Source organism: Pristis pectinata, chromosome 8 (genome assembly GCF_009764475.1).
Source record: "Pristis pectinata isolate sPriPec2 chromosome 8, sPriPec2.1.pri, whole genome shotgun sequence".
NCBI classification, from domain to species: Eukaryota; Metazoa; Chordata; class Chondrichthyes; order Rhinopristiformes; family Pristidae; genus Pristis; species Pristis pectinata.
Window position 1 is genome coordinate 35,817,786 of NC_067412.1, and position 144,179 is coordinate 35,961,964.

Consider the following 144,179-nt stretch of genomic DNA (forward strand, 5'->3'; position numbering starts at 1 on the left):
TGTAATTACTGTGTATAACTGCGAAAAGTGCTTATGCATTCCTTTTTTGGAAAGTATTGTGTGTATTCCTACTGTTACCTAAAAGTCATGTCTGGAAAGGGCATAATGACATCACCATGTGAATATGTTTTCTGACGAAAGCACCATTTGTAGGCAGTTCCTTCCTGGCAGAATTTGAGTAAACACGTTTGTTTGAATTTCCTTTGTCTGTAACTGCTACTGTAAGTAGCACTGGAGACAAGAGACCGCAGATGCTTGGAAGAGTGGAGGAAAACTTCTTCAAAGTTGGCATACCTTGAATAAACAAAGCCAGAAGTAGTACAATGAATGAGGGACCGTGAGGGAGCCCTGATGCAGGGTTTCGACCTGAAACATCAACAAATCCTACCCCCCTCCCCCCCCCCACAAATGCTGCTTGACTTGCTGAGTTCCTCCAGCAGATTGTTTGCTGCTTACTATAAGTAGAGCTTTCAAGTACCCCAGCACTATACAAGGTCCACAGGGGTGGGTGCTGAGAGACTGTCTCCTTTGGCCGAAGTGTCTAGAACCAGAATTAATAGGCCTTCAAACTCTTTTGTTCAAGGTTCCGGGTGTTGAAATCCTATTGTGCAGGAGGCCCAAGCCATTGCGTGTTAGAGAACACATCTAAGTTGAAGAAACTCACTCAAAAGCCTTTCCTTCTCAAGCTGCACCTTTCCATAATTAGCAGGGGAAGCTAGCGCAGTTGCAGCTGGGGAAGTTGGTGGGGTGGTGGGAATAGAGAATTGGGCCTTATGTCTGTGAAGAGTCGGGAGAACAAGGTGATGATCATGTGGAATGGGACCACATTAGACAATGAAGCAAGAGTAGCAATGGACCTTCAGGCCTGAGGGGTCAAACACAGCACTTGGTAACAGGGGACAGGCTGAACATTTGATCAGATAGTGGTTGATGGGTGACAGGGGTTCAGACATACATTGGGCTGGTGTCTGGAGTTTGGGGGGGGAGCAGTCAAATGAATGGGGGCCCTTGCATTAAGCAGCAACGTATGGTGGAAGGGAACAGACCAAGCAGCAAGTAACACATTTAAAGGAAATGTTTACCCAGCTGCCAGAGGATCAATGCCCCAGACTAGATGGCAGTGGATGAAACTGGATTGCAACAATTGGCAAATAAGGTCTCAACCCTCTATTTAAGGCCTTCTTCACTGTGGGTGGCCCACACCATTTACAGTCCTTGAACATGCAGAGACATTTTGTGCAGGTGAGCCATGCAATGTGTGTTGCATGTCACTTGGAGTCACTATGCACACAGGTCACACTGTGGGAATGCATGTCATTTACAGAGGATCCAGGTAGAAAGATATAATGGGATCTGGGCAAAATTATATTGTACATCTTGAGAGAAGTTCTTGCTAGTTTCATCGTGAGAAGTTGGTTGTTTGGGACTGAGATGAGAAGAAGTTCCTTTAATAAATGTTGTGAATCTCTAGAATTCTCTGCTTCAGAGTGTTGTTGATATTCAGTTGGTGATTAGACTCAAGACCAAGGTCAATAGAAGTGTGAGGTATAAGGAAATGAGACCATAAGAACTAAAAGGAGCAGCCGTTTGGCCCTTCAAACCTGCTCCACTTTTCATCAAGACCATGGCTGATCTTCTACCTCACTACTATTTCCCTGCCCTCTTCCCATGTCCATGAATCCCTTAACATCCAGAAATTGTCCGATCTCTGTTTTGATTGACCTCACCAACTGAGCCTCAGCAGTCCTCCAGGGCAGAGAATTCCAAAGATATGCTACCATTTACCTGAAGAAATTTTTCCTAAGTTTCTCAGTCCTGAATCGCCTAATTCTGAGACTCTGACCCTTCCTATGTCCCTCAGCCAAGGGTAATAAGCTCCCTGCAATCAACCTCTCAAACTTGTAGAATTTTATAAGTTTCAATATGATCTCTTCTCATTCTTCAAAGCCTTAAAGCAAATGCAATCTCCCCTCAAATGCAAAGGATGTGGGAGAGGGCAGGAACTTGGAAGCTCAATGATCTTATCGAATAATAACATAGGCTAAAGGTGACACTTGGCCCAATTCTGCTCCTGTTTGCTATTGCTGAGAGTGAAATGAAAGAACAAGAATAATATCCCAGGTTCCTATCCCAAGTCAGGATAGTTAAAGACTAAAGCACCACATAAACTACCTCATAGGAAAACTCTCTAGCCAGGTACAGAACAGATTACGTACAGAATAAATCTCTCTCCACATTGTCCAGTCATTGAACATGTAGAGATGGTGCCCCCTACAGTTCATTAGTCAATCAGATAAGGTACATACTAAAATATATTTGTCGGACATCACTGCCAGTTCAAGCTTAAGTGGAATGATTTCGAGGTAGAATCACTCTTTATCACTGTGGTGGTGACTCCTGAGATGGTTATAAGAGAGATAAGCCCTCCTGCACAGATCCAGACATTGAATCCATTCAAAATCGAAGGCATTTGGCAGTTTTGTCCTCAATCAAACAAGTACCAAAGTATATTCTCAGCAGGTCTGATTCTGGCTTTGAGCTGACAGAGCCACGCAGACAAGGGGAGGTTGCTTGTGCATTTCTGTGAGACTACCAAATGCTGGACATGAACAACTACATGGCAGTGGATGAAACCAGATTGGAACAATTGGCAAAGGAGGTCACTGGTTAAGGCCTTCTTCACTGTGGCCTTGAACATGCATTAAGAATCCACGTGAGCCAAACTGTGTGTTGCATGTCATTTGGCCTCACTGTGCACACAGATGGCCCTGTGAGAATGCATGCCATTTACAGAGGGTGCGGATAGCAAGATATGATCAGATCTGGGCAAAATTATATTGTGCTCCCCCTGAGAGAATTTCTCATCCAGTTTCAGCATGAGAAGTTGGTTGTTTAGGACTAGGGTGAGGAAAAGTTCCTTTTCTAAATGTTGCAATTCTCTGAAATTCACATGAATTGGGGTAATGCCACATTACCAGAAAATGCTAGAAACCCTCAGCAGGTCAGGTGGCATCTGTGGAAAGAAAAACAGTTAATGGTTCAGGTCTGAGACACTCCATCTTGACCCTGTTGAAGGGTCCCAGGTCCTTCAGTGCTTCCAGCATTTTCTGTTTTCATTTTAGATTTCCAGTATCTGCAGTTTTAAAAAATTTTTCTCAACAGCTGGAGGCAGCGCAGAGTATTGCAGCAGCTGTATTCGCTAATTGGGAGACCAGGCAGCCAATAAAAGGGAGGAAGGTTAGAGCAGAGTGGCCATTGTGGAGCAGCCATTGTTGGAGTGGGCCAGTGTGTGAATGGGAAGGTTTTGGCTCAAGTGGCTTCGGTATGAAGAGGCTGAGGAGGTGGCCCAGGTAAGAGCAGTAAGGTCCTTTTAGCATCCCTTTCCTAAATTGCTTAGTAGCCCCATAATTGTAATTTAAGCAACATTAATTAGATAATAACAATGCAGGGCGGGGGATGTGTTGTAGCTGCATGAAGTGGGAGCTGGTGGACCCCACTGTGGTTCTTGGCGGCCACATCGGCAGCAAGTGTTGGTTGATTGAGGAACTCATGCTCAAGGTTGATGAGCTGGAATCTGAGCTTCAAACACTGTGACATATCAGGGAGTGGGAGAATTACCTGGATGCTGTGCTTCAGGAGGCAGTCACACCCCTTAGATTAACAACATCAAATTTGGTCTGTGGTCAGGGACAGGTGGATGTAACTGTGAGTGAAGAAGGTAGAGGGATCCAGGAGGTAATGTTGAAGGAGCCTCAACCCTTGAACTTGTCTAAAAAGTTTTAGATTCTAGCTCACTGCATGGATGAGAGCAGGGCTATAGCAAGGATGAGCAACCTAACCATATAACTGTGGTTCAGGGTATCATTCAAGAGGGGGGAGAGAAGAGAAATGCAGTTGTAATTGGAGATAGTATAGTCAGGGGAATAGACACTGTTCTCTGTCACTAGGATTGAGAGTCCCGATGGCTGTGTGGCCTGCCTGGTGCCTGGATTCAGGACATCTCATTTGGACTGTAGAGGAATTTAGATACATACAGGGTAAGAGAGAGGCAAGAGTGGATATTGGACCACTTGAAAATGACACTGGAGAAGTAGTAATAGGGAACAGAGAAATGGCGGAGGAACTAACTAAGTACTTTGCATCAGTCTTCACTGTGGAAGACACCAGTAATGTGCCAGAAATTCAAGAGAGTCAGGGGCAGAGGTGAGTATAGTGGCTATTATGGAGGAGAAGGTGCGTGGGAAGCTGAAAGGCCTGAAGGTGGATAAATCACCTGGACCAGATGGACTACACCCCAGATTTCTGAAAGAGGTAACTGAAGAGATTGTGGAGGCATTAGTAGAGATCTTTCAAGAATCACTGGAGTCAGGGAGGGAGGCAAAAGACAAGAAATTATAGGCTGGTTAGCCTGACCTCAGTAGTTGGTAAGATTTTAGAGTCCATTCTTAGGGATGAAATTTCAGAGTACTTGGAAGTACACGATAAAATAGGGCAAAGTCAGCACAGTTTCGTTAAGGGAAGATCTTGCCTGACAAATCTATTAGAATTCTTTGAGGAGGTAACAAGCAGGTTAGACAAAGGGGAGTTGGTGGATGCTATTTACCTGGATTTTCAGAAGGCCTTTGACAAGGTACCGCACATGAGGCTGCTAAACAAGATAAGAGCCCATGGCGTTAGAGGCATGGATAGAAGATTGGCTGACTGGCAGAAGTCAGAGAATGTGGATAAAGGGGTCCTTTTCAGTATGGCTGCCAGTGACTCGTGGAGTTCCACGGGGGTCAGTGTTGGGACCGCAACTTTTTAATTTATACACTACTGATCTGGATGAAAGAACTGATGGCATTGAGGCCAGGTTTGCATATGATACCAAGATAGGTGGAGGGACAGGTAGTGTCGTGGAGGCAGGGAATCAGCAGGAGGACTTGGACAGGTTAGGACAGTGGGCAAAGAAGTGGCAGATGGAATACAGTGTAGGGAAGTGTGGGTTTACGCACTTTGGTAGGAAGAATAAAGGTGTAGGTTATTTTCTAAATGGGGAAAGGATTCAGAAATTGGAAGGGCAAAGGGACTTGGGAGTCCTAGTTCAGGATTCCCTTGAGGTTAACTTGCAGTTTCAGTCAGTAGTAAAGAAGACAAATGCAATGTTAGCATTCATTTCGAGATGTCTAGAACATAAAAGCAAAGATGTACTGCTAAGGCTTTATAAGGTGTTGGTCAGACTACATTTGGAATACTGTGAGCAATTTTGGGCCTCATATCGAAGGAAAGATGTGCTGGCCCTGGTGAGAGTCCAGAGGAGGTTCACAAGAATGATCCCAGGAATGAAAAGCTTAACGTATAAGGAGTGTTTGATGTCTCTGGGCCTGTACTCACTGGAGTTCAGAAGGATGAAGGGGGAATCTCATTGAAATCTACTGGATACTGAAAGGCCAGGATAGAGTGGACATGGAGAGGATGATTTCATTAGTAGGAGAGTCTAGGATCCGAGGGCACAGCCTCATAATAAAGAGATGCTTCACTGAGGGTAATTCTGGGGAGTGAATGTACCCTGATAATACTAGTTCTCTGGAGTGACTCTGCTGCAGTGAGACCAGTGCTGGGGTGTGACTGTACACATGTGAGCAGCAGTGATGTGTGACTGTGTCTCAGTGAGTACATTGCTGGTGCACAACTGTATCCCAGTAACGTCAGTGATCAGGTGCCTGTCCTACACTGAGGTCAGTGCTGATGAATGATTGTCCCACACTGAGAGCATTCTGGTTAATGACTATACAACAGTGTGTTGGCAGGGCTGATGAGTGACTGTACCTCACTGTAGGCCATACTGGAATCAATTTTAAACAAATGAGGGCAAGAAACACCTCAAGCAGTCAGACCCACGTTTGAGGAGTGTTAGTAGGTGCTGTCTCAGTCCCAGGATTGAATGTGGGTTTCACATAGACACACCACAATCTATGTCCAATCCTCAACTCACTGCTGCAGGGTAACCAGTTCACTGCCAGCATTATAACCTACTGAATCACTGCTCAGATCTTACATGTGAATGTATGGTACATAAATGAGAGCTTCCCATGGCCTCCAGGTTCGAACACTTGTCTATGATCGAGTTGTAGAGTCATACAGCATGCAAACAGGCCATTCCGCCCACCATGTCCACACCAACCAGTGGGTGCCCATCTGTATTAATCCCAGGTTCCAGCACTTGACCTGTTGCCTCCTATGCCTAGGTAATTCAAGTGCTTCTCTAGATAATTCTTAAATGCTGTCAGCGACTTTACTTCCACCAGTCTCTTCAGCATACAATCCAGATACTCACTACTCTCTGGATGAAAAATTTCCACCTTAGATCCTCCATAAATTTCCTGCCCCTTACCTTATATCTATGTCCTCTAGTTTTATCTACCTCCGGTATGGGAATAGGTTATTGCAGTCTGCCCTATCTATACCACTCACAAATTTGTATACCTCAATCATGTCCTCTTTTAACCTCCTCTGCTCCAGGGAAAATAGGTCTAGCCTCTTCAATCTCTGCTTATAAGTGAAATGCTCCATCCCAAGCAACATGCTGGTGAATCTCCTCTGCACCCTCTCCAGTGCCATGCATCTTTTCTTAGTGTGGTGACCAGAACTGCAGGAAGCACTCCAGCTGAGGTCTGACCAATTATTTTGTAAAGTTGGAGCATAACCTCCCTGCTCTAGTATTCAACGTCCTGACAAATGAGGGCCAGTATTCCATATGCTTTCTTAACCACGTTATCTATCTATGCTGCCATCTTCAAGGATCTTTGTACTTGTACACCAAGAAGCCTATATTCCTCAATACCCCCTGGGATCCTACCATTCATAGTGCATGTTTCATTAGTGTTTCCAAAATGCATGACCTCACATTTGTCTAGATTAAACTTTAATTGCCTTCTGCCTTTTCTCAGTTCACTTCACCAACACATTGATATCACCCTGTTGGCTAGGACTACCCTTCACACTGTCAAAACTCCACCAACCTTTGTGTCATCTACAAAATGACTGATCATGCCTCCTACATCCAAATCATTGACATATATTATAAACGGCAAGGGTCCCTGCAATGATCCTTGTGGAACACCACTAGTCACAGGCATTCAATCACAAAGACAACCCTCTACCATCATCCTCTGTCTCCAGTTTTGGATCCACTTTACCAACTTGCCTAGATCCCAAGGTCCTTACCTTTTGGACCAGTCTCCCATTTAGAACCTTGTCAAAGGCCTTCAGTAAGGCCTTTGTAAAGTCCATGTAAACCACATCTATCGCACTGCCCTCATCAATACACTCTGCTATCCCTTCACGATGAGTCACCTAAGGCAGCACAGGACGCTATGGCTGGATTGGATATTTTGGGAGGAATTCTCCTCCTCTGGGCATTCTGTGTGTGTGTTTAGTATATTTTCATCACCCACTCAAAATCCAGCTCAGATACAATTTGGGTGTTTCTGGGGTTCCCTTTTGAACCATACTCCAATGAGACTTCAATATCCACATAATAGCAGGAAGTGTCAAACAAAGTACTGAAAAATCCAAAGAGAACAGTATTAAATGGTCATGGCTATACTGGGACACAGCTTGAACCTGACTCACCCCAGGAGAAACTAGTGTCACAGCAGCAAGCCCAACTGCATGTCCCATCATGTTGATTTTATTACACTAATAACACCCTCCTCGGCCTTGCAGACCAATGGGTGCGGTAAGGAATCAGTACCCACCATTTCCCACATGGCCCTCCCTCATGTGCCCATCAGTTTTCTCCTTTGTTAAGGAATATGGAGTATGGCATTGAGCTGGAGGATCAGCTGTGGTCATACAGAGAGGCAGAGCGGGTTCAAAGAGCCGAACGTTTCAGGCCAATGACCTTTCATGAAAACCGGGAAAAGTTAGAAAACTGCAGAGAAGGGTGAGGGGTAGAGAGAACAACAGCAATGTCTGTAATAGAGGAGCCAGTCATGACTATTAAACATTTCAAACATATTTCCTGACCACAAAATGTTTTGGGAGTTATTTCATCAGCGACGTTTCATTACTGCTTTGTCATAAATATTCCAATCGTAAAGGATAAATGAATATAATTCTTAAACTGATTAAAACTTGTTCTATCACAGTGCCTCATTATGGTGGAATTCCTTGATTTTTGTCTTCATCCTTCAACCTGAATTCTGAACCCACAGCTTTATGTACTTCATTATTGCATATTAATTAAACTGTTGTCTCTTCTTTGAGCCCTGCTTATGTGTAGAACTAGCCTTGGCCCCTTACCTAGTTTCTTGCTGTATCAACTTTTCCTCTGTTATCTCCGAGATCTGATTTCAAAACCTTTATCTGCTTTTGTTTTCTAAGTTCAATGCTTTATGGCATGTTTAAATTTAATGGACTTACAAGCTAAGAACGGGACAAGAAACATAAACTCTATTTCACACTCAATGTATGCTGCTTTTCCTTATAGATATTTCCAACAGTTGCTGCCTTCAGACCAAGAAAAGGCAGCTTGCAAGTTTTTTTTACTGTGTTACAGAACAAATCAATTTGGTTGATGATAAGCAGAGGAAGGGGCAGAGACCTCATCATAAATGCTGTGTTAGTGAGAAGGTGGTAATAAGTTCAATGATTATATCTGACTGCATGAAGTGTTTGTAACTAAATAGATGAACTAATGCATAAGTAGAGATAACATACTGTTATGGCTAAATGGTAACCAGGGAATTAAATATTCCATACTACATGATTTTTAGAAAGGGAAGACAAAATAGAAAAGAACATATGAGTTGACACTGATGCTCTTATAATAAAGGGTGCTACAATTGTAGCAAAGGAATGATTCTGGCCCAGATAAACAGGAAGTGTGAACAGCATGGGTAGAGATGAGAGATAATATTGGAGGCAGTGGTTACAGAAAATGATGTTGGAGAGAGAATTAATCAGGAAATAAGAAGAGCTTCTAACAATGCTAGTACAATAATCATGATGAACTTTAATCTTTATGTAGAAGGAGTAAACCAAATTAATAAAAGTATTTTGGAGGATGAGTTTGTAAAATGCATTTGGGACCATTTCCTGGAGTAAGGTTTCATGGAACCATTTAGGGAACAGGCATTTTATGCCTTGTCTGAGTATTGAGAGAGGCTTAATTAGTAACATACTGAGGAATCATTTAGGAAAGTGATCATAATATGATGGAACTCTGCAGTTTGAGAGTTTGAAACCCCTGAAAAATAAATATATATATAGGTACGAGGGCTGCATTTGATAAGATAGTTTGGAGAACTAGATTTTAAAAAAATTCGATAGAGAAATAAAAACCACTGAAAAAGTGATCCATCTGTGGCTAGTTAAGGAGGCTAAGGGTAATAAAATAAACAGCTTACAACATGCTCGGGAAACTAAGGGTGAGAGGGCTTTTGAAAGCAGTGAAGATATCCAAGTAAAAAATGATCAAGGGAAAGAGAATGAAAATAAACTAACAAGAAATATTATTAAAAAAAGTACAAGACCTTCTACAACCATATAAGAAGGAAAAAAGCAAATATAAGTCTGGGTCACTTAAAGGCAAAGTTTGCAGGACTTAAAATGGAGGATAAAGAACTGTCTAAGGCAATAAACTTTTATCTGTCTTCACTATAGAAGACACAATAGTCAAGTCAAGTTGAGTTTATTGTCATATGCACAAGTACGTGTATGTACAGGTGCAATGAAAAACTTACTTGCAGCAGTATTACAAGTACATAGCATTAAAGGTACAATCTTCAGAAAAAAAAACAAAATTATATGTAAATTATGCATCAATTATATAAGAATTGTATAAGAAAGAGCACAATTAGATCCAAAAATAAACAAAGTACACATAATAAATGTAACAACAGCAATATGGAAACAAGGATTTGATAATTATGAAGAATTTAAAGTAATTAACATCATTAAAGAGGAAGCACTGATAAAACTGATAATTCCCATGGAACTGATAACCTACATCTCAGGGTTCTCAAAAAGCAGGCTGTAGAGATAATAGATACTTTACTGTTGATGTTCCAAAATTCCCCTGATTCTGGAATAGTTAAATCGGAAGGTAGAAATTTGGGAAAGTTGATAATCACAGTTGGCTAGGTCATTTTAAAATGGAGACACTGAGTAGTCATTCCAACTGCTCTCGGGAAAGGATTATAAGTAAGCTACATGCCAGGCTGAGTGGAAGCATTAATATAGAGGCCATTGCCAGGTGTTTTCTGTCCTGGCTGAACATTGGAAAAGAAGAAATTTTGTACAGTTTGCAATTGATGGGGAGCAAAACCACTGAAGACAACTATGGAAATGGGCTACTTGATCAGCCCAATAAGCTAATGTCAAATTTTTCATTACCATGTACTATTTGTGCACTCAAAATGGATTAAAACCAGACATATAGGTGCCTGAACAACACTGGAAAAGCTGAGATCCATGTCTTCTACAAATGGAATATTGACAGAATGGTGTCTGACAGTAGACCATGAGTTTCTTTACTTTTATTTGAGAGCTTCTCACAATGTAATGGCATCAAACATTGATAGATTCCTACATATCATCCTGTATCTAGTGGGGTAGCACAGTAGTTTAGACAGGCATATGAACAGGCAGGGAAGGAAGGGATATAGCAAACTTTCCCTCAAACGTCAGCAAAACAAAAAAAGCTGGCCATTGACTTCAGGAAGCAGGATGGAGCTTGTCCTGGTCCAACCATGTAGACACTATGATAAGATAAGATAAGATATCTTTATTAGTCATAGGTACATCGAAACACAGTGAAATGCATCTTTTGCGTAGAGTGTTCTGGGGGCAGCCCGCAAGTGTCGCCACGCTTCCGGCGCCAACATAGCATGCCCACAACTTCCTAACCCGCACGTCTTTCGAATGTGGGAGGAAACTGGAGCAACCGGAGGAAACCCACACAGACTCTGGGAGAACGTACAAACTCCTTACAGACAGTGGCCGGAATTGAACCTGGGTCGCTGGCGCTGTAATAGAACATAGAACATAGAACATAGAACAATTACAGCACAATTCAGGCCCTTCGGCCCACAAAGCTGTGCTGAACATGTCCCTACCCTAGAAATTACTAGGCTTACCCATAGCCCACTATTTTACTCAGCTCCATGTACCTATCTAACAGTCTCTTGAAAGACCCTATCATATCCGCCTCCACCACCGTTTCCGGCAGCCCATTCCACGCACTCACCACTCTCTGAGTGAAAAACTTACCCCTGACATCTCCTCTATATTTACTCCCCAGCACCTTAAACCTATGTCCTCTTGTGGCCACCATTTCAGCCCTGGGGAAAAGCCTCTGACTATCTACCCGATCAATACCTCTCATCATCTTATACACCTCTATCAGGTCCCCCCTCATCCTCCGTCTCTCCAAGGAGAAAAGGTTGAGTTCCTTCAGCCTGCTTTCATAAGGCATGCTCCGCATTCCAGGCAGCATCCTTGTAAATCTCCTCTGCACCCTCTCTATGGCTTCCACATCTTTCCTGTAGTGAGGCGTCCAGAACTGAGCACAATACTCCAAGTGGGGTCTGACCAGGGACCTATATAGCTGCAACAATACCTCACGGCTCCTAAATTCAATTCCCCGATTGATGAAGGACAATACACCATATGCCTTCTTAACCACAGAGTCAACCTGCGCGGCCACTTTGAGCGTCCTATGGACTCGGACCCCAAGATCCCTCTGATCCTCCACACTGCCAAGAGTCCTACCATTAAGACTATATTCCGCCAACATATTCGACCTACCAAAATGAACCACTTCACACTTACCTGGGTTGAACTCCATCTGCCACTTCTCAGCCCAACTCTGCATCCTATCTATGTCCCTCTGTAACGTCTGACAGCCCTCCAAACTATCCACAACACCCCCAACCTTCGAGTCATCTGCAAACTTACTAACCCACCCCTCCACTTCCTCATCCAGGTCATTTATAAAAATCAGAAAGAGTAAGGGTCCCAGTACAGATCCCTGAGGTACACCACTGGTCACTGACCTCCACTCAGAATACAACCCTTCAACAACCACTCTTTACCTTCTGTGGGCCAGCCAGTTCTGGATCCACACTGCAATGTCCCCTTGGATCCCATGTCTCCTCACCTTCTCCATAAGCCTCGCATGGGGTACCTTATCAAACGCCTTGCTGAAATCCATATACACTATATCTACTGCTCTCCCTTCATCGATGTGCTTAGTCACATCCTCCAAAAATTCAATCAGGCTCGTAAGGCAGAACCTGCCCATAACAAAGCCATGCTGACTATTCCTAATCATATTATACCTCTCCAAATGTTCATAAATACTGCCTCTCAGGATCTTCTCCATCAGCTTACCAACCACTGAGGTAAGACTCACTGGTCTATAATTTCCTGGGCTATCCCTACTCCCCTTCTTGAATAAGGGAACAACATCCGCAACCCTCTAATCTTCCAGAACCTCTCCCATCTCCATGGACGACACAAAGATCATCATCAGAGGTTCCGCAATCTCCTCCCTCGCCTCCCACAGTAACCTGGGGTACATCTCATCCAGTCCTGGCGACTTATCTAACTTGATGCTTTCCAACAGTTTCAGCACCACCTCTTTTCTAATATCTACATGCTCAAGCTTTTCAGGCCACTGCAAGTCCCCACTACAATCACCGAGATCTTTTTCCGTGGTGAATACTGACGTAAAGTATTCATTAAGTACCTCCGCTATTTCTTCCAGATCCATACACACTTTCCCACTGCTGCATTTGATAGGCCCCATCCTTTCACATTTCATCCTCTTACTCTTCACATGCTTGTAGAACACCTTGGGGTTTTCCTTAATCCTGCCCGCCAAGGCCTTCTCATGTCCCCTCTGGCTCTCCTAATCTCTTTCTTAAGTTCCTTCTTTTTAGCCTTGTACTCCTCCAGATCTCTAACATTACCTAGCTCTCTGTACCTTTTGTATGCTTTTCTTTTCCTTTTGACTAGATTTATTATAGCGTTCGTACACCACAGTTCCTGTATCCTATCATGACTCCCCTGTCTCATCGGAACATGTCTGTTCAGAGCTCCACACAAATATCCCCTGAATATTTGCCACATATCTTCTGTACTTTTCCCAGAGAACATCTGTTCCCAATTTAATCTTCCAATTTCCTGCCTGAGAGCCTCATAATTCTCTTTACTCCAAGTAAACGCCTTTCTAGCCTGTCTGTTCCTATCTCTCTCCAGTGCTAACGTAAAGGAGATAGAATTATGATCACTATCACCAAAATGTTCACCCACTGAGAGATCTGACACCTGACCAGGTTCATTACCCAATATCAAATCAAGCACAGCCTCTCCTCTTGTCGGTCTATCTACGTACTGTGTCAAGAACCCTTCCTGAACACACCTAACAAACTCCACCCCATCTAAACCCCTCACTGTCTGGAGATGCCAATCGATGTTTGGGAAATTAAAATCCCCCATCACAACAACTCTGTTATTCTCACACCTTTCCAGGATCTGCTTCCCTATCTGCTCCTCAATAACCCTGTCACTATTGGGCAGCCTATAAAAAACACCCAGCACCGTTATCGACCCCTTCCTGTTCCTAACCTCCACGCACAGAGACTCCGTAGACAATCCATCCACAACATCCACCTTTTCTGCAGTCGTGACACTATCTACGATCAACAGTGCCACTCCCCCACCTCTCTTGCCTCCCTCCCTGTCCTTCCTGAAACATCTAAAACCCAGCACTTGAATCAACCATTCCAGCCCCAGAGCCATCCAAGTCTCCGTAATGGCCACCACATCATAGCTCCAAGTATCGATCCAAGCTCTAAGCTCATCCACCTTGTTCACAATATCCCTTGCGTTAAAATAGACACATCTCAAGCCTGTCTGAACACGTCCCTTCCCTATCACCTGCCCACGGCACCCACTCCTAGCCTCCTCCACTTGAGAGCCAAACACTCCTCCCCAGTCTCTCTAATACGGATCCCACCCCCCAACAATTCTAGTTTAAACTCTCCCCAGTAGCCATAGCAAACCTCCCCGCCAGTATGCTGGTCCCCTGGGGTTCAAGTGCAACCCGTCCTCTTTGAACAGGTCATACCTGCCCCAAAAGGGGCCTCAATGATCCAGAAGACTGAATCCCTGCTCCTTACTCCAATCCCTCAGCCGTGCATTTAACCTCCTCCTCATTCTGTTCCTATACCCTCTGTCGCTTAGCACAGGCAGTAATCTGGAAATTACTACCTTTGAGGTCCTGCTTCTCAACTTCCTTCCTAATTCTCTATAGTCTCTTTTCAGGACCTCATTCCTTTCCCTACCTATGTCATTGGCACCAATATGTACCATGGCCTCTGGCTGTGTTACATTACGTTTTATGTTAACCGCTACATTACCGTGCCTGCCCTGAGAAAGCACGCCAGTGCCTCTACCTCCTCAGAAGGCTAAGACAATTCTGCAGGTCCCCTATGATCCTCACCAGTTTTTACAGGTGCACCAGAGAAAGCATCCTATGTGGATGCATCACAGCTTGGTCTGGCAACTGGTCTGCCCAAGACCACAAAAAATTGCACAGAGTTATGAACACAGCCCAGTCTATCATGAAAACCAGCCTCCCCTCCATTGACTCTGTCTGTACTTCCCACTGCCTCGTGAAAGCAGCCAACATAAATTAAAGACCCCTCTCAACTCAGTCATTCTCTCTTCTTCTTCCCCCCCCACCCCCCCCTTCCATTGGGCAGGAGATACTAATGCTTGAAAACATGTACCACCAGGTTCAAGGACAGCTTCTATTCTGCTGTTATAAGACTCTTGAATGGACCTCTTGTACAATGGAGATGAACTCTTGATCTCTCAATCTACCTGGTTATGGCTCTTACCCCTTATTTATCGACCTGCACTGTACTTTCTCTGTAACTGTAACACTATATTCTGCATTCAGTTATTGTTTTTTCCTTTTGTACTGCCTCAATGTACTTGTGTTTGGAATGACCTATCATGATGGCATGCAAAAAAAACCTTTTCATTATCTCGGTACATGTGACCATAATAAATCAATTAACAATTATAGACCATGTGCAGGCAGATGGGATTAGTTTAGATTGACACCATGGTCTGCATAGATATTGTGGGCCAAAGGGCTTGTTCCTGTGCTGTACTGTTCTATGTTCTATGTTCAAAGAGACCTGTATACCTGTTAAAAGAAGCCACAAAGGAGCAAGTGTTCTGAGATAATTCTAGTTTCACAATAAATCATCAATTGAGTAATTTCTTGTTTAATTACTGCATGACTCTACAGATTACTCCTGTCGATGCAATGTTTGTCACATTCGCATAGCAATTGAGCTTGTTGGTACCTAACCTAGAGGGAAGAGGAGCATGTTTTAAGAAAGAGAAAAGCTATTTCCTTTAAGTGAGGGAGTTGGAGTCATCAGTCTGGTGATGAAGTGCGAGACCCAAAAGTAATCTGGATCGGTGGACCGGGAAGGAATATGGTTCATATTAGAACTCAGATTAGAAATGTCCATGTGGATTAGATGATCACACCAGGAGATGCTGAAGTAATGTACGATACTGAAACCAGTTGTGACAGTGACACAGAGTCAACCACTGTTGGGAAGTCACAGAACAGCAGTGAATCAAGTGAAGAGATTGCAAGTTCCTTAGTCCTGGGGATAAGGGCAATGTACACAGTTGATAAAGTTAGTAGCTAAATCTGTAATGATTGTGTGTCACTCTGAAAGTACTTGCACATATTTTTTCATCAAAGAGGAAAAGCAGTGTGTACGTTTGAATATTGTTTTGTGAATTTTTTTTATTGTTCCAAAATAAACTTTATTATCATAAAAAACAAACTATATACAACAATAAAACAGTGCAAACCTTTACATCTGTGTACAGATCAATCATTAGTGTTACCTTTTTATATATAAAAACACAGCACTGATGCCACACATGTGGCTCCCTGGGGTGCTACCCCAATCTCATATTTACAATATTTAAGGGGCTTTCTCGCCTGACCCCGCCCCTCCCTTTCCCATGGCAGAAAAACCCTAAACTGTAGTCCTTCCATACCAAGCCCTTGTGTTGGCTGCACCAAACTTCAGTGCATCCCTCAGCATGTACTCCTGCAGCCTGGAATGTGCCAGTCAGCAGCATTCCCCTACAGACATCTCGCAGTGCTGGGAGACCAACAAGTTTCGGACAGACTAAAGGGCATCTTTCACCAAGTTGATGCCCTTCCAGCAGCAGTTGATGTTCGTCTATGTGTGTGTCCCCGGAAACAGCCCATAGATCAGAGAGTCCTCTGTTACGCAGCTGCTGGGGATGAAACGTAACAAGGACCCTTGCATTTTTCACCACACCCCGCAAAGAGGTAGGCAACAGTCTCATCCCCAGTGCAGTCCTCCCAGGGGCAGTGTGCGTTGTGAGTGATGTTTTGACCATGCAGGAAGGATCTGACTGGGAGGGCCCTTCTTGCCACCAGCCAAGCGAGGTCTTGGTGCTTGTTGGTGAGTTCTGGCGATGAGGCATTCTGCCAGATAGTCTGGACAGTCTGCTCAGGAAACCACCCCACAGTATCCATCGAGTCCTTCTCCTGCAGTGTTTGCAGGATGTTCCGTGCTGACCACTGCCTGATGGACTTATGGTCAAAGGTGTTGGTCTGGAAGAACTTTTCCACGAAGGACAGGCAGTGCGGCAACATCCAGCTGACTGGGACGTTGCGTGGCAATGGGGCCAGGCCCATCCTTTGCAACACTGGGGATAGGTAGAACCTCGGCACGTAGTTACACTTGGTGCCCACGTACTTTGGTTCCACGCACAGCCTGATGCAGCCACAGACGAAGGTGGTCATCAGGATGAGGGCGACATTGGGGACACTTTTGCCCCCATTGTCCAGGGACTTGTGAATGGCGACCCCTTGGACCCGCTCCATCTTGGATCCCCAGATGAACTGGAAGACAGCACGGGTGATTCCCAAGCCAGAGGAGCAAGGAACAGGCCACACCTGCGCCAGGTATAGCAGCCCTGAGAGCACCTCATACCCGATGTCCAAGTTCTTCCCAGTTATTGAGAGGGAACACCGTTCCCACAGTCCCAGTTTCTGCTTCACCTTCCCAATCCGTTCCCGCTAATTTTTGTTGCACGCCCTGGCCCTGCCGAACCAGATCCCCAGCACCTTCAGGTAGTCAGGCCTGACAGTGAAAGGGATGTTGGATTGGTTGGGCCAGTTGCCGGAGAGCATGGCCTCACTCTTCACGTGGTTAACCCTGGCCCCTGATGCCAACTCAAACTGGTCGCAGATGCTGGTCAATCTGCGAACTGACCTTGGGTCCGAGCAGAAGACGGTGACGTCAACCATGTACAGGGAGGTTTTCATCTGGGTGCCCCCCCTGCCTGGCAACGTCACCCCTCTGATGCTCTTGTCCTTCCTGATGGATTTGGCAAAGGATTCTATACAGCACACGAACAAGACAGGGGAGAGAGGGCAGCCCTGCCTGACTCCAGACTTAATGGGGAAGCTGTCTGTTTCCTACCCTTTGATTTGGACTGTGCTACAGATGTCTGTGTAGAGCAGTTGGATCCAATTCCTGATTCCCTCCCCAAAGCCCATTTTGGAGAGCACATCCAATATGTACGTGTGTGACATCCTGTCGAAAGCTTTCTCCTGGTCCAAGCTGACCAGGCAGGTGTCCACCCCTCTGTCCTGCACGTAGGCAACGGTGTCCCTGAGCAGCACAAGGCTGTCAAAGATCTTCCTGCCAGGTACAGCACAGGTTTGGTCTGGGTGGATCATCTATCCCAGAGCAGACTTGATCCTATTGGCGATGGCCTTGGACAGGATCTTATAATCCACATTCAACAGTGAAATGGGTCTCCAATCTCTGATGTCCTCCCTCTCCCCCTTCTGCTTGTAGATGAGGGTGATGGTGCCCTTCCTCATGGATTCTGACATGCTGCCAGACAGAAGTATAGCGTTGTACACTTCCAGCAGGTCCGGGCCCATCCAGTCCCACAGAGCCGAGTACAACTCCGCCGGTAAGCTGTTGCTTCCGGGAGTTTTGTGAATGTCAGGTTGTCAGATGACATGGTGATATCATCACATGAAAATCTACGTGATGAAAGCACCTAGCGTAGGAAGCTCTTTCCTGTTAAAGTCAGTGGAAACATTCTGATTTGTATTTCCTGTGTTCTGTAACCGTTGTTGTAAGCAGAGCCTACTGGTATTCCAGCACCATCGAAGGTCCACCTAAGGTTCACCTTAGATCCACCTTAGATCCACGTTGGATTGCAAGAGTGGATGCCAAGCAATGCAATTCGAAATTAGTGTGTCTGGGTTTTTAAAAGGCTTTTGATGGGTATCTGACATAAAACAAAGACTCACATGTTGGAGGGTGACATGAATAAGCAATAGTTTATCAGACAGATAACAGAGAATAGAAATAAATAGACATTTTTCTTCACAGGTTGTTACAAGTGGGTTTCACAAGGATTAGTATCATGGCTTTGGCTTTTTACAATCTAAACAGCTGTGGTCAGACATGTGAAGGGGATCTGCTAAGGACAGAAAGGCAAAGAAGATGATTGTCATTGCAAAGCTTAAGGACAGTAAACTGGGGAAACATGCCAGTAACACAAACTGGGATCTTACTCAGAATCGCAATGTACACTGGACTAGGTGAAGCCAGGAAGAGGAACAGGAAGATGTGGTGTTGCCTTAGGTCTATATAATCTATAGAACAGTAGTGTAGAACTTCATGATTCAATATGTGGGATAAAATTAACTGGCACATGTAAAATTATTGTATTATAAATAATGGTCATGAGGCGTTAAAGAGAAATTGTGTCTGACTACTTGAATTAAATTTGATTACGTAGTAGAGAGAACATAAGTAGACAAATGAGGCCTTCATGTGGATTTTAGACAGTTGGGAAACAGATGAAGAAACAGAACCCCAGGGGTTGTAATCTCTGGATTACTCCAGGTGCAACATATAGAAATAGGATAGTGCAGACAATTACGTTGACGAAGGAAAACACGATGATGCTGGAGGAACTCAGCAGGCCAAGCAGCATCTGTGGAGAAAAGCAGGCGGTCAACGTTTCGGGTCAGGACCCTTCTTCAGGACTGAAGATAGAAAAAGAGAAAGCCCAACATATAGGAGGGAAAAGCAGAGCAGTGATAGGTGGACAAAATAGGGGAGGTGGGGTGGGCACAAGGTGGCGTATTTTACATTTCCCTTTTTAATTTCACCCCCACCCTCCCTCCTCCCCTCCTCCCCAAACCTGCCTATCACCATCTCTTACCTGCATCTACCTGAACATTGAATTCTCCCACTTTAAGTTATCCCCACTCCCTTCCCCATCCATGCCTCTTCCCTAGCCTATCTCTCTCTTTTTTTCTCTTTCTCTCCTTATCTTTGACCCATCCCCCAGTGGATCTGCTCTCCCCACCTCCTCCGCACTATCACTATCTCTTTCTGCAGCTACCTATCGCCACCTTGTGCCCACCTCGTCTCCCCTCTTTTGTCCACCTATCACTGCTCTGCTCTTCCCTCCTATATGTTGGGCTTTCTCTTTTCCTATCTTCAGTCCTGAAGAAGGGTCCTGACCCGAAACGTTGACCGCCTGCTTTTCTCCACAGATGCTGCCTGGCCTGCTGAGTTCCTCCAGCACCATCGTGTTTTTCTTCGTCAACGTAATTGTCTGCACTGTTCTATTTCTATATTTTGCACCTGGAGTAATCCAGAGGTTACAACCTCTGGGGTTCTGCTTCTTCATCTGTTTCCCAACAGTCTAAAATCCACGTGAAGGCTTCATTTGTCTACTTATGTTCTCTCTACTACGTAATCAAATTTAATTCAAGTAGTCAGACACAATTTCTCTTTAATGCCTCAATGCCTCCGATGCTGCCTGGCTGACTGAGTTCCTCCAGCTTCATAGTGTTTTTCATCTGGATTCTAGCATCTGTAGTCCTTTGTTTCTCCAATTATGTTGTTGGAGAGGTGAAGCAGGATGGATAGACTGCATGACAGTATAAATGTAAAGAAAGCCGTGCACTGTGCTTTGCATTTCTTGTATACATTCTATGAATGGTTTATTTTTGAAATAAAAGAAGTATTCAGGAACAGGTGGGCAGCAAAGGTGCTGCATCCAAAATGTTCAAAGCAGGTACTGTGACTATAGTGTAGAGTGCACCAGCGACATCTTATGGTGGAAAGTTAAAACTGCAACAGATCTGCTTCCATGCCAAGCTGCTGACGGCTGCTATGGTCTAATTTCACAGCAAGGCACTGACTAGACAATGGGTGCCAGGGGCAAATTAATGACAAAGACCATCATAGGAAAATTTAGCCTGCTCCTCTTCCTTCCCCAATCTATGGGAAAAAAACTTCCAGAACAGAGATTGCTGGACACCAGTTACGAGGAAGAACAGCGTAAAATTCTTCTGGTCAATAAGTCAGGAATAGCCTCATGTGGTGAATTTTCCTCAAGCAACTTTAACTGATATCAGCAACTCAGCATGGAGAAAAGATCAAATCTGACCTTTCCAGTTTGTGTGACTCAGTATTGCCCTGGAGCATGTTTACTACCCTTTTGTTTTAGTGGCAAACTATTGAATTTGGATATCTGGATCCATTGTTTAATGCACAGTTGGAATGTGGGCTTCCCATTGGGTACTTGGACAAATGAATTTATCTGACAACACACTGCAGAAACATGAGGCGTTCTTAGAAACATGAGCCTAGAACCATTGCACTGACATTTCCTAAACCATACACTTTCTTGCCGAGGATCTGCATTTTTTTTCTTGTGTTTTCCATTCTTCTCATTGTAGTTGCAGATCATGGAGAGGGCTGTGTCTCATTATATAAACCATCCTGTAACAACGTGGCTTCAGCGTCAAACTTATTTGAAAGTAAAAAAAAGTAGAGCAATTGGACACACCATCTGGCAGAATGCCTCATCGCCAGAGCTCACCAACAAGCACCAAGACCTCGCTTGGCTGGCGGTGAGAGGGGCCCTCCCAGTCAGATCCTTCCTGCATGGTCGGAACCTCACTCCCAGCACGTGCTGCCCCCGGGAGGACTGCGCTGGGGACGAGACGGTCACCCTCCTCTTTGCGGGCTGTGGGTCTGCGAGGTGAGTGTGGCGAAAGATGCAAGGGTCCTTGTCACAGTTCATCCCCAGCAGCTTCGTAACAGAGGACTCTCTGATCTACGGGCTGTTCCCGGGGACACACACAGAGACGGACATCAACTGCTGCTGGAAGGTCATCAACTCGGTGGTCTGCTTTGGTCTGCCCGAAACTTGTTGGTCTCCCAGCACTGCGAGATGTCCGTAGGGGAATGCTGCTGACTGGCACATTCCAGGCTGCAGGAGTACGTGCTGAGGGACGCACTGAAGCTGGGTGCAGACAACGCAAAGGCTCGGTGGGGAAGGACTACAGTTTAGGGTTCTTCTGCCACTGGAGAGGGAGGGGCGGGGTCAGGCGAGGAAGCCCCTAAATATTGTAAATACGGGACTGGGTAGCCCCCGGGGAGCCACACGTGTGGCATCGGTGCTGCTTTTTATATAAAGAGGTAACACTAATGAATGTAAGGGCTTGCAAGAATGTAAAGGCTTGCACTGTTTTATAATTCTATATAGTTTGTCTTTTATTATGAATAAAGTTTATTTTGGAATAAAAAAATTGGACACAGGTTCAAAATACAAAGTCAAAACATAAAAGTGAAAGCAGGAGACTCTTCACAGACTCCTGGGTTGAGGCAGTGAAAATGAAACACTGGAATCATTTTAGCAATAAATTTGTGCAATAGGATCATTCTGGGTGGAGGAAATTAGGTGAGGTAGATACTTATAACACGTTGCAGCTTCTCCCCTCTCCCTTCTCCTGATTAAAGCTGAATTAAGTCTGCGACTGCTTGTCTTCCAACATCTCACCTGTGGACAACCTTTATTTGTGAAGTTAGATTCTGTAGCAGTATTCTTCAACATGGCTGAATAATGAAGGTCAATTTACTCACCATCTGAAGGCCACTCATATGAGGACTCTCCAGGAGGAGAAAGCTGCTGGACCATCCCACACAATGCACACCACCATCTCCATCCCACTACCACTCCCGCCAGTGCCCATCCCTTCAGCATGGAGAATCTTGGCCAAGCAGCTCAGTGTGGATAATGGATCAAAGTCGAGACTATCTGAGCCATTAAATTTCACTTCCCACCTATTCACCCATTCTACTATTCTGTCTATACCACCCAAAGACTATTACTATCCTCCTCACATTACATTATGCCTCCAAGTTTTGTGTCATCTATAAGTTTGGAAGCGGTGCTCTGTACACCCAAGACCATGTCATTAATATATAATAAGAAAAGTAGTGGTCATATTTCCATTCCATGGGGAAATCCAGTCCTAACCAAAAAACAATCTTTCACTGCTACTTCCTTTCCCCGTTATCATCACTCCATGGCTGTTGAACATCTTTGTAAGTTCCCTGAACTCATTGGTGACCTGTAGATTAGTCCCACTAGTGTAACCACACCGCCATTGATCCTTAATTCGAAGCAGATAAATTCTGTTTCTGTAAGCTAAAAAAATACTGCAGACCCTGGAAATATGAAATAAAAATAAAAGGTGCTAGAAACACTCAGGAGGTCAGGTGGTACTTGTGGAAAGACTTAATGTGTCAGGTTGAAGACCTTTTGTCAGAACTGTGAAAGAGAGAAAACAAGTTCATTTTAAGTTGCACGGAAGTTGGGGGAGAGGTGGATAAGACAAAGAAAATATCTGTGATAGGGTGAGGCCTGAGCTGCCTTGGGGATAAGTTGTGGAGGTCATCTAGGTCACATGTGTTAGTGGGAGCAGTTTGAGAGAGAAAAATGGAACAAGAGCTATGAGGTGAGGGCAGTCAGAGAGGAGGATAAAAACAAGTGAACGTGAAAAAGTGAGAAATGCAGAGGTATAGGACATGTACAGCAGGTCATTCTGTGCCAATGAAGAGAGAAAAACACAGGTGGCCAAGAGAGCCAATATCACACATGGATGATTTACAGCAGAAAGGCCCAGTTCTGATGCAGAGAAAACAAATTATCTGAAGTTATAGAATTCAGTACAGAGTCTGGAAGGTTGCATTGTACCCAGATGGAAGATGAGGTGCTGTTCCTCAAACTTATGGGCATTGTTATAACAGTACAGGTCTGGAGCCCAGTTGTCCAGGCAAAACCCAAACTGGAGTGTTGCTGAGTAGGTTACTGGTAAGTAATTTTGATAGCGCTGTCAGGTACACCTTCCATTACTCTGCTAATGATTGAGAGTGGACTGATTGAATAGTAATTGGATTGAATGGATTTGTCCTGTTTTTCATATACAGGACACAGCTGCACAATTTTCCACGTTATTGGGTAGATGCAAATGTTGTAACTGTAGCCCAGGTCTCCAGTATTACAGCTGAGATGTTGTCTGATCAAGTAGTCTTCGTTGCATTCATTGCTCTCAGCCATTTATTGATGTCTTAGTTATGCTGAGGTAATAATTTTAGTGCAGAAATATGAGATCAGTTGTATATGGTCTACTTGGAGAAGCTATCCACTGGTATTGTCAGTACCTGGAGTGGATGCTTTAGAGGGTCAAGCAAAGTCATATGTGAAGAGCAGCACAAGAGACTGCAGATACTGTAATCTGGACCCTGAAGAAAGGTCTCGACCCTGAAACGTTGACTGTCCATTGCTGCCTGACCCGCTGAGTTCCTCCAGCATTTGTGTGTTGCTCCTGGGTAAATTGATGTTTTGTTATGTCTATAATTATATATGTGTTAATAAGTAATTAGGTAATTGTATCATTTTATATTTGTAAATAGTTAACTGTTTAAACGAATTAATCATTTTTTCCCAGGGAAAGCAGTGTAGTATATATGAGGATTAATCTACCTCAAAGAACCTCGTGTATCATTGTTGTGCCAGCCACTGCTTTTAGTTATGAGTTGATAATATGACCATAAGACATAGGAGCAGAATTAGGCCATTTGGCCCATTGAGTCTGCTCTGCTATTCAATCATGGCTGATTTATTTTTCCTCTCAACCCTATTCTCCTACCTTCTCCCCGTAACCTTTGACACCCTTACTAATCAAGAACCCATCAAACTCCGCTTTAAATATACCCAGTGACTTGGCCTCCATAACCATCTGTGGCAATGAGTTCCACAGATTCACCACCCTCTGGCTCAAAAAATTCTTTCTCCTCTCTGTTCTAAAGCGATGTCCTTCTATTCTGAGGCTGTGCCCTCTGGTCCTAGACTCTCCCATTACTGGAAACATCCTCTCCACCTCCAGGCCTTTCAATATTTGGTAGGCTTCAATGAGATCCCCCCTCATCCTTCTAAACTCCAGCGAGTACAAGCCCCGATCCATCAAATGCTCCTCATACATTAATCCTTCCATTCCTGGGATCATTCTTGTAAACCTCCTCTGTACCCACACCAACGCTAACACATCCTTCCTTAGATATGGGGCCAAAACTCCTCACAGTACTCCAAATGTGGTCTGACCAATGCCTTATAAAGCCTCAGCATTACATCCTTGCTTTTTTCTAGTCCTCTCGAAATAAATGTTAACATTACCTTTGCTTTCCTTACTACTGACTCAACATGCAAGTTAACCTTCAGGGAATCCTGCACTAGGACTCCCAAGTCTCTTTGCACCTCCAATATCTGAATTCACTCCCCGTTTAGAAAATAGTCTACACCTTTATTCCTTCTACCAAAGTGCATGACCGTACACTTCCCGACGCTGTATTCCATCTGCCACTTCTTTGCCCAATCTGCCAACCTGTCTGAGTTCTTCTGCAGACTCCCTGCTTCCTGAACACTACCTGCCCCTCCACCTATCTTTGTATCATCCGCAAGTTAATCATTATGAATCATCGATAAAAGACGTTTTGATGTCATTTGCCTCAGCATCACCAATGATGCTGCAATCATTAACCATCGTTTACATCACACAGAACACTTAAATGTGCCTCAGTAGCTAGGCAACAAGAAAATACCATGGGACATTGAACGGAATCAGTTCCTGCATACTTTTGTTGTGCAAATTTCATGATTAAGCAGTGTAAAGACTTAAATGGTTTCACTCCAAAATTTATCACCAAATTAAGGCATTATTTTGATGAAACAATTGTAGGTGACACAAACACCTACCATTAACAAGAACTGGGTACAATACAAGTTTTATAGTAAGGGACAGTAAATGACCCAGCCCAAAAGAAAGCAAAGTTGGCACATCGACCTCGCAGTTAGAATTGGGGCAGCGCTCACATTATCCGCATGCGCAAACCTCATTCCCGGCCGGGTCAACAGCAGATCGCCGGAAGCAGCGATAGGCCGGTGCTCGGCCTGAATGTCACTTGAACTGGCCAATAGGTGCATGCGACTGGGCGGCGGGAAGCGGCGTGCTGAAACGATATCCAATGAGAACAAACGGAATTACGGGGCGGGACGTCCGGTCGAAAGGCTCGGGGACGAGACGCATTGTTGTGCTATGACGTAAGGAGTCGGAGACGGAAGATGGCGGAGCGATCGGCCGCGGGCGGCGGGCAGTGAGCGGCGCCCAGGCCAGCGCCAGCTCCCGCACCTCAACCGCGAACAGTGCCAGGCAGCTGGAGCCGGGCTGCACCGCGTCTATGGCGAGAACCACCAGTCAGATGGTGAGTAACGGCTCACTAAAGCTCAGGGTCCGGATCGTTGTGCGGAGACCCTGGGCCTCACTACCTGTGGCCAGGAAAAGTCAGTGCGGGCCGCAGAGCCGAGGCCGAGGGGAGGGTGAGCCGGAACAGGAGGTGGGGAGCAGGGCAGAGGGAGGAGGGAGAGGAGGTAGGTCAGAGGGAGGAGGAGGAATCAGATCAAGGAAGGGTGAGTCAGATCGAAGAGGGGGAGTCAGATCGAGGAGGGGGAGTCAGATCTATCGGGCAGAGAGAGTCAGATCTGGAGGGGGGAGGGAGAGTCAGATCTGGGGGGGGGAGAAGGGGGAGTCAGATCTGGGGGGGAGAAGGGGGAGTCAGATCTGGGGGGGAGAAGGGGGAGTCAGATCTGGGGGGAGAAGGGGGAGTCAGATCTTGGGGGGGAGAAGGGGGAGTCAGATCTTGGGGGGAGAAGGGGGAGTCAGATTTGGGGGGAGAAGGGGGAGTCAGATCTTGGGGGGGAGAAGGGGGAGTCAGATCTTGGGGGGGAGAAGGGGGAGTCAGATCTGGGGGGGGAGGGAAGGGGGCCATATCTGGGGTGGGGGTCAGATTGGCTGAGGGGGAGCCAGATCGGGGGTGGGGAGGGAGTCAGATCAATGAGGGGGAGTCAGATCAGGGAAAGGGGTAAGGGAGTCAGATTGGGGGAGGGGAGGCAGATCGGTGGGGGGGGGGGGGGGTGGAGATCATAGATCAGTGCAGCATAGGAACAGGTCCTTCAGTCCAGGATGCCTGTGCGGAGCATGCTGCCAATTTCAAGGAATCCCATCTGCCTGCAAGTGGTGTGTACTCCTCCATCCCCTGCATGTTCATCTGCCTGTCTTAAATGCCTCTTAGATGTTGCTGTCGTGTCTGCTCCCACCAATGTCCCTGGCAGAGCATGTCAAGAGGAGGGAGGGGAGGAGGATGGAGAGGAGATGCCTTGCAAATCTCCCCCCTTCACTTCAAAACAATTTTGCCCTGGAAAGAAGACACTATCTACCCCATCTATGCCTGTCGTGATTTTATATACTTCTATTAGTTTGTCCCTGAACATCTGATGTTCCAGAGAAAACAATCCAAGTTTGTCCAATCTCTCCTTATAACTAATACTCTATAATGTAGGGGACATTCTGGTGAACCTCTGTGAAACAGTTTTAAAAGCCCCACATCCTTCCTGTAATGTGGTGACCAGAGCTGCACGCAGTACTCCAAATGTGGCCTAACCAAAGTTTAATAGAGTTGCATCACGACTTGCCAACTTTTAAACACATTGCCCCAACCGATAAAGGCAAATACGCTGTATGGCTTCTTTACCACCCTATCTGCTTGTGTTGCCACTCTCAGGGAAGTATGTACATCAGTACGCTGAAGAGTACTGCCATTTATCCTATATTTTCCTCTTGAATTTTATCTCCCAAACTGCATCATCTTACACTTGTCCAGCTTAAATTCCATCTGTCATTTCTCTACCCATATTTCCAACCCATCTATATCCTGCTGTTTCCTTTGACAACTTTCTTCACCATCCACAACTCCACCACTTATTGTGTCATCTGCAAACTCACTAATAAGCCCACCTACATTTTCATGTAAATCACAGACACATAGGTCCTGCGGAACATCACTGGCCACAGGCCTCCACTTAGAATAAACTCCTTCCACTACTACAATGGGTCTTCTATGGCCAAGCCACTTTTGCATCCAATCCACGAAACTGCCATGTACTCAATGTGCTTCAAACATCTGGATCAGTTTAAGATGAGGGACATTGTCGAAAGCATTACTAAAGTCCATGAAGACAACATTCACTGCCCTACTTTCATCAAACATCTAGATTGAAAGAAGAGGAGATCAGAGGGAGGGAGAAGAGATGGGGAGGGAGGAGGGGGAGGGAGAAGAGATGGGGAGGGAGGAGGGGGAGGGAGAAGAGATGGGGAGGGAGGAGGGGGAGGGAGAAGAGATGGGGAGGGAGGAGGGGGAGGGAGAAGAGATGGGGAGGGAGGAGGGGGAGGGAGAAGAGATGGGGAGGAAGGAGGGGGAGGGAGAAGAGATGGGGAGGGAGGAGGAGGAGGAGGAAGAAGAGATGGGAGGGAGGAGGAGGAGGGAGAAGAGATGGGAGGGAGGAGGGAGAAGAGATGGGAGGGAGGAGGGAGAAGAGATGGGAGGGAGGAGGGAGAAGAGATGGGAGGGAGGAGGGAGGAGGAGGGAGAAGAGATGGGAGGGAGGAGGAGGGAGAAGAGATGGGAGGGAGGAGGAGGGAGAAGAGATGGGAGGGAGGAGGGGGAGGGAGAAGAGATGGGAGGGAGGAGGGGGAGGGAGAAGAGATGGGAGGGAGGAGGGGGAGGGAGAAGAGATGGGAGGGAGGAGGGGGAGGGAGAAGAGATGGGAGGGAGGAGGAGGAGGGAGAAGAGATGGGAGGGAGGAGGAGGAGGGAGAAGAGATGGGAGGGAGGAGGAGGAGGAGGGAGAAGAGATGGGAGGGAGGGAGGAGGTGGGAGAAGAGATGGGAAGGAGGAGGAGGGAGAAGAGATGGGAGGGAGGAGGAGGAGGGAGAAGAGGTGGGAGGGGGAGTAGGAGGAGGGAGAAGAGATGGGAGGGAGGGAGGGAAGAGGAGGGAGAAGAGGTGGGAGGGAGGAGGAGGAGGGAGAAGAGATGGGAGGGAGGAGGGAGAAGAGATGGGAGGGAGGAGGGAGAAGAGATGGAAGGGAGGGGGGAGGTGGGAGAAGAGATGGGAGGGAGGAGGAGGAGGGAGAAGAGATGGGAGGGGGAGGAGGAGGAGGGAGAAGAGATGGGAGGGAGAGGGAGGAGGTGGAGGGAGAAGAGGTGGGAGGGAGGAGGAGGAGGGAGAAGAGGTGGGAGGAAGGGAGGAAGAGGGAGAAGAGATGGGATGGAGGGGGAGGAGGGAGAAGAGATGGAAGGGAGGGGGGAGGTGGGAGAAGAGATGGGAGGGAGGAGGAGGGAGAAGAGATGGGAGGGAGGAGGAGGAGGGAGAAGAGATGGGAGGGGGAGTAGGAGGAGGGAGAAGAGATGGGAGGGAGGGAGGGAAGAGGAGGGAGAAGAGGTGGGAGGGAGGAGGAGGAGGGAGAAGAGATGGGAGGGAGGAGGGAGAAGAGATGGGAGGGAGGAGGGAGAAGAGATGGAAGGGAGGGGGGAGGTGGGAGAAGAGATGGGAGGGAGGAGGAGGAGGGAGAAGAGATGGGAGGGGGAGGAGGAGGAGGGAGAAGAGATGGGAGGGAGAGGGAGGAGGTGGAGGGAGAAGAGGTGGGAGGGAGGAGGAGGAGGGAGAAGAGGTGGGAGGAAGGGAGGAAGAGGGAGAAGAGATGGGATGGAGGGGGAGGAGGGAGAAGAGATGGAAGGGAGGGGGGAGGTGGGAGAAGAGATGGGAGGGAGGAGGAGGAGGGAGAAGAGATGGGAGGGAGGGAGGAGGGAGGGGGAAGAGATGGGAGGGAGGGAGGAGGAGGGAGAAGAGATGGGAGGGAGGGGGAGGAGGAGGGAGAAGAGATGGGAGGGAGGGAGGAGGAGGAGGGAGAAGAGATGGGAGGGAGGTGGAGGGAGAAGAGATGGGAGGGAGGAGGGAGGAGATGGGAGGGAGGAGGAGGGAGAAGAGATGGGAGGGAGGAGGGAGAAGAGATGGGAGGGAGGGAGGAGGGAGGGGGAAGAGATGGGAGGGAGGGAGGAGGAGGGAGAAGAGATGGGAGGGAGGGGGAGGAGGAGGGAGAAGAGATGGGAGGGAGGGAGGAGGAGGAGGGAGAAGAGATGGGAGGGAGGTGGAGGGAGAAGAGATGGGAGGGAGGAGGGAGGAGATGGGAGGGAGGAGGAGGGAGAAGAGATGGGACGGAGGGGGGAGGAGGGAGAAGAGGTGGGATGGAGGGGGAGGAGGGAGAAGAGATGGGAGGGAGAAGAGATGGGAGAAGAGATGGGAGGGAGGGGGAAGAGATGGGAGGGATGGAGGAGGTGGGAGAAGAGATGGGAGGGAGGAGGAGGAGGGAGAAGAGATGGGAGGGAGGCGGAGGAGGGGAAGTGATGGGAGGGAGGAGGAGGCGAGGAGATGGGAGGGAGTGGAAGGAGGAGGAAGAGATGGGAGGGAGGCGGAGGAGGAGGGGGAAGAGATGGGAGGAGGTGGAGGGAGAAGTGATGGAGGGAGAAGAAATGTGGAGGAGGGAGGGCAAGGAGGAGGAGATCGGAGGGAGAGGGAGGTTGGAGGGGAGATCGGGGTGGAGGAGGAAGAGATTGGAGGGAGATGGGAGGGGAGAGGAGATCGGAGGGAGGGGAGGGGAGAGGAGATTGGAGGGAGGGAGAGGAGAGGAGAGGGGATCCGAGGGAGGTGGAGGAGGAGGGAGAGGCCATCCGAGGGAGTGGCAAGAGGAGGAGGGAGAGGTGACCCGAGGGAGGGGGAGGAGGAGAGGAGACCTGAGGGAGGGGAAGGAGGAGAGGAGATCGGGGAAGGGAGGAGGGTTATAAGGAGAGGAGGTAGATGAGAGAGAAGTTGTGAGGAGGAGGAGGGATTTTAGAATGAGATAGTGGGGGGATGTCAGAGGTAGGATGGATGTCAGGGAGGAAGGGGGTTGGGAGGTCAGAGGGAGGTGGGTGGATGGATGTCAGGAAGTGGAGGGATGTCAGAGGGAGGAGGAGGTGGTAGGTTAGAGGGAGGAGGGAGGTCAGACTAAGAGAGTGTCATGGTGAGGAGGAGAAAGGTGTGTTGAGGGGAGGAGGCAGGCTGGTGGGAAATTGAAGGAGGCAGCTTAATGGGATGGGGTGGGGCGGGTGAGTGGCACGCAGGAGGAGTGCAAGGTTTTCGAGTTGGAAGTGGATGAGGAGACTGCAGGTCAAGAAGGGGGAAGAGGGGAAAAAGAGGCAGGTTTGCGGGAAGAGATGGAGGAGGCAGTTCAGAGGGGTGAGGGTAAGAAGAAGGAGAGGAGGAGGCGGTGGTAGAGGCAGAAGAAGAGGTGAAAGAAGAAGTGGGACGGGGAGGAGGCAGGCTGCTCGCTTGGGGAAAAGCTGGGGCATGGTGGAGGAGGAAGGCTGGCCGATTGTGAGGGTTCAGAGTTGGAAGTGGAGGGGGACAGTTCAGGCCAAGGGGGGGAGGTGTGGAGGAGGAGCAGGATGAAGTGGATAGAGATGATGAGGTGGAGCAGGAGGACTGGGATGAGGAGGAACAGGTGGTCCATTCTATGTGGAGAATGACTGGGGGGTGGTGGGTGGATGAGGTCTTGAAGGACCAGGCTGGAGCTTCGAGAATGAGACTAAAGAATTTCAGGCAGACCATACTGGGGGTCGGATTGGTAAGGAGGAATGGGGGAGTTGGAGGAAGCACAGAAATTCTAGCAGTGGAGTTGATAGGAGAAGGTTGCAGACTAGGAGTCAAGGGGTGAGCATTTAAGGGAAAACCAATGTGAACATGGGAGGGGGTGGAGGGTGTTTTGTAAGGGGGAAGGGAGTTGTGATGGCAGAAAGGTGTGAACATTGGGGGGGGCAAGATAATATGAGAGAGGAAGCAGGAGTTTGACAGGTGGGAGGGATGAGTCATGGCTGTTGAAGAGAGAGTGTATGTTGAAGGAGGGAGTGTTTTGTATATAGTGTGATGTTTGAGGGAGGGGCGTTTGTGATGGGATCAATGAGATTAGTGAGAGGGAGGGAAGAATTTTATGTGGGGAGAGAAAGAGTTTGTGAAGCAGCATGGGATGGCTGTGAGGGAAGAAGAAGAGGACTGATCTAGGGGAGGGCAAATAAAGGAGAGAGGAATTGATTGGAGAGAGGGGTCATTACCAAGAGATGGAGTGGGTATAACCATGATATGTTGGGATATGGAGGGATGGTGGAGACCAGTGTATGGATCCCTTCCTATCACCCACTCCTTCCCTCCATAGCCCCCTCTGTCCTTCACCTCCCCTTCATATACCCTCCTTGCCTTGCTAACTGATGGTCTGCACTGTATTCCCAATTGTGTGCTGCTGCCCCCCACCCCGAACCCCCCCACCCCCACTCATTAAACCACTAAACCTGCTGCCACCCTGCACTTCTCTTGTTGATGATACATTTTATGTGGTCCCTTGCTCTCTTTCTCTGTTAGTGCCCATGTCCCATTCTTGGTGTCTCTTACCCCTTGTCTCCTTTTCTCTCAAACTCTTACTCTCTCTCCCTCTTTCCTCTGTGCCCTCCTGTGCCACAACACTGACTTCATCTTTCTGTTCTTTTTGAATATTTTCATTCACTGTCATGCATCACAATCTGTGCAGGCTGAAGATAAAAGGCTTTTTTTCTTACAGACTTTGCCATTGAAATTTTGAGGCAAGGCTGATATATCCTTGTTGCTGTTTGGTGAGGAATGAATCTTAAATTGAGTGAATTGTTCTTTTGATAGAGTTCATTTCTGTACATTATATTATTTATTAGATTTAGCTAAATCCCCTTACGTGCTTTGTATCACTTGTTTTATGTATGCCTTTGGATATACTTTAGAATTTTATTCCAGTATCTCTTTAAAATGTTAGTGTATTTCTCAGATTACAAGGCTTTTTGTTACTGTTCAAAGTTGAGTTAAAAGTTCTGGATTTAAAGGTTTGGATGGATGGTGGAGATGGTAGTCTTTTATGCTGATGGTTGACCTTTCTCTGATTAACAATTATTGAGGTATTACAGGCTCATTGGGTATTTCTTTTAGACACTGTGTTTGCATAATTTGAAGCAAAGCTGGGATATTGCTTTCAATAACCTTTTTATTACTGTATTTGGATGCTCCATGTAAAGGTGAATCACTTGACTGACTTGATCTGTAACAATGGTTTTAATCTGTCCACAAATTAACTTCAGTGGATGTGTTAAAAATGTTGTTTATTGTAAGTTGGTCGAAGCACAGACCATACTTTTTTTTTGTTGTTCTTCTGAAAGATCTTTGGGGTTAAAGATGATTTGTTCTGGTGGTTCTGAGGTGACTAATGAGTTTTTTGTGGGAAACTCACCTTTTGCACCCAGTAGAGTAGGTGGAGCTTGACAGATTTAATTGGTTCTTGGGATAGTTGTGTGTTCCTTCCGCTTGTTGATCTCGGCCTTTGTACTTGTCAGAGATGCAGCTCAAGGTGCTTGTTTTGGGAGTTTAGTATCACTTACATGGTCCCATAGTGGTGATGGTTAAACATGATGACGACCTGGTTTGGATGCAGGGTTGGGAGACTGTTGGCATTAGTTCACCAATCTAGCCAGTGGATTTGGAGGATTTTGCAGTATTTAAGAAGCATCAGACCAAAGACTTGAATCAACAAGGCAAGTGCTGGTAAATGAGATTAAAATAGATGGTTACTTGATGGTTGGCATACACACAGTGGGCTGAAGGGCCTGTTTCTGTGCTGTATGACTCTATTTTACATTTGCAGCAGTGGTTTGATATTTCTGTTATAAGATTATTCACACCCAAGTCCCTGAATGTGATAGGAGGGTAGGGAACACTGCTCACTGGTTGAGCACAAACTTGGTTTGGGTTTTTGTTTGGTTTTAGAACACTCTCTTTCCCCATTTAGCTGATGGCTGTGCTTGCTCAATGGAGGCAGTAGTGGATTTTATAATCAATGTCTGCCTTCACTGAGCGGTGCTTCCCAAGATCTGGGAAGTGATCCATGTTGACCAGGGACCAAGGTTAGTGAGAGGATGGTGTGGTGTGACAAGGACAGGTTGTTGAAGGATATTTCTCTTCCAGACATTTAGTACAAATATTCTGTCATATTCTGTGGTGAGGGAACCAACAATGGTTTGGAGCTCGGCTAATGATTGTGTACAATCGTAGGTATTGTCTGTTTACTGTATGTAGGTAAATGACAGAGTGATTTTGGTTCAGCAGTGGAGTGACAAATTTGACTAGTTTCCCACTTGTTGAAGACATTTGCTCCACTTCAATGGAGAGCTTTTGAAGGTGAGTGAAGATTGAACAGAGCCTTGGTGCAATGACACAGCATTGATCCTTGTCTGCATTGGGATTGGGTCTGTGATGAATCCATTGGTGAGGATAATGGCTTGTTTGCCATCATAGAGCAGATGAAGTATGCTGAGGACAACCAAATTTAGGGAGGGTCTTCTATTAATCCCTCTTGCTTAATAGGATCAAAGACCTTTGTGAGGTTAAGAGCTGTCATGTACAGTGGTCAATTCTGCTTTTTTTTTGGGGGGGGGGTGTTTGTTGTGCCTCTTAATGAACGTAATGCACATTGTGATCCTGTAGGCACTTGGAAGACATGGTTGAGGATGATTCTGAGATACTCCAGTAATGCTGAGATTGTAGCAGATAACATGCTTGTGGAATGGAGTCCAGAACACTTGCATCAAATGACAGTCTTGAATGAGGAAGTGCTTCTTCTGACTCATTGTCCTTGATGACCTCTCCTCGGTTCTTTGTGCTTAATGAGATGTTTTTTTTAAATGTTTTGAGCATAAATAATCTTGACAGTGTTTAAGTATTCAACTGGTCACTGGATCTTCTGTAATCTTTCCACCCATTCTGTCTTCTTGGGTCTCTAGTTTTTGTTCAACCTCAGCTTTCAGGTGTCTTTGGGTCTGCATTTTTAGCCTTGAGTTGTGATGGTGCTTAAAGTCCAAGAATGCTTTTTGTTTACGATTTACTAGCACCTGAATCTCCTGTTTGTTCTCTGTTCTTGGGTGGAGAAATTACATTTATGTTTGTGGGTGATGATTAGGGTGGACCAGAGCAGACCAGGCGCAATGGACGCACTGTTGCAGTGTCAACAGGTTGTCTGTGAGATGTTGACTGAGTTTCCTTTGCTGTGTCTTTTGAGCCCTTGGTGCTGGTTTTCCTGTGGCGGTGTTTCTGTTGCCTTTGCTGTTTTGGGGCCTGCTTGACAGAGTTGATAGAATGAATTAGGCAGTGGTCATTCCAGCAGTCATCAGCTCCTGTCATTATGTGGTGGAGGCAAATATCCTTGTTGTCCCCCACTTGGGCAATAAAGTAGTCTGATGGATGCCAGTACCTTGATTGAGGCGTTTTATTTCTTTCTTTGATGAAACTGAATGTTGGTCTTGAAAAGACTGTTCAGTGTTTTATTTGGAGGTGGACTCAGGTAGAGTTAGCTTTCCTTACTCTCTTCTTGGCAGATGTTTGTCTCCTTCCAAATACTTATTGAAATTGCCAGGTGGGTTATCTTATCTTTCATAGAACTTGTCACATTCTTCAAGGTAAGAGTAGAATTGTTCTTTGGCCTCACCCGTTGCTTTGAGAGCTGCCATATATATATATATATATATATATACACACACACATCCTGATCATGGTAGTGTGCTGGTTCTGTGATGGAGTGACACAAAGCAATATGCGATCCCACATGGGAGTCACTAAGATGCCAGTCTAATTCATCCTTGATGGCGAAACCAGTTGAATGGAATCAGTGTCCTTCTAGTTTGCCCTTCCAGAAGAAGATGCACGCACCCTCTTGTTTCTTGAGCTGGTTTTCTCCTGTTGTCAGCTCTCACTCAGGGTGGTTATGTCATCGTCAAAACGTCGAAGTTTCCATGCTATGAATTGGTGTGATTGTCGGCTCTGTTACTTTTGTGGTTTTCACAAGGGTCCTCGGGTTCCTGATCTTGAACTTTATTTTGAAATGTGGAAGATGCCTGTGATTGGGGATGGGGCTCGACTGCATAGATTTAACAAATGCACATACATGCAAGATCAATGCTGTTGCTCTCATCCTCTTCCTCAGCCCCCTTGTTTACTATTCCTGTCCTAGCCTTGCCCCTTCCCCTCCACCAATCCTTGCTCATCCCCACACTCTGTGAATTCAAAGTGTTTCTTTCTGCAGTATTTTATATCTTCAAGAACCAATGGGTTAAATTTTTAACTTGCCGGCCCGTTTTGAGATTAAATTAAAATTTAGTTCTAGTGAGTGACTTGCATTATTTCAGAGGATAGATTTGATGTTGCAAGATGTGATACTGATCTATTTGTACATTTGCAGAAACAATTGTAGTCTTCATACTGTTTGCAGATAAACTGGAGAAAATCTTATATAAATAAACAGTTGTTATAAGTTTGTTAGATGTCCACCATATGGGTAAATAATTCAATCAGAAGTACTTAGATGGGCACATGGAACAGCATGGAAGGCTGTGGGTGAAGTCTTGAGAAATAGGATTAGCATAGGTATGTAGTTAGTGTCTGGCATGGACATGTAAACTGAAGGGGCTTGTTTCTGTACTGTATGAATTTATGTGCAATAAGTAGACAAATATGGATATTTTGGTATGTGACAATTTCCTTTTCCTCAGCAAAGTCTTCGCAGAACTTCACTCTTGCAGTTAGGAAGCAGTTTAAATGCAAAAAGATGGTGGAAATTTGAAACTGTATCACAAAATGGCAGTCAGTCCTGGGACAACTAACTTTAAATCTGAAATTGACAAACTTTTGTTAACTAAAGATGTTAAGGTTTATGCACTAAGAACTCACTGCATGGAGGAACAGGTTCAAGGGGTGAGATGGATGGCATTTATTTTTTTTGTGATAGTCACTGCAATATATAGTAGGAGCTAGAAAAGAGTGAACTGAAGCTGATGACATGCTTTTTTAACTTCAAAGTGTCAGAGATGACTATTGTAGCCATGACTAGTAAAGGGAGTCTTGCCCTATATAAGAGGAAAAAACTGTTCAATATTGTCAAAACATCCCAGCATGGACAGGCATGGTTTTATCATTAGCATATATGTTTCAGTGGACCTGAATGCACAGTGGTAAAGCTGGATACCAGAAACCAATTTGGGGAAAGTTAAACAGAGTTTCCTTCATGGAAAACATTCCAATTTTCCTTTAAACAAACTTGATTTCGTAAATTGTGCATTGCAAGAACAAACTCTAAACTCTAGGTTCAGTCTGACTTTTTATCCTTCCTAGCCATTGTGTGCATACAAATCTTTAGAGATCTATCACAAGAAGAGCAAAAATGTTTGGAGATCAGATTTAATATCAGTCCTTATTTAAAATGTCTAAAATAATTTTATGACTTAAAACCTAATTGCTTTTGCTTGCTCCTACATAGAAAAAAAGTCATAAGTTATTAACAGTTGCTGTTGAAAAGGAGGAATGTCAGTGACTGTAACAGGGCACATGTAATAATACCATTCTTAGAAGCTGCAGATCGACAATATGGTTTTCTCTTAATTGCCCTCTGAAATGTCTTAGCAAGTACTCCATTTGAGGATCAATTAGGGATAAACGACATATATTAGGCTTGTCAGAGGTGCCCATATCCCTTAAACAAATTAAGAAACTAATTTTCCTGTGCAAACTTTCATTGAGTATTAATTGTGCCCTTTGAGTCTCTCCTTTAGACAGACTAGGCATGTGCAAAAGGTGCTTTTTCTGAATGTCATTGGTAAGTCAATTAGTTTTCTTGAGGGAAATGAGACTAATTGGTAATGCTTTCGGAGAGAGATGCAGTCAGCTGAATAGCCTACTTCTTTGTAAGATGCTAAAATTTTATGATTAACCCCCACCTGACAGAATTCAAGGTAATTTTCTGTAGCCAGCCCACAAAATTGCCAGTTTATTGGTTGGTTTCATTAATTGTGATGGTAGGTTTTGAATTTTCAACCTGAGTTTTGGTACCATAATTGATTTGTCATGAATCCATGTTTTCTTAGACGGAGGAATTTTCTTAGATTGAGTACCAGTTATAGCTTCTGGTAAATTATATGTAGCCATTTGGAGCAGTATTGTTGCTGTCAGTGGTATCTCTGCTAAGTATACTGTAAGAATGTTATTGTACCCAAGGACATTAGTTACCAGTGACTTGAGAACAACCTTAACATCATTTGAAGGGGCTATTTCCTGACTATTTTTCTAATTGTCAATTTTCTCCCATTTCTGCATGCTCATTTTTTTGGTAGGATCAAGCCTGGGGTCATCTGAATTTCATTGCTCAGCTATTTGCCAGATAAAGTCATTGTTTCTTGACAGCATTGATAATTTCATGGCCTTACAACATTGAAAGTTGGGCTCTTCAGCTCTGGAAGCCAAATCAATTGATCTTAGCTTCTCTCATTAAGCATACTCTGTATACATTTCTCAGCAGAGGTTAAAGACGTACGGGTAGGTTAATTTGGGTTTAAAATGGGCGGCGTGGACTCGTTGGGCCGGAAGGGCCTGTTACCACGCTGTAAATAAAATTTAATTTAATTTAAAAATAAATGTTGGCGGAACTTCTGAATGCTAACCCCCCCCCCCCATTTAGTCAAAGGTCCTTGACATATTGTAATACTCAGCTGTACATGAAACTGTTTTATGTGCATTTGTGCTATTTTAATGAAACAACTATTGCTATATTCTCTGATTGATCATCTCTGTATCACCTGGGTTTGGTAATGTCTACTTGCTTGTGGTGTGACAGTGTTGGAAAAACTAATGTTTATGTGCTCACTTGTAATCCGATCTAATCAAATAGAGCAGCTTTTAATGTTCAACTCATGACAAACCATCCCCTTTTGGGAGGAGAGTTCCTGCCAGTTGACAAAGCCGGCAACACCTCTTGTTTATCTTTTTCTTTCAGCCTGTAGTCATTGTAGCATTGAACTCATGCTTAGCAGAGTTTAAGGTTGAAAGCTTCAATTTTCTGTCACCGCTGTGCCACCTAAGAATAGTGCCTCAGTAGTTGCTGAAATTTCCTAGCTATTTATTTGTGGGTCTGGGATCATTGCATTACAATGTGGGCAATCTTTTAATTAACACTTCAAAAGGAAAGTTTTTTTAAATCTCTCATGAATTGGGACTGTGATCTCTGTTTCTACAGCTGTTGGATTCCTCTTTTACTGAAAAACAAATATTAAATCTAACAATTATAGCAAATGCGATCAAGTTTGGCTGACATGGACTAAACACAATTGGGAGTCTGAAATTAAAACAAGCTAAAAAATGCTAGGTCATTCGGCTCCCAGAATAATATGGTCGTTGCTTTAGTTTGGTAGCATTGATCAGAACTGTCAGTCTGTACTTTTGGGTGTTGACACCACTATTTTTAGGATTTTTAAACATTTTGGTGTTTGTCTTTTCTCATTGAAGAATTGTGCATGCAGGTTCAGTGGTAATATCACAGAAACCCTTCAATTAATATGCTGTTTACTATAGTGTAGTGTACTTAGAATTTTCTGGTAAATTCCTTGCTGAACCAATGGCAATGAGAGTTAGCGCTTGTGTTTTGCACCATTACAACTCATGGTTATGGAAATCATACACCTGGAACGGAGGTGCCAAGTTTAACATGTATTCAGTTTCAGGCACAAGTTTAGAGAAAGGATAAATAGTACGCAGCCTGGGATTTGAAATAAAAATAACATCTTTGGCTTGTGAAGCATTGCCCTAGGTTCTGAAGAAAAATTGTTGACCTGAAATTTTAACCCTTGCTTCTTTTCTCCAAAGATGCTGCTTAGCCTGCTGAGTATTTCCATTTTTAATAATTTAGCCTTTTAATAATTTAGTTTCTGTTGATTGTATGATCATCAGGGTTATTTCCATAATGATTAAAAGGAACAAAAGCAAATTACTGCAGATTGGGTAAGTAAGAAATAAAAACAGAAAATGCTGGAAACACTGTGGTTGGAGAAACAGTTGATGATCTTTTCAACAGAACTGGCAAAAATTAGCGATGTAACAGGTTTTAAACAAGTATAGAGGCAGGAGAAGTTGGAAAGGGAAACAAAGATTAAAAACAAAGGCCTATGATGAGGTGGAAGGCAAGAGTAAATTTAGTATAAATGTAGTAAGGGGATAAATAGAGAAACCATAGATGACTTGGGGGATAGAGGTTGATGGCAGGATGTTAAAATGGGAATCATTACCAGCAGTTACTCTCCAAAACAAAATGGGAGGGCATTGGTTATGTCGTGATGAAATGAGTCACTAAAGGTGCAGGTGTGGAATAATTCTGCTTGCAGTTTTCAGGACATCAACAGTGTTTGGTTTGTTTATGCATCTCTAATCAGCTTTGTTGTTTTTGCCAGTTTGAGGGTGTGAGTGTGGGGCAGAGAATATGAAAACACAGTATTGCTATCGTGTAAATGAGGGATTCTTTGCTAATCCGTAAAGCCATTCCCCACTTGTGGCTGCAGTACAATAATGGCAAATATAAATAAATCGGTTGTCAATTTCATTTTGTATATTTTCTTGACTATCAGACCTTTGTATGGTCTAACGTAGTAGTTTAGGAAAATTTTACAGGTTCCTTCCCTGTCTAGATTTGACATTACTCATCATAGCTCTTGCATATTTCTAATACTATAGTTACAAACTGGGAAACACTTCAGAACCCCAAGAGTTCATGGATCATAGCTTGAAACTGGAGTTGATAATTGCTTTCAATCACTTTCCATTCCTTGCTGTCTGTGCAGTTTGTTCCAAAATATTGGAAATGAAAATAATTGGTCTGTTGAATACTTTTTTTAAGAAGGCATGCTTTACTGTAGGTTTCCTTTCCTCCAATTTGACCCAGAGAGGCTAATCTCTTTATATAGGTACTAGCAGGTTTATTATCTCCTGTTGTTACATATTAAAGAAAAGTTATGGTTGTCCAGGTGTTGTTTGGTTGGGTGAGTACATAGGCACCGTATTTGATTCAATCCATGGCTTGCACTGAATTAGCATAATATGGCTGCTGCTTTGAATATTAGTATTTTGTTTTCAAATACTCCAGTGTGTAGGTGAAGGGTGTTGGAGGGAACTGGTCAAGGTTCCAATGTATGCTGGCTAAGCCATTCTTGCTGAGTATTAGACAATGGGCAAATGGGCTTGAACAGGGTTGCCCCGACCTTGCCATTCTAAAGAAGCCAATATCCAAGTTGGGTGGAGAGGGGTGATTCAGTTTTTATTGTAAATTTCCCTTGAGAATGGACTGGGCAGAGAGTTCAGTGCAGGGATTAGTGCCTAGTCTCCTACATTCTATTCTCATACAACAGTTCTTATAAAACTACCAGCTGCTAACTACTAACTTGCAGTGAGTCCTGTTCACCCCACCAATCTACATTGACTCCTATTTTGGCAACACCATAATTTTAAAATCCTCACCTTCCATATCTGTGTAACCTTGTTTGGCCCTCCAACTCCAATCTCTGTGCTGCTCTATTTTTGGGCTCTTTAGCATTCCCAATTTTAATCTTGCCTCTTAACTACTGATCCATTAGCTGCTTAAGTTCTAGAATTTCATTCCCAACTTTCTTGCATTCTGCCCTTTTCTATAAATTGCTAATTAAATCTCACATCTTGGGGCCCAAGTTTTAGCAATGTTTTAATGCTATCATGTGATTGGTTATTTTTAAATTTTGTTAACAGTCCTTTACATTGCTTGGGAAATTTTACATTGTTTTACAGTTTCTATTTATTAATGTGAATTGTTGGTGGAAACTGGGTTGATGTCACAAAACACACTTCTATGTGGTTGGAGGATCAACAAGGTTTGTTGTTTGTGTGATACCAATGGGCTCTTTTTCCCTCAGCATGATTCAGATTGCACTGTTAATATAGGCACTCTTCTCCAGTTTTGAGTAAATGAGACTCATACCAGGCTGGAGAGAAAATGTGTACAGAGTGGGATTGATAAATGGAGAAAATTATTGCTTTAGTGAGAGTATTTTTTCTATTTTTACCTGGTTTTTCTAATGGCTTCTGCAGTCTATCAGGTGGTTTTGCTTTCAGGTTTAAGCCAGTTGTTAGCATGCAGTGTCTTGTAAACCAACTGGCACATCTCTTGGCTAAAGAGAATGCAGATTAGTTTATTGCAGGAATTGAGCACCATCTATATTGTGATTTTTTTTTTGCTCTGCAACTGTTTTAAAACGAGACAAACAGCGATCTCTACATAGTCACCTATAAAAGTTGATAAGATTTGCATGTAATTTAAGTACTTAGCACCATGAAATCCAGCAGAAGCTGGAGTTATTTAAAGACAAGCAGTTGGAAAAAGCAGGAACCCACATATCGCAGTTACTAAGCGCACCTTGTCACAGCTGTCCTCATTGCTTTCCACATTCTTGACCCACTAAACAAAGTCTTCCTGAATCACGTTTATAACATCCCCCGCCCCTCCCCACCACCCAATTTATTGTAGGATTTGGTGTAACTGGTGCAGTTCAGGACTCTGGTCAGTTGAAAGGCATAATTATCTCACTTAGGCTGGATTCAAAGCAGAAATAACCCTGTGTAGCAGCACTTGCACATCTGTTGATGAACTCGTTGCATATTTTAAATCATGTTTAGTCTCGTAAGCCTACATTCACTTGCACCTTTCTTTTGGCTGGTTCCAGTTGGCCTATTTCCTGCACCAAGTAAAGCTGGCCTTTGTACCATTTACTTTGACTCTTGAGTTAAATGATCTAGATCATTATCTTCTCTTAGGATCTAGCAGTGAGGAAGCTTGGTTAAGTCACTCCTTAACCAGTTGCCATTCAGAATAATGCCTGCCCCTTCCAACCAACAGTATCTAAATACCCTAAGGCATTTCCTTGAGCAATCAATACAAATTCATGGAATTATTTAAATCTACTATACTTAGAATCTTGTCAGGATTGTTGAATATTAGCTGAGGAATCGCTGGGTAGCAGGTTACTTAATCATAAAAGGTGCTATGGAACTATTTGGAGAGTATTTTGTTCTGGTTTACTAAACAAAATTGTTTCAGCAACCAACACCATCAAAGCAGATTTACTAGTTATCTATCTGCTCTGAATAATTTGATTGCTGGATTTACCGATATGTGTATTTACATATTAAAAATAATTTAGACTTTTGGATAGCCCAAAGATGTAAATGACTTAATGTTCTTTCAGGGTAGCTATTTTGTTTGGTATGTGCACATGAAAAGGATTTTGAAAAAGATGATATTAAAGAAATTGGGATTTTCTGCTAGGCAAAAATAAGACTGGAAGCGAAATTTAAGAAGACAAGTTAGTGGAATAGGCCAGAGGTGGCTGGGGGGACAAAAGTATCTTGTTTTACTGAGCGCACCTTGCCGCAGCTGTCCTCATTGCTTTCCGCATTCTTGACCCTCTAAACGGTCTTTCTGGATCATGTTTGTAACACTGCCCCCAATTTATTGTAGTATTTCATGTAACTCTGGTGCAGTTCAGGACTCTGGTAAGTTGAAGGGCATAATTATCTCACTTAGGCTGGATTCAAAGCAGAAACAACCCTGTGCAGCAGCACTTGCACATCTGTTGTTGAACAAGTGTACATCAGTCATATCTGTGCTAATTCAAAGTAGCTGCATTCAGCTAGGGCAGTAATAAGGATGTTTCCTTTAGTCTGGGTGAGAACACAGCACAGGAACAGGCTCTTCAGCCCACGATGCTGTGCCAGGCTAATTAAGGTAATGACACTTTGTCAGTTCTGCCTGCACATGGTCCATATCCCTCCATTCTCTGCATATTCGTGTGCCTATCTAAGAGCCTCTTAAATGCCTCCATTGTATCTGCCTCCACCACAACTCTTGGTGGTGCATTCCAAGCACACACCACACTCTGTGTAAGCAGAAACTTTGCTCCTCTCACTTCAAATGCATGCCCTCTATTTTGCTGGACAGCATCCTGGTAAACCTGTTCTGCACCATCTCCATAGCCTCCACATAATTTCCTGACCCTTAACTCAATGGCTCAAAATCAGTTTGTTTGCCCAGCTTTAACTGCTTTAGACTGTGGTAGAAAATGCCATTTTGTGGAATAATTCGTCAGCTTTTTGAGTATATTTTTGTGGCTTTCTAAAGCAGTAACACCACATCAGAAGGTACTGGATCCTGTTCCGGAGAGAACTTGGATTTAGAATGTTCACGTTTTTCGAACATTCCTGAAGCCAGTATTGTTGATCAATTGTTGGATTCTACCAAAATCTTGCTGCCAATTTACAGACAGAAAGGTCTTATTAATCTCTGTGGATCATTTGCTTCAAATAACTGGAATCCATTTTGCAGATTTGAGTTGTTTGACCAGGACACTTGTTGAATTCCCCATTCCTCTATAAGCAAGATGTTGAAATCTTTTTCAAATGTACACAGAGATGTGGGCCCAAATTTACTATTTCATCTGTGAGACAGCTTCTCCAATTATACAGCCCCCTAAACAACACTGCAATATCAATATGAACATTATATTCAGGTAATGGAGTGGGGTTTGAATCTACAACCTTCCGACTTGAGTGAGATTGCTACCACTAAATGAAATTTATAATGAGACCTTGTTTTAGTTCCTCTGTTTCTTCTACTCAGCTTATAGTCAGGATTATGTGCTGTTGCTCCTGTTATAAAATGTCAAAAAGATTTTCATTTGTTTTATGTTACTGATGCTGTTGCTTAAATGGTAGGTGAGGAGATCAAAATAAACCAGCCTTAATTTGGGATTGATGGAAAGTGATAGTATGTTAGTATACACAGTAAAGTTATTAGATCTTATAATGGGAGGAAACTTTATTCCCTGGAGCGCAGAAAAATGAGGGGAGATCTTATAGAGGTATACAAAATTATAAGGGGTATGGATAGGATGAGTGCATGAAGGCTTTTTCCCCTAAGGTTGGGTGAGAATAGAACTAGAAGACATAGGTTTAGGATGAAAGGTGAAATATTTAAGGTGAACCTGAGGGGAAACTTCTTTACTCAGAGGGTGGTGCGAATGTGGAATGAGCTGTCAATGGAAGTGGTAGATGTGAGTTCAATTGTAACATTTAAGAGAAGTTTGGAAAGGTACATGGATGGGAGAGTTTAGAGGGATATGGTCCAGGTGCAGGTAGATGGGACTAGGCAGAAGATCAGGTGGCATGGACTAGATAGGCCGAAGGGCCTGTTTCTGTGCTGTAGTGCTCTTATGACTCTAAAACATACTTCCCCACACAACTGCTGTCCTTTGCTTGGGAGAAATGTTTTGACTGTAATCTCACACAAAATGCTGGAGGAACTCAGCAGGTCAGGCAGCATCTATGGAGGGAAATAAGCTGTTGACGAGAAGGGTCGTGACCCGAAATGTCGACTTTTTATTTCCTTCCATAGATGCTGCCTGACTTGTTGAGTTCCTCCAGCAGTTTGTGTGTGTTGCTCCAGATTCCAGCATCTGCAGAAACTCTGGTGTCTCTGACTGTAATCTCATTTGCTTAGATATTGCATCATTGCTTCCATTTGAACAAATTGGTTGATAGGTTTACAGATCCCATTTTGAGTTGAATTTAAGACTTTAAAATATGATTACTTAACTAGTTTATGTACCACCTTGAATTATTTGTGTATCTTTACTCACAAGAGGAAACTTGCTGGTAGGAAATGAAACACTAATAACCTTTTAAATGTGTTTCAATGCAGTAAATGCTGTTTCTCCGACAATATCCCTCAACTCCAAATTTGAACACGTTCTCTGCACTCGTTTCACGATTTCCTTAACCAATCCTCTCGATAACCCTTAAATCTGACAGTTGTAAATTGTGTTGCACTTATCAATGAAACTACATGAAGTTGGGTCCATATAAGTATGTCACTTGGATGGAACACTCCATGTGTATTATGTTTGATAGTCTCATTGAAGTTTCCATTGTGTTTGTAGATTTTAAGCATAAAATTGACTGTAACCTCAAACAATTGAGCATTTTGATGTAAATGTCAGGATCTAAGTCACTGCACTAACCTGATTTAAATTTTAGTCAAAGCATAACTAAGTGAATAACCAGAACCCTTAAATCTGACAGTTATAAATTGTGTTGTACTTATTGAAACTACATGAAGTTGGGTCCATATAAGTATGTCAGTTGGATGGAACACTCCATGTGTAATATGTTTGATAGTCTCATTGAAGTTTCCATTGTGTTTGTTGATTTTAAGCATAAAATTGACTGTAACCTCAAACAATTGAGAGTTTTGATGTAAATGTCAGGTCACTGCACTAACCTGATATAAATTTTAGTCAAAGCATAACTAAGTGAATAATCAGGATATAAACCCTCAAAACTCATTACTAAATGACCACTTTGTGGTGAATTGGTGATATCAGATTTACTGGAGGCAAATTCCCATTTGTAAGCTTTACCTCATAAGGGGAAAACTGCATGTATAAATATTTATAATGAGAAATGATTGATAATCTATTGCTTTTAGAAAAAATGTATCTTATTTTACAGATTTCTCATTAAAAATTTCTACAGTAGTGCTGCTTTCTCTATGACCAATGCCTCTAACATAGTTTATCCATAATTTTTACAAAAGTTTTTTGTAATGTAACAGTATATTTACCAGTGTATTAAAGGAAAGTGTCAAAATTTGTAGATCTACATATATTGTAATATTTAGACCATTTGGGTGGTTTATTTTGGACAGATTAGGGAAAGGCTTTTTTTTCAGTTGGATGGTAATAACGAGTTATGTAAAAGATTGTTGGAGGATATATGCTTTAACATGTTTGGTCTATCATATGGTTAATGTTGAATAACTTGATAAATATTCAAGTTGGACAAATCCATAGCAATGTGGAGACTTCTGCAAGGAGCCAGCTTGGCAACGATAAGCTAATTGGGTGTTTTTTGAGCTATAAGTTTGACTCTGATCTCTCCACCTTATGTCCTCAATACTTAAGTTTGAGCAATGACTCCTTTCATTTGTGTTTGTTGCCTGTTGTCTTCTGAGTGAATTTGGGTCATGTGTAAAAGCTCTTTTTTTCATCTAGAAAATTAATCAGATTGTCAATCAATAACCAGTGGAGTGCCAAAGAGGATCATTGTTGTGCCTCACTGTTTGCAATCTATGTTACTGACTTGGAGGAAGGGATCTCATGTACAATGGGTGGGTTTGAAAGTGTGAGGAGGACATAGAGTCTGCAATGGGATAGAGATAGTTTAACTGAGAGGGCAAGACATTGACAAATGGAATATAATGTGGGAGAATATGGTTATGTCCAGGAAAATGTGGAAGGAAGATTAGAAAAGCAAATTATAGTTTCACTCTGTTTAAATAATAAAATGTTGTGGTCCAAAGGGATCTGAAGTTCCTCATGGTTAAAACACAAAACGTTAGTGTGGCGATACAATAAGTAATCAGGAAGGCTAATGGAATGTTGGGTTTCATTGTAAGGGGTATGAAATATAAAAGTGGAAAGTTTTGATGCAAATTTAGAGGGCATTGATGACACAGCACCTAGAATATGGTGCACAGTTTCAGTCCCCACATTTAAGGAATGATATCCTGGTTTTGGATCCAGTGCAGAGAAGGTTCACATTAAAACTAGAAGTTGTTCCAGTCTCTACAGAAAGCTCTTGTAGGGAACATTGTTTCAGAATAAAGGGTTTCCAATTTAACATAGAGATGAGGAGGAATTTCATTGAGGATTGTGGCTATGTGAAATTCTCTACCCAAAGAGGTGTAGAGGCAGGGTCATTGAGTATGTTCAAGGCAGAGACCGACAGACATTTTACTATAAGGGAATCAAAGATATAGGGAGAGCGCAGGAAAGTGGTGTTAAGACCAAGATTTGTTTAGCAGTGATGTGATCTAACTGAATGACTAAGCAGTCTCATGAGCAGACTGGCCTTGATCCTGTTTCTTGTGTCCTTCTGTTTTTTTTAAAAAAAGCCCTTTGGCCTCATCAGTTGAAACTTCTTAGGTGTTTTGAAATCAGATATTTTACCCTAGTGGGGTAGCACTGCAAAACTGGTACACTACACTGTACAATTAGTTGGGTACAAATTTCGTTCTGCAGTTTTGCAATTTCTTTCTTTGAGAGAAAAGTAAAGCTTATCCGAGGTTAGCTGAAAATGGCAACCAAAATTCACTTTCCATTTTGTACTTCTGCCCCAATGAAACACAATAATTAAGTACAGGATTGTCAGTATGGCCCTTTACCTTGTAGTCTGCACAAATTTGCAGCTTGTGTTGTCTTCAGATGCAGATATATTGGTGCTGTGGGATATTGTAGGGAGTCATGCCATGATGGATGGAGAAAGGTATTCCATTAGTGCTTTATAACAGGATAGTACATCGGTGATTGGGGTACCAATGGCTTTTGTGCATTGTCTTCTTAATTACTAGTGTCTTTAACAGAGATTGGGTCAATTTATGGTTTTAATGTTTAACACACTAGCATCGCTAACCATGTGAATGGGATCATGATCCGGCTGTGCAAGTGACTTGGTACTATGTAACTAGCACCTTTAAATGTTGTAAACCTGGATACCCACAGCCGGTGTTTCTTCAACTGAAGCGCTCATAAGAAAAACAGGTTTCAATGCTGACAAAATAACAACCCTTGACACTTGCCCAAGGCAGAAATATGCTGAGACTAGTAAAAGATTAGATGGTTATGTCTGGTCACATTTAACTTAGCAACATGGTCTCCCAGGGAAACAATTATTGTGCTGTTCACTTGTGAGTCCTATTGAGAAACTGTTCCTTCTGGTTGTGGAGAGCAGTGTCCTCACAAAGTTTTATGAACTTCTTTTTCCACTGTTTGTTTTGCTGCAACTTTATATGCTTTCTGCTCATTCTATTGTGAAAACTGTTTTCCAAACTTGCTGCTCTGCTTCAGGCACCATCTGGCAGTTTCCTTGAGTACTTTGTGACATTCCAGTGATTCTTTTTCTCTCTTCTTCCCCCCCCCCCCCCCCCCCTTTTTTTTATTGGCAATGCCTTTTATTTCAAGGCAATAAGGCAGTAGCATGGGATTTCGATAAAGGCTTACTAGTGGTTGTTTTACAATGGGAACCCTGTCTCTCAACTGTTACTCAAGAATGCAGATGGCCAACGTGCATGGGAGCCTTCCCTCACCTTACTCAAGCTCTGTGGACTCCACTGAGTCAGGTTGACTTGGCACAGACCAGGGGTTATTGACTGAATTTGACCGTTAAATCCTTTGCTGGAATTTTTGACAGGAGGGCAAAAAACTGAGCAAGAGAATGTCTTATTATTACTTTCAAAGTTAAGCTGTTCCAAGTTCATTCTCTCTAACAATTCTGGGCATGTTTGATATTTACCTAATGTAAGTTGTATCCTTTTTTGGAGCAAATGGTAATTATCCATGAATACTTCCCCACATCCTTGGTGCAGATTTATGAGTCGCAACAACTTCCTGGTACCTAAGTGATCAATCATCTGGTCAGTTAGTAGGCAATTGGTGAGAGATAGATAAATACCAGAGTAATGCTCGTGATATCTAAGTGTGTGCTTCTCAGCACAGAAAGTCACTTTGGAAATATGTTCCAACCATTCTCTACCTGAAGCTCTAATTGTGCATGCAGATTGCTCAGAGGGCCAAAATTGCACTGGTCAAAATCACCAATTTACCTTGTAACTGTAAGTACAAGTTATTATTCCTACTTATCCCTGGTCCATCCAATATCAATCAGTCTTGTCATCAGTCTGTCCTCTGTGATCTTTTGTTGTAATTTTTATTCCATGGTTCCTAATGTACATTAATGTACAGTATGTCATTCTGGCTCTTTGCTCGTGTTCAGGTCATGGCAGATCTTCTACTTCATCTGGTTTCCTGCCTTATCCACAGTGTAGATTCATAACCTTAGAAGGGAAGAAATTTCTCTTCCTCTCAGTCCCAATGACCAACTACTTATTCCGAACCTGGGACCCCCTCAGTTAGACACTTTCAGCATCCACACTGAAAGCATTATAGAATTTAGTTTCAAACAGATTTCCTGTCGTTCTTATCTTTAGGAATAATAAACCTAGTCTGTTTCTTTACACTTCAGTAGCACAGTGATTGAGTTACTGGGCTAGTGAATATAGAGCCTGGACCAGGGTTTCATAACCTAAATAATAAGAAATTTATTATAATTTTTTGTGAAAAGCACGTTAAGAGTTGCAATGTGTGTAATCCCAATCCACACAGGATCAGTTCAATAATTGATCCTGTGTGAATTGGGACAAGACAGAGCTAGTATTTTCCAAATAAGTGGCGAACAACTTTGCAAGGTAGGCCAGATTTACAATACAAAACATTTCTGAGGACCACTCAAAACAAACACATTTTGTTATAACTGTATTCAACTAGTTACTGGTCTTTTGAATCATATTGAAATACTCAAATGCTACTAATCTTGCAGCTCCACTCATCTTCAACCTTTCCAGACGTGTGCCCACTGGTACTGTACCCCCAGTGTTAAACAGTGACAGGTCTTGTACTACACTGATATTTTACAGATAAACTAGTCCCATCAGTACTGTTGGAAGTGTTATACAGTGATGAACATGTACCCACCAGTAATATACTCGAGTATTATATGCACACTATTTTGTATATGGAGACTTCTGTAGCCATCCCGTCCTTGCAGTATGCTTGTGACTAGACTGCATGTGGACTTGGACTATACTGGTCCAAGGACAGATCTAAGAATCTCTGGTCCATGGCATGGGTCCAGCATTAAGCCAAAGCATGGGTACTATTGAATCCTACTTCCTGTTTGCAGCTGCAGCTCCTATGGGGCTCATCATCATCCACAAATTTAGAAAGAAACATGGTAAAATAGAAGCAGGAGGAGGCAATTTAACCTTTTTGAATCTTCTCCGCTATTAGGTACAATTATGACTGATCCTCTATCTCAATACGTTATTCCTGCTCTTTCCCCATTCCCTTGATACACTTTTAAGGAATTAAGAGATGTCCTGTGGATCCCCAGGAACTGTTGGCAAGGTTATGGCCAGGGCAAGTAGCATGGTGATCCAACAAAACTGGATCCTGTGGAACTACAGCAACAATATTGGGAGCCTGCCAGAGGTGCTTAAAGAGCTGCATATGGCTCTGGTACTGCATGTGGCTCTGGTACTGCAAATGCCTCAACTGATAATTCAGAGTCATAGGTACAAATCCCAAAATTTTAATTGAGTTAATCAAACTCTGGAATAAAAAGTTCCAGTCAGTGATAGTGACAATGAAATTGCCAGATTCTTGTAAAAACCAAAGCAATTCATTAATGTTCTTAAGAAGAGGAAAGTTGTGGCTTTGGAGACACAAGAGACTGCAGATGCTTAATCTGGAACAAATAACAATCTGTGGTCAAGTAGCATCTGTGGAGGTAAAGAGAAAGTAGATGTTTGGAATCAAGACCCAGCATCAGGACTGGCTTTACCTAGTCTGTGTTATAAATAGCTCCATGGCAATGTGGTTGACTCTTAATTGTCCTACCAAATCACTCAAGGCTATTAGTGATTGGCAGTATATGCTGGGCTTGCTAGCAATTCCCACACTCTGTGAGTAAGTATCTTTCCATCTCACTTCTGAGAATTGACATTCTTCCGTTAGGGTGACCAAAGCTGCACTATTGTTGTATGTATGGTTTCATGAAGAATGTATATAAATTGCATGAAATCATTTGTATGCCAGTCCCCTCATTGTAAAGGTCACAGATCAGCCACTATCTCACTTTATGGTTAAAATAGGCTCTCACAATGCTAAGTAGTCTACTTCCCATTTGTTGAATTCTTTATTCCATGTTGTTGTAAAGCAAAATGTCCTCGGTGGTGTGGAGGCCTGTGTTCGCCAGCCCCTTATTGCCCTTCCTGCTGCCAGCTATGAGCATCCACTGTCCCTTGTGGTGTCCTGTGGTAGATGTAGTTATTTTGAAAATTAGATGGTGCTGAACTTGGTTTTTAAAATTTTCAGCTCATAGGAGAAAAGCTGAATACCATAGTACACAGATGGGGAATGATTTTATAATTGAACTTCAACACTGAACATGCAGAAATGTGTTGTGCAGTATCAGAGAGATCGAAGAGAACAGGTTAAAGTTGCTAAGGTAACTTTTGAGAAAGTGAGTTGCTTTTTGTTTATTAATCAGTATTTTAATTAAAATTCAGCATTAAGTTTTTTAAAAATTTCTGTAAACATCTGTTGAAGCAGAGGAACATGTGAATAAAGGCAGAGGAAACTTGGCAGACAGGAAGCTTTTTGTTCAGAGGATCTATGTTAGAACATTTTTGTTTTACTTAATTTGCCTTTACTTCTTGATTTGAGTTTATCAAACCGGATTGCAGTGTTGCAAGCACAGAACATTGCATTCCAAATGTTATTCTTGCAGAACTTCGTTTTATTTAAAATAAGCTTTCAACATTCTGAAAGGAAATAATGTGTAGCCATTGTTTTTGCATTCTGGAGGTCCTGTGGTTACTATAGCTGAAGCAAAGACTAAAGATGTGAATGAACCCACTTCTCCATTCTTAAAGCTCTGAGAGGTATCAGTTACTACTGCTGGAAACCACAGTTTGCCTAACCTGGTTGTTAACCAAATATGCTGCAGCCTCAGCTGCTCCTGTTTACTGTAGTTACACAGTAACTTAGCTTTTTGTTTTGAGTGCAGCATTTGTTAAGCTAGAGTTTCATCTGCAGTTTATCCACTTCCTGCTCAGAATCGCTGCCTACTTTTGATTTATACACAGACCATGTAAAAGTAATGATGCCTCTCCCTCGACCATCAGTGTTACAAAGCTCTATGTTGAGAAATAAATGCAAGTCCAACAGAGTCATTTTACCAACAGAGTCATTTTACTATCCAAACTGAACTTCTACATATAATGTCCATGAGCAGCACTGATGGCTGGAAATTCAGGCCAATCTCCCATTTCCTTTCATAGAGTTACTTTATAATAATCCTACTGTTGCACTGACAGATTGGATCCTATATGTAGAATGTCGCTTTTTACTCTGTGGTTGTTGCACATTGCCATCAACTTGCCAATCAGGAAGCTAGTGTGAACATTTTTCAGAAAAATAGTTTCTCTAGCTTGTGAATGTGCATAAGAATAATTCAGAATTTGGAAGTATATTGTGTATTTGTTGACTAGTACAACATTTTTAATGGAGCGGACATCGTTTCTAATTTGTTGTTGAAATTCCAAACTGAAAGAAATTGAATTTGAATTGAGATGTAGCTTCCTCTACCCACAGTGTAACTTGTAGTTTATGATCTATCTCCTTTCATTGAAGAAAGCCACAGCTTATGGCCCCACAATATTTTTCCCCCATTTCCTCTACAGTTTTGCATTTAATAAAGTGGCAGCTTTGTACTGCCTACAGAATTATACATTAAGGCTGTTAATGTTAAACTTTAATTGCTTAATTCATTCAGAATCTTTCCATTAGGTAGTGCATCTTTATGGTAGGAATGTCTAATTTACTAATTTTATGATGAAAGGATGGGCCATTGTTTTAATTTTTTTTGGGCATCTTCAGATCTTGGAAATCCAGAACCTTGTGACCCCAAGACTTATTTCTACCAGACTCAAAATCTTGCAGTACTGTAGCATTATCAATCTGCTTAAGAAGTTAAGCCTATTTTCATTTCACTGTAGCAGATGTCACACCATTGTCTTGGTTTGCCATCTCTGGGTATTAATTTAATCACATTCCTATAATATCTGGAAATGTTTTATGCAGTTATTTTTAGCATTACTTGTCTTGAGTGTCTCCGATTGCTGGATAATACCGAAGTACTTCCAAATCTAGTTGCTCCATACATAATCAGCAGCCCTGTTGACAAATGGCTATCTTTGCATGGGTCCCTGCTTTAACCATCTTTTAGATGGTGAGAGTGACACAGATCTTTTGATATGCAGATCTCCACAGATCTGGAAAGCACAAACAATTTGGGGTTCTAGGTTGTGCTGATGGATCCTCTTTGGTTGTGAATCTTCCGTGGATTCTCAATGTAGTGAGAATGGTTTGTAATATCATTCAAATGATCCTAAAATGGTCACTTTTGGAAAATGAAATGAAACATCACTGTGCAGTAGATAATGGAAGGTGTGGGTTTTGATGGGGGCAGTTGTACTCAATTTGGTTTTGATATTCCTGCTCAAAAGTTTGTCATTAACAATCTGTCCTTTTATGACATTGTAGATTGCGAGAGAATGAAACATCTGTTACCCGGAATCTGGAAGGTAAAAAGAAAGAGCGCAGATCTGAAATAAAACTAATGTTGCTTCTCTTGGCTAGTGAACATGTAACTGGCTGGCATAGTCTTAGTAAAATTGATTTGGTACTTAGGGAAGAGGTCTAGAGAAATTTCTTCATTCAAAGGGTTGTAAGTCTTTGGGATTCTTTAGCCTAGAGGTCTGTGGCTGCACGTATGATGAGTATAGATCTTTGGATATTGACAGATCTGGGGATGGGACAGATATTGGAGTTGGAAGAAAATAGCAGCCATGATCTTATTGTTGACAGAGCAGATTTGAGGGACTGTAAGACTGATCTCATCTGTTTGCTTTCTTGGGTAAGTGCACCATAAGTTCACAACATTGATAAAGAAATTCATCCCACCTGAAGCTTCTCCCTGAATGTTAATTAACCTGATGTCCATTTCCTGATTGCCTTTGTGGATGACGTCAGTTGTTACCTTTGTGCTCAAAGGCAAATTATACAGAACACTTTTTTGCTTGTGTTTTTAATCTGGGAAATTAAAGGTAAATATCTTTTGAGTGATGAATTACTGCTGAGCATAGAAAATTATAAAACGATAGTAGGTCTTTCTGCCCATTTTGTCCATATTGATTGAAAAAGAATTGTCTAGCCTAATACAACATAGGATCCATAGTCCTGCATATCATAGTTCTTCAAGCACATAACCCAGCATTTTTAACTGTGATGAGGATTTTTCCTTCTATCAGCCTTTCAGGCGTGAATTCTAAAATATTACCACCCTCTGGGTGAAAATTCTTTCACCTTACCTCCTCTCTGATCCTTTTGCTAATTATTCAGATCTATGTTTCTAGTTTTTAACCCATTGGCTAAGGGAAATAAATACTTCCTATTTACTTTTTTAGACCTGTCATTGTTTAAAAGACCTCACTTAGGCTCTTCTGCTGCCTCTGTTCTGAAAGAAACAAGTCCTGCCTATCCTTTCTTTTCTATCTTCAACATTTTCCAATCCCAGCAGCATCCTTGTAAATCCCCTCTGAACAGTGTGGATTTTTACTATCACACAAATGACTCTGAAATTTTCCACGATTAAAAGATTGAAGGTCAAATGCACTAAAATTAAACTAATGCATAACTAACTTTAGGAAGTTTAAGGTTTGCTCTTTTAGGAGGTTCAACAACTGTAGATTGTTTCTGTACTAAATGATAATTACTAAATTTTTAAGATATTTGTTGCTGTACATATTTAGCTCGACTTTGTTATAATAAAAACAGAAAATATTGGAAATACTCAACAGGTTAGGTTGTTAATCTGAAACAGTAACTCTTTCCCTCCACAGATGTTGCTTGACCTGCTGAATATTTCCAGAATTTTATTTTTATTTCAAATTTCCAGTATTTGCTGCAATTTTTTTTTGCATTTTGTATACTTTGTTTTAGCTTCAATGTGAAGGTTAATATTTCAGTAAGCATTTTAACTGAACCAATTATGTTACTCATTTGTGTTTGAGTAAGATGTCAGTGTTCTATTTTTATCTGTAAGACTTCCAGTTTGGATAATTGCACTCTCTCTGTTGTACATGTACTAAATACAAAAGATTACTTTTGGTAATCAAATGTCTTCCCATTAAGGAGAACCAATGCTTTATTTATGGGGTTTCGGGGTCACTAGCAAGACTAGCGCACTTGCCAATCTCTAATTACCCTTGAGAATGTCATGGTGAGCTGCTGTCATGAAATGCTGTAATTTATCTGGTGAATGTATTCCTCCAGTGTTGTTTGTGTCAGATTTAGTCCCAGCAAAGATGAACAAAAAGAAATATATATCTCCAAGAAGGAAGGTGTGCGACTGAGAAGAGTACACACAGATGGTTGAGTTCCGATATGCCTTCTGCTCTTTTCTTCTAGGAAGTGGAGGCAGTGTGTTTGGGATATGCAGGCTAAGTACAAGGGCTCCCAGGTTATGGAAGACCTGATTGATGAGAAAGTTAATTACAGAAATGCAAATATCTCCAGAAGGTAATGGAATAGGGGTAGCAGCTAGTTAATTCAGAAGACAGTCAGTCTTTTTAAAAAAAAACCTGTTTACATGTAACCTTCCCACAGTAGTTGAACAAGTATATTTTTTAAGAACACAGCTGCCAGTTCACAGGGGGAAGCCACTTGAGAAAATTGCTTTGGAAACTGACAGGACAAATCTCTTTTTATTAACACTTGTAAAGTACTTTATCAAACAATGTAACATCCATTGAAATTTTAAACTAGCCATTGTATGTGGGACATTCTGATTTTATACCAATGTTACTACACAGGGGAAGCCAATAAATTCACGTTAATAGACCCTCATTGAAATTGTTTGTTTCTGACTTACAGAAAAATCCACTAACATACATTTCTCGGGAATGGAACCTTTATGTAACCTGGGGAGTGCCTGTACTGGAGCATAGTGGTTAAGTTACAGGGACTTGTATTCAGAAACTTGTATCTTTGAATCAGAGACATGACTAAAGAGACCCACCATGGTTACTGGGGACATGAAATTCAAGTAATGAAATCTGGATTAAAAAAGCTGGTATCAGTAATGATGACTTTGAAAAATCCATTCACTTCCTCACTAATGATCTTCTGGGAAGGAAATCTGCCCTGGTCTGCATACGATAGGGTCTTTCAAGAGACTCTTAGATAGGTACATGGAGCTGAGTAAAATCGAGGGCTATGGGTAAGCCTAGTAATTTCTAGGGTAGGGACATGTTCGGCACAGCTTTGTGGGCCGAAGGGCAAGAATTGTGCTGTAATTGTTCTATGTTCTATACATATGACTTTTGACCTATCAATGATTCTAAACAGTCTCCTGAGTTTGGGAAATTAGTGATTAGCAATAAGTTTATTGTTCATATCCTGGGAAGGAATAAACACAAAAGGAAGTTTTGATGAGTGACTGCATTGTATTTCGTTGATGGTACATATCATACCACTCTCTGCCGGTGGTGGAGGACATGAATGCTTAAAGTGCTGCCAGTCAAGCAGCTGCTATGTCCTGAATGCTATCCAGCTTCTTAAAGCTGGACTGCATTTTTCCAAGCAGCTAAAATTTTATGGGAAGTCATATTCCTAAAGTGTCTTGAAATACTGTGGAGAAATTGGAAGATGAATAACTTGTTGTGGAGTTTCCAATTTCAGAGCTGCTTGTGAAACCACAGAATCAATGTGGCTGGTCCAGCTAAATTTCTGGACAATGGTGACCCCCGGCCCCTGAGGTGTTTACAATGCTGATGAATGGTGATTTAGTCTATTGTTGTAGATGTTCATTCTCAGGTACTTGTTACTTGCCAATTTTTAAGCCTGCCTGAATGTTGTTTATGTGTTATTATGTGCAATCATAGATTGCTTCATTTTGAGGGGTTGCAAATGGAATTGAATTCCCCACTTCAGACCTTTTAATCAGGAAAACATCAGTGGTAAAGCAGCTGAAGATGGTTAGGCCAGGATGCTGCACTGAAGATATCCTGGGACAGAGATTTACCTTTAACAGTTGCCATCTTTTGTGATATGGAATGTTTTCCCTTTGATTCCCATGATTTCAGTTTTACCACTGGCTAGTTTTGAAGCTCAAGTCTCCACACCAAGGATGCCCTCCATAATACTGTGCTAAATAGGATAGATTCAGAACAGGCCTGACAGTTCAAAATGTGAATCAAAATAGGCCATCAACAGCAGAATTGTATTCACCACAATCTGTTGTCTCATGACCTGGTATAACCAAGAGACTAGCTCTGGTTCATTGAGAGAAGAAGACAATACAAGGATCAGCACCAGATGTACCTAAAAATCAGATGCCAGAGCTGCAACATGGAACCGTGTACTTATTAAAGAGCAAACACAGCATATAAAAAGCATAACAAAACGATTTCTCCCAACCAGCGGGTCAGATCAAAACTGTGCTGTTGGGAGAAATCGTTTCGTTATGAATCTCAGTTGTGAATGGTGATGTCTAGTTATACTAGTGGTAGGAGAAGGTTTCAAGAACATGCCTACCTTCAATGGTGGTGGAACACAGCATGAATGCCAGATACTGTGTGACAAAATCTTTAGTCAGAATGCTGAGTAGATAAAACATTTTTGGCTTCCTCACGCCCCCCCCACCCTGCCAACCTCCATCTCCCTGCGCACCCCATCCCACAAGTAGTGAGACTTGTGGAGACTTAAAAAATTACATTTATCTTTTAAACTGATTTACCCTTCAATAAAATGATGACTTGTTTGTGCCTCAAATCCACTCATATCTATTCATGATATACTCTGATCCTCTTTGTTCAAATATCCATCAACCTTTATTATACTTGATTACAATCGCCCACAGCTATCTGAGATGGAGATTTCCAGAGATACACAACCTTTAACATACAGATTCTCATACCAGTTTACAGTGGCCAACCATTTGTCTTGGGACTATATATGCTACATTTGTACTTTGCACCAAGAAGGTACAGTCTATTGACATTGGCATCTGCTCTTTTGATGCCTCTGTAATCTTTTAAATCTCCATGAGGTCATCTCTCATTCTCCTAAACTCCAGGCAAGCTTACTCAATCACTCCTCATTGGGCCACCCCTTGTCCCAGAAAACCATCTTATAAATGTACACTCTGCTGTCTCTTTCCTTGGGTAAAGAAATCAAGAGGACTCCAGATGTATCTCATCAGTAAAACTTTTTATTGTTTTTGAATTTGTGCAATTATAGTGATATATTTTCTTGCTGTATTCTTTTTCAGTTAGTTACTTTACTATTTCATATTTTATTATGTCTGAAGAGAGATGTTTGAGCTGTAGAATCATACATTGTTAGGCCTTTAAACTATGTAGTGATAACAGTTTAAGTTGAACTAGACAAAACGCTAACCAGTCTCTTGCTTACTACTGTAGGTATTATTAAAATACAATGTGATCTTTACAAAGAGCAGTTCATTAATGCTGTGTACTATACTGGATAGTGTAAAAATTTTGATGCGTTTTCCTGTCTGCTTTGTTGCCTCATAGGTAATTGCATTTTGATTGGTGGCTCGGATTTTGCAGTCTTTAGGAATTAAATCTCTACCTTAGCAAAGTGTGGTACAATGTATCATTTAAGCATTTTCATGGGAATTATGATTTTGCTGAGCAAGGGTATTGTTAGCACTAATCTGTAAGAATTGAAATACAGTTGCACAACCTTTCCATATCTTTGGTGCGTCATTGTGGTATGCTGACCGTTGTTAATCTGTGATGCCTATAGCTAGGCTCCTAAATTTGACAATTGCTTCAGTAGTTTCTGGGTATGCACTAACTTGAAGGGTAAGTTCTAATAGGCACAACATTGAACTACTAATTTAGGGCAATAGTCTTGTGGTTCAGGGAAAAAGTAAAAGTAGGAAACTTGAAGAGGCCATCTCATTGTTAAAAGAAACTTGATTTTTAGTATTGTTTAATGGGTGAATGATATTCTCCTAAAATCAAAACCAAATTTAAGAATAAAAAGCAAAGTGCTGCTGATGGGGAAAAGTAAGCTTCACTCTCCTCCTAGAGACGCTCATACCTGCTGTTGCCTATAGCCTGCACTACTCTCCCTCATTACATTATGTGAGTTCGTTTGGAGTGCTGTAAGGTAATTGGAATATGAGGTGTCTGTCGAAGCTCAACCCGTAGACACATGACTGCATTTCCAGTAGGAGTTGGTGGATAGCGAGCAAAAGCCTAACAGTACAAAACCAATTGCAGCTCCTCATTTCAACTCTGTTTGCTTAGTTCAGCTTGTGTTTGGGTCATTTTATTACAAACAACTTTTTATGTGCTGTTAGTATGGTTGTGGAAGTGATCAAAGGATAACTGCATTAACCTTAAATGTTTTAAATTGTGTGCATTTTTGTAAAGATTTAGGGATTAAATTTTGGCTGTTAAAAGGTTTTGAAGTAGCAAACATTTGCTTCTGTTGGGAAGTTTTAAATGACCCTTTACACTTGTAAAAGTCTCTACGCTTAAGCCTGTTTTTGTTTTTCTTGTATAAACAAAATCTCAATAAGGAAGTGGAACCTAGACCATGACTCATCGGGAAGGCAGAGAACTTGTGACTTCCTTGCTTGTGCAATAAATATTGTATGCCACGTTGAGTATCTTTATCCCTGTGTGTTTTAAAAGCTTGTTTTGCTTTTAATTTACAGATGAGTGAGATTGTTATAGGAGACCATTGAACTTCAATAGGCTTATAATTTAGTATAATCAAGCCTCTTTCATTATCTGTCCTTCCCATAAGTCCTGAATTCTTCCAGGCCTATGTCTCTTCAGGAATCTTCCATTATTCACGATATGAATTAGTCATTCAGATCTGGGGTGGAAAATAACTGTCAAGTCACCTTCTACCCTCCTAGGCAATGCAAGCATTCAGTGTTTGCAAGAAGTTGTTGGATGAGTGTCAACATCACATTTCTATGGCTAAACCTAGCTGATCTTCTCCCCTAGTTGCTAGTACCAGAAATCAAAATCATTGTTTCTGATATTTACTTCAATAAATGTTTTATAACTCCTGTTTATCTTTCAATTGTGTTTGAGGGCAAAATCTGCAGTGTGCGTAGCTTATAGATAAACTGGTTGGGATCACGTTGGTTAGGATCAAATGTTTCAATTCAAGCTAAGAACTGTTTGTGTTGGGAATACAATACTTCTCATTTCATAGTTGAGCAATTCATTCATTGTTTGGGAAGCAGACATTAGTCGGAAAGCCATAATTGCCCTAAGATGTTGGTGAGCCACCTTCTTGAGCTGTTAGCGTCCTTCTGATGAAGGCCTTTAGTGATCAGGTTAACTTGTAAGTACTGTACCAATGCAAATGCAGCTATATGCTAAATCACTGCAACGCTTGCCCAGTTTGAAGTCTTGGAGTATGTATAAAAGCCTTGATAGAGCAATCCAAAACTAATTCTACTCTTTCCCATAGCCCCTTATTTTCCTCAGCTTAAGATATTTATTTTCCCTTAAATTATTTAATGGTCTGTGTTTAACTACCACATGAGGCAAAAAAAACTCATTGCTTCAGCAGTCCTTTTGGTAAAGAATATGTAGGCAAATGGTAGAATCTGGGTGGAATTGATTGAGGATGTAGGATTGGTGTAAATGGGTGGTTGACCATTGGTATGGACTCAGTAGACTGAAGGCCCGTTTCCATGCCGTATTTTGGCATGACTTCATGAACATTTTTGTTCTGTTCTCTCAAATGAACCTTTTTTGGTTGGAGAAGGTTAAAATCTGTAAGATTTCCACTGCGCTGTAAAAATGGAATGACTTTGGATTTAATTTACTAAGGATTTCACCTTCAGAATGCCCATGGAATTTTGGGATTTTTTTCCACTATTTGGGTTTTCATTCTGCAATTGAACTTGATTTTCTGGATGCAACACCCATCATTTATATTGTGAGGATTGTCCAAATTATTCACACTGTTTCCCCTAGCATAATCAAGATTTCTGGTTATTATTGTTTGTTAAACCAGTACCCAGCATAATCATTGCTCAGAAATGTTGAAGGCTGTTCATAACTTTAAAGTTTAAAAAAAAAAGTTCTGATCAGGAGAATTGGGTTTTATGCAACAGGAGTGATTAAGTTCTTGAACTTCCAGCTGAATGCACAATGCTATGTGTCAGTGCCTTGATATAGTCTTGGGCTGGTAACCTATAATATCCTGCTGTGTGTAAATTTATAAATGAAGCACAACCTTTATTTTGGGGAAACCATAATTGTGATCCAATTTGTTGAATTCTGCTGTAATTGCTAGAAATTTCTAGAATTAAATCAGTAGCATATTTGTTTTCTTGAGTCTGAAGCCATAAATTCAGAAAGATCAGCGACTATACTTCCATGTGTGAGGTGGCACAAGTTTGTTAGCAAGCTTTTTGGCTATGAAGAGTACATTGGTGGTTTGATTGTCTGCACTAACAGACTTCTGGATTGCAAACTGTCCTGAAACAAAAATGCTGAGAATGTACAACGCCATGATGGAGAAAGGACAGTTAGATTGGATAATACTTCTCATCTACTAATTGTCACTCTGATGATATAGTGGGAAAATGTGTGAGGTTATGCTGGATTAGGAGGTGGCAAATGGAGTTTATTGTGGAGAAAATGTGAGGCCGTGCACATAATTTTTATCTTAAAATGAGAATCTAGTAAATGTTGAGGGGTGGAGAAATCTTGGTTTACTGGTTCATGAGATTCAGAAGTAAAAATGCAGGTCCCAAAAGCAATATAAGGAAGTTAAATAGTATGTTGATGTTTATTACAAGGGGATTGGGGAACAGAAGTAAGGAGGTCTTGTTGAAATTGTGCAGGCTTTGGTGAAACCTCGATTAGAGTACAGATTGAAATTTTGGTCTCTATTCCTAAAAGAAGAAAGTAATTCCCCAATAGATTCACTAGCTTGATTTCTGAGATGACAAGCTTGTCCCTTGTGAAGAAATTCAGACTAGCTTATGTTCCAGTTTACAAAAATGAGATGTGACCCCCATTGATAATTATAAAGTTCTGAGAGGTATTGATAGGATAGATAACAGCACTGTCTGGAAATTTAGAACTGGGGTGGAGGTTGGGAGTGGAGGGAAGGGGGGGGTTGCATAGCAGGATGAGGCATAGTCCAGGAAAAGGTGTTGGCTATTTTGGACTGAACTGCAAATCTTTGCCATTTTAAACTGCATAGGCTGTGGATGCCCAGTTGCCAAGTAGATTCAAAGCTTGAGATTTATAGATTTTTAGAAACTAAAGGAATCAGGATTTGAGATTGAAGTAAGAAAGTGAACTTCAGGCACATGATTAATCATGATCTTATTGAATGATGGAGTGCTATTAAAGAAACATAGGGCTCATCGCTTTTCTAAGATATTTATTAGTCACGTACATCAAAACACAGTGAAATGTGTCTTTTTGCATTACTGAGAATGTGCTGGGGGGCAGCCCGCAAGTGTCGCCAGTTTTCTGGTGCCAACATAGCATGCTCACAGCTCCTAACCTGTAGGTCTTTGGAATGTGGGAGGAAACCGGAGCACCCGAAGGAAACCCATGCTGTTACATGTTCTTAAATAACTGTAAGAGAGGACTATATAACTAAAGTGAGGGGCAGGAGGACCACAGGACAGGCATTCAATGTAAAATCTAAAGTTTAAAAATAAGATTTAGATCCAAAAGTTCAAGAAGAGTCTTTCTTTTATTTCCTTTTCACCTTGCCCAGTGACATTGAGGCCAATTGTAGAACTGCAGTAAAAGTAAAGTACAGTAGATGCTGGAAACCTAAGATAAAAACAAAATGCTGGAAATACTGGTCAGTTCAGGCAGCATCTACAAAAAGAACAGAGATCATGTCACAGGTCAATGATCTTTCATCAGAATTGGGAAAAATTATGGATGAAACACATTCTAAGTTGCACGTGGTTGTGCTGCTGACTGAAGGGTAGTAAAGATATTTCTGGGGAGGTGAAAAATGAGAACTGAGTGGTGCTGTGGCGGAAGAACAAATAACTGAAAATGTGGGATAAAAGATTGAAGTGGCTGGTTATCTGAAATTGTTGAATTCAGTAGCTGTAATGTGCCTCTGTGCAAGACGGCAAACATTTGAAGAACTAATACATAGTTTAAAAGTAATGCTTATCCCTTGAAGCAAAACATTCCAACGGGAAAAGTGGTCTAGCTGCAGCGTTCAAGACAAATTAAAGATTGTATAGCTCTTCCTTTGATCTAATGCTATGTTGCCCAAAAAAAAACAGTAGCCTGAGGGTTGGGAACATTTCAGAAATCAGCAGAGGAACAAGACATTGATAAGGAAAGAGAAAGTAGAACACACAAGAAGCATAAAAACATTCAGAGCTTCTCTGTTATGTAAAATAGAATAGTTTAACTAATTACTACCCTAATCGGTCTACTCTCAAATCATCAGCAAAGTGCCAGGCAATGACAATCTCAGCAAGGGAGAGTCTGATGATCTACCCTTGACACTGAATGGCATTCCATCTAAGTCAAGTTCCTTGGGATCACCATTCACCAGAAAACTCAACAGGATCAGCCACATACATCCTAAAACCTTTCTACCACATCCCCAAGGCATAAGCTGGGAGCACGATAGAATACTTTCCATATGCCTGGATGTGTGTGCCTCCCACAACTTCCAAGAAGCTTAAAGCAATCCAGGGACAAAGCACCCTGGTTGATTGCTACCCCATCCATCATCTTAAACATTCATTCCCAACAACACTGGTGCACGATGGCTAAAGTGTGTACTATCAACAAACTGTGCTCCAGTTACTTAGGCTGCTCCAGAAGAGGTGTAGCTCCCTTAGACACCTCTCGTAGGGAGATGTCCAAGCAAAATGCCACTTTCTTGGGCATGTCCCAAAATTGCAACGTTTACCAGCAAGGAGGAGAACTTCACTTATTGAAGGGCATCACCTGCAAGTTCCCCTCCAAGTAACGTAGCATCCTCTCTTGGAAAGTATGTTGCCATTCTAAGTTCTGGAAAAGCACCATCGGGGTACCATCACAAGAAGAACAGCAGTGATTCAAGAAGACAACTCACCATCACCTTCTCAGGGGCAGCTAGAGATAAACAATAATTACTGGCCTTCCAGTGTTCTCAAATCCTGAAAAATGAATAAAGGAAAAGGCAACTGGAAGTTTAGGAGTCACCCTTGCAGTCTGAATGAAGGGGTTCTGCAAAGCAGAAGCACAATCTGCATTGGCTTTTTCAATGTAGAGGAGACCATCTTTTTGAGCATGGAATGTAGTATACTAAATTGGAAGAAGTATAATTAAATCATTGTTTCACCTGGAGTGCCTAGATGTGAGGAAAGTGGAAAGTAACATGTTCAGGGCAGCATGTTTTATGGGAAAGCACCATGAAAAGGAGTGGGTAGAGATGGATCACATTGTTATGAAGGGAGTGATCCCTTTGGGATACTGAAAAGGGATAAAGGGGAAGATGCATGTTGTGGGGCAACATGTTGAAGTTCTCAGAAATCACAGGATGCACCATGGAATGTGGAGACTAGTGGGGCAGCAGATCCGAAGAAGGGAATCCCTATCCTTGGTATGGATGGGAGGAGAGATGAGGGGAACATAGGTGCAGGAAATGAAATGAATATGGTTGAGAGGAGTAGGTGGGCAGGGACTGGATGAGGGAAGAAAAGAAATTGTCAAGTTGGGAAGAGGTGATTTCTTTTGGACAAGAACACTCTGAAATGATGGGTGTACGGGGGCACTCTGGCTCTTAATTCTGAGGGGGGAGGTAGAAATGAGCTGAGTGTGGTTGAGCGACTGAGGTTGGATGCTGTGGAAGAAAGAAATGAATTCAGTGACTGTCTGAGAGGAAAAAAACAGCTGGCTGTTGTTTGGGTCATAGTCCAGAGGGAGGTGTGAGGGTGCATCAAGAGCTGGTGTTCAGTATCTGCAGAGCAGAGATCAATATGCTGAACAACAGCAGCACCGCCCTTGTCAGCAGGTCCGATGAGAGTGTTGATCTTGGTCCTTAGTATAGTGTTGCAAGTTCAGAAAAGGGTGGGGTTATAGTGAGTGGACTGGCAAAATTGAAGCAGTCAGTGTCATGTTGGCAGTTTGTGATGAAGTATTGTACATTTGGCCTACCAGAAATTCACACTATTTTTACAAAATCAAATGCTTTGTCATAGAATTAAAAACATTCTGTTGAAACATTTGAACAGTGTTTATATAAACACAGGCTATGTTTTACATATTTACACTCAATACAGCAATCCTTTGCCATAATTAGAGTCATATATGGAGCAATTTCATTTTTTTATGAACATGAATCAAGATGATTTGGTGCAGATGGCATTAAACTGTAAGCTCCCTCCCTCCCCCCCACACCCCCCCCTTCCCCTGGTGTAAATTCTGTGATGTAGGTCTCACTTCCACTGAGTGCATCTGTGGCATGGGCTGTTTGACCTTGGAGTGTCTTAGTCAACAATGTTCAGTTCCTTCTGCTGGAAGACCAGGTTTTGGGTGATCCATGGGATGTTTATTGCCAAGCTGATCTTCCGGGACCAATTGGTGTTTGCTTTGGTGTTTTTCTCCCAGGGAACAGTCTGTGAAGCACATTGATATCAAGTTGATAGGGATGACACTGCAATACATCTCTGGTCACTTTCTTTGAACAAAATTGCATTCTGCTAGGTGGTGGGTGATGTGCTTATCCCTACTATAGCTTCTGGCAGTTTGCTAAGGTAACTGGTTCTGGCTGTGTTTGAAGAACTGAACAGGGAGGGTCACCCTTGCCACTGTCCAGGCTGTATCTCCTTTCCTGCAATGTTTGCCAAATGGGAGCAGTCTGGTCAGGGAAATAACTAATTGTATCCACTCTCTTCCCTCAAGATTCTAAGCATATTCAACACAAATCATTGCTTAATAACTTCATAGGTGAAAGGATTTTTCTTGAGGAATAACTTCACCTGGGAAAGGTGAGGAGGTGATGTATTCCATCTTGGGACATTGTACATCTACTTGCCTAACCTCCTCCAAAGTGGGGGACAGGCAGAACGTTGGTACATAATAACACAGGACTTTGTTTATTGGGTGCATTGCACCTCCTGGGTAGCCACATACAAAGATAATCATCAGGGTCAGCATAGTATTGGGGATACTCTTTGACCCCTGTGTCATGGGCCTTATGCATAGTGTCCTTACAGATGTTTCGAACTTGGACATTCAGACAAAGTGAAAGGGAGCTTGGGTATTGTGATTGTAATGTTGTGGGTGACTTAGCTTGAAAGAGCTTGTGGAATCAATGCTGGTTAGAGCATGATTAAGTCATGTCATCTGAGTTTTCGGAGATCTTAACCTGATTGCCACTGTAACTCCAGCAGGAAGCTTGTTGGAGGTGAGCAACAATATTGCCACAAGTAAGATTGAGAAAAGCATTGGAGTAAAGGTACAGCTCTGCTTGGCACCTGGCTGTGGTGAGATTAGGGCTGTGGTGGATCTATTTGTTAGAATCATGCCTTGCAAGGCATTATGTAGCAAAAATAGAATGGAGATAAATTTCAGAGGGTAGCTAAGTTAGGGAATAATTCTTCACTGTCCCTCTTGTTTGACAGAGTCAAAGGCATTTGTAAGGATAACAAAAGCCGAGTATAGAGAGTGATTCTGCTCCGGAAGGAATCCCTTCCAGGCCTCCACTTTGGGTAGCACGGCAATAGGGATGGGAGGAGGCAAAGAAAAATTGTTTAGCTAGCTTCAGGCACCATCAAGTGGCCAACTAAAATCATCGCTGAGGTTTTGACCAATTTGGGCACTGTCAACCAGCCAACTGAAAACTTTTCCCACTACTTCAACCACCTGCATTGAGTGGACAAAAACTTTTCCCGAGGGTTCCCACCACGCTGCAGGATGTGTGTGTAGAGGGTGGAGAGAATGATAGGGTAAATAGGGGGTCATGGGGAAGAAGAGGGAGAAATGCCTGGAGAAGGGAAAGAAGCAGAGCACTGAGTGCTTGGGTGCAAGAGGCAGGATTGGGGAAAGTAATGGTGGGAAAGGGATGAATGGTTCAACCTGCTTTGCCTCCACTCCAGAATCAGAGTCACTTTGACCTCGGTCATCAAGCTACAAGAAGTATATGATGCTTGCATGTCCTTGTGTTCGGAGGCTAGCTTGAGGGCATCGACTTGATCAGTGAAGTTGACAATTGAATGGACTTTGCACTAATAAAAGGTCTCTACCATCTTGTCTCTACTGCATGGGACCACCTTTGGATGATAAAAAGTCTGCAGTGAGAGCTTGTAAAATGTAGACAGTTTCCACATTTTTGGGGTCACCGTTTAGTGAAGGCAGACTACCACAGCCTCCAGTGCTCCAGTGCAGCATTTGGCCACCTTGAAGAAAAGAGTGTCAGAAGATGAAAACCTCAAACCTGGCATCAAGTCATGGTCTACTGGGCAGCAGGATCTCTACCCTCTATGCTTCAGAGGCATGGACTACCTGTAGTAGGCACCTCAAAACACTGGATGGGTACCACCAATGCCATTTCCACAAATCCACTGATGGGATCTGTGAAACCGTATCAGAGTCCTCTCCAGGTCAACATTCCCCAGCATTGAGACACTAATTATGCTCATCTGGCTTTGATGCGTAGGTCACGTCATTCATTTGTGCAATACCAAACTCTCAAAACAGGCGTTCTGTCAGAGGAAAGCACAGGATACACTTCAAGGCTGTTCTCAAAGCCACTTTGAGAAAAATGTAATATTATTACTGATTCTTGGAAATCACTGGCCCTTGACTGCTCAGAATGGAGAAGGACCATCTGTCAAGGCACTTAATACCCTGAGTTTCCTTTGGGGCATGCTGATGCCCGTCAGAAACAGCTGGAAGTGTGTGCCACCTCCCATACTGCGCTTTCTGTCAGGTACCTCCAGCTCACTAATGGCAGAATCAACAGTCCCACATGAATTTCATTAAGGACCTCAGAACCTACAGAACTGGAGTGGAAGCAAATCATCCTGAACCCTGTGTTACAGTTGTGTGTAAAAATGAGTTTTATTTAGCAATGAAAACCGAGCCAGTGCATGGACACCACTCTTACACCATCTACAGAATAACTAAATGCCTCTTGAAGACTCTGTAAGTTTGTATTTATCCAGCTTTCCTTTGGCAGAGAAATAGGAATGAGTCAACTATACCATATATAATGGAAAGCAACCAGGAGTTAAAACAAGCTGGTTTTGTTCATTGTAGGTAGAAGTAAAAATATCAACCAATAATCCCCAATCTTGCTCTCTAATTCTATCCTCTAGTGGAACCAAGCACAGTGCAAGAAGGTTTCAGTTTCTTTATTTTGGCCTTCTACCTTCTCATTAGCTGAGTAACAACCCGTTGCAGTACTATCAGGTAAAAGCTGCTTCCAAGCTTTGTGACACCATGACCAAACAAGTAGCTGTACCTTCATTGGTAGCGCTCTTGCCTTGATCAGAGATGCAAGTCCAATCCCAGAGAAAACTTTAGGCAGTATTCAGGGTGTACAGCATTACTCAGCCCATCTTCCAGCACTTGATCATAGGCTGTAGGTCACTCTTCTTAAAATACACATCCAAGTACATTTTAAATGTAATGAAGGCCTCTGCCTCCACCATCCTTTCTGGCAGCATGTTTCAGACCCATCACACATTCTGGGTAGAATTTTTTTCTTTTCTCATCTCCTCTCTAATCTGTCAATTATTTTGAATCATTACCTGGTTTTTGACACCTTTTTCTTTTATATACCTTAAGTCACCCTTCAGTTTTCTCTGTGCTGAAGAAACCAACACTTGCCCATGCCATTGTTTTTCCCTCATAGGTAAAATTTTCCAGTTCTGGCAACATCCCAATAAACTTGTCTTTGCACCCTCACCTATGCAATCATAATATTTTCTGGGATGACCAGAACTGTACACAGTACTCAAGATGTGGTCCATCCCATATTGTATACAGTTCTTGCATAACCTCCCTATTCTATCCTATATCTTACCTATTAAAGGAAAGCATTCCTGGAATGGCAGGTTTGTAGGTTAAGGAGAGATTAAGCAGACTGGACCTATACAATTTGGAGTTTAGAAGAATGAGAGATGATGAGAATGAAGCCTTTCTTTTAATGTTCCTACAACCTAAATCTTTCTTTCTCTGTGAATCACAAAGGCATTTATGTACTGTCTGCGCACTACTTTATCATTTCCTCTACATTTAAGTCTAAATCATTAAAATATGCTATAGAAAGTAATGGGCTGAGTTCTGAACTCTATAGAACCTTGCTGGTAGCAAGCCTTCCAGTCACAAAAAAACCACCTGAAACCTCCAGTTTGTGACTTGCCGCAGAGCCATTTTAGGATCTAATTCACCATTTTTCCTTGGATTCCATGGGCTTTTATTTTGGTTTGCCATGAAGGATCTTGTCAAAAGCCTTACTAAAATCCATATAGGCTAAATTAAACACACTACCCTCAGCAATCCTCCTTGTCACATTGAGTCGCAATCTTCTCTAAAATCCTGCTGTCTATCCATGATTGGTCTGTCTGTGCCCTTGTAAATTAAGTTTTGTACTGTCCTTCAGAATGCATTCCAATAGTTTGCCCACCACTTTTAAATTAACTGGCCTGTAATTACTTGGTTTATCACTTCTTCCCTTTTTAAAGAACAGTATAATGTTAGAAGTCCTTCAATCCTTTGGCACCACTTTGGTGGCCAGGGAAGATCGAAAAATTATATCCAGAGCTCTGCAATTTCCTTACTTGCTTTTTCTAAACAGCCTGGGCTATATCATCCAGCCTGATGATTTACTTACTTTCAATGATGCTAAACCCCTTTATACTTTGTACTATGTTTATCCCATCTAGTATTTCACCCTTTTCATTTGTAGTTATAACACCACATTGTCTTTTGTGAGGAGGCCTCGAAATGTTCAGAGCCTTCCCTCCATTCTCCACTTCCATGCAGAGATTAGTTACACTTTTGGTCCCAAATAAGCCCTATTCTTTTGAAGAACAGGACAGCTTTCTCTGGTACATCAGCTAATATTTACCCCTTAACCTATGACACCAAAACATCTGATGATCATGCTGTTTTATCACCTCTTGTTTTGCCTTTCACCCCACCACCCCTGCATTTCACCAGTATAATTTGTCTTATGTGCTTGTGATTTTCAGTTTCTTCTCTGTTTAGAGCTGTTTTGGGTTTGGGCATGTTTTCTGGGAACTGGGTTATAATGGCCTAAGCTCAAATTGATATCTCATTAATATTGTGGCTTTCTCTCAAGCCATCTGGTTCTGACGTAGGCTGCGGTGGGTTAGGGAAAAACTCAAGCCTACTTACACATGATAACACAAGCATTTATTCCATTGCAGGACTTCAAGACCCTTTAATGGTTGAATACCTGCAACCATAATGTGAATTGTGAGGGTGTAGATTGAGTACAGCATCTGTACAGAATTAGTTTTGCGAGGTAAATTATCCAATCATTGTATTGTGTTTTACAATACAAGAGTTAAAAGATATTAATATATTTTTTGAGCATTGTTTAGATCCAAGATCTGGAAAAGACTCGCTTGTAATAGTGTCCAATCCTAAGTGAAGAGATATTGGTATTGGTTTATTATTCACTTGTACCAAGGTACAGTGAAAAGCTTGTCTTACAAACTGATCGTACAGGTCAATTCATTACACAGTGCAGTTACATTGAGTTAGTACAGAGTGCATTGATGTAGTACAGGTAAAAAAAACAATAACAGTACAGAGTAAAGTGTCACAGCTACAGAGAAAATGCAGTGCAATAAGCTGCAAGGTCACAACAAGGTAGATCGTGAGGTTATGGTCCATCTTATTGTATAAGGGAACCGTTCAATAGTCTTATCACAGTGGGGTAGAAGCTGTCCTTAATTCTGGTGGTACGTGCCCTCAGGCTCCTGTATCTTCTACCCGATGGAAGAGGAGAGAAGGGAGAATGTCCTGGGGTGGGGGGGGGGGGGGGGGGGGGGGGGAAATCACTGTATTGCAGTATTCTCAAAATACAATAACGTTTTACCTTTTGATTTGGTGCAAGTTACATTCACAATTCTTCATGGGTTAATAAGTGCAAGCAAATTCACTAAGTAAAAATGTTCTTTTATCATGGAGGAAATAAGCTCTTGTTACTTGTGATTTAGCAGATAAGAAAAGGATGTGAATTATTCATTTCATATATTCAGCCTCCAGCTGGATCATTTTTCTGTTTGTAGATATGGCCTTTCCAGTAGCATTTCATGTAATATTTTGTAGGGTGCAAGTGTGTTTTTCCCTAACACCAATCCAACTTATTTTCCTTCTTGAAATTTTGAGTGTAATTCATTTTCAAAATGTAGGTGAAGCCTTGTACGTGGCTATGAATGAGTTCGCACACCCTTAAAAAGCTTACAACTTCCTCCTGACGTGCAATTCTCAGTCTGTTTACCTTATCTTAGCGCCTTGTTGATATTGTACAAGTGTGAGATTTTTTTTGTGCTTTGGTTTAAAGCTGTTTTAGGTTTTCTCATTTGCATTCATGAATATCTGAATTGAACACAGACATTCCAAATTCTGACAATTCTTTCCCCATCTTTTGATCTAGTAACAAAGAACCCTCTATAAATTTTGGTAATAAATCTGCTTTGAAATTACATCTGTTCAAGATTCCTGGAAAGCATATTTGAGTAATATCTATCAGAATTTTGGCAGTGATGGAATAAACTGATTTTTCTTCCATAAGAAAGAATTGGACTCCCGGCAGTTTGTATCAATTCAGCAATGTGCTCAAATAAACTGCCATCCGTTTGTGAAAGATTTTTTTGTTATATGTTGTTGCCCGAATATTCTGTATCTGAGGCCAATATTGCAGAACATTGGTGCACAACATTTTGGAGGGAAGGGCTTATATGAGAGCTACTTAGATGTGGAAGTCTAGTACTTCCTGAAAGATCATTTTGATTGCACTCTAAAGTTGGATTTTCCATAAGAATCCAACACTGAGTACTGATGTCTTGCAGTTCCCAGCAGTTATACTGAGAATTCTGCCCGTTAAACCATTTGTTTCAATTGAGAAGAATGGTTGCAGGGGAAAGAGGTAAATTGCAGGTAGTTCATTTTTTTTCCAAATTAATTGAAATAAAAGTGTTATAAATATAAACAATTCAGTTTTAAGGATGTTTTTACTGTTTGTGAATGAGTCTTGTCATAACAGTTCCTCTAGCAAAACATTCAACAGTAAAAATAAAATTACACTTCCTTTGTCTTTTCATTTTTGTCAGCTGATGCACAGAAAGATTGACATTTGTAAAAGTGGTAATGAAATTACATATCCGTTAATTCTCTAATTTCTAATTTATCAAAACACTTGCATTTCTCTGTCACCTTTGACTTCCCTCCAGAACACTGCAAATTACTGAGTAACCAGTCAAGCACTGTGAAAGTATGGTCACTCACAATGTAGGAATAACTTACTCCTGAAACTTCATTCATACTAAAGAATTGTAATTTTCTAACAATCATTTAGTCTGTTGAAGCAACTTGGAAACTATGCAACATAACGCTTACACTCAGAGGGGGCACTGTAAATCCTTGACCTGTTTCTGGGTTAACTAATTTCAAACTGATCCACATCAGGGGTGTCAAAATTGGCCTTGAAAGCCCCGGATTAAGGAAGGGCATTAGCTAGATTCTAACCTATGAAGATATAATGGTGGGGGTTGTATTGGTTATGAACATACCGGTTTGATAGTCTCACGTGACTCAATCAGTGCTCAAAAACAAGGTTTGGGGCAGTTTAGCACTGAATGCCCTGAGGCTATGGGATTATAACCTAGTGAGGAATTGATATTTTAGCAAAAGGAATAAAAATTGATGCAAGAAATTATTTTTGTTAAAATTGTGTGAGCGACTGCATTGTGACTCTCCACTTGCTTCCTTATCCGTGGAAGTACACTAATGACTTTGATTTTGCTGGGAAGTGTTTAATCAAAATATAACAGGTTTACACAGGTCTTGACGGACTGTCATGATCTTTGAGAGAGTAGCCTTTAAGCCCACCAACTTCCTTCATGAAGCCGTGGAAAGATACAGTATGGAAACAGGCTCTTCAGCCCATCGAGTCCATGTGAACATCAACCAGGCATTTACACTTATCCTACAGTAACGTAATCAAGCTCTCTTCATACTTCAACCCCTTTATCCCAAGAATCCTCTAGTGAACTGAATTTGCACTACCTTCAATGCAAGTCTTTTTTCTGAAAAACTGTTCTACCAGTCCACGTCTATTTAAAAACTTAAATTTCCATAGCACATTTCATAAATTTGGGATGTACCAAAGCACTTCATCTAAGTTAAGTACTTTTCGAAGTCTCAGCAGTGTTGCATTGCAGGAACACAGCAGTCTCCCACAGATAGAATATCCTGACAGAATCACATTACTATCTGTGATTTTGATTAAGCTGTATATGTTGACTAGGGCTCCTGCAATAACTCTGCTCTTCATAAATGTGCCATTGGTTCTTTTTATGCTCTCTTGAGAGAGCTGATGAACCCTCGGTTTACTCGTCGTCCAAAAGAAGCCAGCTTGATAATACAGCACTCCTTGAGTACTGAATTGGTGTTAGCTAAGTCTTGTGTTCAGATGTTTAAAACCCTTGGTGGAGCCAAGACTGCTATCTATTGAATAAGCCATGGCTGGCATCATATTAGTTCTAGGAGACTTTTATACAGAAATAGAGGAGAGCTTAAATTATTAATTTTAACATTTCAGACATAGTAGTCACTTGCAAATGTTATGGCTCTGTCGTAGCAAAATATCTTTTTATAAAGATCTGACTTTATAATGGATGGGAAAGAGTTAAGAACCTCCTACATATATTTAAACTGTCAAGAAATAACGAAAATAGCAATGGGTGGAGGTTTCACTGAGTCATTCAACAAGATCTTATTTCTGTCAGGATTGAGTTATCACTTTATAGAAAGAATGAAAATGAGACTAGGATCCAGAGAGAGGAGGTTTCAGTTCACACCCAGCCAAAAGTGGGTTGCAAGTTTCAGATTGTTTGAAATAATTCTATAACCCATTTCACACATTTAATTCCATCACTGAAAAATAATGAGCCCTGTAATATAGTATGAGAATCCTGTATGCAGAAGAGAAAGAACTTGCACTTGTACGGTGCCTTTCATGATTTGGGGTTGGCTTAACCTACTTCACAGTGAATTGAGTACTTGTTTTTGAGGTGTTTTCAGTCCTGTGATGGCAGCCAGTTTGTAACCAGGAAGCTCTCACTGATAGCAATATCATAAATGACCAGTTCTCTGGTCTGCAAAACAAGTTTGTTGCATGGGTGGTACTTAGCAATGATTAAGAGAAGTGATAATGACCATAAATGGATGCAGTTTGTGTTGTTTGAGCCAGAAACTTAAGGAACTTCAAAGTAGGAAGAATATTGACATTCAAATGACTGTGCTAAGCATAAAAAACACAGAAGCTAAAGTTGTTAAAGAGCATGCCTCCAGACCAGATCAGTACACAGCATTCCAGGTGTAGTTTCACTTATAATTGCAACACGATGTCTTTACTCTTGTATCTAAATCCTCACAATAACAGCCAACATACTGTTTACCTCCCAAGTTGCTTGCTGTACCTACATGGCAGGCACGGTAGTGTAGTGGTTAGCGTAATGCTATTACAGCGCCAGTGACCCAGGTTCAATTCCGGCCGCTGTCAGTAACCAGTTTGTAACCAGGAAGCTCTCACTGATAGCAATATCATAAATGACCAGTTCTCTGGTCTGCAAAACAAGTTTGTTGCATGGGTGGTACTTAGCAATGATTAAGAGAAGTGATAATGACCATAAATGGATGCAGTTTGTGTTGTTTGAGCCAGAAACTTAAGGAACTTCAAAGTAGGAAGAATATTGACATTCAAATGACTGTGCTAAGCATAAAAAACACAGAAGCTAAAGTTGTTAAAGAGCATGCCTCCAGGTATATAGACCCACAGAGGTGATATTTTAATATTCAAGAGCTATACATCACTAGCTGAGATACAAAGACTAAAGATGGTACCGGTGAAGGCAACCCAGTAGATCTAAATTGTTCAGCTAGACCAATCAAACAGAAACTGCATACAAGCTTTAGCTTGTGGATTTGAGTCTGTGGGTATTTTACTAGGAGGCCGGTGAGAGCCCACGTAATGTCCTAATCAAAGAATGTTGAAGACTATGTTTATGTAGAAAAGGGTTCGACCAAAAGAAAGAGTGATCAGGTTTGGAGAGGACAAGGTGATTTGGTGGATAGCTACTTATTCAGCTCATTGGTCTTTGTGGGATATTATTGACTTCCAATAGCTGTTGTTTACCTGTGAAACTCTTGGGGAGGTGTTCATCCTGTGATGAAACACCATATAAATGCAAAGATATTCCATAGATGTTAGATTGGATTCTCAAGTTGCTTAGTGTACCTTTCTAGGTAAATGTTGGGTAAATACTACCACCATTCAGGACAATGAGATTTACTGTGCACATTAATCATGATGGTGTAGCGGCTAGCCATACACTACAGAATGAAGACACAGAGTCGCTGGTTCGAAATCAGAAGTCGAATGAACGACAGGGGCGCGGTGTGCCTTTAATATCCCAAAACTTCCCGCGCTGATGTCATGCGTGGGTCACCTGACCTTCCCGCACGCGGTCTTTCCTAGCCCAACGATGGGGAAGGAGGAGGGCCCCGTGCCATTTTGGATCGGGGCCTCTGATGTTCATGATGTCGGGAGCTGGTTCGATGCCGGTGCAGTGAGTCGCTACATAACCCCAACCCCCTTCCCCCCCCACCCCCCACAGAAACGGCAATACTGTCGCGAAAACCAGAATTAAATAAACTATGATATGGATGGCCTGCCCCTGTGCCGCGCTTGCTGGACCACCATGGGTTGGTCCAAGTCTAAATGAGCAGGCTTCAGCCGGTCAATCGTAAACACCTCCTCGCGTCCCCCAGTGTCTAGCACGAACGTAGACCCATTGTTCCTGATGATCCGGAATGGCCCTTCGTACGGCCGTTGCAGCAGTGATCGGTGCGCGCCCCTCCTGACGAAGACAAACTTACAGTCTTGGAAGGAAGTTGGCATATGGGTTGGAGCCTGTCTGTGTTGCGAGGTAGGAATCGGGGCCAGGTTTCCAAGCCGCTCGCGCAGCTGGTCGAGTGCCATGGCAGTTTCTTCCTCTGACCCCCGAGGGGCTGGTAGGAACTTGCCTGGGATGACTAAGGGTGTTCTATAGACCATCTCCACGGATGAGGCATGCAGGTCCTCTTTTGGCGAGGTGTGTATCCCCAGCAGGACCCAGGGGAGTTCGTCTACGCAGTTGGGCCCCGTAAGGCGGGCCATGAGTGCTGATTTCAGGTGGTGATGGAACCTCTCCACCAGCCCATTGAATTGCGGGTGATAAGCGGTGGTAAGCTGGATCCGGGAACCCCACAAGTCGGCGATGGCAGACCACAGGCTGGAGGTGAATTGAGCTCCCCTGTCTGAGGTGATATGTGCTGGGACACCGAAACGGGCCACCCAAGTTGACAAAAGGGCCCGTGCACAGGACTGAGTGCAGGTGTCTGCGAGGGGAATGGCTTCAGGCCAGCTGGTAAAACGGTCGACAATTGTAAGGAGGTACCGTGCTCCTCGGGAGACTGGGAGGGGGCCGACCAGGTCGACATGGATATGGCCGAACTTCCGGCAGGTAGGTTGAAAATCCTGCAGGGGGTCCCTGACGTGCTGCTATACTTTCGAGGTCTGGCAGTGAGTGCAGGACCAGGCTCATTCGGAAACCTGTTTACGCAGGCCATGCCAGACGAACTTGTCTGACACCATCCGGACAGTAGTCTGGATGGATGGGTGTGCAAGGCTGTGGGTGGCATCAAACACCCATCGGCGCCAGGCAGCTGGGACGATGGGGCAGGGTCTACCTGTGGAGATATCGCAGAGCAGGGTGCACTAACCAGGGCCTACCAGTAGGTCTTGCAGTTACAGGCCCGAGACTGCGGTGCGATAGCTGGGCATCTCCATGTCCGTTCGCTGTGCCTCCGTCAAAACTTAGATGGTGGGCTGTGACAGTGCATCTGCGACCACGTTCTCTTTCCCAGACAGATGGCGGACGTCAGTGGTGAACTCTGAGATGTACGGCAAGTACCGCTGCTGCCGTGCTGACCAGGGATCTGAGACCTTGTTGAAGGTGAAGGTCAATGGCTTGTGGTCGGTGAAAGCTGTAAACAGCCTGCCCTCCAAGAAGTATCAGAAGTGTCTGATGGCCAGGTACAACGCCAACAGCTCGCGGTTGAAGGCGCTATATTTGAGCTCTGGTGGTCGAAGGTGCCTGCTGAAGAACGCCAGCGGTTGCCAATGCCCTTCGATAAGCTGTTCTAGCACGCCTCCGACCACTGTGTTGGAGGTGTCAACCGTGAGGGCAGTCGGGACGTCCGTGCGAGGATGCACCAACATGACCGCGTTCACCAAGGCCTGCTTGGTTTTGACGAACGTGGTGTGAGCCTCTTCCGACCAAACAATGTCCTTGCTTCCGCCTGACAGGAGGGCAAACAACGGGCGCATGATGCGGGCCATGGATGGTATGAACCAGTGATAAAAGTTTACCATACCGAGGAATTCCTGCAGGCCCTTGATGGAGGTGGGTCTGGCGAAATGGCGGATGGCGTCGACCTTTGCAGGCAGGGGTGTGGCGCCGTGTTTGTCGATCTGATGGCCCAGGAAATCGATTGTCTCCAGCCCGAATTGGCATTTGGGTGGGTTGATGGTCAGGCTGAAATCCCTCAGGCGAGAAAAGAGTTGGCGGAGGTGCGTGAAATGTTCCTGGTGGCTGTTGCTGGCGATTAAGATGTTGTCGAGGTATTTGAAGGCGAAGTCACACCCGACCGCGTCCATCAGCTGTTGGAAGGGCTGAGCAGCGTTCTTGAGACCAAAGGGCATCCGGACGAATTCAAAGAGGCCGAAAGGTGTGATCAGCGCTGTCTTCGGAATGTCGTCCGGATGCACCGGGATCTGGTGATACCCGCGGACAAGGTCAACCTTGGAAAAAATGGACTGCCTGTGCAGGTTGGCAGCAAAGTCCTGAATGTGCGGCACGGGGTGCCGGTCTGGGGTAGTAATGTTGAGGCGTCGGTAATCGCCACAGGGTCGCCAGTCTCCGGCTGCCTTGGGGACCATGTGTAGCGGAGAGGCCCATGGGCTGTCCGACCTGCGGATGAGCCCCAGCTCCTCCATTTTTTTGAATTCCTCTTTCGCGAGGCGGAGCTTGTCTGGGGGTAGCCGCCAGGCGCGGTCGTGGAGGGGAGGGCCCTGGGTGGGGATGTGATGCTGAACGCCGTGCTTGGGCAAGGTGGTGGAGAACTGGGGTGTTAGTACGGACGGGAACTCTGCCAGGACCCTGGCAAACTCGTTGGTCGACGTGGTGACAGAGTCGAGGTGTGGGGCCGGTAGCTTGGCCTCAGCCAATGAGAATGTTTGGAAGGTCCTGGTGTGTACCAAATGCTTACCCCGCAGGTCAACCAGCAGACTGTTGGCACGAAGGAAGTCTGCCCCGAGGAGTGGTTGTGCGACGGTGGCCAGGGTGAACCTCCAAGTAAAGTTGCAGGTGCCAAACTGGAGGTGTACCAAACAGGTGTCAAAGGTCCAAATGGCGCTGCCGTTGGCGGCTCTGAGGGCGGGTCCTGGTGTGCAGTTGCGAGTCTCGTGGCTGTTGGGAGGCATGACGCTGACTTCGGCTCCGGTGTCCACTAGGAACCGACGTCCGGAACGCCTGTCCCACACATGCAAGAGGCTATCTGGGTGGCCAGCCACCATAGCCATCAGCGGCCACCTTCCGGGGGTCACTGAAATCGGCATCCGCCAGGAGCAGGTGGATGTCGTCGGCTAACTGCTCCAGGAAGATCTGCTCAAACAGCAGGCAGGGTTTATGCCCGTCTGCCAGCGCCAACCTCTCGGTCATGAGCATGGAGGTGGGTCTGTCGCCCAACCCATCGAGGTGGAGGAGGCGGGAGGCCCGTTTGCGTCAGGAAAGGCCAAAAGTCTCGAGAAGGATGGTCTTGAACTTATCGTACTTCTCCTCCGGGGGCGCTTGGATGAAGTCCTCGACTTGGGCTGCGGTGTCTTGGTTGAGGGCGCTCACCAGATAATAGTACTTGGTGTCGTCCCTGGTGATCTGGCGAATCTGGAACTGGGCCTTGGCCTGGTCGAACCAGACATGGGGCTGGAGGGTCCAGAAGGTGGGCAGTTTCGGGGCTACTGCCTGTACCTCTTGCTGTGCAGACATCATGGATCCAAAAACGTTTGGGCCCGTCGGGGTCACCAATGTAGCAGCTAGCTACACGCTACAAAATGAAGACACAGAGTCGCTGGTTCAAAATCAGAAGTCGAATGAACAACAGGGGCGTGGTGTGCCTTTAATATCCCAAAACGTCCCGCGCTACAGTTCCCGTGCTGACGTCACGCACAGGTCACCTGACCTTCCTGCGCGCGGGCTTTCCTAGCCCGACGATGGGGAAGAAGGAGGGGCCCGTGCCATCTTGGATCGGGGCCTCCAACGACATTCGCGATGTCGGGAGCCGGTTCGATGCCAGTGTGGTGAGTCGCTACAATGGTTCCAGGGATGTGATAAATTAGTTTTACGTTTCTACTGGTTAGAGGATTGATATTGATCTATCAAGGATTTCAAAGGCATATATACAAAGGAACTATTTCATATTGTAGATGTTATCAAACCCAAATTCTCCAGTCTGTCGATGTACCTGATCTTAAAGTTATAGCTGGACTATCTAGGAGTGAAATCATGGAGCATTTTAAACATTGCAAATGCAGTTAAAATGGCATTACATAAAATGTCAGATCATCTGTGATCTGACAGAAAAGGTTTGAGGGGATGAATTCCCTTTAGTCCCAAAATGGTCTTTTAGAATTGTTCCATGAAGTTAACTTCCCCAAATTCAAGTATTTGTTGTAAAACATACTGCTTTCAACTAATTAGCACATCCTAGTAAGAAAAGAGGCAATAATTATAGTATTTGGTATCAAATTCACTGTACATGTTTCAATGGCTTCAATATGTGCCTTGGGAAGAAACCTGTAAAGTTTCTGTGGCTTATGTAGATTTCTAAGACTAAACTATTTGTTTAAAACACATAGTGGGAAAGTACCAGATACTACTTTTATTCAGTAGAAAAATCCACTTTTTTTGTAGTAAACAACTCAGTTGATCCAGGAAATGGTTTGAAAAAGTGTGGGGTGTGAAATGCAAGCTATCTTCAAAGGTTTTCCTAGTCTGGTTATTTGAGGTGCTGGAGAACAGGAAAAGGAATTTGAGTTCTCTTATGCTGCTTTGGTTTATAAATACAAGCCCATTTTTGCATTGGTGACTAGAAAACTGTAATCCTTTGATTCCTTGCCTTGTTGCCATTCGGACCCACTTCTCATAGCCCAGTGGATGCATGTTCAGTCTCTAAGAGGTGAGAAGGACCAGATTTATCATTGCTTCAATGCAGACTGGTTAAAATGTATCTAAAGTACAGGAGCTCCTCCTGATGGCTGAGCAGTGAAGTCACAGTTCTGCAGATAAGTAATGTTACAACTCCCAGACTTTAAAATTGTTTACTTGAGTGGTGTTCTTCTGTTTGGGGTGATCACAGTATGACTGGTAACCAGAATGATATTAGGGCAATCTCTCCAGTTTATGGATTAGCTTCATGGAGCCATGACAAATCTACAGTACGTCCCATTTAAGGCCTTGTGTTTAATTCAGTCTGCCTAGAGCAGTGTTATAAACAAAGGAGAGTGAAAAGATTCAATTATGCATACATTGCTTTCAAATGTAAATTATGTTATTGGGTGGAGATGTTGAGTAGGTGGATTACTGTGGTCTGCAGCCAAGGTTTAGCACCTTTCCCTCATGCAGTCCTGGTTTCCTGCTCACAACTGCCTTTTGTTTCTACATGATAAGAGGTCATATTATGAAAGGCGTAAATAGGGTGGATAGTCAGAATCTTTTTTCCATGTCAGAGGTTTAAGGTGGGAGGAAGGAATTTTACGCAGAGTGGTTGATATCTGGAACACACTTCCAGGGCGGGTGGTGGAATCAGATACAATCATTATGTTTAAGGGGCATTTTGAGAGGCAATTGAATAGGCATGGCAACAAAGGATACGGACCTAATGTGAGCAAATAGGATTAGTGTAGGTGGGCAAAAAGGATGGTAAGGATTTGGTGGGTATTTTTGTGTGTATGAGTCTATGACTGGCTGACTTTCCCAAATCATAGTTTGATGTTGGGCTAGTGCAGTATTTGATCTAATAACTTGATGTGCATGTTATTGAATGTCAAGAGAAGTGGTGAAATGGACAATGGAAGTATGGTGAATCCAACCCCACTCTTCGCCAACCTCTGCAAGAGCAAGGAACATTGTTGGAATGCATTTTTCCTGAAAGTTGCTGTTTCCTTTCTCATCATGTAGAGAGAGCGAATTCCCCTTTCTCCTGTGTATTTGACAGCCCCTCCCTCCCCTGGGTGCATGAGTAATGTTTGCAGTTAAGGGGTCATGTTCCCATGGAATCATAGAAAACTTACAATACTGAAGGAGGCCTTTCAGGATTCTGTGGTGATGGAACAAAAAAGCTCTCTGACCTATTCCCATCTTCCAGCACCAGGTCCACAGTTCTGCAGGTCACAGTTCTTCAGTTACACATCCAAGTACGACATCATGTTAGCAGTGAGAAATCAAGTGTTCAGAGATTTATCATGACTTTCCTCTTTTGTTCCAAAATAGCCTGTATCAGAGCATATTTAATGACTGGTTTTGTAGTGGTTGTGTCTCATTTTGTTTGGATTACATACAAATGCACATGATGCATGCAGCTGCCTTGATTCATTTCCTCACGACTTGATTTTTTTAATTGAGCTTGTTGTATGATTTTTAATGGACCTATTTTCCTTTTTGCTTTGTTTTGCAGTATGATGTTCCCATTCAGTCCAGTGTAGTCCTTTGCTCTTGCCCATCTCCATCCATGGTAAGGAATCAATCAGACTCCAGCGTGCGACCAACGATCTCTGGTGCCACCATGGACAGCAGTGCAGGCAATACTGGCCCAGTGATGGGCTCTTTACCACAGCAAACAGGGCAACGGCAACAATCTGTGGTGCAGACTCAGCGGCAGCAGGCAACTGGGCACACCCAGCAACCACGGAAAAAGCGGGCTGAAGATTTCAAGTTTGGCAAGATTCTTGGCGAGGGATCATTCTCAACAGTACGTATTTTAAACTTTTATTTGTATATTGCCTTTTCTTTTTTTAAAAAAAAGGCTGAACATTGCACTCTTGTTTGTACAGAGGCTTGTGTGCATTCATTCTCATTCTTACTGAACCTAATCTTTTTCCGATTGATCCAAGTTAAGGGGTGTTCCACATCCAATTTCTTATGCTTGGGTGAATGGGAAAAAATTATGGTCTGTACTAGTAATCTGTATGGCTGGAGTAGTGTGTGGCAGATGCACTATACAGGCGTGCCTTGTCCAACTGTTTAGATTGAGCCATTTTAAGGTACACAAGACTAACCTCTGAGTCAAGAGATCTTGAATTCAAACGCTGCACCAGGAGTTGACATTGACTGTATTCTGACACTTCAGCTCAGTGCTGAGAGACAGCTATACTGACACAGTATCCATCATTGTAATAAAGAGGAGCTTTTCAGCTCCTTGTGTCATCTTGGCTCTTTGCAGGGCAATCCACTTAATCTCGTTCCCTCACTTACTTCATAACCCTGGAATTTCTTGCCTTCAGTATTTACCCAATTCCTTTTTGAAAGCTGGAATTGAATCTGCGTCCAGTGTACTTTCGGTCGGTGTATTCCAGGTCGTAACCACCCTCTGTGTTTTAACAAACCGAATTGTTCCCCTCATCACCCTTGGATTTTTTTTACCATTCACTTCAGTTCCGTGTCCCTTGGATTGTTTGGCTGAAAAGAAGCTTTTTCCTCTACTTGCCCAATCTCACCCATCACAATTTTGCACAGCTCTATCATTTGTCTGTCAATGTTATATTCTACAAGGTAAGCAACCCTGCACTGTCCTCTCCACTTTGTCCTTGTAACTAATATTCCTCATTTCTGGAACCATGTGGTACTTACTCATTTTCTAAGGCCTGCGAAAGGCTTTCATATCCTCCCTTAAGTGCGGAACCGTGGTAACCAGAATTAGACATGATATCATTATCAATATTTTATAGATCTTCAATGCGCCCATCTTGTACCTTGACTCTAGTTATGAATCCCAGGGTCCTATGTTTTATTAACTCCTTTCTCAATGTGCTAGCTCATTCAATGATTTTATGCACACAAAAACATAAGTCAGGTAACCCTAATCTGTTATCTGTCAGTTCTTCAAAAAAATTAAATCTGTCAAAAATAATAAATCTGACAAAAGTCTTGTATTTAACAAATCCGTGTTGGCTCTTCTTTAGCATTTCTGACTTCTCTAAGGAACCGTTAATTGTTTCACTGATCATCATTTCTAAAAGCTTTCTTATCACTAATGTTAAATTGATATGCTTTCCTTGCATCATTTCAACAAACGTATAACGTACATCGTTCTCGAGTCCTCTGACATCGCTCTTGTATCCAAGGAATATTGGAAGTTTATGGCTACCCACTTCTGCAATTCCCACTCTCACTTGACTCATCAGCTTGGGATGCATCCCATGCTGACTAGGTGACTTATCTACTTTAAGCAAAGTTAGCCTTTCTAGTACCTCTTCCCCATCCATTTTCACCCCATCGATTATTTTTGATATATCTATTACAGAGACTTTCTCTGCACCGTTTTCCTTGGTAAATGCAAGTACAGAATATCTGTAAGGATTCTAGCTAATCCCTCTGCCTCTATAAGAAAATGTATATTTTTCAAACGGTTAAGAGATAGAAAGCTGGTGCTCAGGGGGACATTGACTCCTTGTACACATGCAGGCTCTTCGTCCAATTAGGAAGGCAGATATTGGCCTTTATTGAAAGAGGATTTGAGTACAAGAGTAGAGACGCCTGGCTTCAATTATGTAAGGCCCTGGTGAGACAACACCTAGAATATTATGTACAAGCTTGGTGTCCACGTCTTAGGAAAAATATACTTGAGATGGAAGGATTGTAATGAAAGTTGACCAGATTGGTTCTAGGAATGGTGGGTCTATTGTATGAAGTGAGGTTAAGCAGACTATCAAGAGTTTATAAGAAGGAGAGGTGATTTAATTAGAACATAGAATATTCTTGCACTGCTTGATGGGGTGAATGTAGGACTGATGATTTTCCTCAGTGAGCTGTCTGGAACTAAAAATTACAATATTTAAATAAAGGCTTGTTCACATATGACAGAGATAAGAAGAAATCTCTTCATCTAGAGTTGTAAATCTTCAGAATTCTTACCAAATGGAGACGTGCTGTCTTGGTGGCTGAATATGTTCAGGACATATCGATAGATATTTCAATTATTAAGGAAATCGAACCATGTGGCATTAGTACAGGAAAGTAGCATTGCGATCAGTCATGTTCTTATTCAAAGGCAGAGCAGGCATGAGGGACTAACTGACTTATCCTCCTAGTTGTGCTTTGTTATTGTACACAAGTTAGCTTTTTGGTCCCTGAGTAGGCCCAGCCTTCCCTTTTTCTAGGCACTTAGTATTTTTGTGCCTGCAAAAGCTTTGCATTCAACTTTATTTCAGCTGTTAGCCTTTTCTTACTTCTTCCTTTTTCCTCACTTCTTGGCATCAGACCAAAATTGATGTCTCCTCCAACAATGCCAGAGCAGATTAACCAGGGATTTGTCTTTTATTTGGTGGGACCTTATTGTATTCCTTCTGTGCTCATCTATATAATTGTCAATGCTCGAAAAAGATTTCATTAAAAATATTGTTATTGCTGTGTTGAGTGTGATTCTTTCCATGGAGAACATTTGGTCAAGATTATATAATTCATTTTGACCCTTTGGCATTCTGGCTGAAAATTTCAGACTCATCCCTTTTGACATTTTGTATGTTTGCTTTTCTCTGGGGATGCAGTGAACTTGGGGAAATCTGTGGCAGTCCAAAAGATGAGGCATCTCCTGCAGATGGTAACACTTGTTCCCCAGGGGACATTTAGATCCACTGCTTGAAAGAGCCCTTGCAGCAGTTTGGAGGTGCTGTTAATTGATCAGTCATTGTGGGAGCTGGCAAGAGGGCAGAGTACTTTGAATATGCCTCCTGACGACATTCAAGCCCAGAGTGTGGGGGTTCAAACTAGAAAAGCCATTAGCGCCAGTAAATTTCAACAACACTCCTGCATGTATATGGGATTCATGCAGTCAGATAGCGACTGGAACCTTAGAGGAAGTGGAAAACAAAACTGCAGATGCTGGAATCTGAAACATCAACTGAAAATGCCGGACAAACTGAACCGGTGAAGCAGCTTCTGTACAAAGAGAAACTGGTTAACCTTAAAAATGGGGAGAGGACACAAGAAAATAGGAGCAGGGGTAGGCCACCAGGTTACTCAAGTCTGCCCCATCATTCAGGGTGATATATGCTGGTCTCAACTCCTTGTGTCAGTTCCCCATAGCCCTCAATTCTTTGATCTTTCAAATATTTATGTATCTCCACCTTAAATATATCTAAGGAGCTGGCCTCCACCACCCTCAGGGGTAGAGAACTCCCAGAGATTACACACCTCAGTTTTGAATAACCCAACCCTTATTTTGAAGATATACAGTGTATATCCCTTTGATCGTGACTCTCTCATTAATAAAAACATCCTAACATCTATCCTGTCAAGCTCCTTTATGATCTTCGATATTTGAATAAGGTCACCCGCATTCTCCTAAAGAGAGAGTTTTGAAAACTGTAATCCTTCCATACTTCCCTAAGTTCTGAGGAAGGGTCCCTGTCCCTAAATGTTAAGTGGTTTCTCTTTCCACAAATGTTGCTTCACTGGCTGAGTTCTTCCGGCATTTTCTGTTTTTGTTCCTTTAGTGGAAATGAATGCGGTACTTTGTCGCGGTTTGAATTACCTGGTGTTTTGTTTTGCCTGGTACAAATGTTCTTATCCTCAAAAAAAATTCTTCACTTTTCAAGAACCTACATTTTTCTTTTGACATCCTTCAGGTTTATAGGAGTGAACAAAAAACATTTGTAATTATTAGGGAATCTCATCTTCCCTCCAATCAAATTAGTAAATATCACCTACACACGATTGGCTTTGGCTCAAAGCTGTGCATCATTTTACTCGTTTTACCTTCAGTCTGAAACTTCAGTGATAGGTCCCTTCCAAAAGAGCAATATTTGTGAAGTTTTAATCATTCCCTCCAGTATATTAGATCCGTATGCCTCAGCTGATAAACTTTTGTGTGAGAATTATTCATAGTACCCTTTATTAATGGAACTGGGCAGCACGAGTTCTTGTTATGAGATTTTGCATTGATTCAATTGGTTATAAAAGGAAGCTAGATAGCTTTTCTTCATTATAAATTAATATACAAATGCTCCCTGACATTCAAACGCCTGCCCTTCTGAACAGCTGGAGTGATGTGTTCCGGTATGTGTCGGCCATTTGTAAGTGTGGGTGTGCATGTTGAGGTTTTATTAATAATAGCAATTTAAAAATAAAACAAACAGATTATGATAGCTAAAGGAAGTCTCAGTTGTGCCAGATTGTGTTCAGCACAGAGATTTAACTGAGGACATAATTACGAGTACAGGTAAGTGGCCACTTGCATTGAGGGTGGGTCATTGTTAGTGAGCACTATGGATATAGTTCAGTGACCCTGGACAGCGGTGGCAGGTAACTGACCCAAGGGCAGGTCAGTAATCCTGGATATTTGATAGAGAGTTAATGGCCCAGAGCATAGAAGACAAGTTAATGATCTTGGGCTTTGAGGGAACAGGTCAGTGAGGCTGCATCAGCAATGGCAGGCAAGGAAGCTGGGTCAGTGGCACTGGACGTCGATACGAAGAACATGTTCCAACTTATGAGTAGGCTTCAAGAATGTAACTCATTGTGCTAGGAAGTGGCTGTGCCCTGTGTCGAGTTTGTCAATGAAATCCTGAGTATTAGGGTTCTCTCTGTCCCTGCTGATTAAATGTAATAAAATGCACCTAAGGCTTTTTTTTTGTAGGAAAGAATTCAGGTTCTTTTCACATGCTAGTTCAAATTTTGACTCTGAGTTTTCACTATTCATTCTTAATTTATATGGTTATAAACAGCACAATAGCCCACTACCCCATCTGTCATGCCCTGGGATAGACCCGATGGTTCAGCCTCCTCAGCTCACTGGGGCAGAAGATTCTCAGAGAGAAATTCCTCCCCATTTCCCTTATTCTGAGTCTGCGTCCCCTCCACTCCTCTCCCCCTATTCTGGACTGCCCACCCTGCCAGGGGAAGCATCTTCCCTGAATCTTCCCTTTCGAGCCCTTTAATATCCCAACACATTCTTCTAAACCCTGGGAATTAGCTGGCCGTTACTATCATCACTACATTTGTTTAGGCAAATAGGACTTTTTTGTTAAGTGCGAAGAGAAAATAATTAACTGGGTGATATGAATATTGGTTTAATTTAGCTATTAACGAGCCAGTCTGTAATGCCGGAGAAGATGAAACCCCCTGGTTTAAATTGTGAGTTAGGTTATCTTCACTACGGTCAGCTCATTTAGATTGCATGCAGGACACATTTTGGCAAAGCTCTGACACCTGCACAGCCGATGAGCTTATCAGAAATATACAGGTTTTGTTGTGGTATGACGTACCCAGCTAAAACAGGTGCCCACACACAGTGCTAAAATTGCCAAGTGCAGTCATGATGAGTGACAGTAGAAGAATTTGAGTCCAGGAAGAAGCCGGGCTAAATGTTGTGAGGTGGAGCCTTGCCCACAACGGTGATAGACACAAACATAACTTGAGGTTGTGTTGCCCAATGGGGTTTCTGTTCTGTGGTGTAGCTGACTGCTTTCTTTGTTTCTGTGCAGGTTGTGTTGGCCCGTGAACAGACAACTGGTAAAGAATATGCTAGTAAGTAACAGCTAATTGATTTTCTTTCCAGCTCAAGTGATAGGGTTGGGCTCTTAATTCCACCATGGCTCATGCTTAATTTTCCCGAGATGACTAGAAACAACTATATTAATTTATGACTCCAAATCACGTACTGGCTTTGGAAACTCTCATGGAAGTAGTCTGGGGTAACTTCGTTACAGTGTGATAGGACTTGGGTTTCGTCGCACTCCTGAGTTCTGGATCCTGGAATGACTCTTTCCTTCCTCTGGCCAAGATCACCTACCCACCACACCACAGCCAAGCTCTGGAACAAAAAAATGATGAATGTGGAAGGTGGCCCATGCCACATTTGCTAGCCTCACAGCAAATTTTTGTCTTAACTGTGAGACAAATGATGAGAATGTAAATCTCAGACTTGTTATTCCATTTTGCTTTGTTGGTGACACAGTTTGAGTCAAAAACTACAAGGAAATATTTATGATTTCCTGTTCTTATTGCCAAGTTGATCGGAAACTTGTTCCATTCCCCCACCCCCCCTTTGTGGTTCTGAACCCAAGAGACTACCTTGAATTAGAAGGTCACAGCTGAGTCAGCCTTTTATCTGACAACTGACCTCAAGGTAACTAGTAATACTTCTTGAACTTCTAACAGTAAGATCAAATCAGTCTGATGTAAGTACTAAGCGAGCCAATGCTTCTTTTAACTAAGCATGAAGACCCTTCTTCCTAGAAACTGTGAAGGCTGAACCTTAGTTTCATGTTTTCATGTTGTATCTAACTAATTTGAGTTAAAGCAAATGATGTTAAACTGCATAAAAATATTTCACAGTGTAACAGAGAGGGTCAGTTAGTGAAATGTGTTTGATATTCTACATGTGGACTTATAAAGGCATTTGATAAGAATGCCATTCAAAGGACATCATGATTGAAAGTCATGAAAAGGGGCTGAATGCTTAGAAAATTGGATGAAAAACAGAAAATGGAGAATATGGTTTGTTTTTACATGGGGGGGGAGTGTACAGTGGAATTCCCCAGGGGTCGATACTAGGACCACTGCTTTTCTGAATAATTATTAATGACTTGGACTTGGGGACTTAGTGCATATTTTCTAAATTTCCAGATGACTCAAAACTTGAAGATGGTGAGGACTTCAAGAAGATATAGAAAGGCTGGGGAAAGGGAGGGATAGGTGAAATTCAGTGCTGAGTCATGTGATACTACATTCTGGGGGAAGGATACAAAGAGATGATATAAACTAGATGGCACACTTCTGAAAGGGGTGCAAGAAAAGAGACGTGAGAGTATATGCGCATTGAAAGTGGAAGGGGAGATTGGGAAAGTGGTTAATTTAAAAAAAGTATGAACCTTGGACTGGTTTCTATCACACTTTAGGAAGGATGTAAAGGTTTTGAAGGGGTTCAGAAAATTTTGGTAAATAGAAAGACTGGAGAAATTAGCGTTGTTCTCCTTGGAAATGTGAAGAGATCCGATGGAAGCATTTAAATTCATGAAGGGCGTGGGTAGAGTAAATAGAATATCTGCACCCACTGGTGGAGGGCTTGAGAACTGGGGATATAGAATGAAGGTGATTCGCAAAAGAACAAGAGATGAGCTGGGGTAAGGTTTATTTATACGAGAAGTGGTTACGGTCTGGAATGTACTGGCAGGGATAGTAATGGAGGCAAATTTAATTGTAATGTTCAGAAGAGAACTAGATAAGTATTTGAAGAGAGAGAATTTTCAGGGCACTGGGCGTAGGCAGCTTTGTGGGTCCAGCTGTTCTTGTATTGATTCAGTAGGCCAAATAGTCTCCTTCCATGCTCTTACCTCCAGTGATTAGCTCCAAAATTTGGCTTTGAACCGAGTGTTGGTCCATCACTAAAACTAGCTGCTTGCACCTCTGTAACATGGCCTGTCTCCGCCAGACTTGGCTGTTCCAGTGCATGGTGCTACTGCCTGACTTCTGTCATCTGCTTTCCATAAACATGAATCCATATAAAACTTTGCTGCCCATGTCCTAAGTACACACATGACTCCTTTGGCTCCCATTTATGGGATGTCTTTTAAAATTATGGCATTTGTTTTTAGATTGTTTATGGTCTTGTTCACTCTGTTACCCCTTCCACCCCACGGTGGAGGGGTTAACAAAGTGAGTTAGAACATGAACAAATCTAAAACCAAATGTCAACTTTGAATACCTATGCTTCTCCAATTTGGGCATTATGATCATTCCCAGATTTAATTGCTCTGTATTTGATGGTTGTGCTTTTAGCCAGCAGAGCCTAATCTTTGGAATTCCTTCCCAAAATATTTGTGTTTCTCTGTCCTCCCCAACTCATTTCTTAAAACCAAGTATGGTTCTAAAATTGCCATTTTCCCTAATATTTCATATTTTGGTGTCAGATATTGTTTGAACTTCTTGGGATATTTTAGCATATTAGAAGTGCTTTATAAATACAGACTGTTGTTGACATGGGGTTGGGTCTTTCCTGGACTGCAGAGTTGGGTTTCCAGTCCTTTCCACTGTACCTTAATCCCTTTGGGGAAAATAAGCGTGGCTTAAGCCTGGATTGAACTCTGCTTTGAGCTTCTCAAGGCCATGTAACTAGGCAGTGCTTCCCATTTGGTAGTATATGATGACTGTGTTGGTCTTTGGACACAATAATAGTCAACACTAGCAGCAAAAGTTAGAGTAATCTTGTTCTAATTGATGCAGATACAAAACATTAAGTCAGTAGCTTTTAAGTAATTACTTTATCTTACAGTTAAAATTCTGGAAAAACGTCATATCATTAAGGAGAACAAGGCACCATACGTGACCAGAGAGAGGGATATCATGTCTCGGCTGGATCACCCCTTCTTTGTAAAACTCTACTTCACGTTTCAGGATGAGGAGAAGCTCTGTATCCTTTGTTTTTAATGAATGCTTCATTATATTGCCTTTCGCTGCTTAAAACAAAGTACAAAGGACCCATGCTTGCCGTGAATGTGATTGCCACTTGTCAGAAGCACAGTTTAATTATGGAAAAATGTTACAGATCAAGGTTTTTTCCCCAATCTTTAACAGTATGATTTTATCCTGAACTTCCATACAGATTTTGGCCTTAGTTATGCTAAAAATGGAGAGCTGCTTAAATACATTCGTAAGCAGGGCTCGTTTGATGAGAACTGCACACGATTTTATTCTGCTGAAATTGTTTCGGCGCTAGAGTACTTGCATGAGATCGGGATTATACATAGGTAAGGACTTTTAGTCAAAAAGTAATTACTTACCCTGTATTGTTATAATGTCTTATGTGCTTCAATGGCATCATTCGAGTTAGCAACGATCAAGCTGATGCAGGTTGCCTTGGTGTCCTTTGACCAGGGAGAGAAGTTACTCGCCTTGATAGTATGCTTGAATCTGATCACCAGCTAGGAACTGCTGGAGAATGTGACTGTTGTGAAGGCAGTGATACCAGCCCAACCTCCTCTCCCTCCCAAATGTAGGGAAACTTCTAAAGGCCAGTTGGTAGCCCTGTCCCTTGTGTTTCAGGAGATGAGCTCTGTAAACTGAGATTCTACTGAACCATCTCAATAAATTAATACTTCTGTTGAGTTTGATCATAAAATGACCATAAGAAAGTTACACAAAGCTTGTAGAAACTTTTAAAGGTCAAGGCTTTTCCTTGATCAGAAAAGAAACCAATTTCAATCTAAGAAAGAAATATTGAGAGTTGGTACACAAGCAGGAAGTTAAAGTACAAATCATGAATTCCGTTAAGAAGTAAGAATGCTTAACAAAATCAGTTTCTAAGTCATCTGACAAAGACAGGAAAATTTGACCAGATAATGAAAATCTGGATAAAAAGGAAGGAAAAGTAGAAACTATGAGGAAACGTGAAAGAGTTGCTGGGAACAAGAGACAGAGTTTATTATGATTGGGGAAATTAACAGCTATACTGTAGCATGGGGTGAATAAAAATGAGAAAATAATTCTGATGGTTGAATGATGCTAGTGGGAAGGTTGGATCTCAATGTGTGGTGAAATTAAAGGGATACAGGAACATTTGGGGAAGGGCCACATACTGGAACTCTTGCTTTTCAGTTCAAAGACAACATTTAGATATTGGAAATCTAAGATAACAGAAAATGCTGGAAATACTCTGCTGGCCTGGTAGTATCTGTGAAGAGAAAAACAGTTAACATTTTAGGTCTGTGACCCTTTGTCGGAGCTGGAAGCTCCAACAGATGTTGAAAAGAAATAAGAAAGGGGAAGAAGTATGATTGGGTAGAAGTAAAGAGAGAATGGGCAGCAATGAGTCAATAAAAAATAGTGTCCAAGGTGTAAGTGGCACCAGTGGAAAGATTACTTCTGTCCAGAAAGTGGAGCAATGATTATATCTGAAATTGAGAACTCGGGTAAAAAACTGAGATAGAAGTGTTTATCTTTTTAGCCTGGAAATTTGCCTCATATGAGGGGTGTCCATTGAACTTTCAATTGCACAGTGCACTAGGGCAAAGACAAAGGTCAGAGTGGGATAGTGAACTAAATTGAGGGGTGACCAGAGCTCAGGGCAAAGCTTGTGGTCTGCCGAACACCTTCTGCTCCTGACTACAAAACCAACGCAGGTAATAAACCATCATTCCCTCAGTATTAATCAACAAGCTTCAAAACCTGGGCCTCTGTACCTCCCTCTGCAAATGGGTCCTCAATTTCCTTATTGGGAGACCACAGTCAGTGCGGATCGGTAGTAACATCTCCTCCTTGCTGACAATGAACACAGGCGCACCTCAAGGGTATGGGCTTAGCCCACTGCCCTACTGTCTCTACACTCATGACTGTGTGGCTAGGAATAGCTCAAACGTCATCTATAAATTTGCTGATGACACCACTGTTGTGGGCAGAATCTCAGATGACAATTAGAAGGCTTACAGGCGTGAGGTAGATCGGCTGGTTGAGTGGTATTGCAACAACAATCTCGCACTCAACATCAGCAAAACCAAGGAGTTGATTGTGGACTTCAGGAAGGGGAGGTCAGGAGAACACACATCAATCTTCATTGAAGAGTCAGTGGTGGAAAGGGTGAGCAGCTTCAAGTTCTTGGGCATTAACATCTCAGAGGATCTATCCTGGGCCCAACACATTGATGCAATCATGAAGAAGGCACGCCAGCAGCTCTCCTTCATTAGGAGCTTGAGGAGATTTGGTATATCACCAAACACTTGCAAATTTCTACAGATGGATGGTGGAGAGCATTCTGATTGGTTACATCACAGCCAGGTATGGAGGCTCCAATGCGCAGGATCGAAAGGCTGCAGGGGGTTGTAGACTCACCCAGCTCCATAATGGGCACAACCCTACCCACCATTGAGGACATCTTCAAGAGGCGATGCCTCAAGAAAGTGGCGTCCATCATTAAGGACCCTCACCACCTGGGACATGCCTTCTTCACGTTACTACCATCGGGGAGGAGGTACAGGTGCTTGAAGACCCACACTCAACGTTTTAAGGACAGCTTCTTCCCCTCTGCCATCAGTTTCTGAACAGTCCATGAACCCATCAACACTACCTCATTATTCCTCTTTTGCACTATTTATTTATTTTTGTAACTTATAGTAATTTTTATGTCTTTGTCTTGCACTGTACTGCTGCTGCAAAACAACAGATTTCACGGCATTTGTCAGTGATAATAAACCTGATTCTGATTAAGGGAACAGTATAAATCAGTTTGAGGCAATTTAACAGAATATGGAAAGGAGAATTAAAAGTGGGGAGCTAGTGGGTGGGTTTGTTCAGTAGGGACTGAGATCTTTGTGTGATTGCCTGCTATTAAAGTTAAGCCGTGGTTGGTTTGCTTGTTGGTTACTTAACCTGCTTAAAATAATTTCAGGGACCTTAAACCAGAGAACATTCTGCTGAGCGAGGACATGCACATACGGATTACTGACTTCGGAACAGCAAAAGTATTATCTTCAGATAGTACACAAGGTGCAGAATTTGTCCTTTCGTATTCATCAACTATTAATAGCGGAAAATTTATATAAAAATAAAAGCTCCGAAAAGAACAAGGGGTTAACTGCTGTGCTTTACCAAGCTCTTCCTAGTTTCTGTGTTAACCTCTGTTATCTTCACACTGCCAGAAGTAATAAGACACGTTTAAACTACTACTATGGACAATTGATAGAGTGCTTCATGAGTACAAACCTTGCATGATATTTTGACTATGGGAAGTACTTTTATAACTTGTCTCCCCTTGCACAAGGCTGTCTAAGTCAATGCAATTTCATTGAAATTAAAACATTAGAGGGAATGGGTACAAGGAGTAGTGGATGAGTGTGCTGATCATTCTGTGTGTTTTACAGTTTGCACTGGTTTTGGTATTGCAGCACGAGCAAATTCTTTTGTTGGAACAGCACAGTATGTTTCGCCAGAGCTTTTAACAGAGAAATCTGCATGTAAAAGGTAAGTAGATATCTCTGTTCCAGATCTGTGCTGAGGCAGCTATTTCCCTTAAGTATTTTGTGATACTTCTTACACTATGCCTGCCTCCCCATATCCCCAATCATAAATGGTGTTGACTTTTTCTTGGGCTTCACTTTCTCATTGCCTGTTCATCCAACTCTATCATGTCTGTCAAGTGTGGGAGGCATCACAAATGAGCCCAGATTAACCACAGGAGATGTTTAAAAACCTACAGCAAGTTCAAGGAACATTATTGGCATTCCTTTCCATTTATATAATGGTGCCTGTTTCAGACACCTGGACTATTACTGTGGTAAGGGTTCCATAGACTCTGACTAGAATACAGGTTCTTCAAACACTGACTCTGAGATTTGGGATCCTTGAGCCCTGTCTCAGCTGGGGTACAGCTTGCATAGGTCCTGAACTGGTCAAGGTACAGGGTCCACAAACCCTGCCTTTGACTGGAAAACCTGAATAGAGCATCGACTCTGGTTGGGTTATGCAGGATTTGCCTCTCATTGGACTATAGGTTTACAGATGTTGACTCTCACTGGAGTATGAGTTATATAGACTTTTACCTCAATTGAGTACCACAAACAGTGAATCTCACTTGAGGTACTGTTTTACAGGAGTATCTGCATCTCATATTGACTCTCACTTTGGACTGTCCAGAAACTGACTATCACAAAGAAACAGGTTCCACAGGCAATAACACTTTTCCCCTCCTCTTTTCCTCTTCCCCAAAGTGCAGAGCATACCTAATCTACCTGTGGTCTGTTAGAAATTAGTTGTTTCTAACTGGATCAACTTTAATGAGTGTTGAATGGAACCTCCCTGAGTCACCAGCACTCATGATAGAGCTGCCACACTGGTGGTGTTCTGAACTAAAGGAAGCTGGAGGCTGAACTTTACCCTCAGTCCTACTTCCGTTCTGACCACAGACTGGTGATGCGGAGGTCAGAACTTGGTGTCACTGGAATTCCAGGCATGTTCCTGCTGCTCTGGGAGAGCATCAGGCTATCACCTAGGTTTTATTCACGGGGCTGCTCTCTCAAGCTGTTTCATCAGTTGTTAAAGTGCATGTGTGTGCAGATACTATATTGATGTATGTTTTGTAATCCCCTGCAGCTCTGACCTCTGGGCTCTTGGCTGTATCATATACCAGTTGGTAGCTGGATTGCCACCTTTCAGGGCTGGGTGAGTATATGACATGGTATATTGTGATATCAGAACCCCCACAGGATCTCATTTTATTAGTTCAATACTTTGGGTTTAATCTTGTCAATAACCATCCCGCACTATCCTCTGTTGACACAGTACAGAGCATTGTCAGATTGCTGTCTAGTGCACACAAACTGGTATTGCCTGATGTTGTGTTAGTATCTGCAAAGGGCTTCTTAACTGGAAGTTGATTTCTAAATGTGACTGAGATCTGTTAACTTCCAGCAGAGCTAAAAGCCCCTTCTAAACTACTTTTGAAAGTATGTGGTTATTAATTAGCAGGTGTTGTAAATGTTTTCTGAATCAGTGCTTATTAATTGCTGTAATTTTTGACTTCTGTCACTTGGTGAATTGAAGTGGGTTGTAGTCATCCTATTCAGATAGTGAACTTGTTTTAACCCAGTGGAAAGTTCGTTACCATTTAAGATGCAATGGAGGCTTTAGGAATTGCCTGTTGGGACTATTTCATACCTAATTTATTTTTCTCAGATTTTTCCCACCCTTTACCAGTGTACTTTATCACAGAATAAAGGGTAATATGAAAAGCAGGAAAGCAGTAATATGGAAATCCTGTTTGAACAGCAATTGTGAGCGGCCTATTTGACTATTAAGTGTATGCCAGTCACAGGTGGCAGACGATCCTGACCTGAGTACTGAGGTCAGTTGTTCACTTTCTGCTGGCTGGCTAAAATCAGCTGACTTGGCATTGATTGGGGTTCAGTTTGGGTCCATCCTAATCTAACAGGTGCTTGTGGGTATTGCAGACCAGTTTGATCCTGGCTGCACTTGTCAGCAAGTGTTAATGCTTCATGAAGGCCCCACTTGTACATTTATCGTCAAGGATTGACTTTTGTGATCCCCATCTAACCTCGACCCTGAAGCCAGTTGTTGTCCCCTCTTCTGCATCACCTGTACTCAGCTAAGCCAACTGGATTGTGGGTTGATCTATGACAAGGCTTTGTGCTCTTGTCCTTTGGTCTCTCTTGGCCTGCTCAGCGCATTATATGGTGAACTTCTGAGGTTCCCTTTAACTCTTTTGTGAAGCCTCATTCATTTAATTGGTGATTTCATGAGCCTAGTATGTTTTTAAATCTTCGGTGTTTTGTTGACGATTGGTGATATTTGTTGCATATATTTTCCTTCACAGGAACGAGTATCTCATATTCCAAAAAATAATTAAGTTGGAATATGAATTCCCAGAAAAGTTTTTCCCAAAAGCAAAAGATTTAGTGCAGAAGCTTTTGGTGAGTAATTTTACGTCTTTCTTCTCCTGGATGTTCAACGTAAGCTGCTAACTAAATTGCTACTAAGTACAACCAGCTGTATTCTCAGCTTTTCACTGAATATCTACTCTCAGAAAGTATCTCATAAAAGTAAAGTGGCATTGTATTACATTCTATCAGTGTGCCCTGAATTTAATGACACAATCTAGGCCAGCATTTCAAAGTTTTACTGGAGGAATGCTGGACAACTGCAGGCATTGCCTTTCAGGTGTCATTTAAAGACTGTTGACCTATTTGTGGAAGTAAAAGATTGTGTGATACTAAAAACACTGAAGCAACATTCCTCCGGAATGGAACAACTGGTCATTCATTCAATTGCTGGTCATAGTACATGGCTGGAAGATCCATTCACCCATGCATTAACTAAATTATTACGTCACATGAAAAGTGTAATTGATTGGATGCCAGAACATGGAAAGCTATTATCAGATGTGTTCTTGTCTTTAATAATTATCTTCCCTTTTACATTCAAGGTGTCTGAACACACTAAGCGCCTTGGCTGTGAAGAGATGGGAGGTTATGGACTCCTTAAAGCCCATCCGTTCTTTGAACCTATTGTCTGGGAAAATCTGCACCTTCAGACACCCCCTAAACTCACTGCATATCTCCCAGCAATGTCTGAGGATGAAGAAGATTGCTATGGCAATGTGAGTACAAATACTCTTCTGACTCTTTGATGCTTTCCCAAAAATTTATGCTTCAATTGTTTGTTAAGCTTCTGGCACTTTAATAGTGAATCTTGTGGTACAGTTTCCAATTAAGTGGCAGGAACCCATGTCTGTCTGCATATTGCACTAGATTTTAATGCCTTGTGCTGCCCTCTTGTAGTGTACGTGGGCTTGGATGTCAGAAACCATGAAAAGTGAGCTGAATTTTCTCTCCAGCTGGAACTCTGGGCATGTCCCTTTGCCCTTCTGTCCCTGTGAAATCTTCTCTACTATATGACCCTGATCTTTCAGTCAATGCATACATACTCCAATTCTGTCTTAAAACATTTTGCCTTTCCCTCCTTTACCTCCAGAATCTCCTATGAATCTCTTATGATAATGATTATGTACTGGAAGGAAATTACAGTTTCTCAGAATTTACACGACGCTCATTTAACACCTTATACATGTATACATTGCTTCTCTGCAACCCTGTACCACACCTGCCCCACCACCAGCACCGCCAATCAACTGCAACTATTTTCTGCAATTCCATCTTTATCTAATCAGATCTTTATCTACTTTGTTTTATTTCTCTTTGGTCATCTCCTATGCTTTATGTTCTTGTTTCCCAAAGGTTGTCCTCTGTTTGACTGATTCGTCATTCCTCTCTGTGCTAAACACTGTTGTTGATGTGAAAGTATCTGGGAATACAAGCTATTGACTTTTTGTCCCGTCTTTTCTGCCCCATGGTGTCTGGCTGCAGTATGATGACCTCCTCAGCCAGTTTGGTTGCATGCAGGTGGCTCCCTCAGGCTCATTGCACTCGCTGTCTTCCCCTGAGCCTAGTCCACCCCAGAGGTTATGCAGTAACATTGAGCAGTATGTCCATGATCTTAACGACACTTCGTTCGAGTTGGATCTTCAGTTTACAGATGAGGACAAGCGTCTCCTGCTTGAGAAACAAGCCAACAGAAATCCTTGGTAAGTTACAGTTCAGTGTATGAACAGTTAACTCTTTCCTTTGGGTCAGACACTTCCCAACCTTCCCAATAATTCCAGCTTGTGCACTACTTTTAGAAATGTTTGTCTGAAGAGTTGTGTGTCCTTGTCCATACCCCTCCTTTCACCACAGAAAGTCAAATTCACCACTGCATAAACCATTGCATTGGTAATTTCTGTAGTTCCTTGGCTTACCTTGATATTGCTGTCACATCAGAAGTACGGCACCGTGGTCCCGTCCTCGACTGGATGTTGGGATTGTATGCCCAGTGCCCGTCGTAGCCTGTGTTCTCCCTTCTCCCCAGTATCCACATTTGCAAAATACTGTCAATTAATTACCTGTTTCCTTTCTTCCATAAATCTCCAGCATGCTGCCAGTTACACTGGTCTTTTCTTTTTTCAGGCACCAGTTTGTAGAAAATAATTTAATCCTGAAGATGGGTCCTGTCGATAAGAGGAAGGTACGCAGTATTTTAAAGTAATGTGCTTCTTTCTGTCTAAAAACAAGCAAAGAGGAATGAGAGGAAAAACTATCGCATGGTGACGGAGAAAAGTATGAGTTAGTGAAAGGGAAAATCCTTCTGTGATTTATTTTCAATTTGATGTAAACTCTCCTGCAATATATGTAGGTGCATTCTATCTGCGTAAGTCAGAGAATTACCATTCAGGATCACTTTTGGGAGGCAAAGCTGCATTTCAGCCTGTTGCTGAGTGACTGCACATGTTCCTGTCCTGGGAGCTCAGCTCTTCAGGCTGCGTCTTCCTGTCTGTCTTCAGCACGTCGGTAGCAAGTGCTGCAAAGCTCATGGAAGCAGCTGAACCTAGGCACTTGGAGTGGCAGCTCTGACACTCTGAAAAACTTGTGCATTTACAGTACTGGACAGCAGAGGGCAATATAAGATAAGATATCTTTATTAGTCACATGTACATCGAAACACAGTGAAATGCATCTTTTGCGTAGAGTGTTCTGGGGGCAGCCCGCAAGTGTCGCCACGCTTCCGGCGCCAACATAGCGTGCCCACAACTCCCTAACCTGTACGTCTTTTGGAATGTGGGAGGAAACCGGAGCACCCGGAGGAAACCCACGCAGACAGGGGGAGAATGTACAAACTGTGTACAGACAGCAGCCGGAATTGAATTCAGGGAGGTGACTGATCCTGATGCAGGATCTCGACCTGAAATGTCAACTATCCTTTTGCCTCCACAGATGCTGGTAACCTGTTGAATTCTTCTAGCAGTTTATTTGTTGCAGATGACTGAATAAAGTGAGCCCTGCTTCCCCCTAGTGGTTCATTTGATTAGTGCACAGGGCCAGACCTGTTCATTCTCTGGCCTGTGCTGCCTTTGCACATCATGGGATGTATGGTTACTCTTGAGGCATTATTCTATGGAAAGTCTTATAATGATTGTATTTTGATACATGTTTTGTGCTGGTTTTCACGTGACGATGAAGGGGGTAAGGAAAGCTTGTACAGTGTCAGCTGCGATATGGGTAATGGCTTTAGTAGTTTGCTATACAGCCCACACCTGCGCAATAACCAGTTCCTACTTCTAGATGTCTATAAGTCAATTTTGTCCGTAAGTCAGAAAACACAAAACTCAATCTGGTAACAAACCTCCACTGTATTGTAATGAATGGCAATCAAAAGCTCATAAGACTGATGAGAAGAAGCAATTACTAAAAGTAGAGAGAGAGAGGCGAAACTAGTTCTGCAGTTCCTAGGGACGAAGTATGTGCATACGTTGGACTTTTGAATTTAATAATATTAAAGGAGCTTATTTTTATTTCAGTGTTCATAACCCAGGGGCAGCCTGTAGTAAAAACACTCTTGTTGTACCATTGCCAGCACAATTCTGTGTAGGAGGACAATCACTCAAGTGGAGCCTGTTGATTTCACTGGGGATTTTTTTTTGCAGGGTCTGTTTGCTCGACGTCGGCAGCTGTTGCTCACCGAAGGCCCCCACCTCTATTACGTGGATCCTGTCAACAAGGTTCTGAAAGGAGAGATTCCATGGTCACAGGAGTTGCGTCCAGAAGCCAAGAATTTCAAAACATTTTTCGTTCATACTGTAAGTCCGTTACGCAATGTACTCATGGGTTTGTTGGGAGTCAGCTGCCACTTTTCCAAATTAGGTTGTAACATCTCGGCTGTATAACAATCTTGTTGTGTTTACACCAAATCCTCATAATTTGCAACGGTCATGGGTTTCCAGTGGGAAACCAAATTCATGGATACCACTGAGGCTGCTGGTAATGACACTGAGGTTGTAATGATGTAAGTTGGTCATCTCCTTCATGGAAAAAACAAATTTTATATAAATTTCAGCTTATAAGTAAGCCTCCCCACATTGCTGATTTCTGGTGTTGACTTGATCCCTACCTTGGCTCCTGCCCACGCTCTGAATCTTAGCTTCTGCCACAAACCCTAAACAAGTTCCCTTTCCCTGGTAATCTGGACCATGAGTAGTACTCAGATCTCTAGGTGGTAAGTCAGGGGTAGTGAGTACTTAATGGTTTCAAAATGATACGTGTTGATACCAGTTTTCAGAATGCTAGCTTTTGCGGTGTATGTGGTACAGGTAAAGTACCATTCCATTACTGCAGGTTAATGCAAACAACAGAGAGATCAAAGGGAAGCCTGGTACAAGTACTGACTGTATGAGACCCAACAGTCAAACAATGGGACCTTGATCAAGTCCCAGTACATCCATTGTATAGCAGGGGTGGATGTTCCCGGCCTCTCTCCATTGGAGGATGTATGTCTTTATAATGGGAGGGATGGGATGATGAGATTATTGCAGTATCAATTACCTTTTTGTTGCCTTGTTTTGTCTTGCAGCCTAACCGGACATATTACTTAATGGATCCCAGTGGAAATGCCCATAAATGGTGCAAAAAGATCCATGAAGTGTGGCGACGGCGGTACCAGAACCAGCAGAACACTGGCATCTAGCAGAGTCCAGCTCAAGTATATGGAGAAGCTTCCTCTCAAGTTGCCAGAGCTCCAGAGTTGAGCACTGTAACACAGCAATGAAAGCCTCCCCATTCCACCTTATCTTGCCCATATACCCCTCCCCTTCCCTCCCTGTCTCTCTTTAAAAAAAAACACAGCCTGTGGCATCCAGAAATATTGCTGTATTTGTGTGTATTGAGGGTGGGAGGGCTGCAGACTATACTCCCATCTTTTCTTTCCTCTTTTCCAAGTAAATGTAAATGGGATTGCGGGTTGCTTTGCCTGCTCTTTGTGCTGCAGGCTTATCATATCACAAATAGAAGACCCTTTGCCTATTCCTGTGTAACGTCTGCTCTCGTCCCAGCTTCCAGATTTTAGATGAAGATCGCACATTTATTAACTGCTTCATAGGCAGATTGCAAATCTCAATCTATGTATTCCCCACAACCCTCATTCCAGTTCCAGGTAGCCCTCCCTCTGCGCAGGGTCTGACCTTATTATCTTCTGTTTTTGTTTAATTTTCTGAAATTTATTTAAGAACTATGTGATTTCCACTTTTGTTCTTGCTTTCATCTGGCCTCTGACACCTGCTGATTCGCTTCCTCTCAAGGCAAAGGTATATAGTGGTACTGAGGAATCGATGTGCATAGAAACACATTCAAACACACAAGGAAATCCCTTATTTATGTGCTGACTTATTCAGAGTGAAACTGGTATTAATCTAATTATAGGGCCCTTTCTCATCTTTGTGATCAAGATATGTTCTCAAAACAGAAGATGAAGTTTTGTAATTAATTGACCTGTCCATATCGAGCCAGTATGTGTGGTGCGATAGAGTTCTGTACATGGTAGTTTTATGTAATTACCTGTTCTGATTCAGTTTCTACAGGATGCTCCTGTTAAGTTGTTGCTCATAACCAAAAAGATTGAAATTGATCTTTGGTCTTGGGGAGTCGCTGCATTTTGCTTGGCTGAAGATATTAATCTGAACGAGCTGGAATCGTCACTGTGCGAGACACTGAATTAACGCATGCTTAAACCAGCAAGTTACTTTGCTGCTTCCCCCTTTCCTTAAATGATGGAAATGTCTAAAACCATTTCAGTAATGGTGCAGTATTTGCTCACTAAAATTTATACATGCTCTGTGCTAGATATCACTCATGAAGTCAGACTAGTGTGTGTCTGCAAGTGGTTTGTGCAACCAGATGTTCACTTTGCAAGCTGCATTGTTTAATTTGCCGCTGTGATTCCTGTGGCATCATTGTACACGTGCCCAGGGTCTGTCTTTAGTCACTGGTCTTAGTCATTGTTCTCTGGCCATGGGGACAGGCTGTGAAAGCAGCAGGGATTGAGGTACTTGGCTATGCTCAGTCCTGCACTCGTACATGTGACTGGATTTGAAGGTGTCCAGTCTGCTGTCGTGTAACTTCTGTAAATTTTCTGTATATATCTATATATATATTATATATATATGTGTGTGTGTGTGTGTGTGTGTGTATTTGCAGGGGAGAGTTAAAATTGCACCTGGTACTGCAGTAAGATACTTCTATAGGACTCTGTGTGTGTGTGTGTGTGTGTGTGTGTGTGTGTGTGTAAACAAAATCAATGTTGGAGAGGAGAAAGGAGTACAAAGCAACAGAAGTCATACTCCACAATCCTCCTGATACTTTAGTAGTGAGCGACTGAGCCATACCAACCCCCCCAGGTCCCTGGCTCAATTCCTTGTTTGCATTAAGGTAGCAGAGGGGTTTACAATTGGTCAGAACAGTTGTGGCTCCCCCACCCCAGGTTTGCAAGGAATACATGCCTGCTGCTCATTCTGATCTAGTGACCCCTATGGGATATGTGTTTGGACTGTTGGGGAGCACAGTTTAGGGTTCAGGTGTTGGGTCACCACTGTGCTTCATCATGGTCTGTATTCTTGGAGAGCAGGAAAACTAACATGGCTAAACTGTAATCGCAGGTTATCCTATATGTCAAGGGGCAATGCAATGCTAGAGATTTGAAGACTTCCCCAAACAACATGGTAATGTATATTAAATATATTAGTGATGTGCTATCTGCACCGCACTGCAGACAGTCACAGAAACCCAGATGTAAAGTGACTTACTTAAAATGTGATCTTTGGAATACATGCGGCACAACTCTCCAGATGCTCTTTGATGTGTTTGTGTGTTTTGTTTATATTTTGCTCCTCAAAGTTACAGTATGAGCAACCTTTGATCTACATGGATTGATCGCTCTGGGTCTCTAATGTAAGACCGATGGGGCATGCTGGTCTGCAGGACGAACTGAGTTCAGAATTGTTCTAGGACTGTGTGCATTGACTGCTTACATTCAGCAGGCCACTGCAGCATCTGGTTCTCGTGGTTCTTGACTCGTACTGGAGCCGGCCAACTGCTGTAATTGGAAAGAGCCTTTGGCCAAGCTCGCAGTGATTCCCTCTAATAAGGAATAATGACCCAGATATGGGCTGCCACCACTGCTTTATAAACCACCCTTTATCATCATCTATCATCTTGTCACATTCCCTTTTTCAGAACACTGACCAGTTAGAACCCAGGATCTGAGGCTGGGCTTGTCCTGGTGAAAGGTGGCATTGTGTTCTCTGCAATGTAGTAGCAGCTTTTTGTCTGGCTTTTCAATATCCCTACCCCCAAGAGCTCCTCCTATCCATTTATGTCCAGGTTGAAGAACCAAACTTTATTAGATCTTGAAATATCAATGGCCTCTGGACTTTTAATGGGTGACCATGTAGTTTACCATGAGAGTGCGGTAGCTATGGTTCTCTTTCCCCAGCCCTATGAAAATTAGTACTGTATACGTGTGGGCTTCAAAGGTTTGAGGATAGAACTCAGTAACACAGTTTGGCAGTTTAGTGATGATGTGCAGTTCCTTCTGAGAACCAGTTAGTGACATTCGCAATAGCTCCCTCACTGACTGCACTCATGAATAGGACTCCTATTTGCCTTGGGGTTAGGGGCAGGGGAGAGAGTTTAACTGGTAACTTTTTATAGTTCGTGTGAGCTGCCACTATCAATCAGCGTCATAATAGCACTGGATGAGCAAGTAGGGGAGAGGAGCACCAAGAGTACAATATTGCATCACTTTCCAGAAGAGGTAGTAGCAACATTGAAGGGCCATAAATCTATAAGCAGTGGCTGTTTTTAGCACTTTGTGCAATGTGATGCATTCAGTCTGTGATCGACCCGTGCCACTGCAATGACTCCTTCCCTCTTGTAAATTTTTTGGGGGAAGTTAAGTTAAGAAATGGATAATATTATCCTGCATCGTATTGAGGTGCACTTTATGGATTTACTGTACAGAATACCAGTTTGCTTACAGCTGCACGGCTGACAGAGTATCCATGACTTGCTGTCTTAACCTGAGAGAGATTTCCAAGACTGCTCAGTAAGCATGTGTTTTATTTTGTGTGTATATGTGTGATGTTTATTTTTTGATGTAATTTTATTTGTTTCGCCACGTTTGTATAAATCTTAGACACGACTACAGTCCCGTGAGAACTGAGCAAACTTCAATCTCAACGCTTTACAGCTGTTGCTCCATCAGTGAGCAAGCGCAGATTGATTAAAATTCATCACTCCTCTTCCTTCTCATCCCTAAGAAAGGTTCAACCTCGCTACGTGTAATCACAGCACCACTGATTTCTGTACTAGTTTTTCCAGATAGTCCCCAGCCTAGAAAGATCAGCATGTTCCTATTAGCGCATTTGAATTTTCCTCCACTATTTAGTCAAAGGTAGTGACTCTGTTCATCTTAAGCTTCTCATTGTGAAGAGGGGAATTTCAAACAAAGATCATTAAATGCTCTGTACTCTGACTTCCCACACTGGTAATCTCAGAACCCTTACTTTGTGAGCAATTTAAAGGGAAGAAAATCTTCCCCCCTCCCAAGAAAAGTTTTAGTGCTTGCACATTTTGTCCACGTTGTCCTGATTGTGTTAGAAACAGGAGGCACTGATGTGTGGGGACGATGGGCAAAATAAAACTGGTTCTGAAGCTAGGAATGCAATAAAGTCCGCACACATTGTTCTTTTATGTTTATTTCATTTTACTCATGTCACATTGTTTCCTGGTTAAAGCAAGCCTGTAGTTCAGTCTGTTATTTAAATTCTAATATACAATTTGCATCTGGAGTTAATTCATGTTCAGGGGCCATGTTGTGTATGTGATGTTCAGCATTTGAATATGAATAATTATTGTAAACTATAATATTTTATGACTTTGTTTCCAGTCTTATATAAATTTTCTATTTGGTCAATGATTTGAATCATATTCCTCATAATTTAATGAACGTATAATACTTTTCAGAATATTTGTGCTTTAGATGGAACGGAATGACTTGAAATTTTCACGTAATGCTCAGTAGTTCTGTAATTAAAGCATGTAGGGGTTGTAGGTCTAAACCTTGAAATCTTTCTCGTGCCTCTTTTTTTTGAACGGTAATTTGTCTGCCATGGTTAATCGCGGTGTTATCTCTGAGGCAGAAGGTTGCAGGTTTGAACCTCTGTCAGAGGCTGTTGCTGCAGCTTCTCCCTCAATCTGCAACACCAAATACCTCGTTACAGCTTCTGTTGTATGCAAAACGTTTTGCCTCTACAAGTCGCTATGTCTGGGTATTTGTAATGCACTTTCAGACTTCTCTGTAAGAAATGCTGTATGTATCATTGTCATAACTGCTGTTGTTGACTTTGCAGCCTATAGACATAAACCCCAGATTTTATGCCATCAGTTTTCCAGAGGATTTCATGCTCTGAACTGAAATTCCCTTGTCCCAGTTAACAGTCCCACTGCTGATTTACCTGCTGTACATACTGAGTCACTGATGTTGCTTGTCAGGACAGCAGAGCCTCTGCTCCGGGGGTTTCAACTGAACAGTGGTTCCTCTTCCTATGTAGAAGCTTCTCCAGCAATATGTTGGGCAAGAGCTGGCTCGGGTTCTGCTCCAATCCCCTGTGCTAAGCAGCTGCCCGACAATCTCTGGCTCAAGGTAGTCTCCTTTTAACTGAATTGCAAGAAGTTACACTTTGAGGTGTGGAGACAAATTCCTGGAAGTGAAAATTTACAACAGGTAAATCTTACACCCCACTATGGGTGAAAGTGACTAATTTCTGCTGATATAGAAGGAGCTCACCAGTCATCCTTCCTGCTGGAGATGATGTGACAATTTTCTCAGTCATGTGTTGTGCTGAGGGTACTTACCCCAATATGGTTACATTGTGTGCATGTGTGTCGGGAGGGAGGGGCGAACGACAAAAATTTGTTCCAACAGGGCTCCATAATGGCATCTGATACTTTCCCTTGAACAGTTAGGTTTTAAGATTTTACAAGTTGCCCAAGATCCAAGCTGATAATATGTAACAAATCAGACTGGGTACCAGGGCCATGTGCTAGTGAGTGCAGAAGGAAGACAGAACAGATGACTGGAGGGTTGGTGCAGGAGGGCGTCGGGGTAGTTTAGATTCCTGAGGAATTGGGACTGTTTATGGGGGAGATGGGAACTCTCTTTGACATTGGGACCAGTATCCTTGGGGGTGTTTTTCTTGTGCTGCTGGAGGTGGGGCAGGGTGTTAAGCTAGTCTGGCCAAGGCATGGCAACCTGGGTGTAGAATCGGAGGGGAAGAGGAATTCAGGAAGGTAAAAAGTTAGAAGGCAAAGGTGTGGGGCAGTGACAAAGGTAATGATAACCAGAGCACAAAGGAAAGGGCAGAACTTACAAACATAAAGGTGCACAAGGAAATACAATCAGAGTAAGGAAAATAATGCAAAAAAATAATTTAAGGCTCATTGAATGCTTGTAACAAGATAGGTGAGTTGATAGCACAGTAGGAACTGTTAGCTGCTACAGAGACTTGGTTGCAAGGTAACTGAGAGGTATTGACACTGGAAGGATAGGCAGAAGGAAAAGGAGGTCTGTTAAAGGACAGATCAGTGCATTTGGTGAGGAATGAAATTGGCTCAGAAGTTCATGATATAGAATACAGGATATAAGTTGAGCATTATTGGGGATTTGTAAGAACAGTGCTGCAATAATGGGCAGTTTTCTGGAATTCTCTGCCCTCGGGGTGGTGGAAGCCAAATCCTTGTGCACCATCTGTGGCTGACTAAGGCAGTTAGGATGCTATCAAAATGAAAGAAAAGGCATAAGATGTTGTAGGCTGAGTGGTAGGCCAGAGGATTGCAAACATTTTTGAAAACCAACAAAAAAAAGTCTAAAAATGAGAATATGAGAGTACAAGTAATATAAACAGACTCTAAGAGCTATATAAAAAGAATGTGAGCAGCTAAAGTAAATGTTGGTCCCTTGGAGGGTGAGACTGGAGGGGAACTAAAATAGGAAATGACAAAGATTCTAAATAATTGGATCAGTCTTCATGGTAAAAAAAAAGCATTAGAAACATTCCAATAATTGATAATCTAGGAACTACTGGGAGGGGAGAACTTAAAGCAAACATGATAATTGAAGGGGACGAAAGGTTAATGTTGACTGGACTTGAAGACTGCATTGGTTATAATCTACCACACATCTATGGATTCTGGAAAGGCTAGAGGATTGGAAAACCAAAAGGAGAGATGCACAAAGAAGGAACCAACAGTCAGTTAGCCTTGAGAAATTGCTAGAATCCACTATCAGAGCATTTAGGAAGTTATAAAACATGAAGAGTTGATGTGTTTTATGAAAGGGAAATCATGTTTGACATATTTGCTGGATATCTTTGAAGATGTAACAAGGAATGGATAAAGGCAAGCGGTAGATATACTGTCTCTGGAATTCCCAGAGGCATTGGATAAAGTGCCCATAAAAAGTGTGCAGGTAGAAGTGTATGGGGTTGGATGTTATATTAGAATGAATAGGGGACTGGCTAACAGAAAATTGAATAGATGGGTAATTTTTTTTATTGATTGATAATAACTACAGAGATCATTGCTAGGGCTTCAACTCTTTACAATCTGTATTTATGAATTGGATGCAGGGACAGAATGCACTGGTTTTGAGAATGTAGGCAGGATAGATGCTGGGAGGAGGTTTCCCCTTGTGGGGAGATTTGCGCTGGGGGGCATTGTTTCAGATTAAGTTGGCTGAAGACGTAGGGGCAAGTTTTTCTTTGGAATCCTCTACCCCAGAGAGCTGTTGCAAACAGAATGCATGAATGTCCATGTGTTTGCAGAGCACCAAGGAGTTTGGATAAATAAAAGACACAGGAGAAGAACACGCATGCAAAATGAGGTGGAAAAAGGCACAGAAAATGATACATAAACACATAGATACAGACGATAAACCATGAAGGGAAAAAATGCAAATACTGAAAAAGGCTTGAAAGAAATGGAAAAGACATGAAAAATGCATGTGGAAATACAAAAATGATACAACAGCTCATGAGGAAAAAGTCATACAAAGAAATACAAAAGGTACTAAAAGATGTGCTGATGCAAAAAGACAAGAAAATTGTGCAACAACGTTGAAAAAATCAGACTTTTGTTAAGTGTCTCTTGGTCCTTTTTTTACTTATGATTGTTGTCATTTTTTCCTGTGACTAACTTTCCATGTTCTTTGGCTTTTTCTGTGAATATTTGTGATTTTATTTTTGACTTTTTTCTGACAATTTGTGTTTTCTCTTTTTGGCGAATGACTTTTCCTATGAGTTTTTGTGTGAATTTCTACTTTTTAACATGACGTCCTGACACGGATTGACAGGCTGGATGCAGGGAGAATGTCTGCCCTGGCTGGATTCAGATTCTCAGGAAACCCGGCGAGACATTTAGGGTTAAAGTGAAGAGAAATATCAACTCAGATGGAGGTGCACCAGTTGAATTATCACAAAAGGCTGTGGGAGCCAAGTTATTGAGCATATTTGAGGAGTCGAGAGCCCCTAGGCATGAATTAACTCTAGATACAAAAGGGATCAAGGGGTAGGGGGACAGAGCAGGAGTATGGTATTGACATAAAGGACCAGCCCCACTCATGCTGTCGAGTGGCAGAACAGCCTCGAAGAGCCAGTATGCAGGGTCTCCACCCAAAATATCGACAGTTTGTTTCCCCCACCCCCATAGATGCTGCTCGGCCCCCTGATTTCCTCCAGCAGATTTTTTTTTTAACTTTTTCTATGCTGTCAGTTTTGTGACTTTTTCTGTGGTCTTTCAGTGTGGTTTTTTTTGGTGACGTATTCTGTGCCTCTCTTGCAACTATTTTGCTTATATGATTTTGTTTTCTTTGTGACCCTTGTCTGTCACTCTGGCTGGCATTCTGTCTGACACTTTTTCGAAGACATCTTCTGAGGATTTTTTTTTTGGTGACTTGTCAGTTTTTATGACTGACTTTTTTGTGATACTCGTCTTTTCTGACACATTCTTCATTTTTTTGCAGCTCTCTTTCTTTATATAAAAAGCCACAGGAAAGGTTGCATAAATACACCTTACAGTATGCACAAGAGAATGGGCAAAACAGTGAAAAAGAGAAACCAGGACATATAAATGGGGCGGGCCATTTAACTGACACAGCAGATGACATTAAAAAAATTACAGTAGAAGTGATTTGCACAATGACACACCTGGACAAAGGATACACCATAAAGCAACCATCAAAAAATGCCCAAAACAGAAAAAAGACTCAAAAAATTAGCAGAATAAGTGAAAAGGAGATGGACACAAAATATCACAATAAAAAATTGCAGAGGAAGAGACACACAAATGGCATTTTGAAAAAAAGACAGTAAATGAGAAACTAAAAGGGCCACAAAAAGATGCACTCTGAATAAGATACACAAAGAAACATATAAGGGCAGATAAAATAACCCCCAAAATTAGCTTCACTAAAAACAGTGCAATAAATGTAACAAAGCACAGAAAGAGATACTAAAAGACATAAACAGGGCCTACAAAATAAAAACCTCAGAAAATCAAACCTTTACAACAGGGACGGGTTGCACCTGAACTGGACAGGGATCAATATCCTGGCGGGCAGATTTGCTAGTGTAACTAGGGAGGGTTTCAACCAGATTGGCGGGGGGGTCCAAAGCAGAAGTGAGGTGGATGGGAGGCTAGAGGTTGATACAGAATTCAATGACAGTAAATTCAGTAGACAAGACAGGGAGTGAGGAAAGACAGTTGGATTAAATTGCATTTATTTCAATGCAAGAGGCCTGACAGGTAAAGTCGATCTTGCGGTATGGGTAGCTACATTGGACTAAGATATTATAGCCATTGCCAGGGGAGGGACAGGACTGGCAGCTAAATATTCCAGGGTACAGGTTCTATAGGCAGGATGGAGATGGAGGAAAGAGAGGAGGGGAAGTTGCATTTCTGATTAAGGAGAACATCACGGCAGCAGTACGAGATGAAATTACTGAGGAATCGTCCAGTAATGCCTTATGGATGGAGCTGAGAAATAAGAAAAGGATGATCACCTTATTGGGATTGTACTATAGGCCCGTAATAGTTGATGGGAATTGGGGGAACAAATATGCAGGGAGATTGCAGAAAATTGCAAGGATAATAGGGTTGTCAAAGTAGGGGATTTTAACTTTCCTAATATAGACTGGGACCGCCAAAGTGCTGAGGGCTTAAATGGGGTGGAATTTGTTAAGTCTGTTCAGGAAAGGTTCCTCAGGCAATATATAGAAGGCCCTACTAAGAAGAGGGCAAAGCTTGACCTACTCTTGAGAAATAGGGCAGGACAAATGACTGAGGTGTCAGTGGGGCAGCACTTTGGGACCAGTGACAATGGTTCTATAGTTATGGAAAAGGGACAGACCTGGTCCACAAGTTAAAGTTCTAAATTGGTGCAAGGCAAATTTTGATGGTATTAGACAGGAGCCTGCAAAAGTTGACTGGAGTAGGTGGATTGTGGGCAAAGGGACTGGGAAGTGGGAGGCTTTTAAAAGTGAGTTAACGAGTGTTTAAGCACTGCATTTTCCTGTTAAGAGTGAAAGGCAAGACTGGCAGGAGTAGGGAACACTGGATGATGAGGGATATTGAGGCTCTAGTTAGGAAAAAGGAGGCATGGGTCAGGTACAGGCAGCTGGGATCAAGTGAATCCCTGTCGGAGTATAGGGGATTGCAGGAATATATTTAAGAAAGAAATCAGAAGGGCAAAGAGGGGGCATGAGATAGTTTTGGCAGAGTAGATTAAGGAGAATCCAAAGATATTTTATAAATATTAAAGGGAAAGAGTAACTAGAAGAGAAAGGGCCTCTCAAAGAGCAAAATAAACATCTTTATGCAGAGCTGCAGGAGATAGGCAAGGTCCTCAATGAATATTTCTCCTGTTTTTATCTTAAAGAAAGACATGAAGACATTGGAATTTGAGATAGTTATTGAGTATGTCTTGGGGGTAGTCCACATTACAGTAGAGGAGGTTTCTGGAAGTCTTAAAACATATAAAGGTAGATAAATCTCCAGAACCTGGTCAAATATATCTAAGAACACTGTAGGAAACTAGAGAAGTAATTGTGGGAGCACTGGCTGAGATATATGCATTACCATTAGTGACAGGTGAAGGGCTGGAGGGTTTCTGATGTAGTGCCTTTTATTTAAGAAGGGTTACAAAGAAAAAGCCTGGGAACCATACATACACACGTACATACATACATGCATGCCTAACATCTGTGGTAGATTAGTTACTAGAGGAGATTCTGAGGGATATGTTATACAAGAATTTGGAAAGGCAGGAGTTGATTAGGGATAATCAGCATGGCTTTATGCATGGGAGATCATGTCTCACAAATTTGATTGAGTTTTTTTGAAGAAGTAATGAAGAAGGTTGATGAGGGCGGGTCAATAGACATAGTCTATATGAACTTCAGTAAGGCCTTTGATGAGGTTCTGCATGGGAAGTTGCTGTGGAAAGTCAGATTGCATGGGATCCAGGGAGAGCTAGCTAGTTGGCTTGATGGTAAGAAACAGAGGATGATAGTGGAAGGTTGTTTCTTGAACTAGAGGCCCGTGACTAGTGTTGTTCGCCAGGGGTTGGTGCTAGGCCCATTGCTGTTTGTCATCTACATCAATGATTTGGATGAGGATGTACAAGCCATGGTTAGTAAGTTTGCAGATGACACTAAAATAGATGGTGTGAGAGACAATGAAATTGGTTATTAGGCTTTACGTATGGATCTAGATCAGCTGGATAAGTGGGCTGAGGAACGGCAATTGAGTTTAATTCGGATTGAATACGAGGTGCTGCAGGGTAAGAGTTTTACAGTGAATGGTACGGCCCTGGCGAGTATTGTAGAACAGAGGAGCCTAGACGTACAAGTACATGGTTCCTTGAACATGGCATCGCAGATTGACAGGGTGTTGAAGCAGGCTTTTGGCACGCTGGCCTTCATCACTTGGCATTAAGTATAGAAGTTGGGATGTTATGTTGCAGTTGCACAGGATGTTGGTGAGGCCGCATTTGGAATATTGTGCTCAGTTTTGGTCACTCTCTATAGGAAAGATGTCATTAAGCTGGAAAGAGAGCAGGGGAGATTTATGAGGATATTGCTGGGACTTGAGGTACTGAGTTATGGAGAGAGGTTGAGCAGGTTGGGACTTTATTCATTGGTGCGTAGGAGAATGAGGGGTGATCTTGAAGACATGTATAAAATCATGAGGGGTATAGATAGGGTCAATGTGCACAATCTTTTCCCCAGGGTTGAAGAATCAAGAACTAGAAGGTGAGAGGGGAGAGATTTAGTATGAATAGGTAATAATCTGAGAAGCCCTCCAATAACCCGAGAAGCAACCTTTTCATGAGATGGTGGTCAGTATATGGAATGAGTTGCCAGAGAAAGTGGTTGAGACAGGTACATTAACAACATTTAAAAGACACTTGGGCAGGTACATGGATAGGAAAGGTTTAGAGGGATATGAGCCAAACATGGAAAGATAGGACTAGTTTAGATGGGAATCTTGATCAGCATGGACCAGTTTCCATTCTGCATGACTCTTGACTCTAATCTGCAGCTTCAGAGGAAACACTTTAAAATGTGTCTCCTCTACTTTGTCCTCGATTCCCTCTCCTCCCTCCTCTTTCCCTTCAGCCTTTATCTCCCTTTCTCATCTCCCCTGTTTTTCTTCTCCCTCAACTTTCTCACTTCCATATCACACTCACTCTCTCTTCTGTCACTCTGTTTTCTTCATCTCCCCTCTCTCCTCCATCTCACTCCCTTTTTCTTTCCCTCTTCTTTTCTCTCTCTCTTTCTCCCCACCCCCTTTTAGTTTCCTTCCCCACAACCCTTCTATCCTTTCTCTTCCCCCGTTCCGTCTCCCTCTCTCTAGCACAAGGTTCCTCTTCACTTTTCACTGAGGGATGATTGCTGACAAGAAGCTGCATTTCAGACTCAGACCAACTCCCGTCCATGGTAAACTCTCCCTTTATTGTTTTAAGATCCAGAATGAACATTTTAGAGAAAAGTACATTTATAAAAAGCAGATAACAACTCTTTCCAATATTATTGCGTCTTTTAAAGATTTTTAATTTTTACAATGTGATTATTTGACTCAAGGGTTCCCTCTCCTGTTGAGTAAAGACAGTTCCTTGCAGAGCATCGTATCTCTTAGATGGTTCACCATCCTCACAATATTTCAGGCAACACAGTTCCCAGTCTTTCCTGTTGAGACTGCTGTCTTCAATATTAAATGCAAGCTGTTTGCATGGAATTTGGCTTCAGCATGACTGATTAGCAGATAATTTGCAACATATTTACTTAATTTAGAAATGGGAATGGCTTTGAGTAAACAAGGTTACTGGCCAAAGGTGATTTGAATGGCCAGAGAGTACTTTCTCTTCTCCTTCCCATTATCATCTTCTCAGCCACTATTTGATCTCCCCCACCCCTCTCCATTCAGCAGTCCCAGCTGGCTCACTATTCTTAAACCCATATTGCTTTACTCATGTTGGTCACCTGTTAGACCGAAATAATAATTATATAGGTGTGACCTGCTTTAGCAGCTCTGCTCTTCTTGCCCGTAAAATTGTCTCTTCCCTCTGATGGATAAGGCAGACCAAATTGTAGCTCTCAGGTTGTCCCTGGGAGGACAGCTTGCCTTTTACCCACATTGTCTATTCTCTTATCAAGTATAGCAATTTCTCTGAATACAGAGACTCAGTCTGTGCCTGTCAGTACTTGCCTTTTATTAACGTGTAAGAGTCTATCTCCTTGTGACACACCCCTATAAAGAAGCGATTGACTGACTTTAGGACTAGGTGTGCAATACTCTTGTTTTTAAATCAACAAACAGGCAGTGTATTTCTTTAATAATTTTGGGAGGCACAGTGCTGCAGCCAGTAGAGCTGCTGCCACACAGCTCCAGCAACTTGGATTCAATCCCGATCTCTGGCGCTTTTGTGTGGAGTTTGCATGTTGACCCCTTGACTGTGTGGGGGTGCTCTGGTTTCCTCCCGCATTTCAAAGACGCAAAGGTTAAACTGGCTGCTGCAAATGACCCTAGCTGTAGGTGGGTGGTAGTATGAGAGGGGGACTGGGATTGCTCTCTGAGCTGGCGTGGACTTTACAGGCTGAATGGCCTCCTATGTTGTAAAGAATTTTGTCCCTCCATATTCAGCCCTCATTACCCTTTTGGTAGTTTACATGTCTAACTCTAAGCCAGAAACATGCAAATATACTCTAATTATTCTGATTATAGCTTCATTAGTTAACTTGTACCCTAAATCCTACGAGACTCGTTCACCATGTCCGACACTGGCCGCTGGCCGGGCTCTGGTTTCAGGTAACTTTTCCAGGAGGGTAGAGAGAAGGAGCCAGGCTCAGTGACATGCCTGGCCCCCAGTGGATGGAAGGGGGTTCTTGAAACTCTAGCTTTCCTGGAACACTCGGCGGAAAGGTTGTGGATGGTAGGCTTTCGGGAAACAGTGGGAAGGGACACAACAGGAAGTCAGTCCCAGAGGCTGGAGTGAAATTGTGTGAAGTGCTGTGATCACCACTTCTTTCCCAGCTGGGCAACCCCTTGCCACTTGCTGTGAATGTCTGGTCGCTGGCAGCCATGTATTCAGATGACTCAATGTGATTTGGCTCCAGAGGCATCAGCAGTGCTTCTGAGCTCTGCTCTCCAGGGTCCCATCCCCCTTCAGATACTGTGGCCCAGGGCTTGGATACACAGCTGTTAAAGGTCTGGTAGCCAACTTGCTCGGATGATCGAGTTGCCTCCCTGCCGGGCCCTGGGCTCAAGGAGTAGGTGGACAGTGTCAGTGGGAGGCTTCCCTCTTCATTGCCGGTGAAGGGATGGTAGCCATCTCCCTCATCGACCCATTGGTCCTTGGCTACACCGTTGAATAAGGAATAACCTGGAGCATCTGAGGGAACCAGCGATAAATCCTCAATGGGCAGCGGGAAAAGAGATGGGAAGTCCATCAGCACCGGGAAGCCGAAGCCTGGAAAGGGAGTCTTCTCATCGTGCTTGGTCTCCTTCATCCAGTGTGGGAAGGCAGGGAACGTGAAGCTGTCTTTACCAAGCTGCTCAGTGGTATCTTCAACCTTGGCCCTCTCCCTGAATGTAGATGGAATAGAAAGCAAAACCATACAATTTCTAAATGCAACACCCTGAACAGTCAATAGGTCAGACTCATTTCCAAGACAGCTTCCTTGCCATCAGTGGACAGCTGTCGGAACATCTACAGAGGCACAAGTCTTCCCTCAGGTCAATGATCCAGTGCCTCACTGAACCAGTCCCTGGGTCAGATACTCCAAGTGAGACCAGCGATTTGGGCAGAGTCAGTGCCAAACCTGCAAAGGGCTTTTAATAGTTGACCACAAAACTGTAAATCTGTAATAAGGACAAATTGCTGGAGATATAGGACAGGTTTGTGTGGGAGCAACAGAGAAAACATTCAGGTTCATAGCTTTTATTCAGAAAAGTTGGGGAAAGTGGTTTAAGTTGCGGAGGTGGAGGGAATGCCTGTGATAGGGTGGAGATGGATTGAATGATGTTGATGGGGTGGGGGGGGGGGGTGGTGAAGGCTTCTTAATGGCAGCTGGTCTGTCTAAGGGAGGTCTAAATAAGAACAGAGGAGAGGGAAAGAAACCATTGGAAATCTGAAATAAGGGAGAATGCTGGGAAAGCCCAGCAGGTCAGGCAGCATCTGTGGAGAGAGAGAAAACCCCTCAGTTACTTCAGCACTGGGCAGGGATAGAAAAATAAAAAGTTGCAGATGCTACAGTCCTGAAACAAAAACAGAAAAAGCCAGAAACAGTTGGGCCCAGCAGCAGAGAAAGAGTTAATGCCTGGTTTGGCAGCCTCTTGCCTGCAGCAAGAGGTCAGGGGCCCATCACACCAATCCTGTCTCCCTTCCCCGCAGGTGCTGCCTGGCCTGCTGAGTACCACCAGCATTCTCTGCTCTTACATCAGACCTGGCCAGTTCAGACACAAACTGGAATGACTGGATATCTGAAGCAGTTGATTTCAGCGTTGTGCTCTGAAGGCTGCCATGTGCCCAGATAGATGGTAAGATGTTACCACTCTACATCGGACACCACCCCAATTGGAAATATATCACCACTCCTTCAACAATGCTGGGTATAAATCCTGGAACTGCCTACCATGGGGTCCTTCACCCATGGTAGGGGGTTCCAGGATTTGCAGCAGTTCAAGTACATTGCTGATCATTGTAGTCAAGATAATGTGGAACAGACAGACTTCCATCAACACCACATCCCATAAATGAACGTAAATGGTGGGGATGTGGGAGTTCTGCTTAAACCTAAATACTCCAGAGGAGCTTGACTGAGAGGAACCAAGAATCTCAATTGCATTTTCTGTATTCTTTTTAAGAAATTGAGGTGAAGAACCAAGGGTAATAATACAGGACTTGCATTCATGCAGCACCTTTTACATCCTCAAGATATCTTATCACTGAAAATGAAGGAAGCTATATTGAAAGTAGTGTGAGAATAATCTACCAATGACTCTGATGTTTCAGAGGCTGTGGGTTCTATCTCGGCAGGTAAACCAAGAGAGGGAAGGGAAGTGTGGTCCACGTCCTGAGAACGACTGAGGAGACATTGTAATGAATCTAGATTTCTATTTGGTCAGGAAGCTGACAGGAGGGAAAGGTAAAGGTCAGGAACCCTTGGAAAAGTTCAGACCACCAAGGGCAGTGGTAGGGTCAAAGAAATGGGAGTAGAGTCTAAAATTAGAGCAAAGTATGGGGGAGGAAGGGGAAATGAAAGATTTCTTGGAGTATTTAAAAAGTTATCCTGAAAAGGCTGCAAACCAGACTGTGTTTGATACACAGATTCTGTGGTGTAATTGGTTAGCAAGCTCTGAGGAGATGGGTTCCAACCCTTGAACAGTACTGGGCCACTCACCGTGATACTTCTGTCATGCATGAGATCTTCTCCACTTTGCAGTCATCAATCTTATTTTCACTGAAAATGAATCCATTTATCTGGTTCACAAAAACAGACACAATTTAAGTTCAGAGTCTGGGTTAATTGGGCGAAACACAAATTGCAAATTAGTTAAAGTCATCAACCCACCACCTTACAGCAAACAGTTCAATTCTTGCAGTATAATTGCTAGTCCTGGGACTGGGGATCTATTGCCTGTTCATTTCCTCAAAATTGCGGGTGTGGTAGGGGCTGGTATCAGCGAATGGGGCAGACTGTGTGGGTGAGGGAGGGGGCTGGCATCTGACAATGGGACAGACGTGGTTAAGGGAGGGGTGGTATCTGGGAAAGGGACCGGCTGTTTGTGTGGGAGAGGAAGGAGTGGTATCTGATGGTGGGACAGTGTGTGTGGGTGAGGAAGGGGGCGGTTGTAGCTCAGTCACACTGTATATGGTGATAGCTGACACTCATCTACAAGGTGGGGCTAAAAAGTATTGAAGCTGAACAGATTTGATACCTGCGGTTTGTTGAAAATTTGCTTGGACACCGAGCTCTTCAGAGGCGAGGGAATTTTCTCCCACCAGAACTTCTTTGCTCTTGAGGAGAGAAGAGATTTGATTGGGTTAGCAGTGATTTCCTCTCTCTTCACAGCTCATGCTATCTCTGCCATTACCAAGTGCACCACCAAATCCACGAGAATCTGGGAAAGCAGAGGGGAAACAACACTGTGGTTGTGCTTGGATCCCTCTTGCTGCTCAGTTCTCAAGCTGCAGTCCCATCAGATCTCAGTCAAACTGAGATGAGATGTGGATATCATTTCTCAGCCTCTACCTTCTGCTCATAAATAGTAATTTCAATCAGAGGACTCTGATAATGCTGACAGCTAGCCAGGGGTCCTGTCTAATCTGATTTTGTTTTTTTTTTAAGGAGCTTTGCTCTGTCTCATCATTTTGTTTTTTCTTTTTTTCTTCTTGTATCTGTCCCTTGCTGTCCTGCCCTGGCAGTGTGTGACAGGACAGTGTAGAGGGAGCTGTACTCTGTACCTAACCCTTGCTGTATCCAATGGGGAATTGTTTGATGGGACAGTGTAGAGGGAGATTTACTCTGTATCTGACCTGGGAGTATTTGTTGGTGTTGGACTGAGGGAGCTTTATCCTATATCAACAATCTGATAAACACTTACAACTGGAATGCATAGAAGCAGAGCGCCACTGGCAGTGGGATGAAGATGCACACAAGGACAATAAGTGTGGGTGAAATCCATTCTGAGGATTCTGGAAAGGAAATGTCAGGATATTAAAATACAAGATATTAAAAATGATAAAAGTGTGAATGGGCTGCTCTTTGTTAAACAGAAAATGACCGCACAGACAAGGGCATTGGACATATTGTGAGCTGAATGGGCAAGGAAAGATCTGGTACAGTTATTTCTACATCTGAGGTCTCCGTCCATAGGTTTATTAGGGTCAGTTTAAATTGATCTGCCTTTCAGCATGTCAGTTTAAAGGTTTCTGCTTCTGCGTCCTGTCAAACTCCACCAGCCTTTGAGTTAAATCCTTCAACCAATGACTTTGAATCCATGTTCACTAATTACTTTCATGCTAAGGCCTAAAGGATGTTCTTGCTCACTGTCCAGGCTTCTTGATCTTATGTAGCATCTCTAATCTAACAACAAACCCAGTCTAAATAATATCTCCCCATAAGTAAAGCTCTTCGGCCTACTTGTGAGTTTCCTCTCGTCCCCTCACAGTGCAAGGGCGAATCATCCCAGAGCGTGGTCACCAGAACTGTTCTTAGTGTCCCAGCTGTCTCCTAACTGGTCTTTACCCAGTTCTACACTTCAGCCAAGGAAGGCAAGTATTCCACATGCTCCTCATTCACCTCATCTACCTTCGGGGATCTGTGACGTGCGGACCCCTGACCCTTCCACTCCCTGTATCATGTTGTGTTTGGTCACCCTAAATCCATTACCAAGCACTTCCCCAGCCTGATGTTGATATTTTCCTGCAGCCCATAACTACCTTCCTTCTTACCAACCACACTGACAATTTTACTATCATTTGCAAACTACTTTTGTTTTGTATTCATTCAAGGGATATGGGCTTTGCGGGCTGAGTCAGCATATAACTGCCTATCCCTAGTTGTCCATGAGCTGTCTTCCTGAATCACTGCAATCCTTGGGATATGGGTCATCTATAATGCTGTTAGGATTGGAGTTCCAGGATTTTGACCCAGCAGCGATGATGGAACAGCCATATATTTCTAAGTCGGGATGGTGTGTGGCTTGGAGGCAATTTCCAAGTAGTGGTGTTCCCATGCTTTTGTTTCTTTGTCCTAGCTGATAGGGGTTGTGGGTTTGGAAGGTGCTGCCTAAGGGGTCTTGTTGAGTAGCTGCAGTGCATCCCGTGAATGGTACAAACTCTTGCTACTGTGTGTCACTGGTGGAGTGAGCGAATGGTTGTGGATGGGGTGCCTATCAAGTGGGCTGCTGTGTCCTGTATGCTGTCAAACTCTTGTGTGTTGTTGAAGCTGCACTCATCCATGCAACTGAAGAGTATTCCAACACACTCCTGACTTGAGCCTGATGGACAGGCTATGGGGAGTTGGGAGGCGAGTTATTTGCCACAGGATTCCTAGCCTCTGACCTGTTCTTGTAGCCACATTGTGGCTATGGCTACTCCAGTTTTTGTTCAGTGGTAACCTCATGATATTGATAGTGGGGGGATTCAGTGATGGTAATCCCATTGAATGTCAGGGGGTGATAGCTGGATTTTCTCCTGTTGGACATGGTAATTACCCAGCACTTGTGTGGCGCAAATGTTACTTGCCACCTATCAGCCCAGGCCTGGATATTGTAACCAAGTCATTGATAAACAGCATAAAAGGGAACTAGAGCTAACCCCTGCTAAATGTCGCTGTATATGACCCTCCAATCACTAGAGATCCCTTTGATCACTACTCACAATTGCTGTCTCAGTTTTGCATCTGATGCTACATTTTCTTGGATCCAAGCGCTCTCCCTTCCTTTATCCCGTATTTCAATCATTGCTGAAATGTATCTGGCCTACATCAAATCTGCTGACCTCATCAATCCTTCTTGTTGCTTCCTCAGTAAACTTAAGTCAGGCATTGCCTTCCCTTAACAAGTCGGTGTTGACAGTGATTGGAGAAAACACTGCCTACTCTGGGAAACCGAAACAAAAGCAGAAAGTGCCAGAAGCTCTCAGCGGGTCAGGTGCCTGTGCGGAGAGTGTTTCTGGTCAGGAGTCCTAGAAAAGGAAGCTGACAAGCATGTTTTGAATTGCAGGGAAGGGTGGGGTAGAGAGGGAAGGTGGAGAAGATGATTGGCAAGATAATTAATTTAAAAATAGGCAGGTAGAAGCAGAACAGAAACAAAGGAACAAATTGAAACTGAAAACTCTGGCGATGTGAAGTGAGGGGGAGAAACCTCTGGTTAATGAAATGGTTGAATTCAGTGCTGAGTCTCGAAGGCTGTAACATGGCCAGATGGAAGATGAGTGAGCTGATGTTTTCAAGCTTGTGTTGGGCATCATTGGAGCAATGGAGGAGGCTAAAGACAGAGGTCAGAATAGGAGTGGGGTGGAAAATTAAAGTGACAAATGACCAATGATAAGGGTTGCTCTTGTGGACAGAATGAAGCTGCATTGCTAAAGGTGACCCAATCTATGTTTGGTTCCTCTGATGTAGAGGAGACCGTATTGTTACCACCAAATACAACGTGCTGGATTGGAAGAAGTGCAAGTGAATCACTGTTCACCTGGAAGGGCTTGTTCACCAGAAGCTTGGTGAAAGAGGTATTTTCTTAAGCAGCATTTTAAAGAAGGAAAGAGAGCTGGAAGGATGGAGAGGTCTAGAGACGGAATTGCAGACCTCAGGCCATTGGCACAGCGCCAGTGAGGAATGGATTACATTCACGAGGCCAGGATTGGAGGAATACAAATATGTTGGAAGGCTGGAGATTACAAAGAGAGTGGTGAGACGATGCAGGGATTTGAAAATGAGTGAATTTTACCATCCAGTCTTTGCTTAATGGGGAGCCAGTGATGTCAAGCACAGGGCAGTGGGTGAAGAGGACCTGGATCAAATAGGTCATGGCAGAGTTTACAGGGAATGAGGGAGTCCTGCCAGGAATGTTCAGGAATTGTCACGTCCAGAACGATGGAGCTTACAAGTATTCGGAGGGACATTTATCCAACAGAGAGGACTGCTGATGTTGATGAAGTTCCAACCACTGATGGGCCCTGGTAAGTCAGCAGTTGCAGTGTAACAACCAAGCCCACAGCACCAGAGGTTTCAACAGGGGAAAGTCCGCCGGGATTCCTCCTTCTCCATCCCACTCCTACTCTGACTTCACCGTCTTTGTCCCCTTATGCTGTTCTAATGAAGCCCAACGTAAACTTGAGGAACCTCACTTTCTGTCTGGGCAGGTTACAGCTCTTGAGACTCAATATTAAATTCAACAATTTCAGATAACAGCTTTTTTGGTTTGTTTTGGAACGGCCACTTTTGATGTAAACCTGTAAAGTTTACTTAGTTTTCCTCTTCGCAGATGCTGCCTGACCGCTGGGTATTTCTACCACACTCATGGTTCCCACAGTTGTTGTGTTTCTTTCCTTTGTCTCCCTCTATTTCCATCTCCTCCAGACACATCAGGTGCAGTTAACCAGCCTTCACATCCTTTCTCAGCTAGCACCACCATCACACGTCATTCACTGTCTCCTGGTCTCTACCCCATCATAGACATTTCCTTGGCTCTCTCTCCACCACACCCCCATCTCTGCAACTTAAAGCAATTCTCACTTTTCCTAGTTCTGATGGAAGGTCATTGGCCTGCAACGTTGACTCTGTCTCTCCACAGATGCTGTCTGCCCTGCTGAGTATTTCCAACATCTGCTGCTGTTAACAGCAGTGTTCCTCCTCCTGAAAGCAATTTTATGAACAGTCCTGCTGGATGCATGTGCACCTCCGGGGCAGCAAGGATCAGATGGCTCTCGTCATGTCATACAGCATGTAAACAGGCCCTTTTTCCCACTAAGACTGTGCTGACCATCAAGTATTTACACTGGTTGTGAGCATAGGTGGGCGACTGTGGCAGGGATGAGCTGGTGGGCAAGGGAAGTGAGGGTCAGGTAAAGCATGTGGCACTTACCGTAACTCCACTGGCACTCAGGGCTCCAGTCACTCCATATGCCGCTGTAGCTCTTTGTTGGTTTAGAGTGGACCTTCATGTGGTAGGTGTATCCTGGCTCCAGCAGTGTATTTAGCGCCAACATTTTCTGACTGGTTTTACTGAACTTCTGCATCAAAGCCAACAATAACAGAGGTTGGGCAAAATTCAATCCTCAGTAGTTGCAACAGCCCCTGCACCACACTTGGACTTAGCACATCAATACCTTTACACACTCATCAGTAGTTTCCTTTCCCACCTCTCCGACAGCTAGCTCCACTAAGTGAGTATGTCATGCAAGGCTGAGCAATCACCACACTTCCCCATCGGCCAACCTTCACACCGTGCCCACCCTCACTTCCTCCCTTATGCCACCATGGGTTGCTATCTATAACACATCCTTGTCCTACTTGGGAAGGTGCTAAAACTTCTAGAAAACCTTTAGGGGATTGCTTGGACAGTCCATTGTTCATCCACTATCTTCAATAGAAAATAAAGGAGAAACAAATGGGACTATCCATGTGGAAGTTCGCTATCAGGGGAAAGTTCAAAAAGGGAACTAGATCCAGGAACTTCACAGCTGGAGTATGGTGTATAATAGTGGTCACTGCAGTCCAGGAGGGATGTGACTACCTTGGAGAGGGTGCAGGAAAGTTTAACCTGAATGCTTCTCAGGGTGAAGAAGCTGAATAGCAGGAGAAACTGGGATTGTTTCCAACAATGAAGGTTGAGAGGAGATGAAGTCAAAGTGTTCCAACTAAAGATATGGGTAGAGAGAGAAACTATTTCCATTGATGGAAGGTTGAAGAACCAAAGGGCATTGATGTAACAAGGTTAGCAAGAGAACCGAAAGAGGACGATGAAGATCTTGGCTACACAGGACGTAACCTGCAATGCAATGCCTGACAACATGGAGCAAGCAGATTCAATCATGGCTATCAAGAAGGAATTGGAGGGAAAAACATTGCAGAACTCTGGGGAAAAGGCACGGAAGTGGGATTGGCTGGATCCCCTGGACTGCATGGAGATTGGAAGAACCAAATGGCCTCTTCCTTTGCTCTTACCTCGCTGTGTTTCCCGTTAATCTGGAGCAGACACTAGTTGGTGGGACTGGGGCTTGGGGAGTGTGGAGTTAATACTTATCCATAAGTCACTTGTACAAAAATACCCCGTTGAGAAGGAGCTGCCCTTTCAAACTTATTTCAGAAAGTCAGCTCCAAACTGGGCTTCTTCCAGTGCAGTGTACCTGCTCATGTTAGTCCTGCAGAGGAGGGATCACTCAGTTATTGTCTGATGTGTAAACTGCTTTGAGGATGCCAGCGGCGATGTGACTTTGTGACTTCCTTTATCTTCAACCATCTTTGTTCCATTTCCTGTCCTTCTGGTCTCGTTATTTCTCATCCTGCCGAGGGTAAAGATAGGGTTCCCCTTGTCCTCACCTTCTACCCCCTAACTCCCACCACCCCCCCCCCAAAGCCTGCACATTTATCATTTTCAACAGCTCCAATACGATGCCACCACCTAAAGCATCTTCCATTTCCAGCCTCCCAAAGGTACCACTCCCTCCACCATAACTCCCAACACTCACTCCCCACCTCATGGCACCTTCCCATGCAAAACCTCTTCTTTTACCTTTTCCCACCATTCATGGTCTCCAGCAGCACTTGCAGGAGGAGCAGCAATTCACTTCCTCTGATCTAGTCTACTGCGCTCAGAGCTCACAATGTGGTCTCCTCTACACTGGAAAAACTAATTGCAAATTGAATGGCTGTTTCATGGAACAACCTCTGCCTGGTCAGCAAGGGTGACCCTGAGTTTCCAGTTGCCTGTCACTTTAATTCTCATTGCAACTCATTCTGACCTCTATGCCTTTGGACTGTCATTCTGTTCCAATGAAGTCCAACATGGGCTTAGGGAATAGTACCCTGCCTTGTGACAAGCCACACTAAAATTTTTTGGGCTTAACATGGAATTCAACAGTTTCAGCATTTATAATTCAAATTTCTAGCATTTGCACTTTTAAAAATATTTTAATACTACATACATTTTTACTCACTCTTCTGGTTATTTCAGATGCTTAACACTCTTCCCCTATTTACGTATCCTGTACAGCACAGGAACAGGCCCTTCAGCCCACAATGTCTGTGCCAAACACGATGCTGAATTAAACTAAATCTCTTCTGCCTGTACATGATTCATATTGCTTCATTCCCTGCCTATTCATGTGTCTATCCAAAAGCCTCTTAACTACCACTATCATATTTGCTTCCACCACTAACCACAGGAACTCATTCCAGGCACCTACCAAACTGCCTAAAAAAAACAAAAGCTTGCCCTGCACACGTCCTTTAAACTTTCCCCTCTCACTTTAAATGCGTGTCCTCTAGTATTCTACATTTCTACCTGGGTAAAAGATTCTGACTATCTACCCTATCCAAGCCTCTCATAATCTTGTAAATCTCAATCAGGTCTCCCTTCAGCCTCCACTGCTCCAGATCTTCTTCGGACTAGGTTTTGTTGTTTGCTATTGTCCTTTTTTTATTCATTCAAGTGCTGTGGGCTTCGCAGTCCAAACCAGTGCTTAATTGCCCGTTCCTAATTGCCCTTGAGAAGGTGGTGGTGAGCTGCCTTCTTGAAACTCTGCAGTCCTTGAGGTGTGGGTAATCCAAAACGCTGTTTGGGAGGGAGTTTCAGCCTCTCTCAGCCTCTCTCACTCCACTACCTCCTTTCTCATTCAAACCGTTCCTTGTCCTCCGTCCTATCACAGACCTTTCACTGTTCACCTTCCTGCTTCTCTGCATTTTAAAACCTGCCCTCCTTTGTCTTCTCCCAGTCCTGGTGAAAGGTCAGACACCTGAAACACCGACTCTCTCCACAGAAGCTGCCTGATCAGCTGATTATTTTTAAGATCCTCAGCCTTTGCAGGTTTTGCTTTTAACTTTGAAAAGTCTGAAGAAGAGATTTAAAGGATGTAGACTTGAAGCTACAATACAAACCTTCCAATTTCCTCCTGTCTTCATATAGGCAACTTCATACTCGATATAATCTCCAATGGATTCATCGGTGTACTCATCCACCCAGACCAAAAATGCCTGTTTGTCTTTCGAAGTGTTGATTGAGAGGTGATAGGGAGCTAAAGGCTTGACTGGGAAAACAAAATGATTCAACAATTTAAGGAAAATGACAGGATAAAGCTGAGGGTGAGAAAAAGAAGCATTTCACAAACAGGGCTTATATAATTTGCACAAACCACAGATCGGATGAAGCAGTTATGCATCATGGGATCCACTCCAGCACTCAATATTCACCCCCACACTCCCATTCTCCTGACATTAGCAATAGTCAACCTCCAGAGGATTTGTAGCCAGAGGGCTCTTTCAGTGAGAGAGGGGAGGCCTGCCAAGGTCACAATATTTATACAGTAAAATAGTCCTAATGCAGGGTCTCAACCCGAAACATCAACAACTAGCCCCCCCAACAAATTCTCCTCTGCTCCAGACTCCAGCATCTGCAGTCTCGTCTCCTCACAATATTTGACTTCCTTACACCTCTCACCATGCAGGAGGCCGCTCAGCTCATTGAGACTCTGCCGGCTCTCAGAACAATCCCATTCCCCCATCTCCTCCCCTGTAACTTATTCTCTCTCATGTGCCCATCAACTACTATGATGCTGGAGGAACTCGGCCAACCGGGCAGTGTCTGTGGAGAAAAGCAGGCGGTCAATGTTTCGGGTCAGGGCCCTTCTTCAGGAGAAGGAGAGGTCCTGACCCGAAGTGTTGACTGCCTGCTTTTCTCCACGGACGCTGCCCGGCCTGCTGAGCTCCTGCAGCATCATCGTGTTTTTCATCTAGATTCCAGAATCTGTCATCCTTTGTTTCTCTGCCCATCAACTACACTCGGGAGGTAATTCACAGTGGCCAAGTAACCTACCAACCACTCTCAGTCCTGGTGCAGGGTTTCGACCCAAAACGCCGACATCCCTTTCCTCCCACAGATGCTGCTCGACCTGCTGAGTTCCTCCAGCAGATTGTTTGTTGTTCCAGATTCCAGCATTTGCAGTCTCTTGTGTAACTTACCAGCCTGAATGTCTTTGGGATGTGGGACGAAACACACATGATCACAGGGAGAGCATGCAAACTCCACATAGACAGCACCCGAAGTCAGGATTGAACCCAGGTGACAGGAACTATGAGGCAGCAGCTCTACCTGCAGCACCAGTGTGTTATCTGACTTGTAACTTGGAACTTTCCAAATGATAGTTTCCAAGGTCTGTGTGGAAATCAACTCTGAAGTACATCCTCCTGCCAGATGTTAATGCATGAAGAATGACTCATTGGGCAATGTCCAGGAATTAAGCCCCAAGGCAGAATTCACTCCTTGTGACTGGGAGCAGACAAGAATCCACACACTGCAGTAACACCGCATTAACTTTCCACGTGACACAAGCACCAATTCAGTCAGTAACAATTTGTTTAAAGTTATTATGAACAAACAGTCTTCAACTTACTAGTTTGTGGAGCACTGAAAGCTTTGGAGAAGATCTCACTTTTATTGTAGTACACCTTGATCTTGTGTTCAGTACTATACGTCAAATCTTGCTTCCTGATCTTGCATTGACAAACTGATCCTGGAAGACTATCAATATCTGTGATGCTGAATAATGAAAGAAAAAGAGGCAGTGTATCATATTTTGCACGTGTTCTGTTTTACCCAGATCCACTCTATTTTACTTTGGGTGTGGCTGTGTTAGTTACCACAGCCACTGGGAAATGTGTCAGTAAGGCAGCAGGTCGTGCCAGACAGGAACAAACACTCCACAACTAGAGATCAAACAGGAATTCTTTAATGACCTGCAAGTGTCTGTGTCATTCCATGCTACTTACTAATCAGTACGCCACCCAATCAGTTGCTTCAGCCAGAATTGTGCTCAGTTGTATGGTTGGAAAAAATAGTTAACTGGAGAATGGCGAACCTCAGTGGGATGGGATCCGACCCACTTAAACTAGAATTAAGACTTGGCAGGCAAAGTGCAATTGAGTAATGGGCAGCCTTTAAGGCAGAGACGTTTGATCTGCAGATTCAGTAGATTCCAACAAGAAAAGTCACAACTTGCCAAAAGTCAGAAAATTTGAGGGTAAAATAGAGCAGGGTTTTCTTTTTAAAAATTTAATACAAATAAGAAAAACAGGTGGATTTCTAAAAATTCAGGAGAGGAAGTTGAAAAGGAAATGAGAAGGACAGAGAGAGAGAGAGAGAGAGGGAGAGCATGAAAGAAGACTGGCAGCAAACAAGGGGAAATCTAAAAATATGCAGCAAATGTGGGAGCAGGAGAGGGATTATGAGGAGGAGGAATGGGTCCAGAGGCCAAAAAGAGAGGCTACTTATGGAGGTAGAGAGTATTGATGAGGGACTAAGCAAAGCCTTTACATCAGCTTTATAAGGAAACAGATTATGCTGGAGTCTCAGCAAAGCAAAATGTGGTTGAGAAACAAAGGACTGCAGATGCTGGAATCTAGATGAAAAACACGATGATGCTGAAGGAACTCAGCAGGCCAGGCAGCATCCGTGGAGAAAAGCAGGCGGTCAACGTTTTGGGTCAGGACCCTTCTTCAGGACTGAAGATAGGAAATTGGGGAAGTCTAATATATAGGAGGGAAAAACAGAGCAGTGATAGGTGGACAAAAGAGGGGAGGCGGGGTGGGCACAGAGTGGTGATAGGTAGATGCAGGTAAGAGGTAGTGATAGGCAGGTGCGGGGGAGGAGGGGAGAGCAGGGGAGAGAGAGATTGGGTCAAAGGTAAGGAGAGAGAAAAAAAAGCCTAGGAAAGGGAAGAAGAGAAGAAGCATGGTGGCTGGGGGGGTGGGGGTGGGGTGGGGGGTGGGGGCGGGGGATGGAGTGGGATTACCTAAAGTGGGAGAATTCAATATTCATGCTGTTAGGCTGCAAGGTTCCTAGATGGAAAATGAGGTGCTGTTCCTCCAGTTTGCGCTTGGAATTCTCACGGCAGTGGAGGAAGCCGAGGACTGTCGTATTAATGATGGTGTGGGAGGAGAAGTGACTGGCAACGGGGAGACGCAGATCACGGTTATGGACAGAACACAGGTGTTCTGCGAAATGGTCACCTAGTCTGTACTCTGACCGCCTGCTTTTCTCCACGGATGCTGCCTGGCCTGCTGAGTTCCTCCAACATCATCAAGATGTGGTTAAGATTCAGGATGGGCTAACAAAAAAAAAACGTTGCTACTAGAAAGGCTATCTGTACTTAAAAGTGTTTCAGTCCTCTGGTTCAGCTGCAATCCTGGCACCACCCAGGTTACTGAGGGAACAAATTACAGAAGCCCTGGGTGGTGTCAGAGGACTGGAAAATTACAAATGTTACAGCTTTACACAAAAAAAAGATGCAGGGATAAACCCGGTCACTAAAGACCAGTCAGTTTAACCTCAATGGTGGGGGAAGTTCTAGAAACAATAAGTTCAGAATTAGCTGTCACATGGACAACTGTGGATTGAGTAAAGAATTCCAGGATGAATTTGTTAAAGGCAAATTAGGGCCAGCTAACTTGATAATCATTTGATCAACTAACAGAGGAGGTCAATGAGGTTGACGTGGTACATTTGGAATTCCACACTGTCAGCAAGATTGAAAGCCATGGATTAAGAGGGGATGGAACATTATGCATAGAAAATTGACAAAGTAACAGGAAACTAGGGTGGTTTCTCAGACTTGGAGGTAAGTATGCAGTGGAGTTCCCCAGGGATCAGGATTAGGACCATGACTTTTCTTTGTAACCCAGGGACAGCCTGGGTTAAGAATTATGGACACCCCTGCATATGAACAAGCTCCCATAATATTATTAAATTCAAAAGTCTGATATACAAACATACCCTTGTTCTATGAATGGCAGAACTAATTTCCTCTCTCTCTTTCTCTGCTTTTAGTAATTGTTCTTTCTTATCAGTCTCACACGCTTTTGATGCCATTCATGACAATACTGGGGAGGTATGGTTACCAATATTGAGTGATTTTTGTATGTTTTCTGACCTACAGACAAAATCGACTGATGGACGTCTGTAAAAATGGAACCTGTTCCTTAGCTGGAGGAGGCCAGTATATATCTGGACTTGGGTACAGTGAAGGGCATGATTTTTAAATACTCAGATGGTAAAGAACTTGGAACAGTGACCTATGAGAAGGATGGTATTAAACCTAAAGGAGAAATAGACAGGTTGGATTGGCAACAGGTGAAATTTAAAGCTGTGAATTGTGAAATGTTGCATTATTAGTAGAAAGAATGAGGCACAGCGATATAAACTAGAGGACACAATCTAAAAGGGGTACAGGGACATAGAGATCTTGGGGTATATGTACACAGATCATTGAAGGATGCAGGGGAGGTTGAAAAAATTACTTTAAAAGAAGTATTTGAGATCCTGGCTTTGTGTATTGTAACCTTGCTGTGAATCTGGAGAATCAGTACTTACTTAAGAAAGTTCATTGAGGAAAGCAAGATCTGATACCACAGAATGTAATCAGTTGAACAGTTGGTGTCTGGCTTGGCAGGCCAGCTGCAGGTCACTTCCTGGAGGTAGTCATTGAAGCACTCCAGTTGCTCTGACTGCTGGGCATTGCGGCCTGTTAACAGGTAATACAGCGTCAGTTATAGGCTACTTTCAGCACGCCCAGTTACAGAAGTCACCAACCCACAAGGACAGGAATGTAGATGAAACAGTGCGAGGGACGCCAAGGACAGACCCAGGGAAGCACACCACAGTGTCATCTATTGCCAGCTGCAGAATGTTTGAGTTCAACAACTTCAGTTAATCAGCATTCCAGCATTTTCATTTCTGACGTTCTTTCTAAATTCCCTCAAAACATCACGTTATCGATCAGTACTTTCACTTCCTACACCTTTGCTGTGCACTGTTGTGGTTGAATCTCTGCTGCCTTCCACTCTGTCACAACCCCTCACTTCTGATTCTCTCCCTCTCTCATTTCCTCTAATTATTAAAGCCAGTTTATCTCCAGTTGTCTAGTTCTGCTGAAGGCTCATCGACTTGAAACACTGCTCCACAGATGGTATCTGGCATGCTGAGTTTCTATTTCAGATTATAAGAAGCCACAGTACTTTGCTTTTGAGGTATTGAAGATTAGGGGAGAGTGACAGAATAGGATTAGGCCGGCTGAGATATGATAGGGGATGGTGAGTGAGGGGAGAGTGGGATTAGACTGGGTATGATATTAAAGTGCACAGAGAGGAAGAAGAAACTTTGATTAGACTGGGTGGGGAAATAAAGGGTCTGGGGAGCGAGGGAAGAAGCTTGCTAGGTTAAGCGACAATAACTCGCATTGTGCTGCTGACAGACAGTTGGGTCGGATAATAACTGTGGTTTGGACATCCATCCAAATATTTACCAACTAGAATCAAAAAAAGACTGTTAATGCTGGAAATCTAAAATTAAAAATAGAAAATGCTGGAGATACTCAGCGTCTGACCTGTATATTTCCAGCATTTTGTGTTTTTATTTTATCCAGAGGAAATGTGGATGGATAAATATTGATTTTGAGAGAGATTGGTAAATGTTGGTACATTTCCAGCATTTTCTATGTTTAGTTTTAGACTTCCAACATCTACAGTTTTTGTTATTCCCATTGATTAGAACTTTGGACAGATGTCCAAACCACAGAAGTAATCATCTGACCCAGCTGTCTGTCAGCAGCACAGTGCTAGTTACCGAGCAAGCTTCTTCAGAAGGACACTGCCCCCTTCTTGATTGGGACAGTTCCCACCTATGGTGGAAGACTAACTTTAAAGGAACTAGGGGATTTGTTCTCTTCGCAGTTACTGGGAGGTGGGCGATTGGAATTGTAGTTACCCTACACTCTCCCTCCTCCCTCACCACCAGCAACCCTCAGACCTGAGTATTTCCTGCATTTTCTGGTTTTATTTTATCCACTGGTAATGCAGATGGGTAAGCAGAAAGGTCCATAAATGGGTGACAAAAAATTTTTTAAAAAAAACCAGAAATTTTGATTTTTTTAAAAAATGGTGAGAGATTGTTAAATGTTGAAATTCAGCAGGATCTGGACGTCCTTGCACACACACCTCAATGCAGTGGGGAAGATCCAGTGACGGTGTTTCCCCTGGCTGAGGAACATGCCCGTCTGTCTAATCCAACTTTCCCCTCACTTGCCATATCCTTTATTACTCCACCCAGTCTAATCCAAGTTTCTTCTTCCTCACCATGCTATTTAATATCACACCCAGTCTAATCCATGGTCTTCCACAGACTTTTAACACCCTAGACAGTCTAATCCAACTCTCTCCTCACTCCCCATACCCTATAATATCCCAGCTTGTCTAACCCTATGCTATCACTCTTCCCCTATTCTGGGATGGAAGGTGGGACTGGGTGGGGCACCACCACCATGTAAATCGGCAGTGGAGCATTGGGAATAAATTATTTTGTACAGTAATATAGCACAGAAGCAGGCTCTTTGGCCCACCTTGACTATCAAGCATCCATCTCCACTTATCCCATTCTCCAGCCCTTGTTCAGTTTATAAGATAAGATCTTTATTAGTCACATGTACATCGAAACATACAGTGAAATACATCTTCTGCGTAGTGATTTTGGGGGGCAGCCCGCAAGTGTCGCCACACTTCTGGCGCCAGCATAGCATGCCCATGACTTCCTAACCTGTACGTCTTTGGAATGTGGGTGGAAACTGGAGCACCTGGAGGAAACCCACACAGACACAGGGAGAACGTACAAACTCCTTACAGACAGTGGCCGGATTTGAACCCGGGTCACTGGCGCTGTAAAGCATTGTGCTCCATGTCCATAGTCTCCATCTAAAGATTGTATTGCAAACTGTTTTGGAGTGAAAGTCATGTCCTTTTTCATGCACAGAACCATTAATTAAATGATATTTAAAAAAAACATGACCAATTGGACACTATGCAAATATCACTGACCTTGACAGAGCCAGAAGGCAATGATTAAAAGGCACCAGATCACCATTCCTGACCCTCTAGATTGTGTAAGGCAGCAGTAAGTCAGGTGATGTGCAGGCAGCTGGCCATCCTGTAAGAAAGGAACATTGCTTAAACGTTCTGCCATTACGCTGGATTCCCATGGTGTCTTTTGTCTCTGGACGTCCCGAGTGTTTTACAGGCAACAAACAGCTTCAAGTGTTACTGGCATTGCAATGCTGAAAATAGGGTAGCCAGTTTACACACAGCGAGCCCCAACAAACAGCAAACTGAGTGGATAAATATTGACACCCACTTGACAAGGCAGGTTTAAAATCTCACAATCCATGGGTCACTGAGACAGGCGAGGAGAAGCTGTATCAATAGGGCTAAGACTGAGGGTCTTAGGAAAGCTGATAGTGAGCAGTGTTCAGGGAGGGCATAAAGTGATCAGAGTTCAAGAGTTTTTTAATCATAGAGGAAGCTGATAATGAGCAGACCAAAGGGGAAAGATCTGAATGTGGCCACAAGAGGCTAGGAATCCTGCGGCAAGTAACTCGCTTCCCAACTCCCCAAAGCCTTTCCAACATCGACATGGCACGCATCAGAAACATGATAAAAAATCTCTCTGCTTGCCTGGATGAGTGCAGCTTCAAAAGCTCTCAACAAGCTGAACACCATTCGAGTCAAAGCAGCCTCTTCGATTGGCACCCCCTCCACCATCCTAAACATTCAAAGTTTCAGGTCTGCTACCTTCCAAAAACACTAACTGTTGCTCTCTCCACAAATGCTGCCTGACCTACTGAGTGCTTCCAGCATTTTCTGTTTTTAATTTTAGACTTCCAGCACCTGCAGTTTTTTTAAAAATTTTCACCCTAAACATTTGTTTCCTCCACAACGTACAAAATGCATTGCACTTACTCACTGACACTATGCCAAGCCCCCAAGGAGTACAAACATATCAGGTACACAAGGAACACCACCATCTGCAGGTTCCCCTCCAATTCATGCACCATCCTGACGCAGAAATATATCACTGGCTCTTCATTATCCCTGGGCCTTAATTCTGGAAACTCCCTCCACAACAGCACAGTAGGAGCACCTTCACCAGAAGGACTGTAGCAGTTTAAGAAAGCAGCTCACCATCACTTTCTCAAGAGCAATTAAGCTTGGGCAATAAATGCCAAGAACCCGAATTTCCTGATCCTGAAAAATAGATTTTAAAAGGCCCCGTCCGCAGTGCAGCCCTCTCTCAGTGCTTCCCCTCTGACAATGGTGTACAGTCAGTCAGTTCCATTACCACAGGCCTCCCTCAACACTGACCCTGGAGAGTGCCTCACTCCCTCAGCACTGCCCCACCAAGGGTTTAATGTACCCTCAGCACTCTCTCCCCCATTGTTCTGAGATACTGCCCCTCCAACTGGTGCAGTGTTCCCTCCCTCCTGTTCCTCTGAGAGAGCCCTTCCAACTGCCCCTCTGATGTTTCAGCGCTGCCCCTTGGACTGTGCAGAACCTGCCCGGGACTGCTTCGCCAATCTCAGCATTGCCACTCTGTCGGTTTCTCTGTTATCCCTCTGAAGCTACAGCGTTGAAGAGCCTGACCTCTTAATAACAGGATAGGATTCTGATTGCTTTAACAAGTATAATAGTGTGGTTTTCTAGCTTGGTCTAATCAGGGCAGAATCTATGGAGGGAACAGATCTCCCAAACCAGAGAGAGGAGGCTGGAAACGGCAAATCTGGCATCAAACTTGAAACTATAAAGCACAGAATCCTGAACAACTTGTGTTTTAACATTAGCAACTTACCGAACATTAACGCAACTTACTGCTCTGTTTATATATTTTGAACAAATTCCGAGTAAAACAATTGAGTCAAATCCTGGGTCTCCCAGAACCTTGGTAAACCCCACCCCTCTGGAACTGACCTGTACCTTTGAGTAAGTGGACTAACTCGCTCTCCAGGTGTGTCCGTGCGAAGACTGCTCTTGTTTGAGGAAGTTAAAATATTTTTTAAAAAGTTGGCTATGCATGGGAGATTTACATACCGACTTCCCCCTCTCTGCCGTGCCAAGCCGCACAGACACTTGAGTCAATGCATTGCGTTGCTGGCCCGGAGATTTAACCCTTTGTGTGGCTCCCCGAGAGTGCAGAGCGGCACAGTTCAGTCAGAGCAGCGCAGGGGTGGATCTTCAGGAGTTAAAGACATTTATGGGAACTTCCCGAAAGCCAGTGAGTAGGTTTGAAATTCACTTCCATTTTGACAGTTCGATGACTAATTCACTGTGTGCGTAAATGTTGACTGGAAATCACAGACCACGCTCCGCGACCTTACCATAAAACAACTGATTCACTCCAGAGCAAAATGTTCTGAGTCCTTTAACCAACGTTTTAAATCCATTCCCTCACGGGCTGTAAGGACAGCGGAATTTCACGCCCGACCTTTCCATGGACCGATACACCGGCCTGAGACCTCTGTACAGCGCCTTGCTACTCCCACTCACAATGCTCATATTCACACAACACTGAAGACTGTTCGGCCCATTGAGTCTGTGCCAGATTTCAGAGCAATCCATTAATTCCATTCCCCCACAGATCAACCTCAGCCATCCCATCAATCCCATTAATTCCATTCCCTCACAGATTAATCCCAGCCATCCCATTCCCTGTAACCCACTCTCTCTCTAACACCCCCACCACTACACTCCCCCTGATTCTCCTGCCACCTGCCTACACTAGGGGCAATTTTGGGATGTGGGAGGAAACTGGAGCACCCAGAGGAAACCCACACCGTCACAGGGAGAAGGTGCAAACTCCACACAAGCAGCACCCGAGGTCAGGATTGAACCGGGGTCAGTGGAGCTGTGTGGCAGTGCTAACTGCTGCTCTAATGCTGCCCAATGATTTGAGTTGTGTTGTGATATAGATCAATGATACCCTGTTGCACTCCCCAGTTGGATTCCTCCTCTCCCAACACTACGCCAACTCTGCCATCAGACAACTGGGTCTCTCAGTCTTTATTTGAAACTCTCGCTTTTGATCAATAATTAGTCATCTGCTCCACTATTTTCTGTTGTTGTCTCTTGTGATTTTTATCTGATTACACCCCCTTGAGGCATCTTGGGACATTTTTCTTCATTAAAAACCTTACTGTGTATAAGTGCACACTTCGTAAACTGAAACAATAGTAATCTTCACAAATCCAGTGCAACTGCCTAATCTGGTCAATCAATAACACGGAGGCAACAAGCAACTGCAGATGCTGGAACCTGGAGCAAATAATAAACTGCTGGAGGAACTCAGTGGGTCAGGCAGCATCTGTGGAGGGAAAGGGACTGTCGACCTGGTACTTGGACATGTATATGGTAGGGAAGGTTTAGAGGGATGTGGGCCAAACCCAGGCAAATGGGAGTAGCTTGGTGGAAATCTTGGTCGGCATGGACCAGTTGGGCCAAAGGGCCTGTTTCCCTGCTCTATGACTCCATGACTTTATCCCTTTGCCTCCACAGATGCTGCTCGACCTGCTGAGTTCCTCCAGCAGTTTATTTTTTGCCAATGTATAGTCCAATGTAAATTAATATTTAACAAGGAGCAAGTTTGTCCTCACAGATCTGATTGGAGCATTTTATAAACAGAGGTGAACAGGCCAGTGAGACACAACTTACTCTTATTGCTCCTGGAATTTCACCCTCCATTGAAAGCACAAGGTAAGTGACTGATAAACTATCGTGTGATGAGGTCATTTCTGGATTCTGGAGACACACCTGATCATTTGCACATAATTCAGAAAATAAATTATTAACTTGAACTGTAAATGCAGGACCAGGATTGGCTCAGTGAAAAAGCCAGGATTCCTGCCTCTGTTGGTGATCCTGGTTGAAACTGTGTGTGTGTGTTTGTGAATACATTGTTTGCCAACAAACACCTGATATCTGTAGGGAAGCGGGAAATGAGAATGGGACACAACACTGGCCTGAGGAACTGCCTTCAACTGCGAAAGGGCAGTTTGAACTCATTCTTTAGGCACTGATATCCCAATCACTCTGAAAAATCACCCGTGGTTTTCCATAGTTTCCATATTTCCTAATGACATGAAGGAGGCCATTCAGCCCTTCAGATCTTTGGCGGCTCAGAGAAATCTCATTCTCTCACTTATTTTCCTTGTAACGTATTCTCCCCATGTTCCCTTCAACTCTTGACAGATTCTACCGCTCACCCACACAGTAGCAATAATTTACAGTGGACAATTAACCCATCAACCCTCATGTCTTTGGGATGTGGGATGAAGCTTGGGCACCTGGAGGAACCCATGCGGTCACAGGGAGATCGTGCAAACTCCACACAGACAGCACCCGAGGTCAGGATTGAACTTGAGTCACTGGAGGTGTGTGGTAGTAGCTCTACTTGCTGTGCCACTGTGCACTGTGCACTACTGTTTATAAGCCAACCTTTGTGGTGGTGCTGGATTACGGATGGGTGATTTTGCTGATTAATGCTGTGTGTGCATGCGTGTTTGTACGCTTGTATGTGAGTGCATGTATGTTCTCTGTATATGTGTATGTGCATTTGTGAGTATGTGTGCCTGCATTTGTGCACCTTTGTGCCTTTGTGTGTCTAAGTACACACACACACACACACACACACACACACACACACACACACACACACACACGTATATATATATAAAAGTAAGTATATATCTTAGTGTATATGCACATGTGTGTGTGTGTATGTGCGTGTGTGCACATCTGTGTGTACAGGTGTGCTTTTGTGTATCTGCATCTGTGTTTGAGCTTGTGCGTGTTTGTATCTGCCCACCCGTGTTTTGTGTCTGTAGGTTTGTATTTGTCTATTGTCTATGTTTGTATGTGTGCCTGTGTATTCATCTATGTCTGTGTGTGCACACGTGTGTTTGTGTGTGTGCCTGCGTGCATATATGTATGTGTGTGTGTAAATGTGTACGTGCAAGTGTGCTTGCATGCGTGCGTGTGTTTTGAGGATCTGCACGATTTTGCTCCAGTCTGATTGACTCGACTGACTGAGGATGCAGAGATCGAAATGGCACGAGGAACATGTGCTCAGCAGAATTCTACCTCTGACCAAGTCCATTCCAGCGTGTAGAGGCTGACATGTAATCTGTGTCTGAATCAGTCCGTTCACTTAAGACCTGGCTCAAAATTGGGCCTCTTTTTGTAGTTCTAGTGACACGTAACATATGTGGAGCTCAAACAAAGTGTGTGTATTTAAGGACACCTCACAGATTATTTCTGGAACTTTCCACAGACATTATTGCAACTTATGATATTTCATGATGATACCCTTTTTTTAATGCATTTTTTACTGGGTAAACTGACCTTCTCACCCAAAGACCAGTGGGAAGGAGAAGTAAAACAGTATTATATCCTTTTGATCAACTGACGCAATCCAAACTGTGGACTCTTATCTCCTTCGACTCCTTTTGCAAGGTCATGTGTGGGAGAGATAAATTTTACTTCCTCTATTGGTGCACTCTGAGGTGACCCATGGACATATATGCTTTGCTTCAAACCACTTTCAATGGCTATCAGTGAATACTAAAAGGCCATCCAATCCTTTTTCACAATTGTCAATAATTGACCACTGGAATGGTCCTGCAGCCCACTTCCACACTCAGAGTGGTGCTTTAGGTTGCGTTCTGCAATGCTGACATACTATACTGTATATCTGCTGGCTGTGTCTTCTATATCTCTATTGACACCAGGCCAATAGACAAGACCTTCTGTCACTGCATTCATATTCACTGTACCCAAGAATTCTGAATGGAGTTCTTCCATAATCTTGCTTTGCAATTCCTTTGGTATCAGTCTTTGCATCTTGGAATTTAATGCAGACTTGGTTGGCAGATAGTTCATCTTCAATTTGGATCTGTGACTGAATCACCTCTGTATCCTCGATGTTTGAAATAGCAGATCAGTACCAGAATAGTAAACGGTGACTTGTGATCAGTAATTACTGTGAGTGTCTTCCCAGCAAGTTTGGTTGCCGTAATTCACAAAAAAGCAATTGGCTGCTGAAACCTTTCTACCCTGGTAAGCTTGGGTAGACGTTTGGTGCAGAACTTGATCAACTCAGGAACATTTTGGGGTTTTCTGGTCTGATGGTAGCCCACCCTTTCTCCTGAGTCGGCTGCAGTTTGTTTTCCACAGCACACAGACCTAAACAACTCTCTTTCTTCTGCATATTTTCTGCTTGACAACATGTTGAAGCTTTCAGAGAACCTTTCCAAGAATTCAAATGTTTTTCTACTCAATGATGGTTGCAGTGAGAGTATCTGCTCTCACAGCTAACCACAGTCATCTGGAATACTTTGGATGATGATTTTACCCCACACAACATCTTGTATTAATTCTGAAATAGCATTGGCTTGCTTTGTCTAAGTTATGATGTATAGAGATGTAAGACAGATCTAATTCAAGGAAGACCTTCACTCCTGACAATTCAGTTTACAAGTTTTGATATGTTGGCTGGAGGTACTGTTCATTATCAACCACTCTAATAAGGATCACTAATAATCTTCACTGAAGTGAGTCTTATACTCTAGAGGCAAAAGAGACTGCAGATGCTGGAATCTGGAGCAACAAACAATCTGCTGGAGGAACTCAGCAGTTGAGCAGCATCTGTGGGGGGAAAGGAATTGCAACTCATTGGTGTCCTGTCTTGATGCAGGGTTTCAACCTGAAATGTCTACCGTCCATTTCCCTCAATTGATGCTGCCTGACATGCTGAGTTCCTCCAGCGCCTTTTGTGTTTGCCTTATACTCTATTCCAGTTTGTCTATCCCTTTTCCTACCTGGTCTTTTAGCTCACACTGAATGAGCTAGGGTGACAATAGATCAGTTTGCTATTTGATCTACTATTTGCAGCAACTTGGTCCCTTAATATCCCAAACAAATTTTTAAACATACAGTATCTTCATATTATTCTGGAATCTTCTTTAAACATGGTCATGATGTACGTGCACTGAATACATTTTTCAAATCCTTCCTCAATTCTATCAGCTAATCTCACCTGAGCAGAGTTTATCTGTTCACATAATCAGCCTCTAGAGTTGGTAGCCTTCTCTTCTGCCTATGCAGAGGATCATGTACTCTATTTGTCCTAGTCTTTTCAGAGTCTCATTAGAATATGTCCTCCAGCTTGAGGTGCTTCTTGCTAATGGTACTTCCTAAACTTTTGGTCATAGGTATGGTAGTTGATGAGCCTATCTTGATTATTAATATCTTGATTATTAATCATTCCTTTTGAAATCACTGTTTTTTTCTTATTAGCACAAGGGGCGTACACACTGGCTTCACATTGTTTAGCCTCTCAAATGTTATGTAAACTTTGTTTCTATGGTTTCTGCTATGAATGTTTCCCTTCTACTGGAACATTGGCTGGCCGCCACTATTTTGGCTTGTTATACCCTGTGTAACCTTGCACAGGAAGCTGGCTTCCTACAAATAAGGCATCTTGCTTCTCAGAAATGACATACATGCTGAATTATTCCAGGGCAAGGATTATTGCCAGACACTATCACATGGTCCAGACTTAACGTCCTAGGGTGCTTTTAGACTAAATTTCTTGGTAGTTTTGGAAGCTAATTGCATCTATTTTGCACAGCTGTCTGAACAATAAATCTAGTGTGTTCAATATCTTGAACTGGATGTGCTCATCTGCTTGCCCACAGACAAACCCAGCTCCCAGTATGTGATTGAAGAATGCAACAAAGAGCAAAGAGGCCATGTTATGATACGTGTCCAGAAACAGGTCAGATATGAGCACAGGTGGGTTATTCAACTATTGTGCCTGCCTAGGTTTTTGTGCACAGTTAAGTAGCCTCCCACAGCAAGAACTAGCCCTATATAATGGTGTTGTTATCATTAGGTAGGTCAACAGGGGATAATGGCATCATGTGCAAGGATAGCATAGCTGTCAAGTGAGCAATAGCATTGTCCTTATGTTATTTGATTAGTAATCTTGAGGCTTTAACTAATGATTAGCAAACCTGTGTGCAAATTTAACTGTGGAGTTTAAATTGAGTTGATTAACTAAATTAAAATTCTAGTGAAGTAATGGTGATCATGAAACTACCAAACAGGCATAAAACCCAGATGGTTCACTGATGGGCTTTAGGGAATGAAGTTTGTTACACAGACCTAGTCTGAGTTATGATGTGATAGGCTATTATCTGCTCTTTAAATTTTTAAATTTAAAAAAAAATTTTTTATTTACATTGTGGTAACAGGCCCTACTGGCCCAACGAGTCTGTGCTGCCCATTTTAAACCTAAATTAACCTACCCGTATGTCTTTGCCATGTGGGAGGAAACCGGAGCACCCGGAGGAAACCCACGCAGACACGGGAGAACGTACAAACTCCTTACAGACAGCGACGGGAATTGAACCCCGATTGCTGGCGCTGTAATAGCGTTGCACTAACCGCTACGCTACCGTGCCACCCTAGATATGGTGCTACCGTGCTAGATATGGCCTAGGTAGCACCTCAGTTATGCTGAACACTCTCTCAATGACAATTAGGGGTAAGCCTTCCAGGCAGCACCCCTTTTCCCTTAGTGGTTAAATTACTGGATAAGTAATCCAGAGGCCTGGACTATTGACCTAAAGACATGCGTTCAAATCTCGCCAGAAGATGGAGAAATTGAAGTTCCGTTAATGCAATAAACCTGGAATTTAAAAAATAAGCTGGTGATTGTGGTTGTAAAAAAATGCTTTCCAGGGAAGGAGATCGGCCATCCTTACCCAGTCTGGCCTCAGTAAGGCTCCAGACCCATCAAATGTGAATTATTTGTAATTGGCCCCTGAAAGGCCTGGCATGTCACTCAGTTCAGAGGGTAGTTAGGGATCCACATCATGTGTGTGGATGAAAAAGACAATGAACAAATAAATTAAACCAGCAGCCTCAACAGTTGTGACAGCAGTTGCTTTACAAATTCAGAAAAGTTAACCAACAGCTTCAAACAAGTTGGCATAATTCCAGGTAAGGAGCTGAAAGCTAAACATAACACATGACTGAAAAACTGGTCTGAATAAGCTGAATGCCAATAAACTAATGTGTAATGTGTAAGAACATGTATTTGCATGGTCTGCAGTGAGGCATTACATTCACTGATTGTGGACACACCCATAGGAATAAGAGCAGGGAAAAAAACATGGAATTTTGCAATCTATTTTCCAGAACTTGATTTAAGATAAGATGATATCTTTATTAGTCACATATACATTGAAACACACAGTGAAATGCATCTTTTGCTTAGAGTGTTCTAGGGTCAGCCCGCAAGTGTCGCTACGCTTCCGGCGCCAATGTAGCATGCCCACAACTTCCCAACCTGTACGTCTTTTGGAATGTGGGAGAAACCCAGAGCACCCGGAGGAAACCCATGCAGACACAGGGAGGACGTACAAACTCCTTACAGACAGTGGCTGGAATTGAACCCAGGTCACTGGCGCTGTAATAGCGTTACGCTAACTGCTAAAGAAGTAACATTCGACCTCAGGGTCAGTCTCCCTCGAAAGATTGGTTTGTTTCACTTTTTGATGGATTTTTCATCATGTTCATACACAGTGCAACCCTTATATTCAAAACCTTGAAAAAGAATGCTTTATTAATAAAGGCTATTAATTAAAGAACAGATAGCAGTGCAGCCCCTTATGTCACAGAATGTAGCAGAAAAAAAACTTAAATATTTTAAATCTTCAGAAACAAGGCAGCAAGGTGGATTTTTTATTTCAAGAGTATACTTTATTCATAATAATGTATGCAATGGATACAATGAATGAAAGACAATGAACAAATAAATGAAATCAGCAGGACTTTCTCCACATTCATGGTATCATCAAATCATACATTCTATAACATTCCATTAGTGTCTCACATTTCCTCCTTAAACAATACATCTGCGAAGTAAGAAACAACCTGCTAGAAGAACTCAGCAGGTCAAGCAACATCTGTGGGAGGAAGGGGATTGTCGACATTTCAGGTTGAAACCCTACAACAGGACTCGAACCAATTCCTTTCATCTCACAGGTGCTGCTCGATGCACTTGAGTTCTTAAAGCAGAATGTTTTTTGTTTCAAAATAAACTTCATTCATGATAAAAAATATACACAAAGAATAAACAGTGTAAAACCTTTACATTCATGGTCAATGCATTCAGTAGTGTTTACTTTTCTTAAAAAAACCCATAGCATTGTTGCCACTCATGGGTGATGCACCATTACAATATTTAAGAGGCTTCCCCACCCCACCCAGCCCCTCCCTGTCCACAGTCTACATTCCCCGCCAAGCCCTTGCATTGGCTGCACCAAGCTTCGGTGCATCCCTCAGCACGTACTCCTGCAGCCTGGAACGTGCCAGTCGGCAGCATTCCCCTACGGATATCTCGCTGTGCTGGGACACCAACAAGCTTCAGGAAGACCAAAGGACATCTTTCACCGAGTTGATGACCTCTCAACAGCAGCTGATGTCCGTCTCGGTGTGTGTCCCTGGGAACAGCCCATAGACCAGAGAGTCCTCTGTTACACTTCTGCTTGGGATGAACTGTGACAAGGACCCTTGCGTCTTTCTCCACACCCCCTTTGCAAATCCACAGTCTACAAAGAGGTGGACGACCGTCTCAGCCCCAGTGCAGTCGTCCCGTTGGGAGTGATGTTCCAACCATGCAGGAAGGATCTGACTGGGAGGCCCCTCTCACCGCCAGCCAAGCGAGGTCTTGGTGCTTGTTGGTGAGTTTTGGTGATGAGGCATTCTGCCAGATGGTCTGGACGGTCTGCTCAGGGAATAACCCCACAGTATCCATTGAGTCCTTGTCCCACAGTATCTGCAGGATGTTCCTTGCTGACCACTGCTGATAGACTTGTGTCAAAGATGTTGGTCTGGAAGAACTTTTCCACAAAGCACAGCTGGTGCAGCAGTGTCCA

The 144,179-nt window shown here is 43.1% G+C and overlaps 2 protein-coding genes across 5 annotated transcripts; one reads left to right on the top strand and one right to left on the bottom strand.

Annotated features, from left to right (window-relative positions):
- Positions 1-25,564: 25,564 nt before the first annotated feature.
- On the top strand, positions 25,565-106,151 carry LOC127573378 (3-phosphoinositide-dependent protein kinase 1-like). Of its 2 annotated transcripts, none has more exons than XM_052021536.1 (14): positions 25,565-25,724; positions 82,117-82,410; positions 88,142-88,184; positions 90,931-91,068; positions 91,261-91,405; positions 94,039-94,136; positions 94,535-94,610; positions 95,739-95,807; positions 96,979-97,075; positions 97,588-97,761; positions 98,528-98,745; positions 99,167-99,224; positions 100,681-100,833; positions 101,604-106,151. In XM_052021536.1, exons 1-14 carry the CDS (start codon positions 25,701-25,703, stop codon positions 101,715-101,717), a joined length of 1,701 nt encoding a protein of 566 aa, XP_051877496.1. In that variant the 5' UTR covers positions 25,565-25,700; the 3' UTR covers positions 101,718-106,151. The 2 variants fall into 2 exon arrangements, with proteins under 2 accessions (XP_051877496.1, XP_051877495.1); XM_052021535.1 differs by having other exon boundaries at positions 25,579-25,724; positions 94,511-94,610.
- A 7,923-nt stretch (positions 106,152-114,074) lies between these two features.
- On the bottom strand, positions 114,075-135,494 carry LOC127573030 (interleukin-4 receptor subunit alpha-like). 3 transcript variants are annotated; one of them, XM_052020792.1, is made up of 10 exons: positions 135,271-135,494; positions 133,228-133,336; positions 130,733-130,883; positions 127,758-127,903; positions 126,247-126,395; positions 123,233-123,380; positions 119,246-119,336; positions 118,580-118,658; positions 118,042-118,121; positions 114,075-116,224 (listed from the first exon to the last, which is right to left on the bottom strand). In XM_052020792.1, exons 2-10 carry the CDS (start codon positions 133,271-133,273, stop codon positions 115,444-115,446), a joined length of 1,671 nt encoding a protein of 556 aa, XP_051876752.1. In that variant the 5' UTR covers positions 133,274-133,336; positions 135,271-135,494; the 3' UTR covers positions 114,075-115,443. The 3 variants fall into 3 exon arrangements, with proteins under 3 accessions (XP_051876752.1, XP_051876750.1, XP_051876753.1); XM_052020790.1 differs by having other exon boundaries at positions 135,157-135,332; XM_052020793.1 differs by having other exon boundaries at positions 135,151-135,274.
- Positions 135,495-144,179: the final 8,685 nt, after the last annotated feature.

What these genes read in the sequence shown, in the direction of transcription:
- LOC127573378 (XM_052021535.1), top strand. Translation starts at nt 25,701, where the DNA reads ATGGCGAGAACCACCAGTCAGATG. An exon ending in GCGAGGGATCATTCTCAACA is followed by an intron (nt 82,411 to 88,141) that starts GTACGTATTTTA and finishes GTTTCTGTGCAG; the next exon opens with GTTGTGTTGGCCCGTGAACA. An exon ending in GAGAAATCTGCATGTAAAAG is followed by an intron (nt 94,611 to 95,738) that starts GTAAGTAGATAT and finishes AATCCCCTGCAG; the next exon opens with CTCTGACCTCTGGGCTCTTG.
- LOC127573030 (XM_052020792.1), bottom strand. Translation starts at nt 133,273, where the DNA reads ATGGTGATCTGGTGCCTTTTAATCATTGCCTTCTGGCTCTGTCAAG. An exon ending in TGCTTCTATGCATTCCAGTT is followed by an intron (nt 118,659 to 119,245) that starts GTAAGTGTTTAT and finishes TCTCTCCTCAAG; the next exon opens with AGCAAAGAAGTTCTGGTGGG. An exon ending in TGCATGACAGAAGTATCACG is followed by an intron (nt 116,225 to 118,041) that starts GTGAGTGGCCCA and finishes ATCTACATTCAG; the next exon opens with GGAGAGGGCCAAGGTTGAAG.